The sequence below is a fragment of the Megascapheus bottae genome, chromosome 4, assembly GCF_031878675.1.
Source record: "Megascapheus bottae isolate mThoBot1 chromosome 4, mThoBot2.hap1, whole genome shotgun sequence".
Taxonomy (NCBI): Eukaryota; Metazoa; Chordata; class Mammalia; order Rodentia; family Geomyidae; genus Megascapheus; species Megascapheus bottae.
Window position 1 is genome coordinate 61,887,825 of NC_143512.1, and position 144,179 is coordinate 62,032,003.

General features: G+C 39.1%; 2 protein-coding genes across 2 annotated transcripts; one reads left to right on the forward strand and one right to left on the reverse strand.

Moving 5' to 3' along the window:
* Positions 1 to 4,911: 4,911 nt before the first annotated feature.
* Mroh2b (maestro heat like repeat family member 2B) lies at positions 4,912 to 73,288 on the forward strand. Its single transcript, XM_090332000.1, has 43 exons — positions 4,912 to 5,226; positions 5,373 to 5,439; positions 6,709 to 6,767; positions 10,121 to 10,231; positions 11,279 to 11,438; positions 12,065 to 12,163; positions 13,618 to 13,772; positions 15,400 to 15,540; positions 15,918 to 16,010; positions 16,098 to 16,167; positions 17,515 to 17,628; positions 18,508 to 18,581; positions 21,981 to 22,103; positions 29,372 to 29,476; positions 31,912 to 32,068; positions 32,214 to 32,254; positions 32,852 to 32,993; positions 33,520 to 33,563; positions 37,492 to 37,599; positions 40,939 to 41,055; positions 42,123 to 42,230; positions 43,116 to 43,268; positions 47,272 to 47,298; positions 48,033 to 48,152; positions 48,346 to 48,425; positions 50,507 to 50,642; positions 50,737 to 50,832; positions 51,481 to 51,570; positions 51,958 to 52,078; positions 56,073 to 56,170; positions 58,140 to 58,292; positions 61,200 to 61,357; positions 62,017 to 62,143; positions 62,620 to 62,807; positions 63,936 to 64,076; positions 64,563 to 64,677; positions 65,284 to 65,430; positions 65,669 to 65,851; positions 70,626 to 70,781; positions 71,109 to 71,240; positions 71,597 to 71,699; positions 72,519 to 72,584; positions 73,161 to 73,288. Exons 2-43 carry the CDS (start codon positions 5,424 to 5,426, stop codon positions 73,265 to 73,267), a joined length of 4,734 nt encoding a protein of 1,577 aa, XP_090188126.1. The 5' UTR covers positions 4,912 to 5,226; positions 5,373 to 5,423; the 3' UTR covers positions 73,268 to 73,288.
* A 13,791-nt stretch (positions 73,289 to 87,079) lies between these two features.
* Positions 87,080 to 132,563, reverse strand: C7 (complement C7). Its single transcript, XM_090332001.1, has 18 exons — positions 132,374 to 132,563; positions 128,667 to 128,722; positions 127,512 to 127,587; positions 124,104 to 124,245; positions 122,012 to 122,159; positions 120,699 to 120,837; positions 113,446 to 113,616; positions 111,692 to 111,935; positions 109,131 to 109,241; positions 105,299 to 105,465; positions 101,499 to 101,727; positions 100,615 to 100,786; positions 99,661 to 99,748; positions 97,858 to 97,990; positions 95,250 to 95,441; positions 91,239 to 91,329; positions 89,335 to 89,519; positions 87,080 to 87,448 (listed from the first exon to the last, which is right to left on the reverse strand). The coding sequence occupies exons 1-18, from the start codon at positions 132,422 to 132,424 to the stop codon at positions 87,267 to 87,269; spliced, it is 2,577 nt and encodes an 858-aa protein (XP_090188127.1). The 5' UTR covers positions 132,425 to 132,563; the 3' UTR covers positions 87,080 to 87,266.
* Positions 132,564 to 144,179: the final 11,616 nt, after the last annotated feature.

The window sequence follows — 144,179 nt, forward strand, 5'->3', positions numbered from 1 at the left end:
AAAGTTTTCAGTGTGTTGGCTTTTACCTCGAGGTCTTTGATCCATTTGGAGTTAATTTTAGTGCAGGGTGACAAAGAAGGATCCAACTTTAGTTTTCTACAAGTGCTTATCCAGTTCTGCTAGCACCACTTGTTGAAGAGGCTGTCCTTCTTCCATTCTATTTTTTTGGCTCCCTTGTCTAAGATTAGGTGGCCATAGGTCTGTGGTTTAATATCTGGGTCCTCAGTTCTATTCCATTGGTCTTCAGGCCTGTTCTTGTGCCAGTACCAAGCTGTTTTGATTATTATAGGTCTGTAATAGAGTCTAAAGTTTGGTATTGAAATTACTCTTTCGCTGTTCTTTCTGCTAAGAAGTGTTTTTGCTATACGGGGTCTTTTATTATTCCATATGAAATTTTGGATTACCTCTTCTATTTCTTTAAAGAATGACATTGGGATATTGATGGGCATTGCGTTGAATTTGTAGATAGCCCTTGGCAAGATTGTCATTTTCACAATGTTGATTCTTCCAATCCAGGAGCATGGGAGGTTTTTCCATTTCCTCAGTTCTGCTTTAATTTCATTTTTCAGGGTTTTAAAGTTTTCATCAAAAAGCTCCTTTACATTCTTGGTTAAGCTAATTCCTAGGTACTTTATTTTCTTTGAGGCTATTGTGAAAGGAGTTGCTTTCCTGATTTTTGCCTCATTCCTCTCACTGTTGGCGTATAGGAAGGCGGTTGATTTTTGAGGGTTAATTTTATACCCAGCTACCCTTCCAAAGTTTTGAATCAGCTCAAGGAGCTTGGGAGTGGAGTCTATAGGGTTCTTTAAATACAGAATCATGTTATCTGCAAAGAGGGAAAGTGTCACTTCCTCTTTCCCTATTTGGATCCCCTTTATACTTGCTTCTTGCTTTATTGCACTGGCTCAGAATTCTAAAACTATGTTAAAGAGGAGTGGAAAGAGTGGGCATCCTTGTCTCATTCCTGATTTTAGAGGGAATGACTTTAGCTTTTCGCCATTAAGTATAATACTAGCTGTGGGTTTGTCATACACAGCCCTTATTATACTGAGGAATGTTCCATGGATTCCTAGTTTCTCCAGAGCTTTTAACATAAAGGGGTGTTGGATCTTGTCAAATGCCTTTTCTGCATCTATTGAGACAATCATGTGATTTTTGTCCTTGCTCCTGTTGATGTGTTGAATTATATTAATTGATTTGCGTATGTTGAACCAGGAAATTTTTAAGATATCAATTCTTTTCCTGTTTATCTATAAACTCAATGCAATCCCAATAAAAAAAAACTTGATTTTTTCCTCTAGAAAAATAGTCAGTTGGTTATAAAATGGATGTGAAATGAAAAGAACACATAAAAACCAGAACAACCATAAAAGAACAAAGTTGCATGAGTTACACTAAGTTATTTCAAGGCATATAAAATGATAGTAATAGAAACTTCAATGCTATTTTAAAGATAGAAACAGAGCAACATGAAAAAATAGAGTCCTGAAATAGATCTAAGACATATGGTCAATTGATTTTTTTATACCAGTCTAAAGACAATTCAATGAAGATGGGAACATCTTTTCAGCAAATAATTCTGATACAATCAGACAGCCATATGAGAAGAATCTCAACCCATGTTATATAAAAAACAAAAGATATGAGGTAGTACTATAAATATAAATGTAAAGTTTAAAAGGTTAAAACTTGTAAAAGAAAATAGAAAACAACACAAAATTTGATGAGACAAGAATTTCTTTGAGTTGATCTTGAAGGAATAAATCAGAATTTACAAAAAATTAAGTTCATCTACTCTTTAGGACACATTAAGAAAATAAAAGGACAAACTATAAATGAGCAAAAATATGTATAAATCACCTATCTAAGTATTTCTATCTATATTACATAAGGAATTGTCATAGCAACCTTTCCACGCTTTATTTTTGCTCTTTTATCATAAGTGGCCATCCTTGTGTTCAGCCTCACTGATGGTTCATTTGTTACATCAATGGACTGGCTGCTTCCTAAGGACTTAGAGCTTCAGACATGCTTCCTTATTTATTGTCCAAAAGCATTTGTGTATGTGGTGTGTGTGGATGTGTGTGTGTGTGTGTGTGTGTGTGTGTGTGTGTGTGTGTGTGTGTGTGTGTACGCTGGTTCTAGTTAGTATTCTTGAGCTTCTTTTGCTCAAGGCTAGTGTGCTGCCACTTGAGCCATAGTTCCACTCCTCACTTTTTAGTAGTTGTTATTGGAGATAAGAGTCTTATGGAGACTTTCCTGCCCTCGTTGGCTTTGAAAGGCAATCCTCAGATATTAGCCTCCTAAGGAGCTAAGATCACAGGCATAGCCACAGGAGCCCCCCCTAATAAAAATGGAATTGCTTTGAAACACAAGAAGGAGACATTGCAAAACAAGAAAGGAAAAACAGAAAGCAAGAGAGAATGTAAGGGAAAGAAGTGAAGGAGTAAAAAGAAAGGAAAGCAGGGAGATGGGAGAACACTAGAAATGAAGGAATATTTTCCTCCTCTGGAAATACAGCAGATCTGTTCTTTTGTATGCTAAATGGGAAGGAATTGTTTGTCTCAAAAACTTACTTAAGCAGAAAGTGTCTAATTTCACTGTTAGTGATGCTACAATCTAACACTTCATACGAAGAATAAAAGGATTGATGTCAAAGTAATTGCTATCTACAGAAAGAATTAAATTCTTAAAACATAAAATCTAAATTCCTGTGGTATTTCCATATTTGTTCCAATCTATTTTCCCATGACTTCTCCTATTAACTTTTTTTTTGCCAGTCCTGGGCTTGGGCTCAGGGCTTGAGCACTGTCCCTGGACTTTCTCAAGGCTAGAGCTCAACCACTTGAGCCTCAGCACCACTTGCGGCTTTTTTCTGTGTATGTGGTACCAAGGAATCGAACCCGGGTCTTCGTGCATGCTAGGCAACCACTCTACCACTAGGCCAAACTCCTGGCTTCTCCCATTAACTTTAATGCCTTGCTCATATTCTTGCCTGAGAGGACACATTACTACTCGATTTGGATAATTATCATTTGACAATGATATTTTAAAAGATAATAATTCTCACATTCCTCAAGTAGGTACTCTAGTTTCTGAGCAGGATGAATTTAGGCTCCACCAAAAATAAATAGCTAGAAATAATGATGAATTAGTTATCACATAATACCCTATTAGCTTCGAAAATTACACTTTTGCATGTTTCTAGGCCCCCAAAAGACTTAAACCTGAATTGTGTTGCCTAAGATAAAAAGAAAGACAAGCCAGGCATTAGTGGCTCACACCTGTAATCCTAGCTACTCAGGAGGCTGAAACCTGAGGATCATGGTTTCAAAGCCGGCTGATTCAGAAAAGTTCCAATGAAGCTTTTATTTCCAATTAACCACTCAAAAACCTGAAGTGGAGCTGTGGCTCGAAGTGATAAATAAGAAGGTGAAGTACAATAAAATGATGGCAAATTAGGTTTGTTTTGTTTTACTTTGAGCTTTGAGGATTGGGGTATTTAAATACATTTGAATTTGCTTTCTTTGAAAGGATTTTAGTGAAAGGGTATGTTTTTGTGGTCCTAAAGAGTTAAGTACAAAATGAATATATATTGAACTTCCTTGATTTGTATAAAATTGATGAAATCTTCATGCACAGAGATGTAGAAGAATCATGGATTCACAAAACTATATACAATTACCTAGATAGTTAGATTTCTCATTGCTAACTTTACTGTACACCGTTCTTTAAGGTTTTAAGAGCAAATTATTTCTAACCTCTGTTTTTTTCCTTATCAGTCATTATAAGTTTTGAGCTGCCACTAAAGACCCTATCACCTCTCTGACTTACCAAATCTCATTTCATATTGCGATTGTAAGTTGGAGTATTACAGAAAAACAGCTATAATTCTTGCCAACCAGAATTAACTGCTACATTTTCACTTATCCATGCATGGGTTATTGGGCTGGGGTCTGGACCAGAAAGTTTCAGACCAAGAATCACTAGAGATAATCATTAAAATACAGATTTTGCTAGCCTAATTCTAGTTTATCCGGATCTGCGAGTAAACTCTGTGAAGGAGAAAGAACACCAGGTAAGTCCAGTGACAAAGTGTTTTGAGGAAGCTCTAGGGGACAAAGTCATGCTGACATGGGAAGCTGAAACCATTCTTCATGTCAATCTGCTGAGAACCAGAATAACTGTCTCTGAGAAAGATGAGAATTTTCCAGTTTGGGTGTAAGACTTGACCTCTATGTGTGAAATAAGCTTGCTTAATTAAGAAAGCCAAGCATGGTGGCTCATGCCTGAATCCTAGCTACCCAGAAGGCTGAGATCTGAGGATCAAGGTTCAAAACCAGCCTCGGCACAAAAGACTTGTGAGACTTCTTATCACCAATTAACCTCTAGAAAACGGGAAGTGGGGATTGGTACAAGGGTAGGGAAGTAGCCTTGAGCTGAAGAGCTCAGGGACAAAGCCCAGGCTCAAGGGTAGGGTGGTAGTATTGAGCTATTCAATACTAAAAAAAGAAAAGCCAGAGAAAAAGCAAGTTAAATTTTTGATAAAACTTTTCTCTTTGGTAGCTTTCACTTCCAGCATATAGATTGTTAGTACCCCTCCCTTCTCTATTTTTCATCTCCTGTGTACCAGGTCATAACCAACCAGATTTAGGATTAAGGGTCATCAAGAGAAGATTAAGGTCTATATGCTAGTAAAAATTGAAGGCATTATGTCTACAAAAGTTCTGCAAAAGTGATTTGAAGACAAATAGTAATAACAGAGTTGAAGAAAAAGCCTAATCCTGGGGTAAAGCTGAGGTCCTGTAAGTCAGTAATATAGTAGTGGGGAGGGAGGCAGAGAAAGCTTGGCTTTGCTACTGTGTCAGTTGGTCATTCTATGCAACTGCCCCTGGTGGACATTCCAGTCCGCTGAGCATGCCCAGTTTGTGTGACTGACTTTCACCAAATAGAACAATCAGCAAGATCACCTAAAGGCTTTACCAACATCAGGCCAGCAAAGTGACTCCTGAAACCATTCCTAAATTTGTGATCAATGGACCCAAATTTGGGGAGAGGAATTCCTCTGATCTACAAAAACAGTTTGAGTCCTAGTTTCTAATTCCTTCCTCTTCAAGTACATCCAAGGAACAATATTCGGTGAGATGCAGCCATTTTGTTGGTCAGCAGCAGCTCAGAAGCAAGAAAATGTCATAGCAGAAGAATTCAAGATCATCATCCTCAACGGTAAACCCATCACCAAAAGCTCCCCGTCACCAGGCCTGTCTGCTGGAGGAGGGACATTCATTTAGGGAATCTTATGTGAACCTTATATGAAGAACTTGCCAACTTGCTTTGTTGATTTTTTTAGCCTTACTATTTCTGATACTTAGGTGCTGTCTCTTAGAAAGCCTAAAACAGCCAGGATATAACTAAGGCACAGCATGGAGGAAGCCACGGGTAAGTATCACTAAATCATTGAGAGCTAGGACTCTGCGGTGTGTTTTGTGACTATTACACTTCTTTTTTTTTGCAGGGTGGGAGGAGTGGTTATGTGTTATTGTGAAAGGTGAAAGTTTATATACCTCGATAATGTTGTGAAGCATTTTACTAAAGGAAAAAATTATTTCTCTCTTTACTTCAAAATAATGAAGTCAGGCTCATGGTGAAAGACCAGTGAGAAACACAGCTGTGCTTTATCTGCTTTAAAAATGTAGCCAGACAGAGAGAGAGAGAGAGAGAGAGAGAGAGAGAGAGAGAGAGAGAGAGAGAGAGAGAGAGAGAGAGAGAGAGAGAGAGAGAGAGAGATAGAGAGAGAGAGAGAGGAGACTAAATAGCAAAGAGAAGCAATTACTTGTTTAATGTTAAAATCATCCTTTGAGATTATTTTCCCCCAGTTTTCAAGTATGGCTGCCTTTTGAATCTATTTGAGTTACAGATTCACAGGACATTTTCATCTCCAAAAGCATAATATCCTATCTGCCATTGGCCTGAAATTGCTCATATTTTGACTCTGATTTTGTTGCTGCTGCTACTGCTGTTATTTCCTAGAGTATTTTCTCAGGAACATACATTTCTAGAAAGTGAAAGTTAAAGAACTGAGGTTTCTATCAGCACAAAGCAAGGTTTCGTGTCCACAGGACCATAGGACCTGGCAGACAAAAACACAGATAGAGGATAAGAGAAGGAAAGGCTGAGTAAAGGGAAAAATAAGAGAGATGTTTAAATATGGAAAAGTTAGGCAACTCCAACTAACCAGCAAAAAGCAAGTAGTAAGGCACCAGCCAGGAACAAAAAAAAAATTCAAGCAAGAGAGAATGAGGCCCAGGACTGGAACCTCCTTCTCCCCCCCCAAAAAAAGGGGGGTTATAGGTTGAGAAGAGCTGCAAATATAGGATATATAGCAGCAGTACTCAAGACAGGGGTAAGGGGTTTATTCATTGACCCTTAGAGCCTGGCTTGAGACGATATAAGATGATGTACACTTGACTAGAGAGATAAATAGGAACCCCGAATCCTAGGTTTTGAAATAATTACTAAGCATCTGGTCAGTTTCAAGTATATTAGAGATTGAAATGTGAATAGCACAGAATTTCTATAATCAAAGAACAAGCAAACAAGGGAGAAAGGATGAAGAATGGAAGTAGGGAGCAAATGAAATGTCTTTGATTATTGCAAAATAAACAAGAGAGTATATCAACATATATTTCAATTTTTTGTGCTTTATAGAGCTATTTGGAGATATTAACCTCACTCTTGGGATGCTGAACAAGGAAGATAATAATAAGGTAAGGAAAATAAGGACAGGCACCCTTACCATTCACCATTTCTAGTTCAGTTGTTGCAATATGCCTTGTGTTTCTAGGGTAGTGTTAGACTTTTTCAGAAAATTCGGTTGTAATGGAAGTGAAGCAATACTATCAACACTCCAATAATCAGCTTGCAAATGATGCAATGTTCATAATCTTCTACAGACAGAAGTGGGAAAAAAGATGTCAGACTAACATTTGAGTTAGACCGTCCTCTTTTATAATTTAAGGGCTCCTTGCAAAACTCCCATACTTACCTGTGCTATTTTGCAACTATAAAAATTCCTCTGATATTTGCAATTGAGCAAAATCTTGATACATAAGGACATATAATGTGAAGCTAATTGAAAGGACCTCCAGGATAGTGAAACAAAGGCCATATAATGAATGATTGTTGTCCTTAATGTACTATGTTGTCTCTCATCTCCTTTGCTGTCCCTTGGTTATCTAATATTGGTATAGTATCTCACTTTGTTATCTGATATATTGAATTTATTTGTATTTGGATATTTGAAATTTGATAGGGAAGGGGGGAAAACCAAGACGGGAGGGGGGGTGTGGGGGGGAGGGAAACAGGTACCAAGACATGTGAAAGGGTATCAATGTATGTGAATTAATGCACCTTCTATCTGGCAAATATCATGTAACCCTTTTACTAATTACAATTAAAAAAATACCAAAAAAAAAATACAAAAAAAATTCCTCTGGGAATCAAAGGCTTTTTAGAGGGCACAGCCAAATAATAAAAACTACATTTGATTGCACATTTAGGTAAAAGTGGCATGCTAGGTATTTTCTACACTATGGTGTAGTATATGCATTATGTGATATTCATCCCTCATAACTTTTTATTTTTTTTTCATTTTTTTCCAGTCATGGGTCTTAAACTCTGAGCCTGGGCATTGTCCCTGAGCTCTTCAGCTCAAGGCTACTACCCTATCCTTTGAGCCACAGCACCACTTCCCGTTTTCTAGTGGTTAACTGGAGATAAGAGTCTCAGGTCCTTTTGTGCCCAGGCTGGCTTTGAACCTGAATGCTCAGATCTCAGCCTCCTGAGTAGCTAGGATTATAGGTATGAGTCACCATGCCCAGCTGAGACAGTTATTTCTATTTCCAATTTACAGCTGAGAAAAACAGAAGCAGATCTTGTATGATTTTCCCAAATAAAAATAGCAGTTCTCTGTCCAAACACAAGCCCATTTAAATCCACCTAAATACCTAAATGCTTCTAATGAATATTCAGTTTCCTCACTGGAAAGGATAATGTCTCTAGCTCTTAACTCAGCCATTCTCAACCTTGATTGCATATTAGAATATCTTAGAAAGTTTGCGGGGGAAATGCTAACACCCAGGCCCCGGTACTACAAGTTATTTATTGGGATAACCTGTGAAAAGACTAGATCTTTGAAGCTTATAGAAATAATCCTAACATATAGGCATAGTTGATAACCATTATACAAATCTCTTAATAGAAACTAATTTTTCAATACAGTTATCTTTTTCCAAATGTTTGGAAGTACTTGTAAAATGACAGAGGTTTTCTTCCAGTCCTGGGGCTTGGACCCAGGGTCTGAACACTGTCCTTGGGCTCTCTCAAGGCTAAAGCTCTACCACTTGAGCCACAGCACCACTTCCAGATTTTTCTATGTATGTGGTACCAAGGAATCAAACCTGGGTCTTAATGCATGCTAGGCAAGCACTTTACCACTAGGCCAAACTCCTGGCCCTGGGAAATGATTTCTTAACCCCATAAGTACTTAAGGAGAATTTCTAAGTGGTGCTTTCTGCAACCACTTCCTAAATGCTACGAATGGGGATAGGGTTAAGCCACTGGAGCTACAGCTCTGTCCAAAAAGTGATTCACAAATGTGTCACAGCACAGGCATGAATGAAACAAGAGACTGTGTAACTCCCTCTTAAGATCCAGGTTCAGAGCTCTGCAAGGGTGGGTCATACCTGTAACGCTAGCTACTTAGGTGGCTAAGATCTAAGGACTGCAGATCACAGCAAGCCCAGGCATGAAAGTCCATGAGACTCTTACCTCCAATTAACCACCAGAAAACCAAAAGTGGCACTGTGGATCAACATAGTAGAATGATAGCTTTGAGCTGAAGAGCTTAAGGACAGTGCCTAGGCCCAGAGTTCAAGCTCGAGGACTGATAGGATGTGGAGACAATAAGGCTTATCTTTGTGATTGGTGTTCTTAATGTATTATGTGAAACTATTTCTTTTCTTTTCCCCTTATGGTTTAATCTCATGTTGTTAGTGTATCAGAATGTGGTGTCTGATATATTGTATATGCGTTGTTTATTTTTTTAAAAAGGGAAGTTAACGGAAAAACAAGATGAGTGAGAGGCAGGGAAGGAATGAGGGAGAAAAATATGGGAGGGGGTAGCAGTGTGCAAGAAGTAATGTATCCACTACCTGATGACTGAGATATATCACCCCGACAATAAAAATTAAAAAATTAAAAATCCAGGTTTATAATCTAGCAGCCTTTTTGGCATTGCAGTATGCTGACAGTACCAGACTCACTGCTTGGTGGCAAGAGCAGCAGTTAGGGTAACGGACATTCGGTACCCCTGGGATTACAACAGTGATTGCCAACAGGCTGATGATGTCAAGTACCTTGTCCCTGCCTTCCATTAGGTCAAGACACGGAAATGCAGCAAGTTCGCACTGGACACTAGGCAATTTGTGGGTGGGGACAGGAGGGAGCAACTGACTTTGAGGACAGGGAAGGGGTGACACTGTCCGAAAGGAAATGATTTCTTTCCCTGACTTAACTGTAACCCCTCTGTGTAGCACCTTTACAATAACCAAAATTTAGCAATAGTTTTAAGTACAGTCAGTCAACGTAGCTTCTAAACTAGATGTCAGTGACTCATGGCTGTAATCCTAGCTATTCAGGAGACCTGAGGGTTATGGTTCAAAACCAGATTGGGCAGGAAAGTCCATGAGACACTTAGCTCCACTTTTCCAAAAAGCCAGAAGTAGAAGCCTTAGGTGGAAAAGCACTAAACTTTTTCAGAGAAAATTAAAAAGCTCAAGGATGACACCCAGTAATAGGTTCAAACTCCAGGACTAGTGCAACAATAACTACGTATTAAAATTAATTTATGTCCATATATATTCTAAAATCAGTCAAGGTCTATCAGTCCTTGACTCCTAAAGGTGCCTGTTATGTTCAGAAAGTCTGACATAAGCTATATAAAAATCCACTGTGTGGTAAAAGTATACTGCTTATTTTAGCGATGGTATTTATTTGTACTTCATCTGACTCCTTTATTTTTACAGCCCAAATACCTTTGTATATTCTTCTGTGTTCACAGGAAGACATTTACATGCATCTTACTTCTGTTGTTCAGAATGCTGACATCTTGGACGATGCGATTGTCCAGCGGTTAATTTATTATACTTCTAGGGACATGAGAGATGACAATGTAAGTTTGGTTCTTGCTGGTGGCTTAGTCAGGATCAGGCCTAGAAACAGGGTCTCTAAGTGAACCAGCTACCTCTGTATGATGCAGGAAAGCTGTTCCCGCAGAGCTTGTAAGACCATAAATGACTATCCACTTCTCAAGGCCACTTAGACATTGTTACAGAGTCTGTTGTTTCGTTCTCCACTGCTGTGGAAACTTGAGGCAAATGTTGGAAAGATTTTCAGGTAATGTTATCCAACTTCCTTTTAGAGGAAGCATGTTATCCTTAGATATTTTTCCAAAGGTAGCACCACTACATACTGACAGAATGAGAAACTAGAATCCAGGTTTCTTGGCTCCCAAATCCTTTCCTGGCTTTTTATCTGTCTGCTTTGTGTTGGAATGTCAGGTCTTTCCCAAATATCAACTCAGAAATTCATTACACTCTGTAAAACAAACTATTTCTTACTCTGAGGAGTAGGTTTCTTTAGCACATAGTCCTGATCATTTTACTTTTCTTGGCAGCAACACTGACCAAAGCACTATATAGCTCACTAACAACAAAAGCAGAAGCCCTCCCAACATTTCCAGTACCAAAGATAATTTGACTAGGATAACAAAAAGTCATACCATTAACTTATGACCCACTTCTTTTTCATATTACCTGTTTCCTGTTAACCATAGTAAATTGTGTCATTTAATCATGAATATTATGCTTATTGTATCCTATCAGTTAGCAAGAATACATCAAATGAAATGGGAGCAGTGGCCCATGCCTGTAATTCTAGCATTTGTGAGGCTGAAGCAAGAAGAAAGGGAAGAAAGGGAAGGAAGGAGGGAGAAAAGAAGAGGAGAATGCTTTTGTTTGACCACCTTAAATTCATAATAACTCCATTTAAATTATTTTCTAAAGCCAACCCCTACCACTAATACCTGGCAAGTTTCTTACCATGGATTTATAATAGCTTGTTCTCCTTCTATCCTAAGTCTAAGCAAACTTACAAAAGGAGACAATTTCCATCTCTGTACACTCACTCTGCTCCTGCTTGTTTTTCTCCTCCTCCTCAGATCCTCAGAGAAATCAGAATGCTAGCTGGTGAGGTGCTGGTGTCTCTGGCTGCACATGATTTCAACTCTGTGATGTACGAAGTACAAAGTAACTTCCGGATTCTAGAGCTACCAAATGAATTTGTTGTGCTTGCCCTGGCTGAACTGGCAACCAGCTATGGTATAAAGGGAAAATAGTCTCCATATTTTGTCTAGGAAACAACCGTCCCTGGTTCATTGTCTAAAAGCCAAATGAGAGCAAATTGCCAGAGGGAGAGTGTCTCTACCTTTTGTTGTAGTGAACGCTGTTGACAGAAGGGAAGGGCTAGCTGTTCCTAAGACAGGGACTCTCCCATCCTCACCTTCCTCTCCATCGAGCTTTGTGTTTACAGAAGCTCCTCTCTCATAAGACATGTTCTGCAAGCCACTGACCATTTGCAGGGGTTAAAGATTTCCCGCCATTTCTGTCTACACTGCTTTAAGAGATATTATTATTGAGACCATTGTACTGACAGGTCATGGGGATTGCAGGCAAGTGGGATGGGAACCATGGAAGCTCAGGAGTGTCTGAATAAGCTATTGTCACTAAGCCACAGCTACAGGTGGTTGTCTCGGTAGAACCTCCTTTCAAACCTGGCACTCTGTGGACTTTGTGTAGGGGCAGAGGGGATAAATGGAGACACCTTCCTCCGAACTTCACACCCCTCCCCTGCTAGCCCTGCCATGCTTGTTATGGAAGCTAGGAGTCTGGACATGCTTCTCCCATTTGGGAGATGGATCTATGTCTCTCCCCTGTCACATCTGCAGTGTCCCAGAGCATTCCTTTCATGATGATGACCCTGCTCACCATGCAAACCATGCTCAGGCTGGCTGAGGACGAACAGATGAAGCAAACGTTCTGCATTGGTGAGTGCTGCTGTCATGGTCTCTTCAGACCAGACCACAAACTACCCGACAAATTGAACCAATGGGTCATTTCTTCCTTTGCTCCAAAAGCACAACCCCAGGAATTCACTTCCTCTAGCTAGGCCCCACCTGCTGAAGTTTCCATCCCCTCCCAGAATAGTGCTGCCAATTGGAGACCAAGCATTCAATACATGAGCCACTGGGTAATAATTTGCATTTGAACCATATCAGTTATCTAAATACTCTGCCCCTAATGAAGTATTATATAGTTTATTACTCATCCATCCATTCACCCATCATCTAGCCACCCTGTTCTAAATGTGATCAATCAGCAGGTAGTAGATGATGTATTGATTAGAATGCCATGGACTGAAATGATGCCATCCCTTCTTTAGTGCTGTCTAGAGTCTACACACATATCAAATCATGAAAAAATGTAGCCAGAAGGAGGAATTCTGGAAGGAATCTTAATGAACCAATAACTGGTTGGCTTCAGCTACTGTGCTGAGGGTCTTTTCCAGAGTACTCCGCACAAGAATTATTCTCCATGGGATTTAACCATGTTTTTTTTCATCTATTCAAATGTATAACAGGACAAAGAAAGATTTATTTATTGATATGTTTGATGAAAATATATGTCAATCCGTTGCCCAAGTGTTTTTCATAGGCTAAAAATGATTCTTTTAATGACAGAAATAAACACAGAGAACACAAATCAGTTGTAAATATGCTACGGAATCATTAGAAAGTAGACCTTTCCATGGGCAGACACCATTCAGGTCTAGAACTGAGATGTCCCAGTGATAAGAACACACATGTTTACTTCTACACCCCAACTTCTACCATTATTTTCAGCTCTTTGCTGCATATTTTTCTACACAGATGTAGTTCATTTTCCATTTTGTATTCCATTAAGTGTTTACCCTCATTACAATTAATTTTTCCACTCTATTAATTAATTAGACTGTTTTGGGGGCTATTATCAAAAATTAAGAGTAAAGGAAAAGAAAAGGAGGGAAAAACATGAAAATTTGTACAATATTTTGAAGTCCACACACATGCATACCTAATGCTTGTACACAGAAGACTTGACATTTTGGATTATATGGAATGTATTTTCACTGTGCCAAAGAGTGCCAAAGAGTTGTATTTCACAACAATCCCAACAAACAGCAATAAGAGAGAATAAGTTGCATCTTAGTCCTATCAATACTTAGCAGTGGCTGTATCAATTATTATCAATTCTAAATGGCATGGAGTAGTAGCTTCTAATGGCTTTTAGCCTAACATGTTTAGTTATGTTAGTATGTTTATTTAGTGAAAAGAAAAATAGAAAAAATGTACCAAAAAAAGAAACTTCCACATTGGCTAATCATAATGTTCTCAAATTATCTAATAGTTTCACATCTTTATATTTTTCTCATTCTGTGGTTGAATTTATCTTTGTAATGCAGCCCTTGAGAAGTTCAGCAAAGCCATTTACAAGTATGTCAACCACTGGAAAGATTTCCCCTATCCCAAGTTGGATGCGAACCGACTGTCTGACAAAATTTTCATGCTGTTTCGGTACATAATGGAGAAGTGGGCCCCCGGGGCCTCGCTCGAGCACGTGAGTGGGCATCCTCTTTAGTCTACAATTAAATCGCAATGTTTCTGTCTCTCCTCTGTGATCTGTGAAAGGCTTAGCACTGCACTGCCTCCTCAAGATCTGTTTCTTTTCTGTACTTTTAAGCTATTAAGGTATTCTCCTAACATTCTGAAGTGGTTAAATTCTTAGCAAGCATGGAATCTTTTGAAGTTCTTTTTTTGTGACATGATAATAAGCAAGGTTTTTTTTTGGTTTGTTTTATTTTGTTTTGTTTTGACACTGTAGGTTGAGCATCTTTTAGAAGACAGCAAATCTTTTCATTTTTCCCTCCATCTTAAAGCAATATTTATTCATTCTTTCATCTAATATTTATTGACTCCCCCTTATTGTATCAGATACCAGAGACTTAACAAGCTCCACACTCAGGCCACTGATATTTCAAGGTGTAGCAAGAACTAAGAAGTAAAACAGAAAGTTCACTATCTCATGTCTTATATGTCATAACCCATATTTGAGGCAAGTAGCAAAAGCAATCCTGATGTCTATGAACACCACAATTAAATAAAATTAATAGAGACAATATGTACTAGGCTGTGTCAAAATAGAGTGATGTCTCACAGGGAATGGATTACAAAGAGCATTCACACACTTAATCCAATCTTTATCTTAACAGCTATAATCTTGTAAAAGTAAGCTAAATTTCCTCCTAATTGCTATAAAATGTGTAATACTGAGCTCCATTTTCAGTTGTTTTTCTTGTACATGTTAAGCTTTTAAAGCTCTTTCTGTAATTCAGATATGGTGAGATCTTTAGCCAATGTGAAATTTATAGAATACCCTATAGAAGCTTTTTCTTCAAAACAAAAATCCAGTGCACCCATTGAATGGCTCCTCTCCTTGCCTCCCATAGGGAGGGTCAGCCAATGGGAGAAGGTCTGGAAGTTGGAGGGGAGTAAGGAGAGGAGAGTACTTAATCCCTGGTGAGCTCCCAAAATTCTACAGCACTGCATCTGAGCCTGCAGTCCTGGAAGCTTGCACACCACAGAGCATGGATTTCCTAAAAAGGAAACCCCACTCACTGCAGCATAGGCTTGAGCATGTTTGAAAGGAGAGAGAGAGAGAAAGAGGGAGAGAGAGAGAGAGAGAGAGAGAGAGAGAGAGAGAGAGAGAGAGAGAGAGAGAGAGAGAGAGAGAGAGAGAGAGAGAGAGAGGATGCATGAAACCCAAAAGATGCTCTTGGCCACATAAGGATTGTTCCACAGAATTTGGGCAGTTCTTTTGTGAGGAATGAGACATGCAGGCCTTATTTTCATTCTGCTAGCACTCCAGCACTTGAGCCAGTCCAGCTCTTTGTTACTGATTTTTCAGTATGGACTCTTGTGGACTTTTCTGCCCAAGCTGGTTTCCAATCATGGTCCTGTGGATCTCAGCCTCCTGAGTAGCTAGGAATACAGGCGTGAACCGCTGGCACCAGCAACCTAAACATTGTTTAATGGTTTTACAGAAGCTCTTCTTGTGTGAAAGCAGGGAGTAACATTTTGTTTGAGGGGGAGTGGATAGGAAGGGTCCTAAAATAACTGGTACCCTAAGAAACACTTATTAGGCACAATAAAATATGAGCAATGGCATTGGTTTGCTGTCTCTACAGACTTTGGCTATAGTTAAGGCCCATGGTCCGACAGTCAGCCTGTTACTGCACAGAGAAGACTTCCATGAATATGCGCTGAGCCAGGTGCCATGGCTCCTGAACCAGTACAAAGACACAGAGACTGACTTTCATGTCACACAGGTAAGCGTCATGGCTTCCCAGAAAAGGGATGAAAATAATCCATCCCAAATCTTCTACAGATACTAAAGCTCAAAATGCCCATGGAACTTCAGTAACTGTTGGGGCGACTCCGCGTAAAATACCTCTTGGGACACAGAGGACAGAGAGAGGCTGTCTCAGCCTGAGGTGGAAACTCCAGAAAGGGGTGGAAGGTTGGTTATTCCAAGTAGTTTGAGCACTGAATAGAGGAAGCCAGAATTGCTGAAGAAAACCCATAACCTACCAGCGGAACAGGGGGTGGGTTTGTTCTCACACGGTGTAATTATTGGCTTTCCTGTCCTGTACTCTGCATTCCTGGCAGCCTCCACCTAACCTGTCACTGTCACCTTCCATTTCAGAGTCTAACACAGATTTTGATGGCAGCATCCTTTTATGACATTGTCCTTTCCAAAAACCTGAGACAGTCCATCTTTATCCATTTACTCCACCAGGTAAGATCAGGCATTCGAATCAGAATGTTTGATTAAAAACAAACTGTTTTTAACCTATCATCTGATTTCTTTTGCCCCTATCTTCAGATCTGTCTAGTTCCAGCACCTCCAATAAAGGAAAATGAAGTGGAAGCATCAAGCTGCTTCGTCATTTTAGGTAGGATCAGCACTCAGTGAGTGTTAGTAAAAATGCCTCCAGGTGACAAAGAGGTAAAGGGTAGGCACAATGTCACTTTAGTTATTTCCACAGGCAGCAGGCAGTGTTCTGTGCCCACCCTTCTCACCACCAGGTACAGCATGGGCAGAGGGACCAATCCATCATTCTGGCTCCCCACAAGTTAGGAAGGGGAGAAGGGCTGGAGGTGTTAAATCAGGAGATTCCCAGCAAAACCAGGATGAGTGGTGACCTGGGATAAGAGATTACTTTTTCCTTGGTATTTGCAATTACAAAACATAGTATCAAATCTGAAGGTGTCTTGCATATCTCCTTGTATCCAAGAATCCTTAGTTCACTCTCTTTTGCCTTGTTCTCTCTTCTTTGTTCCATTTTCTCTCTCCTTACCTCACTCGCCCTCCTTTTCTCTTTCTTTTTCTCTTTCCCTCTCCATGAACCCTCTCTTCTCTCACCCCTTCTGTTCTCTCTGTATATCCCTCTCTTCCCTACTCTCTCCTTCTCATCCTTCCTCCTTTCTTTTTCTCTCTCCCTCTTCTTTTACTCCCATTTTCTCTCCCTTAGTCTCTGACCCTCCTACCTTTTCTTCCCTCTTTCCTCTCTCTTCCCTCTCATTCATTCTCTCTCTCCGTCCTCTCCCTTTATTCTCACTTTTACACTGAAGATCAAGCGCATCATAAATGTTTCAATTCTTCCCTTTTGCTGGTGGAATACCTGGCTACTGGCTGTAAAGGTGATACCTCCAAAAACATCTCTTCTATCTCACCACATGCCTTTCTGCTGTTTTACTTCTCTCTTCAGTAGCCCCTCTGTCACTGTACTTCTTCCTTCTACTCAGCCTAATCAACTGGTTCACCTTTTCTTTTGACAATTTCTGAAACAAATGACTCTCCTCCAGCTGGAAATGTCCTTGTATTCTGCAGCCCTCTAGCTTTACAGCTAGTGAAGCCTCCCTCCAATCTGTCTTCTCATGACACTTTGCCATGTACCCTCCTGTCTCTTCTCCTTTTCTTATAAGAATCCCAGTCACTCAGAACTAGACCCTAATTTCCAAATAAGGTCACATTCCCAGTATGAATAAAAATGACCCTAGGTATTGAATGCTTTCTCAGCAACCAAACTGCTTGAGCAGCATAAAATCAAATTACCAACTGAACAAGAGACATTGCCAATCCTTGTCATGAAATTCTATCCCTACATACAAATATCATGATATGTCTACATATGAACATGGCAGGGAGAAAGTCACTGTTTGAATAATTTACATACACTCAGGAAATAAAGTTTAATCAAAAAGAAAATTGTTAAACCCTGGTATTTCTCTGCTTGCAGCCCATTCCAGTCCTGCAGAACTGCTTGAATTTTTCGATGAGCAAATCAGAAGCAGTAATGAGATTGTTCGAGTGGGAATCTTAACTTTGTTAAGATTGGCCATCAATGCTGAGGGTATGTATTACAGACAAAGGCAGAGCAGCTTGTTTTATCCCAAGAAGCAAATAAGTCTACATGTTCTCTGCTTCTACTTCTTTTGTTCATTTCTGTAACATCACCTGTAAGTGAACTGTCTTTGTGACGTTCTCAATCTATTATTCTTCCCCCCCGACAGAAACCACCGTTTATTCACCAAAATTTTATTCAGCTACCCAATCTATTATGATTAAACAGATATTTCTACTAACCCTCTTTCTTTCATATGTATGGATATATCTCATTGAGCAGAGTAGTTTGATTTTTGAAATCAAATTTAGAGTTTGGGTGTAGTAAGTGATTCTCTACAGATTAGTACATTTAGAAAACAATGGAATTTAATGAGTCATTTCCCATTACTTGCAATTACTATACATTTTCACAACATTGAGTGTGTTTTTAAATTAATAGCTTCTTTAGTTATAACTATCCATATTACTTTTATTTTGACATAGTGTATTATAAAACTGATAATGTCTTGGATTCTATAAAATGTCAGAATTTAGTTTGTGTAGCATAGTGCAGTACAGTTTTTTTTAACCCAGTTAGCAGAATTATTTATCAAAGGGTCAACAGATAGAAATACAATGTAGTCTCACAAAGTTTAGAGCTAATTCATTGTATATGATATTGTGAACCCATGAATAATCTAAAATTTTTAGCAAGAGGAAACCAATGTTATAGGAAACAAAGCAATGAACATGGTTACAAATTAGAAAAGAAAATGGCAAAGGGAAAGTGAACCATGTAAGATTCTAAACCAGTTTATTTTTCAATTACATACCTTACTGCTAAAGGCCCTTGTTAATCTTCAAACAGTAGACCTCTGACCTCAAAATTTCTCCTTTTGTCTTTCAGAACCCAGATTGAGGGATTATGTCACTTCCATTGAAAGAACAGTTAAACTTGTCATGGGTGACCCCAGTATAAAAGTAAGAAAATTAATAGGAACTTGTATTTGGTCAGTGATGGTTTTAGGAATGAAGAATGATTGAAGAGATTATTCCCTTCAGGCACTCCCATGATACCAAATAATAGGGTTTGATGACCAATGCCATTTTTAAACAACTCAATCCTAAGAAGATAAGCTAAATAAAAATTCCAAAAATTCCACACAATTCAAAGGCTTGAGTGCTTCTCAGGAAAAATACATTCACCCACACAGCCCTCTGCCAATATTCTTCAAAGGGTTTGCAAAATTATCTTTCAGTTAGAAAATGTGTCTTAAGCCCCAAAGTAATAACCCCCGAGTCTTGTTCTTAACATAAATACTTTATTTCTATGAGAGCATCATGGGATACTTATGCACTTGTAGTCCAGCCTTGGTACCCATGGGTATGTGTTTCCAAAGAGACTACTGCAGAGGAAAAGTCTTAGGAGCTGAAGATGTGTATAGGAGAGTACTCTAAAGTTCCATTCTGCAGTTCATACAGTGACATAACTTGACAATGATGTGGGACTGACTGACAGTTTCTCTGAGCTGTGTACTATGTACTCACGAATTTTAAAATTTTGTTTCTGATATTTTTTAGTTATTGCATATGTGTGTGTTTACCATACTTGGTCAAAATTACCTGTAACGAATCCATAAGTCAGATTTGCTGTAGTAGATTTTCCTCTTTCCTTTCTGCTTTTTTCTTTTTTCTTTGCCAACCCTGGGGCTTGAACCTCTGGACCTGGGAACCCTTCCTAAGCTGTTGTGCTCCAGACTGGTGCTCTCTCATTTGAGCCACCTTTCTACATCTTAGATTTTTCATTTCTCGGAGTTTAATTAGAGCATTCTATGTTAGAAAATATAGGGGAAAAGTCTTTTAAAAATCAGCAGACCTTGCAATTTTTTTTAATGAAACACATACCTGGTTCAAAACAAACCTCTGATGAGAAAAAATTCACATGAAACAATTGCATGGAGGTAAGAAACAAGACTTTCAGGGAAGGAGAAAGGGGCCAGCAGTAATTGGGAAGAAGTAGTTAGTAATTAGTAGATTGTGTACATATGAGAAAAATGTCATGAACCAACCCATTCAAAATACAGGAAAAAATGTAAAGCAGTACATACTCTATAAAAACTCTTCTTGGGAGAAAATGTCAAACATTACAAAATTAAAACAAATGGAATGATACACATTTAAGATAGATAGATTTAACCTTTGAGCATTATCCAACATATCATGCATGAAATTACATGTTACCTCACTAATATGTATAGCCTTTTTTTACACTTTTATTATCTTTTATTAGTTTTATAAGTTGGTGACATTATTACACATGCATAAAATGTACCCCAAACTCATCCCTCATCCCTGTCCATCCCCTCTTCCTTTCTTTTAAAAATTATTTCAGCAAGTTTCATTGTTTTCTTTTTCTCTTTTCATGCATGCATATAAATTACTTCATGTTGGCCCTTTCATTCTCTAGTTTTTAGTAATAAATTTGAAATAAAATGTAAAATATATCTTTGTAAGCCGCATGCTAGAACTTATGCCTGTAATCCTAGTTACTCATGAGGCTGAGATCAGAAGATTATGGTTCTATGCTAGCTCAGGTAGAAAAGTCCATGAGACACTTACCTCTAACTAACCAGCAAAATGCCAGAAGTTAAGGTGTGGCTCTGGGGGGTAGAGAATCAGCTTCAGTAAAAAAAAGCTAGCAAAAGCACAAGGCCCTGAGTTCAAGCCCCTAGTACCATATATACATATATGTATATAACATATATATGTTAATTTGTGATAATTATGTATATATGTATGTAGAGAGGGTGAGAAAAATATTTTTATATATTTATAAATAGCTATATATGCAGATGTATTTATAGATACAGATATCTTCATCTGATAATACAGACATGTACACTACAGATATTTATAGGTATACAGATATAATTATAGGTATAAATATAGAGAGCTCCTGAATATATACATATAACAAAAAATATAAATAATAAATTTGAATTTATATGCAAATTTAGGTTTTAATGCTTTGGGCACCAAATATTCATTTTATTTATAATAAAAGGAGATATTTTGACATATCATATAGGTAGTATTTGGGGTATGGTCAAAAACTTACATTGAGATTTGTCAGGATTATCACATTCCATATGATTTTTCTGTGCAGTGATTTTTTCCATATATTTTTATTGTAATTAATAAAAGGGTTATATTGTATTCACCAGATAGGTGGTGCATTACTTCACAAACATTGATAACCTTTCTCATGTCTTGGTCCCCATTTCCCTGCCCCACCCTCGTCACTCATTTTACCCCCTTCCCTATCCTATTTCAAATAACCAAATACGCATATATATACTACATCAGATAACAAGGTGAAATACTGTAACAATATGAGATAACCAAGGGATAGCAAAAGAGATGAGAGATAACATAGTACATCAAGAACAACAATCATGCATTATAGGGCTTTTGTATCTATATCCTGGAGGTCCTTTCATATAGCATCATACTAAATGGCCTTATGAGAGCCCAAGGTTTCTACTGATTATGACAAATGAGGGAAACCACTGAGCCTATGTTCCTTTGAGTCTGGCTTACTTCATTTAATATGATTTTTTCCAAGTCTTTCCATTTCCTTGCTAATGGGGAGATGTTGTTCTTTCTGACAGCAGCATAGAATTCCATTGTGTATAAATACCACACCTTGTTGATCCACTCATCAACTGAGGGGCATCTGGGTTGGTTCCATATCTTTGCTATGGTAAATAGTGTTGTGCAGTGATTTTTTTAAAGAAAGAAAAAGTAGATAAAAGACTTTTAACAGGCTTTTGTTTCATCTCCAGTAACTGTATTTAAAATAACAATAGATTTATAGAGATGATAGATAGATAGACCAATACATATGTATATATTGGTATTTGCACATGTATATATATTATATGTGTGTCTATATGATATATGATACATGTATATATTATGTGTATATTTTATATTGCACATTCATGTATGTGGGGGAGGGGTAATCCAGTAACTGAAGAAGCCAACAGAAAAATTTGAATAAGAATTGAGAATAAATAGGGTGGCTCACACCTAAAGCAAGACAGTGTTCTAGTCCAAAGTTACCAACATTTTATAATATATAATAGTAGAAGATTTGTCTTTGGAGTTGAGGAGAACTATTTTAGAGAAAGAGAGCATTTCCCATGATTTTTCTTGGTTACTTCCTAATTCACTTATTTATTATAAGATTATTCACTTTATACTTCTTGTAAAAGCTCCCATCTATGCATCATCTATGAAAGCTATAGGCTAAGAAAGAATAAATTTCCATTCTGCTAAACACACTAAACTGTTGCAATTTCATTGGTCTTGCATCAGGTAAGGTATTCTACACTTCTCCTCATCCAAACCATGTGTGAAAAGTGCTACATTGAAGCCCGGGAAGGATGGCCCTTGATTGATTATATCTTCTCCCAGTTTGCAGTATCCTACAAGAAAATGGTATGAATCCATTATGTCTTTGCTTTTTTACAGAATGTGTAGCTGACTCATTATCACTTCTAAAACTGACCAGGCTCCAGTAACTAACTGATTTCAAATTTATGTTTCAGTTTTATTGCTGTTAATGATAATTTTTTTCTCAGCCCTCCAAGTCCCTTCTCACTAATATCACTTCTAATTGGAGAAAACTGTCATCAAGCATTAGCTTGTGATTATTGTAAGTTAGAGACACCAAGAGACGTGGATAACTACTGCTCTAATATCTACATCTCTCTGTGCTGCTGAAGCAAAATGGTTTTGACCTAGCAAACTGGAAGCTTGAAGAACAAGGAGGAGGAGGAGGAGGAGGAGGAGGAGGAGGAGGAGGAGGACGAGGAAGAGGAGGAGGAAGGAGGAGGAAGAGGAGGAGGAAGGAGGAGGAAGAGGAGGAGGAGGAAGAGGAGGAGGAAGAAGAAAGAAGGAGGAGGAAAGGGGAAGAGGAGGAGGAGGAGGAGAAGAAGAAGAAGAAGAAGAAGAAGAAGAAGAAGAAGAAGAAGAAGAAGAGGAAAAGAAGAAGAAGAAGAAGAAGAAGAAGAAGAAGAAGAAGAAGAAGAAGAAGAAGAAGAAGAAGAAGAAGAAGAAGAAAGAAGAAACAGAAGCAGAAGAAGAAGGAGGAGAAGAAGGAAAGATAGAAGGAGAGGGAGAAGGAGGAGGAGAAGAAGAACATGAGAAATGAAAAGAAGAGACATGACAGCTAAAAAAATGGAGAAATAAAAGGTCACTGCAGAAAAAAGGGAGGACATAGGTCACACGTCCAGTCCTGTCTACCACTGGGAGAGAAAGCCAGCGCTGCCGCACTGGATGCTGTTGCTGTTACCTCAGTCAGTTTTCTCTTCTGAGTGAAACTGTGAATTGAGCCCTCAAAAGAAGACTACTTATGAAGGATACTCCCCAAAATCTGGGTGCCAGTTGCTCACACCTGTAATCATAGCTACTCAAGAGGCCTAGATCTGAGGATTGTGGTTCAAAGCCAACCCAAGCAGGAAAATCCAAAAGACTCCTATCTCCAATTAACTACTACAAAAGCAGAAGTAGTGCTGTGGCTCAAAGTAGTAGAGTGCTGTAAACCCTCCAGACATCATCTTTACAATAAAATTTAAATTAAAAAATAAATAAAACAACTGTGCAAATTGAAAAGAAAACCATAAAACACTAAAGAAACAAGACACTAAAATACTGAAAGAATCCACAGCCTTAAAAAACAAAAGAATCCTCATGCTCATGAATTGGCAGAATTAATCTTGTAAAACATAGCACCATTACAAAAAGCAATCTACAGATTCAACCTAATCTCCAGCGCCATTTTTCTTTTTTTTTCTTTTTTTTTATTGTAATTAGTAAAAGGGTTACATGATATTTGCCAGATAGAAGGTGCATTAATTCACATACATTGATACCCTTTCACATGTCTTGGTACCTGTTTCCCTCCCCCCCACACCCCCCTCCCGTCTTGGTTTTCCCCCCTTCCCTATCAAATTTCAAATATCCAAATACAAATAAATTCAATATATCAGATAACAAAGTGAGATACTATACCAATATGAGATAACCAAGGGACAGCAAAGGAGATGAGAGACAACATAGTACATTAAGGACAACAATCATTCATTATATGGCTTTTGTTTCAACATCCTGGAGGTCCTTTCAATTAGCTTCACATTATATGGCCTTATGTATCAAGATTTTGCTCTATTGCAGATCTCTGTTAGTAGAGCCCAAGGTTTCTACTGATTATGACAAATGAGGGAAACCATTGAGCCTAAGTTCCTTTGAGTCTGTCTTACTTCACTTAATATGATTTTTTCTAAGTCTTTCCATTTCCTAACAAATGGGGCAATGTCATTCTTTCTGACAGCAGCATAGAATTCCATTGTGTACAAATACCACAACTTGTTGATCCACTCAGCAACTGAGGGACATCTAGGTTGGTTCCATATCTTTGCTATGGTGAATAGTGCTGCAATGAACATTATTGTGCTAGTGGATTTAGTATGTCCTTGTTTCTGGATGGTTGGGTAAATGCCAAGTAGTGGAATTGCTGGGTCATAGGGGAGTTCTATGTTTAGCCTTTTGAGGCACTGCCACACTGCTTTCCATAGTGGTTGAACGAGTTTGCACTCCCACCAACAGTGTAGTAGTGATCCCTCCTGGCCACATCCCCTCCAGCATCTGTTGTTATTTGTTTTCCTGATCCTGGCCATTCTAACTAGAGTGAGATGGAATCTTAGAGTTGTTTTGATTTGCATTTCTTTTATGACCAGAGATGTTGAGCATTTCTTCATGTGTCTATAGGCCATTTTTGTTTCTTCTTCAGAGAAGACTCTCTTTAAGTCTTTGGCCCATTTTTTAATGGGATGGTTGATACTTTGGAGGTTTGTTTTGGAGTGATTCAATTTTTGGAGTTGTTGATATATTTTAGATATGAGGCCTTTGTCTGTTGTTTGGTTGGTGAAGATCTTCTCCCACTCTGTAGGCTTCCTGATTAGTTTACTAGCTATGTCCTTTGCCACACAAAAGCTGTGCAGTTTAATGCAGTCCCACTTATCCAGCCTTTCTCTGATTTGTTGTGTTTCTTGGTCCTTATTAAGAAAGTTTCGACCTGTGCCAAGGAGGCCTAGTGTATCTCCTATTCCTTCCTGTAAAGTTTTCAGTGTGTCAGCTTTTACCTCCAGGTCTTTGATCCATTTGGAGTTAATTCTAGTGCAAGGTGACAAAGAAGGATCCAACTTTAGTTTTCTGCAGATGCTTAACCAGTTCTGCCAGCACAACTTGTTGAAGAGGCTGTCTTTCTTCCATTCTATTTTTTTGGCTCCCTTGTCAAAGATTAGGTGGCCATAGGTCTGTGGTTTAATATCTGGGTCCTCAGTTCTATTCCATTGGTCTTCAGGCCTGTTCCTGTGCCAGTACCAAGCTGTTTTGAGAATTATAGCTCTGTAATAGAGTCTAAAGTTTGGAATTGAAATTCCTCCAGTGTCCAGCGCCATTTTTCACAGAAATAGGAAAGTCATCCTGTAAGATGTAGTGGCTGACACTTCCCAAATTGGGAGGCAAAGATCAGAAAGGACTGCACTTTGAGGCCAGCAGCCCAGGCAAAATGTTAATGAGGTCCCATTTTAACGAGCAAGTGGGTGACGATGGTACATGCCACCAGCTCTATTGGAGTTGGACAGATAGTCGAAGAATCCCCAAATCACTTTCAAAACAAATATATTTTCTATGTCTCACTGAAGTGGTACTGTGCTAGCTTGGCAAATGCAAGGCCCAGAGTACAAACCACAGTGCCAACAAAAAATAATCCTAAAATTTCTATGTAAGCCCAAATGACCACAATTAGCCAAAGCAAACTTGAGGGGGGAAAGGAAGAATGTTGCAGCTGTCATCATAGCTGATTTTCAGAGCAATAGCAACAAAAACAGCATCCTTCTGACACAAAAACACACAGGTAATAGAATAGAGAAGCCAGCAATAAGCAGACTGCATTCATCTGATTCTCAGCAAAGGTGTCAAAACTATGCACTAGAGGAAAAAATAGTCTCTCCAACAAATGGTGCTAGGAAAACTGGATATTTATAGGACAAAGCTGAAACTAAGTCCCTGTGACTCATTTTGTTCAAAAGTCAAAACATAATGGATCAAAGATCTGAAACCTCATAACTTCTTGAGTAAAACATACAGAAAAGATTTCACAAGATGGGACTAGGCATAGACTTTGTGAATAGGACGCCAGTTACTCAGGAAATAAGAGCAAGAATTGACAAATGGGATTGTATCAGATTTAAAAGCTTCTGCACCGCAAAATGAAACAATTATTAAGGGGAAAGACAGAATGGGACAAAATATTTTGCAGCTATTTATCTGGCACGAGATAAATATCCAGAATATATAAGGAACTTCAGAAATTAAAAGAATAAGTATGGCCTGGAGTTTGGCCTAGTGGTTAAAGTGCTTGCCTAGCATGCACGAAGACCCGGGTTCGATTCCTCGGTACTACATACATACAAAAAAGCCGGAAGTGGTGCTGAGGCTCAAGTGGTAGAGCTCTAGCCTTGAGAAAGTCCAAGGACAGTGCTCAGTCCCGGAGCTCAAACCCAGGAGTGGCAAAAAAAAAAAAAAAAGAATAAGTAATTCAATCAATAAACAGGAAAGTGAATTGAACAAGTTGTCCTCAAAAGAAGTGGGGGAGAGAAATGGGAACACAAACGTGAGAAGGGTAAAACACCTACTACCTGGCGAATGCAACTGTAGCCAGTCTATACATTACCCCAACAATAAAAAATAAAATAAAATAAAGAAGTACAAATGGTGAATAAATGGGTGAATATTCACAGTGCAGCATCTCTACTCATCGAAGAAATGCAAATCAAACCTACACTGGAATCCTATCTCATCTGAGTCAGAATGAGTATCGCCAAGAAACAAGCCCTGGAGCCCCACTGGCGGCCCTGGAAAGCCATCTTTGCATTGCTCCAGGGTCCTGCTCCCGCATCCCCTTCCTCCTCCACCGCCGGAGTCCTCCAAGTCTGGCTTTCTTTTTCCCTGGCTGCACCGGATCACCGGCTTGCCCCTGCCATGTCAGACGAGGCTGTGGTCACCAGCTCCGAGATCACCACCGAGGACTTGAAGGACAAGGAGGAAGTTGTGGAGGAGGCAGGGGGGGATGGAAGAGATGCCCCTGCCAATGGGAATGCTAAGGAGGAAAATGGGGCGCAGGAAGCTGATAATGAGGTAGATGCAGAAGAAGAGGAGGGGGAAGAGGAGGAGGAAGAGGAGGAGGCAGAAGGGGATGGTGAGGAGGAGAATGGAGATGGAGATGTGGAGGGCAGAGGAAGCTCCAGGCACAATGGGCAGCTGGAGGTGATGAGGATGAGGGCGTCGATACCAAGAAGCAGAAGACTGATGAGGAGGAGGACTGGGCAGCCAAAAAGGAAAAGGTAACTAAAAAGGCCACCGTGACCTATGCACCGTCCACTTCGCGTCTCGGAATCTAAACGTGGTCACCTTGGAGTGGAGAGGCCAGCCGCCCTCTGCGGGCAGCGTCGCCATGCTCTCCCCCACCCCACCACAACCACCAGGAGAATGTGCAGCAAGGGAGGACAATACCAAAACATCCAAGGCCCTGCTTTCTTTCTTAAAAGTACTTTAAAAAATTTGTTTGTATTTTATTTCCATTTTATATTTTTGTACATATGGTTGGGGTCAGTCATTCTTAATAATCTCAGATGACCAATCCAGCCTTCAGAGCATTCTGTCCTACTTCTGTCTACTTGTGGTGTGGCCATGTTCATTAGAATCTCAAAGGAGGAAAGAAACCTTATAAAAAGAGCAAAAAGTACAACCAAAAAAAATCAATCTTATTCTGAGCATTCCAGTAGCTTTTTTGTGTGTATGTACTTAGATGTACTATAAAGTAGTCAGTTTGTATGAGATGGTTAAAAAGACCAAAGACAGGGCCGGGAGTTTGGCCTAGTGGTAGAGTGCTTGCCTAGCATGCATGAAGACCAGGGTTGGATTTCTTGGTACCACATACATAATGAAGAGCTGGAAGTGGTGCTGAGGCTCAAGTGGAGCTCTAACCTTGAAGAAATCCAAGGACAGTGCTCAGTCCCTGAGCTGAAGCCCAGGACTGGCAAAAAAAAAAGAAAAAAAGAATATTAAAAGGCCAAAGATAAAAAGGGTTTTTTTTTCCTTTTTTTGTGTATGAAGTTGCTGTTTATTATTTTTTGGCCTGTTTGATGTATGTGTAAAACAGTGCTGTCCAACAATAAACCAGAATTTTATTTTGTTTAGTTGTTAAAAAAAAGAAAACAAATATTGGAAAAAATGTGAAGAAAACAGAACCCTGATACACTATTGGTGAGAGTGTGAATTAGTTCAACACCTATGGGAATTTGTATGATGACACCTCAATATATCTACAGATATATACATATATAGATATATACATATATAGAGTTTCTCTATTACCCTTCTATATTACTCCTGGGAACATATATCTGAAGGAATCAAAGTCAGCACACACACACACACACACACACACACATATATATACACACACATGTATACTTATACATGTATATCCACACTCATATTTATTCATACCCTATTCACAATACTCAAGTGATGGAATTTACCTAATGTGTCAGTTCATGGATGAATGGGTAAAGAAATCATGGCATGCATACACAATGGAGTTTCCAGCTATGAAGAAGAGTGAAATCATGTTATTTTCAGGAAGAGGGATAGAACCAGCATTCATCTTATTAATGAAAAGAAGTCAGACTCAAAAATGCAAACCATGCATATGCTCTCTCACATGCCGAATCTAGATTTATTTTTAATGACATGAAAGTAGATGCAGAAGTATTTGAGAAAAGGAAAAAGACTAAATGAAATGAAAGGACACCAGAGTGAGTAATGGGGTTGGGTAGGATCAAAGCACATTGTATATGTGGATGAGAAGATCATAATAAGACTCATGATTTTCTATGATTCATGAACAGTGATTTTTAAACGGGAAGTGTGAGGACGTAGGTGGTGTATAAGCAGCACTCATTTATCACTATTTGGGAGGCTGGGAATCCTAAGATGGAGAGTCTCGTGAAGGCCCGCCTCCTCATCAATGATACTGTGTCCTCCAGTGGCTGAGAGCTAATTCTGTGGTCTCTAGCTTATGAGGGCTCTGCCTTCGCCCTGTGAACTAATCACACAGGCCACTGTTATTCTCAAAGTAAGGAGGAATCGAATTTTGTAACTTAGTGCAGACACAAGCTATTTGGCTTATAGCAACCAACTATATGTATGTATATACAGATATAAATCTATAGATCTATAAATATATATGTATACATATATATCACATATATTTAAGTTGTTGCCAATCTTAGGAAGGGAGTCACATTGAAATTACTACCCGCTCCGATAGAAAGTAGTGCTTTGAATAGACATTTCCTAAGAAAATGACAAAGATCTAAAAGGAAAGAGAGGAAAGTCCTGGGAAGGGAAAGCTCCTCACATTTGCTTTGGTATATTGGCCAGGTGTGTACTTCCAGCTCATTCCTCCAGGGGGCCCTCTCAAATAGGATTAGAGGTTGGAGACCAAGATCACTGGCTCTTAGGGCCCCTTAAGTTGAGGTATGATGTCCTCCCCTCCAGAAAACACAGCCAAAGAGGGTTAGAGGGACCAGACCTACTGGGAGAGATTGCTATTGCTTGTTGGATCTTTCTTAAAGGAGAAACCAGTGAAGCCAGTGGATGAGAAGGGAGAGAAATGTATTCAAGAAACAAGCCTTAAGGTCTTAAAATCCCTGGACCCACTGGTCATTGGAATGCCTCAGGTAAGGAGTCTCTTTCCCCTTTTATCCTTTTAGACCCCTTGAACTTGGAGATCTAAGAGCTGTCTCAGCTTTTTCACTCTAAGCTGATAACTTACCACTTGAGCCACAGATCCATCTCCAGGCCTTTTGGGTGGTTAAGTGGAGATAAGAGTCTCAAGGACTTTCCTGCCTGGGCTGGCATCTAACTGTTATTGTCAGATCTCAGTCTTGTGAGTAGCTAGAATTATATGAGCCACAGCATCCAACAGTTTTATTTTTGCTTTTGTTTTATTTGAGACAGTATCTTGCTTTAGATCCCAGGCATGCCTCAAACTTGGGTTCCTCCTGCTTCAGCCTACTGAGTGCTGGGAATAGAAATAAATGACAGTCAATAGGCCTGGCTATTTTTCCATATATTTTAATGTAATTAATAGAAGGGTTACCTTATATTCACCAGATAGAAGGTGCATTGCTTCATAAACATTGATAACCTTTCTCATGTCTTGGTCCCCATTATCCCTCTCCCGACCCCTGCCCCTCATCTTGTTTTTCCCCCTTCCCTATCTGATTTCAAATAACCAAATACCCATATATACAATATATCAGATAACAAGGTGAAATACTGTAACAATATGGGATAACCAAGGGACAGCAAAAGAGATGAGACATAACATAGTACATTAAGGACAACAATCACACATTATATTATAGGCTTTTTTTCTCTGACTCAGAGGTGTATTGTGATATTGAGTACTGGGTACATAGTGGTTTCTCATATTTAGTTATTAAGCAATTAACTTATTAACTGAGCAATTAACATAAACTTTTGATATGTATGCAGTACATGACAATTTGTAAATTCTTTCTCTTCTTTTCCCACATCTGGAAATATTAAATAGTGCATACAGTTCTAACAAAATGTCAGACCTTCCCTATTTATCTGAAAGGTGTTAAAAAAAAACCATATTCAGGTCTCTTGGAGACCTAGTTAATGTGCACCTTAAAAAGAGAAACTTTGGGCCGGGCTCATGCCTGTAATCCTGGCTTGCTCAGGAGGCTGAGATCTGAGAGTCGCTGTTCAAAACCAGCCTGAGTAGAAAAATAGACTTTTATCTACAATTTATAAAACCAGAAAACCAGAAATGGAGCTGTGGCTCAAAATGGTAGAGCACTAGCCTTGAGCACAAAAGCTGAGGACATTGGTCAGGTCTTGTCTTCAAGATCAATGACCAAAAAAAAGGGTGGGGTGGGGTGGGGAGAACACTAAAGTCTCCCATAGCCTGAGAAAGGGTTTCAGTTTATGAAAGTACCCAGCGGAATACCTGGAAGAGCCAGGATAGACAGACTGCTCAATTTTAGTATTTCAGAAATTTCATGTAAGGTAGATTATAGTTCCTTAGTTATTTGGAATATCTATTTTAAATACAGGATTCCAGGCCACATACTGCACAGGAGACTCTTGAATCTGCATTCAAATAAATGTCAGTATTGTTGATGGATAGTCAACGATAGTCTTCTGATCCAAAAATCAATGGTAGTGCTATGGAAGAGGAGGAGTCTAGACTATAAAGGGCATGTCAAACTCCTACACTGAGGCTGATGAGTCAATGAAAGTCTTCTGTAAGCAAGCGCCAAGCCCTGAAAATGATGATGTCGAAGTTCAGTGGATCTGTTATGTCAGATCTGATGCAACGCCTGGGTCATAATAATAGGAATGAAACATTGAAGGGCATGAGATATCCTGCCCTTCAACCGACAGCTAGGAGGTTAAGGGACAAGTGACAAGGGGGAAGACTTCTAGCTGATAACAAGGTTTCCACTAGGACACGTTAAGAAATGACAGATGCTGTAGACCAAGCCCAAAGATCAGAACCTGCAGCAAAGGACATAAGAGTAACTCGTTCACTCTCCTTTCCCAGTCACCGCTCACCCTCCTCCCCAGTCACCATCCATCCTCCTCCTCAGTTATCATTCACCCTCCTCTCCAGTCACCATTCATCCTCCTCCCCAGTCACCATCCATCATCCTCCTCAGTTATCGTTCACCCTCCTCCCCAGTCACCATTCACCCTCCTCCCTAGTTACCATCCATCCTCCTCCCCAGCCACCACTCATCTCCTCCCCAGTCACCATCCACCCCCCTCCTCCAGTCATTCCCCCCTGGGACATTCCCACTCCACCCTTGGAGTTGAAGGGAATATGTGAGGCATTTTTCACAATGCCAAGAGGAGTAGCGACACTAGTTCCATAGCCTTCACTAAGTGCTTGGAACAATTGTCTTGTTTCAAATGCCAGACAACACCATAGACACTGACCAATATTCACTAGAACCAGCACCTAAACATAAATACAGTGGTCAGAGATGTTATTTAATGATTTCATTTGGGCTTGACCCACAGCATGAATAAAAAATTTCTAAATCAGAGGAAAGGATTAGAGAAATAATGTTTTCCACAGGTGCTATGGCCAAGAATCCTAACTTTTGTAGTACCTGTCCAATACACGGGAACTCTGGAGCACCTGTTTAATATCATCAGAATTCTGGTTATGGCAGAGGAAAGAAAGAAGCATGATATCAAGCAGTCAACAGCACTTGTCATCTCTACGGGAGCCGGTTTGTACATTCACCATCAAAATTAAGCTTTTCTGTTGCAAGATACTTCTTTCCAGAAAGTTTACCCATCCTGTGCTCTTAACCCAGCCTCAATCTCAATGTTTCTAGCTGCCACAGTGATGACGAAAATTGCTTTCTTTTCTAGTGAATCTTCCTTCACCACATCAGCTTCTGGCAAGACTTCTGGTGAGTATTCACAAAGTACCATGGGAAGATAACTCCAAGCTGGTGTGAATAATTCAGTTGAAAATAAAATGCTAATAAAATTGCATGTTGACTTCAAACCAAAAGAAACACTAAAATGGAATGATAAACTTTCTGTCGCACTAATGACACTCATGAATATTTATTAATGGCAAGATCTGCTCCGTTCTCTGAAATGCTTGTTAAACTTTATGATTTTGAAATAAGCCTGAACTGAATCTCATCCAGAAGTAACATCAAACAAATTATACATCTAAAACAATGTGGAATTCATTTACTTAACAAACATTTCTAAGTACAGTTTTTTCCCAGTTATTTTTCATTGGTGGGTTTCCATATATTTCTTTACAGGGGATAAAAAGAAGAAACATTGGCTAAGCATTGATTTTTTTCTGTACTAGAATAGCCAAACAGTATGATGATTTATTTAAAGGTTATCCAATTAGGATTCAAGTGAAATGTGGGACTTCTCTTTTTCCATTATTTCTGAAAGAGACAGAGACAGGAGGAGGGAAAGGTGGTAAACCATTTAAATACTTCTAAAACTGGTGGTAAGAATTCTATTCTTTCATTCTTCAGGTGATATCTATGCTTGCTAGTTTAGGGCAATTATGTGGTGCTGGTGCCATAGGACTTTTGAAGATAGTCCCTGGAATCATTCATCCAAAGTTGATAGACCTGTGGAAAACACGCCTACCTGAGCTCCTGCAGCCTCTAGAAGGTACAAGGGCAGTGGGGTTAGAATATTATCAAAGAAAGCGAGAACATGGAGAGATGATGTACCATTTCTCAGTGTAAATCCATAAGGCAAAATTTCTCATCTTAATTAAAATGATAAACTTGCTATGTAGGGTAAACAAATACATCTTTTTTTTTTCTTGACTATCCTCTGTCAATCTACTGACATTCATACTATGAGGAGATCAAATTCCAGCTTTTCAGGAATGTCCATTTTTGCTTTGGACTTGTCCTTAGAGCAACTGAGTTTATGTATTTCAAAATGTCCATTAGCCATATTACAATATCAAAATATATCATTTGTTTAGTAATTACTTTGAAATTTAAAAGACAATAGATTATGTCACAGACTGAAGAGCCTCTCTCCACTTAACAATCACTTTTAAATTGCCAGTGCAATAAATTTCACCTGAATTGTCTAAGAAAAAAAAGCATCCACTAGAAGACTGATAAGGCAATTTTTGAATCTTGGCTTATTTTTCAATTACTGTATCAATTTTCATTTCTAGGAAAGGATGTCAGCATTGTGCTATGGGAAACGATGCTGCTTCAGGTAAGAGTCCCTCCTAGAAAATTGTTGAAGATAGATGGCAAAACTACTGAAAGTCATTCCTCTTAACAGCTACACTAGTAAAAGAAATCCATTACAAAGGGCAGTGCACATCTTTACCAAAGCAAATGACTAAATTGCTAGAAATGATTTCTTCAGGCTAATGCATCGTAAATTACCATAATGTGAACAATGATCTTTAGTTTTCACCTCATTGGGAGTTAACGATAGTGTGGAAGATTTTTCACTCACTATTCTTTCTTAAGTAAAGATGTTTTTTCCTTTACTTGCCAACTGAATTCTTTCGCAATTCACCATCAAGTTCATATATGTAAATTCTACTTGTATGGCCCTTAATGCAATTCTATTTCTTCCTCTATATGTTTCTGTCTTTTTTCTGATTTCTAAAAATGAAAGCCCCTGGGCATTCCTTTTCCAGAAAAAGAATCTCCTCTCTCAGCCATAAACTTTTGGGGCCTTTTATAAGTAACTAGGACCACAGGCAATGCCAAATGTGAGAACTAGCAAGCTGCTGACAGAATTGAACAGGAGATTTCCATTTCAGGAGCCTACAAGAGGTCAAGTAGCTTATGGAAAGAGAGATGTAGTATAGCAGGTTTTCAATTCATAACCAGTCTTTGTAGGAATTCTTGAAACTTACACATCCCAGTGACCTCTCCATAGAACCTCCTCCACCTCCTTTCAAGACTTCTTCCAGAACTAGAGCTTCCGGGATGGTACCTGAGAACATTCTTTTGATGTATTAATTGTACAAAGTAATTTCATGTGTATAATGTACTTTGATACTATTCAACCCCCCATTGTTCTTTTGGGCATCCCTTCCCCTACTTTGGATACCTTTTCTCTTCCTAAATTGTGCCCATACTATTTCTTACAACTTTGGTCATTTAACAAAAGTTTACGAATACAATGCATCTTAATCAATGTAACCCTTTTCACCATTTGCAGATTACACATATGAGAAAAATATGTGATATTTGTTTTACTGAGTTTGACATATTTGCCTTAACATGATGGTCTCCAGTTCCATTCATTTTTCTGAAACTTAAATAATTTTGTTATGCCTTATAGGTACATGATAGTCCATTATATAATATGTCCCCTATTTTATCTTAATGTGACATATGTATATATATACCCTCTTTGTATCCATTTATTTGTTGATGGGGGCTCAGGCTGATTCAGTCACTGGGCTGTTCCCAGCAGTACATTTATAAACATGGATATGCAGGGATGTCTACAGAATATTGACTGTAATCCCTTCATATGTATATACCCAGACATGATATGGAAAACCCATATCATACTTTCTATGCTTAGATTTTGAGGCGCTGTCACGACGTTATCCATAGCCACTGTACTAGCAGTATATAAAGTCTCTCTTTGTCCCTGCCTTCACTGACATTAGCTGATTCTTATGATGTTTTTATGACTCTCATTCTCACTTGTGTAAAATGAAATCACAGTGTAGTTTTTATTTGCATTTGCCCAAGTGCTAAAGATATTGAAAGGTTTTGGTTTTTATCACATATTTTTATCGTAATTAATAGAAGGGTTACCTTATATTCACCAGATAGAAGGTGAATTACTTCACAAACATTGATACCCTTTCTCATGTCTTGCTCCCCATTTCTCCCCCCCACCCCTGCCTCTCATCTTGTTTCCCCCCCCTTCCCTATCCGATTTCAAATAACCAAATAAACATGTGCAATATATCAGCTAAGATGTTAAAATGTTTTATGTATTTATTGGCAATTTTTTAATTTGGAGGGGTGGATTATCTGTTCAAGCCAAGTACCAGTGACACAGGAGGCTGAGACATTGAGGTTCAAAGCCAGCCTAGGCAGAATAGTCTGAGAAACTCAATCTTCAATTAACCAGCAAAATGTTGGAAGGGTGGCTTAAATACTAGCAAGCCAACCATGAGCTGAAAGCATAGGTAGGCCCTGAGCTCAAGCCCCAGCACAAACACAATAAAATGTTTTGTTCAATTAATGATTGGAAAATGTATTCTTTTACTGTTAATTCTTTTCATTGTATGTATATTATGAATATTATCTATTTGGGTGAATAGCAACAATGATTTCCTCCTACTAGCTATCTCTTTGGTGTGATAATTTTTTACTCTGTGGTACAAAAGCTTTTAATTTACTGCAATATTGGTTATAAATTCTTTCTCTTATTTCCTACATTTTTGAGATATATTCAGAACTTCATTACCAATTGCTGCAACTCAAAGTGTTTTCCCAATATTTTCTCTAGTAGTTTCAAAGTTTCACGTCTTATATAAAAGTCTTTGGTCCATTTTGAATATTTTAAAAGGGTGAGATCTGGGGACAGTCTTTCATATGTGGCTATTTCAACAATATTTGTTGAAGTAACTATTTTTTCTCCTATATAAGTTGTTGACACCTTTGTCAAGAATTAGAAAGCTATAGCTGTCTAGATTAATTCCTGGTCCTCTTCTCCATTCGATTACTTCACTTGTGCATTTTAATGCTGAAGCTGTGCTGTTTTTGTTATCATCTCTTTGTAGTATCATTTAAAACCAGGTACAATCAAGTACTAAAAGACCTCCAAAATTACTATTTTAATCAGGATTCATTGACATTTTGTGATCCATTTGAATGTTGGGATTTCTTTTCTATTTCTGTGAACCATGTCATCCAACTTTTTATGGTGATTGCATTGAATCTGTAGACTCATTATTGTGACATGGCCATTTTTGGAATATTAATTCTGCTAAAGTCCATGAATAAAAGATCTCTTTCTATCTTGTAATGTTTTCAGTTTTTTTTCTTCACAGTGTTATAGTTTTTATTGGAAAGTTCTTTCATGTCCTTGGTTCTTCATGGGTATTTTTGAAGTGGTGGCGAATGAGGTTGTTCCAATTTCTTCCTCAGCGAGTTAGTATTAGTATATTAAAAAGATGCAGATCAGAACTGTCATGATGTAAAGGCTCTCAGCAATTGTAACCTATAGGATCTGAATATGACTATTCTTCTCATTTGGACCTCAATTCTAAGACCCACCTCTCCGTTCATGCTTCTCTTAGGTTCCCTACCTTCTGTGAAAATGTCTTCCCTATTTCCTCATGCTACCACTACGGAATAATAGTCTTCACTAGGAAGGAATTTCCTTCTGTAGCAGGAAACCTTCGGAATATTACATTTCTTCTCAGTCATGACTATACAAAGTATGCTTTGTTTTTCAAAAAAAAACTGTATGCAGATATCTTCTCGTACCATTCCAACAGTGTTTAATTGCTTCTCTCTAAGAGGCCGTCTGGGTTAGCGCTCCTAATAAATATTCACAAATTTTTTCACTGGCTTTGATATCTAGTACCTTTTCTAAAAACATCAGATGGGAAAAATAGAGTAAAATATATTTTTCACTGGAATGGATTTTGTCTTTCCTAGAGACAAAATAATCTTTTTCCATATTGCTAACTAAAACAGGACAGGAATTCTCAAGAAAACTCATCATATTCCTGCCTCAAAACCAGAAATACTCAATTACAACTGTGGAAGTTGACAGAAATGCACCTGTTCACCTAACTAATTCTACAAGACTTTTTCTAACTCTATCAACACTTGAGAAAATGTTAACCTCACTTTATATTTCAAAATGTATTTGTTTTTATTTTAAGTGTTTCAGCAGTTATTAAGAGGAAAAATTAAGTTATGAACATGAGTTAGTTTCACATTCTTTTTATGTTATTTTAATGAGCATTCAGAAAACATTCCTTTTAATAAATACAGAGGAAAAGTTCCAATGAAGTTGCTTATTTTATGAAAATAGGAATAATCCCATTTAATATACATTTATACTTTTAAAAGATAAAGCAACCACAGAATAACAAAAAACAACTTATCAACTATGCATGTGTGTATTCCACTTCCTCTCACAGTTGCTTAAAGAATCGTTGTGGAAAATCAATGACATGGCCTGGACCATTCAACTGAGTCAGGATTTCAGCCAGCAAATGGACAGTTACAGCAATACCTCTATGGAAAAGGTTGGTTCTGTTCAGCTCAGAAACCATAGGATCTACCTAGGTTCGAAAATGGTTGTTCACACTCCATCTTATCTATATTGCAACCAAAAGGAATAGGAAATCGGTATTTAAAAAAAAAAAGAAAAGAAAAAAGAAGCTCTCAGGATGCTGAGGATAATGGCTCAAAGGCAACCCAAGCAGATCAACACATATGACTCTTATCTCCAATTAACAAAAGGCTGGAAGTGGAGCTGTGTCTCAAGTGGTAGGAGACCAATCAGCCTTGAGAAAAAAGCTAAAGGACAGCACTTGGGCCCGAGTTCAAGCTACAATACCCGCATACACACACACACACACACACACACACACACACACACACACACACACACACACACACACATCTCCTTTTAAGGTCACTTACTGAAAAGTGAACACTACTACATCCTCTCACAAATGTGCTTACATGTTTAGCCACACCTAACTTCAAGGAACACTGTTGCAAGTGCCACATGACCCTTCTAGAGAGATTCTGTTGTAGAAGAGGAACAGGAATGGATATTGTCTGCCATATGTATCTTAGCTTCCATTGTACCAGTCTTGTAAATCCGCCTGTCAGTAATGAGCTAGTTCTTCCATTCCACTATGTGTAAGTGACCTCTTCATAGCCTTCTGCCCCATAGCTTTCTGTTTTTAAAATTGGGTTTGGATCCTGTGTCTTCTACTGACTCCAATAGTTTTCTCAGGAAAAATAGTGATTCTCTGTGGCTCCTCAGCATACTCATCTGTAGGACAGAAGCAACACTCATCTTTAAGGATTTTACCCTTATGAAGGTTCAACACTACAAAATACAGAGAAAGTTAGTGAAATGCCTGGCATAAGGCATGAATTCAGTGTAAATATAGTTTTGATCCTGGTCACTATTACATTCATGTCATCCATAACTTAATTTCCTTATAAAAACATTTCTTAACTTTTATTGGTTCCATTGCTGTTTTCCCCCACAAGGTCATTTTATTATTAATCTTCAACTCTCCCATCCAATCTTTGATATTCCCCTCACTGATTGACTCTGACTTTAATTTGGTGTGGAATACTGATTCTCCAAACTGGCCTGCCAACCCTGAAGACACACATTAAAAGATTTCATAAGCAGAGTCTCATCATTGCACAAACTTGCCCTTTGCACTTTATGTCATAACATTGACCCAACAGCTCCGAGACTCATTGATTGCTCCAGGATTATGGGAATATGGATAAGCAGAGTAGTTTCAAGCAGTGAGCAGCCTGGATGTTTCTTTACCTTCACAAACAAAAAACAAATGAAGAGTATGCCAGTTGGCTTTCACTGGCCATCAAGTTATACTTAGTGAACTGAAATAGTAGAAACTCATTTAATTCACAATTTTATATGTTGACACTTAGCTAGGTGGAGCTCAGCTGGACAGTCTTCTCAGTTCAGCTAAACCCACCATTATATACTAGAGGTTGGCTTACACAGGACAGACTTGATTGGGATGGCTTTATGTCTGTGGTCTCACTCTCACAAAGGCTGAGACTTACCCTCGTGTGATGGCAAGAAAATATGCAAGGTCTCTTGAAGTATACCTTCAGTAGTGACACATGATCATTTTGATCACATTGTGCCTTCCGCACTGAATCACAAAGGCCATTCCAAGAACTAGGAAAGAGTTGCAATGCCTCACAGTAAGCAGGCATGATAGAGGAAGAAGAGAAACAGGGTTGATTTTTCACTCCACCTCTGCATTTTCTCCAGGTATATTCCTGTTTTCCTGGATTCTGCACGAAATCCCAATCAGGAATATAATACACACAGAGAACAAAACTCAGCAAAGCAACATTAGAGAAGCAGATCTGGGAGGCTCTGAGACTCACCTCATAGACATAAGTCCTCTTCTTGGCGTCAATATTTTCTACAGCCCACAACTTTCTGAGACTCTTTTGCATCTTGAACTTTTCCCCCAAGAGGGAGTTACATACATGCTTCACAGATTAGTATTTGCTTCAATGCTGTGCACAGTTTTTCTCACTGTAATTCCATTATCATAGGAAACCTTTTCCTCAGACACCAAGTGCTGGCCTAGACAGAGTCCCAATCTAATCAAGGCTCTGCCCACTCTCATAGTTGAAATTACAGAATCATTCCATCCTGTTACTAACCTCTGAATCCAAGCCACTCTGCTCAGTTTCTCCTGGATGTGTTTGCTTAATTTCAGCCATTTTTTCAAGTCTCTCTGCTTGTTCCACAGACTACCTTCTAATCAGTGATAACCACTCAGTAGCTGTGAGCCACACAGAGGCCTGGAAGCCAACTGTTCCCCTGTATAAGACAAGATGGAGACTGTAAATAAAGTTATGCTCATTGCATAGCTAGTATTGATTTGAATCTCAGAACCCAAACTTAAGCATCTTCAAACTAACCCTGTCTTCATTAATATGGTTATTCAATTAGCACTTTTTATTCTTTTCCTTTTGTTATTTTTTCATATATTTTCATTATAGTTAATAGAAGGGTTACATTATATTCGCCAGATAGAAGGTGCATTACTTCACATACATTGAAACCCTTTCTCATGTCTCGGTCCCCATTTCCCTCCCTCCACCCCTGCCCCTCATCTTGTTTTCCCCCTTCCCTATCCTATTTCAAATAACCAAATAAGCATATATACACTATATCAGATAACAAGGTGAAATACTGTAACAATATGAGATAACCAAGGGACCGCAAAAGAGATGAGAGATAACATAGTACATTAAGGACAACAATCACTCATTATAGTGCTTTTGTTTCTATATCCTGGAGATCCTTTCATTCATATGTCCTTATGTATCAAGGTTTTGTTCTATTATAAATCTCTGCTAGGAGAGCCCACGGTTCCTACTGATTATGACAAATGAGGGAAACTGTTGAACCTATGTTCCTTTGAGTCTGGCTTACTTCACTTAATATGATTTTTTTAAGTCTTTCCTCAATGAGCATTTGTACAGCACATATTAGCTACCCCAAACTGTAAACTAGAGGTAATATATAAGGGCCTTCAGCTTACCAGGAGTTGAAATTCTAAACATAAAGCCAAACAAGTAAAATGGGCCATTGCAGTAAGGCGTGAAAGGCATTGTGCTGGTGAGGCTGGAGATGGGAAGCAGGGCTGAGGAGCATGGATGGAGGGCAGAGCCTGGGCCCTGAGCCCCTTCCCAGAAGAGATGAGGTGCAAATGCACAGGACTATCATTCAATCAGCTACAAGTCAAAGCCACTATGTTTCCTCCAGACCACTGCTTTAACTCCTTCCACTAAAATCCAATCAGTAAATCCCTTGCTGTTCAACTTCTGTGTTCCAGAAATTCCTATGGAAAGCCTTGGGAACCACGTTAGCCTCCTGCCAAGATACAGACTTTGTAAGCTCACAAATTAAGGAATTTCTGGTTTCTCCCAGCCAGCTAGGTGACCAAAGACAGGTGAGAACCCCTGCCCTCGATTCCTATTTAGATAACAACCATTCATCCTAATGACAAAACATGTGACAGGTGTGATGATAATGTCCCACTTATGTCCAGAGTTATGTATTAATGTACCCATGATACTCCTAAAGAGTTTCTTTAAAAGAATCAGGCTTTGCTGTTTAAATTTCGATGCTCACTTTTTATGCAAGTCTCTGGAATATGGATTTCAAACTTCCTTACTTCACAAGGACATCTTTTTTATATTTTGGTGCATGACTTAGAACGTGACCACTACCATCAAAATCACTGAATTTATAAGCTGACAGAAACAAGGCCCTGGCATTCAGTCTAAGGGATCTACCTGGAGTGATATGAGGACATACATACTCATTCCTTAACTAGCCTTCACTAGCCTCAATAGTGCGGTCTACATCTCTCCTCTGAGTGGGTTAGAGTTCTTTCTTCCACATTACACAGGAGAAGCCACTGGATGTCATTGAACTTTGAAGCCTGCTTCTCTGTTGCTATCATTTCTTTCCTTCTCCTCAGATAGGACCATCTATTGCTCTTGTTAAACTTTTAGTTCTGCTGTAGACTGTGAGACAGTTACACTTGCACCATAGCGTGCTTGCTTCCTTTAATGGAAGTTCTTGGGTGTCCTACAATCCCAGATAGTCCAGTGGCTCCTCTGCTTAGTCATTTTAAGCTTCTGCTATTTGATGTCCCCCTGCTTGTGTTCCCATCATGGACTGCCAATATGCATATTACAAACATTGCCCATCCCTCACCTCCATTTTTCTGCTTTTCTCATCACCCTCTGGCATGTGATTTATTGACAAACATACTGATGTTTGTTTCTCCTTGTTTCACTTTCCTATCGTTCTGGTAGTAGTTCCCTTGGCAGCATGCCTCAACGTGGCAGAGTGGTGTTCTCCACTGTGTCCTCAACACCCAGCAGAACACCTGACACACAGTAGCTATTCCCTATGTACTTGCCCAATGAATGTGTGAATGAATGAATGTATGGAGCGTAAATTGAATGAAATGTAAAACTCACAGCCTTATTCCTTCTCTGACTTCAGGGAGCAGCATCTGTTTTAGGATACTGTGCGGAGAACCACCTGGACATAGTCCTAAAAGTACTTAAAACATTCCAAGATGAGGAAAAGTTTTTTATTAATCGATGTAAGGTAAAAAAAATAATCTTCTGTAAAGCTCTTGGTCACTAAAACTGCAAGTGATAACAGTTTCTTCCAGGAGTACTCTATTTGCATATTTCTTTTCTTTGCCACTCCTGGGGCTTGAACTCAGGGCCTGAGCACTGTGCTTGGACTGTCTCAAGGCTAGTGCTGTACCACTTGAGCCACAGCACCACTTCCAGCTTTTTCTACGTATGTGGGGTGCTGGGGAATTGAACCCGGGTCTTAATGCATGCTAGGCAAGCACTCTACCACTAGTTCAAACTCTAGCCCCCTGCACATTTCTTTTTAAAAAGAAAATTATCCACATAACTGGACAAAGGACAATTATGTGATCTTACAGCATGTATGCAAGGACAAGTTCACCTCATTTATGTCACTCTTTTCTTATTCCTACATTGGTCCCCAGGACTACATTCCAGGTCAGACCTCTTTAAACTCAGGTCCCATAGGCCCCGCAGAGAGATCCCAGGCCCACTCCACTTCTGTTTCCAGTGCTGACCTGGAAGCGTCTAATGAGCTCTGTGTATGCCTGCATCTGTCCTGCCACCAACTGTTCAGGCCTCACTTAGGGCTGTGATTAAATGTACTCAGCTTCCCCCGTGGGAGGGAGGAATCCGATGAGCAAATCATTAGCGAACCTATCTTCAACTCTGTACTTGTTCTCTCTACTTAAGTCAGACAGTCCCATGATAGTCCTGGCTGTCTGCAATTGTGTGAGCCAAAGTATGCCAAAGTTACACTCCTTCTCATCATTCCCAATCCAGTTTCTTAGCTCCTGTAGTGATCCATAGACTGGGGACGGAGGAAGGGGGATATGAGAATAAAAGAAACTCCTTAAATCCTATTTTTATCTCTCCCTTTCGTGTTATTCAGGGTATTTTTTCTGGGAAAAGAACCCTGACCAAGATTGACCTCATAGCGATCTATGGAGCCGTGGCCCTCCATGCCCCCAAGCTACAACTTCTCACCAGGCTTGACCATGACATCATGACCCAAATCCTGTTTCTGTATAGCCAGTGTTCTCAGGTAACACTTGCCACAGGGCTGCCTGGGATCCCAGGTTGGGTAACAGATCTTACAGAGGCTCAGCTTGAGGAAATCATTAGAACCTTAAAGCTAAGAGAAGAGAAAGAAAGGTGGGAGAGAGGGAGGGAGGGAGGGAGGGAGGGAGGGAGGGAGGGAGGGGAAAAAGAAAAAGAAAGAAAACAGAAAGAATGAAAGAAAGAAAAGGGACAGAAGAAAATAAAAGATCTGAGATGAGAACACAAACAAAAAATTATTAAGAAGAGTCAGGTATTTTGTTTTTCTCTCCTAAGTCCTTGTGCAGGTCATGTCATATATTTTCCCAATGCCTCCCCAGACCAATTCTATCCATGGTGATCCAGACTTATTTGACATTAAATATAGTTACTCCTGTACTACTTTGAGCAGCTGGCTTATTACTTCCCTATAGTAGTCCCAGAAGTGTTACCCAAAGCTAACAGGTTAAACAACTTGTTATATGATAATATGTATAAACCACTCAGAGCAGTCAATAGCAAGAACACTATGTGTATTTTAAGTGAATACATTATGTCATGCATCATACTTCTCAATCCACCTGTGTACTATTTTCCCTCCACATTCACCCCCAGACACCATGAATGTCCTCAGACCTTTCAAACATGCTAAGAATGCACTATCCCCAACTCACCCCTTCAGTTCTGCTTCATTCCCTTAACACATTTGGTGGTTTCTGTAAATAAACTATTTCATGCTTCCAGTTAATTCAAAGCCATTTCCGTGATAACTGTCAGACTGGCTTACTAAGAGTCACCAGGGATGAAATTTAAATACAGCTTCCTAGAGTAGAGGGAGGACCAGTAAGTAGATCTCAGGAAAAGTAGAAATGGTGGCAAAGTGTCAGTGATTCTTATCTGCAGTCAGGTGTGAGGAACCATTCCTGCTTAGAGACATATCTTCTTTTCTTCAGCACCTCTGTGCTAGGATCTGTACCTTAGACTCTTTGTCTACTGCTTTGTGTCTTCTGTGTCTCCACAAGCCATGTTCTTTTGTTCACCTGCTTACTTGCTTTTTACCAAGTCTGCGTCTTGAACTCAGGGCCTGAGCACTGTCCTTAGGCTTTCTCAAGGCTAGTGCTCTACCACTTGAGCCACAGAACCACTTCTGGCTTTTTCTGTGTATGTGGTATCGAGGAATTAAACCCAGTGCTAGACAAGCACTCTGCCACTAGGCCAGCTCCTAGCCCACAATCCATGTTTTTAATCCATAAATGCCATTCATTAGTATTTATTCATATGTGTATGTGAGAAGAGTATGATGGGGAGGAGTCCATGAAATCATAGATGTCAGCATTCACTAATGGAAGGATCCTCAAGCCTTCATTTCAGGGGAATTGCCTTACATAGCCTGTTAGAAATAGAGAGGCCTATAAAAGAAATACAAATCAAAATGACTCTTAAGATTCCACCTCACTCCAGTTAGAATGGCCATGATCAAGAAGTCTAATAACAACAGATGCTGGAGGGGATGCAGCCAGGAGGGATCACTACTATACTGCTGGTGGGATTGTAAACTCATTCAACCACTATGGAAAGCAGTATGGCAGTTCCTCAAAAGACTAAACATAGAGCTCCCCTATGACCAAGCAATTCCACTACTTGGCATTTACCCAATTGTCCAGAAACAAAGACATACTAAATCTACTAGCACAATGATGTTCATTGCAGCACTATTTACCATAGCAAAGATATGGAACCAACCCAGTTGCCCCTCAGTTGATAAATGGATCAACAAGATGTGGTATTTATACACAATGGAATGCTATGCTGCTGTCAGAAAGAATGACATTGCCTCATTTGTAGGAAATGGAAAGACTTAGAAAAAAATCATATTAAGTGAAGTAAGCCAGACTCAAAGGAACATAGGCTCAACAGTTTCCCTCATTTGTCATAATCAGTAGAAACCTTGGGCTCTCCTAGCAGAGATTTGTAATAGAACAAAACCTAGATACATAAGGCCATATAAATGAAAGGATCTCCAGGATATAGAAACAAAAGCCCTATAATGAGTGATTGTTGTCCCTAATGTACTATGTTATCTCTCATCTCTTTTGCTATCCCTTGGTTATCTCATATTGTTATAGTATTTCACCTTGTTATCTGATATAGTATATATATGCTTATTTGGTTATTTGAAATAGGATAGGGAAGGGGGAAAATAAGATGAGAGGCAGGGGTGGAGGGAGGGAAATGGGGACCAAGACATGAGAAAGGGTATCAATGTTTGTGAGTTAATGCACTTCTGTCTGGTGAATATAATGTAACCCTTCTATTAATTATAATAAAAAATATATGTAAAAAAGAAAGAAATAGAGAAGCCTAGGAACTCACAGGTTTAGAGTCAAAGCCCCAGCTGCAAGTGTCCCAATGGACCAGATTCATCCTTCCATCCCAGAGGCCAAGAAAAGACACAGTAGTGGTAGAGGGCTATGTAGCAAAGAACAGACAAAGGAGTTTTCCATGAATGTCAATCTGCCTTCAAGGGAGGGCAAGGCCTTTGAAAGATCATAGGAGGGGAAATCAAGGAGATGGTTGGGAAGACTACAGCTAACAGAATACCTTTAAGGCCTTGAAGGAATCTGGAGGAGTTGTTCTCACATTCACCATTTGAGAAGTCAATCAGGCTCCCGTGAGGCGATTACTCCTGCTTTGGGGTGTGATCTCAAATCCATGGGCAATCACTCACATGTTAGGGGGATATCTCACGACAGGGTGATCTGTCACACATGGTTCACTGTTATCAGAGGATAACAGTCAGAAGGATCACCTCATCATTTCTGGAATCCAAGGTAGTACTAGAAGAGCAAGAATTAGGAGGGGAAAAAGAATTTAGGCAGGAAAAAATAGTCAAAAAGGACAAAGTAGAATTGGTTAGGCCAATGAGCAGGGCCTCCTTCTCTGCAGAGCTGACTCCGCTGCGCACAAATCTGTTGAGTCATCATGAGAACTAGATATAAAATTTTCAATCTTTTACATTACATTAATGTTCATCAATTTCTGAGGATAACTATTAGGAAAATAGAGGGAAAGGAGAGATCAAGATAATAGCATATATTTTTAGGACAGTACATTCTTCTGTCACACAAGATGTGGCACAGGTAATATAAGAACATGTCTAGGAAGTATGTGGAAAATGGACTTGAATCACAACACTCAAAACCTCTGCCAGAGACACATTTTAAAAAACCTTATTTGTAAACAATAAAGCCGAGTATGCTGGCATACACCTGTAAACCCATTTTTCAGGAGTCTAAGGCAAGAGAACTGAGACTTAAAAGCCGGCTTGGGTTACATAGAAAGGTTTTGTATAAAATAAGTACATAAAGTGAAAACATAAAATCCAAAAACTATAAAATTAAAATAGTCAAAATCAGTTACAAATATTGAAGATTAAAAAAAAAACCCTAGGGAGATTTCACAGCAAACAAAGGTAGCCCCTCTCCACTGGCTTTGGGTAATCCTGAGCAGCTCAGTTCAACTGCATGTCTTTCCTCTTGTGGAGGACATTGTACACAAACAGATGTGCAGTGGGCATTGACTAAATCGTATCACTCTGCTTATATTTAATATATCACTTTACTTTTTAACACAAGCATCGTCGCAAATCTCACCCATCGTGTGAAGCTGCCCTGCCAGATTTGTCAGTTTTACAACTTTTCATTGCCCTCTCCTTTCCTCCAAGAGCATTTTCCCCTTTTAATTCCAAACTAACTACCTCTTTAACCTGATTGCCAACCTAGAAAACCCAAAAGTTTGGTGGTGTCATCCTGCTTTCTATAGTTTGCTCATGACATACCAGACAGCAAGATACACTCTCACTTTAAAACTGGGAAAGAAAATGGCCTGCATACCTGCCTGGGTAAAACTCCACTCCAGGCAATCCTTCAGGCTAAGGGGTAAAACATCAGGGGCTGTGGGTGTCTCTGACTGCTACTCACTGAGTATCTGCTTTGCTTTGAATTTTTCAGGTTCTGGGCATGTCTGTGATAAATAAGGTATGTGATGATAGATGATGCTAAAGTAGATAGATGAATGAATAGATAGATAGATAGATAGATAGATAGATAGATAGACAGACAGATAGATGCTAGGAGGATAGATGAGAGATAAATCACCTTGACAATGAAATTCAATTAAAATAATAGATAATAGATAGATTGATGATAAATAAACAGACATATTCTAACATTTGGGCCACACCCCCGACCCTAGCAAAAAAAATTTCCTAGCAAAAAATTTTAGCAAAATAAGGTAACTATGTAAAGACAGATACTAGATAGATAGATAGATAGACAGACAGACAGACAGACAAAGAGACAGACAGATAGATAGATAGATGATAGATAAAAATAGATACACAGAAAATAGAAAATTGCATTCCACTGAGCAATATAGACATATTAAACATTTATTTTAGTTATACATTGGATATTTCTGTACAAATCCTAGAAGAAACTGTGAACTGTTTTCTATTATGGCTTATGGTTTTTAAAAGTTTGAAAAGTCCCATCCCCTTAGAGAAACTTCAGTAATTAAGGGAAATAGAAATGGATGACCTTCATTTCTCAATTTCCCTGCAACTTTAGATCCTAGGCTAGGATAGAGATGGCAAAGGGAGCAAAGATTCCTACTCCTGTTTGGGTGCATGTTTCAACCTTAGGTGACACATTTAAAGACTCAGCTGTGGTGCCTAAGAGCTTGGCTTGCACTGTGACTCATTTTGCTTTAGGACATGGACCTGCAAATGAGTTTCACAAGAAGCATCACTGAGATCGGCATTGCCGTACAAGATGCTGAGGATCACAAGTTCCAGTTTTCCCACAAGGAGATGCTGATGGATCACATGCTGGTGAGTGTGCAGAGGAGGAAAGGGCAAGGGCCTGAACATTCCAACTTTAACTCGGTAGAACTCAGCAGTTCCATATAACAGATTTCTGCCTCCCTTCTGACCCAGGTATACCAGGGCTCAGGAAGCTCGGAGGCATGTCTGCGAATTCCACTGAGGCTTCCTGAAACTGTTTACTTGCTTGTTTGTGTTGCAGAACCTGATAAAGGATGAGCCTCTGGATTCCTTAGCTAGCCCCGTTCGATGGAAAGTCTTAATTGCCATCAGATATTTGAGGTACAGAGAATCTGGAGCGTGCATGCGTGCGTGCGTGCATGTGTGTGTGTGTGTGTGTGTGTGTGTGTGTGTGTGTGTGTGTGTAAACAAAAAGACTTTCCATCCCTACTCCCCTGCTCTTCCCCCTCCCCCAGCCACTGACATAGCTGCTAGCATGGACTTCAATGCATCCTCTTATATATACATATTTCACAGATGGAGTCAAAGAGCTGACACGTTGGGACCGGGAGTTTGGCTTAGTGGTAGAGTGCTTGCCTTGCATGCATGAAGACCCGGGTTCGATTCTTCAGTACCACATACATAGAGAAAGAAAAAAAAACCAGAAATGGTGCTGTGGCTCAAGTGGTAGAGCCCTAGCCTTTAGAAAGCCCAAGGACAGTGCCCAGACCCAGGACTGGCAAAAAAAGAAAAAAGAGTTGACACCTTGGCTGAGAGTTGATCATGTGATGGCTGATGGGGACAAGGAACTAGTCAGAGAATCCAGCTCTACTGAGAAGAGGAGACTGAAATTTCTATACAAAAACGTATTTCTCCTCCTAGAGGGTGGCCTTCAGACAAATTTTAAGTTGCTTCCTACTGTGCAGGAGCTCTCAGGCTGCTAGGTTCCTCGGCATGCTGTGTGCTCCCACATGATCAGCTGCTCCGTGAGCAGCATGTCTTTCATCTTCAACTGCTTATGTTTAATTGTGACACAAACAACATAAATTTTACCCTCTTGGTCATTGTCACTTGTATACCTGGGTAGCACTAAGGACAACCACATGATTCGCAGTATTATGTAAGGAAATTCCAGAAGTCTTCTAATCGTGTGTGATTGAAGCGGCATAACCATTGAGCAATGACTCTTCATCATTCTCTGCTCCTCACAGACGCTAGAAACCACTATTTCATTTTCTCTCTAATGTAGATAAGCTCATATGAGTGAGATCATACAGTATTTGTCTGTGTGTGGCTAAATTTTCACTTAGCATCATGTCCTTAAGATTCATCCAAAGTGTAGCATCACAGATCAAAATTCTATGATTTTAATATTTCATTTGATGCACATTTCATTATCCACTCATCTGTTGGTGAATGTAGGCTTGTTTCTGGGTCTTCAGTTCTATTGCTTCTCAGGCTTGTTCTGGTGCCAGTACCAAGCTGTTTTTATTACTATGGCTTTGTAATAGAATTTAAAGTGTGTTATTGATCTCCTTCCAGCATTGTTCTTCCTGCTAAAGATTGTTCTTGCTACTTGGGATCTTCTATTATTCCATCTGAATGTTTGGATTGTTTCTTCTATTTCATTAAAGAATGATGTAGGAATATCTAAAATAGATATCTACAGCTATGTTAAGTTTTGTTCTGATCCCCATGATGTTTGTATAAATGTGTGAAAGAAGAAAAGATTCTAGCTGGGTACCAATGGCTCACACCTGTAATTATAGCTACTCCGGGGATTGACATCTGAGCATCATGTTTCAAAGCCAGCTTGGACAGGAAAGTTCGTGAAACTCTTAGCTCTACTTAGCCACAAGAAAACTGAAAATGATGCTGTAACTCAAAACAGTAGCACTCTAGTCTTAAGCTAAAGAGGCTCAGGAGCAGCAACCAGGCCAGTTTAGATTCCAGGACTCTCCCCTCCCCCACAAAAAAAGAGTCATTGATGAACTCACAAGAATCTAAGAACCAGTCCTACCTGTGGCAGCACATAGAAGGCAAAAGAACGTATTTGACTGATAAAACATACTCTCTAAAGCTTAGACTCTAATTAAAGACCTCTCCTCTCTCTTTCTCTCACACATGATAGAGAAAACAATAATGTTATCACGGACCACATAATGCAGTAGTAAATAATGAAAAATGAGTGATTGTTCATTCATCTAAAAAATTAGTACTGACATATATTGAAAATGATCACCAAGGCGTGACTTTGTTTCCCTTGTCTCCTGTACTTGTCACCACCTCCCTCAACATTCGAGCCTTTCAGAAAATTCAACAGACTTTTCCCATAGTGAGAGCCAATTCACAGATCTTGACCCTTCTAATGAGTTTCTGTGTTAAAACATAATAACCGTTTCTCCGTATGGTTCTCCTTTCAGCAAACTGAAACCTCGGCTCTCATTAAAGGGCCATCTTAATATCCTTGAAGAGAATATCCGACGACTCTTGCCACTTCCCCCTCTGGAAAAGCTCAGAAGTGAGGGTGAGACGGACAAGGACAAGGAACACATTAACGTATGTGGCAGTGAGGACCAAGTAGAATGGAAAGCTGCAGTGGGGACTTTCCCTCTGTAGCCCAAGGCTCACACACACACACATCTGCTTTCAGTTTCTGTACGAAAAATCCATGGATGCTCTAGGTAAACTTCTGAGGACCATGATATGGGATAATGAAGATGCAGACGATTGTGAAGAAATGTTTAATGTGAGTAGATTCACCATGCCTCACTCATCTTCCCACACTGCACTACCTCCACCAGCTTGCCACACCAGCCTTACTCCACCTTCTTCACAGAAAGACAGCCAGCCTGACCTCCTACCTCAGCATGTAACACCACTCCTCTAAAACACCACGCACAATAGCAAGGTGCATAAGACCATATAAAATAATATTATCAAAATGAACTCCAGGAAATGGAAACAAAGTGTTAGGGGTTTTTTTTCTTTATTGCTATTTTTCTTTTCCTTTTGTTTTTTTTTGTTCATTTATATTTCTTTGGGAAGGTAAGGGTATCACAGAAGTGTGAGACAAAAGGTGAACAAATGAAGCCATGACACCACGTTGAAAACTAACTATACAACTTGGGACGAGGACACAAGGGGAAAACTGGGAGAGCGTGTGGGAAGGAGTGAGATTGTTCAAAAAGAGATGTGCTATTTATATAAGTGTAACCCCTCTGTACATCACCTTCATAATAACAATAAATAATCTTTTTAATTGTGTGGAGAGAGAGATCCAGTTACCGAAGAGGCAGAGAGAGGAAAAGGGAGCAGAGGCGAAGGGAGGAACTCATAAGGAGACTAAAGAGTATGATGACTACTAAGCACAAGAATTTCATTCTCTGACCAACAGCTTCTCCGAATGTGGCTTGTTTCACCCAAGGAGTGGGAAAGAGAAAGAGCCTTCCAGATTATTGCCAAAGTACTGACAAATGATATTACTGTAAGTAATCTGGAAATGCATACATCCAGTTGTGTGTGAGCCACAGGGTTTGGGACCCCTCCAGAATTTCAGTCCCCCCCTACATGATAAAACTCGGGCTCCAGATGAAGGGGCTTCCAGGGAACCTTGTGGGTAGTATCTCATATTCCAGAGTGTGGCGGCTGCCATGCTACAATTAGGCTCCCTAGCTTCTTGGCCTGTTGCTCATTTTTTCACTTCCCTTAAGAAATCAGGCATCTTTAGAGGGGTTTCTGTGATTCAACTACATGTTGAGGGAACATGTCTCAGGACATGTAGGGGGAACATGGGACTTGAGATCAGGATGGGGAAGAGTCGGAGGGCCTTATCAAGCGTCCTCACCACCTGAACCTCTCCTTTATCCTGCAGGCACCACAGAACTTCAAAATCGGCTCACTCCTTGGGCTTCTGGTCCCTCACTCCTGCGATTCTCTGCCCAGCATCCGTCAAGCTGCTACCAGCTCAACCATTGGTCTGTTTTGTGTAAAAGGTGAGCGGAGAGAAGGGAACCCACAAGTGAAGGGTTCTCTTCCTATGAAGAGAAAAAAAGTCAAGATGCACCCACTTTTTATCCTTTGTTAGCAAAGCTAGTTGTACAAAGGGATTTCACTGTGATCATACATACATTCACATAATGTAGACTAATCAAATTCACTTCATCCCAGCTACATTTCTTTCTTAACCTCCCTCCTATACCCTTTCTTTCTTCTATAGTTATTTTGAGATATTCTCTTGCTTTTAGCCCAGGCTAGCCTGAACTGAAATCCTGTTTATATTTCCCACCGAACTGGGATAAGAGACATGTGCCACTGAATCCAGCTATTGGATAAAATGGGGTTTCACACACTTTTTGCCTGGGTTCACTTCAAACCATGATTCTCCTCATATCCACCAGCTGAGTAGCTCAGATTACCAGCATGAGCCACTGAACAAGTCAAACCTCTTGATTATTTATGATGGCACCAGGATTTAAGGTCAAGGCTCATACATGCTATGCAGATGTTCAACCCAATGAGCCACATTTCTAGCATTTTTCTTGGTGTTGTTTTGTTTTGAAATCTTAGCTCCTGTCCACGTTTGCATCTTGAGTTTACCATCTTATCGGGGTGACAAGGCCATGTAACCAGACCCAGCTTCTTTCATTGAGAAGAGTCTTTTCTATCCATATTGTCTTGGACATATGGTCTTTCTCTTCTCAACCACCCATGTAGCTAGGATATTAGGCATGAGCCCCTGACACATGATAAATATTTCAGTCTTTTTATAATTCCGAGAGTCATCAGGAAAATAAAGGAAGAAATCAAAACATTCCTAGGATTGAAGAAAAATTAAAACAGCTTAGTAGAACATTTGCAAAACTTCAAATACATAGCCAAGAGAGAAGTTTGCAACTATTAATTCATCAATAAGAAATCAGCAAGAATCCAGGTGCCAATGATTCATACCTATAATCTTAGCTATTCAGGAGGCTGAAATCTAAGCATCACAGCTTGGCTCAAAGCCAGCTCAGGCAATAAAAATTATGGGACCCTTATGTCCAAAAAAGAAACTACCAATTTTTTAATAGAAATAGGGGTGTGTCTCAAGTGAACTAGCCTTGAGCAAAAAAACTCAGGGGCAGAATACAGGGCCTGAGTTTAAGCCTCAAAACCACCACAAGAAAGGAAGGAAGAAAGAAAAAGAAAGGGCTGGGGGGGGGGAAGAAGGGAGGAGGGAGGAAGGGAGGGAAGGAGGAAAGAAATCTGAGAGGAGCTCCCAAATAAATAACGTACTGACACCTCAACCTCTTAGCAAAACAAGAACAAGTCAAATCCAAGCTATAGATAAAAAGAAACAATAAAGATAAAGACTGGGACAAAAATTAACAAAATAGAGACTTAGAAACAGTACAATGAGGCTAAAAATGTTGATTCTTTAAATACATAAACAACATTGAAAGCCCTTAGCTAAACTCACCAAAAGAACAAAGGAAAAACAAGAAAAAAAGAACAAGAGAAACCCTCAAATTAATGAAATGAGATATGAGAAAGTATAACATACCAGAAATCAATGAAGTTTAGAGGATCATTAAGAAATATTTTTAAATACTGCAAATAAATTAGAAAAATCTAAATGATATGATCAAATTTCTAGATGTATATAACCTACCTAACCACATGTATAATAAGCAATGAAATTGAAGCCATGTGTTCAAGGGCTTTTATCATATAGGAATATTGAATTTTATCACAGTCTTATTCTGTATAAATTTAGAGAATCACGTGATGTTTGTCATTGATTCTGTTTATACACTGGATTACCTTTATTTGTATATATTGGATCATCCTTAAATGCCTAAAATAAAACCAACTAAAATAAAATCTATCTGCAGGTATTTTATTGAATATTTTTGTATCTATACTTATTAACAAAATTAGTCTACAATTTTTCTCTCTTTTTTGTTATGTCCTAAATACCCTTTTGTTGTCAGGATAATATTAGCTTTGTAGAATGAGTTTTATACCATGTCTTCCCTTTTACTTCATGAAATACTTTGAAGCACATTTGTTAGTTGCTCTTTAAAGGTGTGATAAAATTCATCAATACATCCATCTGGTCCTTGGCTTTTTCTTGATGCCATAGATGCAAAAATCCTCAAGGCACCAGAAGTGGTACAACTTCTTATGTTCATAGATTAGCATATTGTGAGAATGTCTATACTATCAAAAACAATCTAAGATTTAGTGCCATCCTTAACCAAAATTCTAATGTCATTCTTCATAAAAGTAGAAACAAACTAGTTCCAAAATCATACAGTAGTATAAAAACACCCAAAAAGCCAAAGCAATTCTAAACAAGAACTGTGCTGGAAATATCACAATGCCTAACTTCGAATTATACTACAGAGCCACAGTAACAAGAGCAGACACAGATTTCAATGGAATCAAATAGAATCATATCCAGAAGTAAACCTACAAGACTGAGTCATTTGATTTTAGACAAAGACACCAAATGCGTACACAAAATAAGAGAGCCACTTTAACAAATGGTATTGGAAACATTGTATATGCACATGTAAAAGACTGAAGATGTGACCTCCAGGATATGGAAACAAGAGCCATATAATGTGATACTGTTGTTCATAATGTACTATGTCATTTCTTATCTCTTTTGTTGTCCCCTGGTTATTTTCATATTGTTATAGTATCTTACCTTATTATCTGGTATATTGTATATATGTTTATTTGTTTATTTGAAGGATAGGGAAGGGGGGAAATGGGGACCAAAACATGAGAAGGGGTATCAATGTTTGTGAAGTAATGCACTTTCTATCTGGTGAATATAATGTAACCCTTCCATTAATTACAATAAAAAGAAGAAAAAAGACTGAATATAGACCTCTGCCTCTCACCCCATATTTAAAATGGATTATAGAACTAAATGTAAGGCCTGAAACTTTGAAATCACTGGAGAATATCTGAATAGGACTCCAACCACTTGATAAATAATAGCAAGACGTGATAAATTATTTTATAATACAGAGAGCTAAATATAGACATAGATATAGATAGATACACATACAAATATGTAAATATGTTTATACAAGCACTTGGATAAATGAAAGCAGTATAGCTGGGCTCTAAGCCAAGGTGACTGACTCTTAAATCCACTTATTTTCTACTGGGCTAGGCTTCATTACAATGAATGGCTCAAAAGAGAGTTTCCAGGATTAATGATCATTCAAATTACAAGCAGAAAGTAATTATTGTTTAAGTCTATATTTATAAATTGATATCAACAATCACTAGTTCAGTTGTTCATGATCTTTTTTTGCTAGAATTATTTCTGTTAATTTTCCCCAAAATAATTCCGCAATGAATGGAACTCCAAAAGAAATAGCACTGTAGCAAAGAGGGTAGAGCCAAGACATTCACTCCAGAACAAGGTGCAAGTTCCAATTACTCTGTGTTTACTTGTTCTGTGACCTTGAGCAAATGACTTTATGTATCCCTATCTTGGTTTTCCCATATGCCCAACCCATGGTTCTTTTACCTCAGATGATCTTTATAACTGATGACTATACCTTTACAGGCAGAGCACTGCACATAGAAACCACATTGCATTCATCATCTCATCAGCAGACCTCTCTTGGATTTATTTAAAAGGCAGGGGTCTGGGAGTTTAGCCTAGTGGTAGAGTGCTTGCCTAGCATGCACCAAGACCCATGTTCGATTCCTCGGTACCCCATATATAGAAAAAAGGCCAGAAGTGGTGCTGTGGTTCCAGTGGTAGAGTTCTAGCCTTGAGAAAGCCTAAGGACAGGCCCTGAGCTCAAGACCCAGGACTGGCAAAAAATAATAAATAAATAAATAAATAAATAAATAAATAAATAAATAAATAAATGGCATCTAGCAGCTACTGTATCTCTATATTAAAACACAGCAGGAGGGTGACTGCGTTTGAGTCCTTGAACTCTCATGTGTTTGTTCCTTTGTTGATTTTAGGCATTCACCTGGAAATGGAAAGACTTCAGGGTTTACAGGAAGGACTGGCATGTGATGATGCACAGGTCCAAATCAAGATTGCCTCCAAAATAGCAAAGGTAAGAAAGATGTAAGACTATCCAAGAGGGATAAAGACCCTTCTGGGTCAATTTCCAAGTGAATGTTTTATTTACTCCCAATTAGGATAGAAAAAAAGGCAACACTTTAGATAGCTAAGCCAAATGAAAGACCTTTTTCCCTGTCATTCATTAATTTTGGTTACATGTTCCTCAGCAACACCTGCTACTAATCATAGCATCTGGGGGGAAACAGTAAATTCTGTGGTCTTTCCCTTACTGTAGTATACAGTGGGTGAAATGAACTGAACCAGGCTTTGAAAACAAGATATGGATTCTATGTGCCCTGCCTGATATTTAGTCTAAACTGTGAAACAAAAACAAATAGACACATAGCTTACACTGAGTTGCTTAAACTGAACCAGTCATTCATTAACCTACTATCTCCTGAGCCTTTAGCACATGCTATGCTCTGTTCTAGACTCTATAGAAAGCGGGAGACAAATGCCCTGCTTTCACTATATCCTAGTAGTAGAAAAAAATAAATCCAAGTAAGGGAGAAATGGGGAGAGTGATCCTCTAGAAAGAAATTATGGCAGAACCGTGGCAATATTTGGAAAAGAAAACTCCAAGTAGAGGAGAAATGGCAGACTTTCAGAGGCCCTGAGATAAAGTATGTAGAGAAATCTAAAAGATAGCTAAGAGCTGTTTCAAAGGCTTTCCAAGCCTTATTATAGATATTTTTTATCCCAGTTGAAACCAAAAGCCAACAGAGGTCTTTTAGCAGAAGAGCCATACAATTATGTAGACTTCACATATTTATATGTGTGGAAGTGTTCCACAGTTGTCAATAAAGACCCAATAAAATCAGTACATCATGACAACATGTAAGTACAAACAGAAGTGAACTACCATGAGGACAGAAAGCAGTTCTGGATTTGCAATGACCTCGGTGGGCTAGCAATGGTTCTGGAAGGAGATTAGCTTTCTACTTAGGAGTATCACTAACTGCTATGAGAATGCCTGGAATACAAGCTGACAAGAAAAAGCAAAATTAGTGAAGTCAGCTTACAGAAAACTGTAAGAATCCAATAGCAGATGATGTTAGCTTAGACCCAGGAAACCAGGAGAAAGTGAGGATAACTGAGAAGAAAAGCTAGCAAAGCCATAGCATGGAAGGCAGAAGTCTATGACAATTTAGGTATATAATAACTCAAAACAGTGCTTGAATGAGCAACTGTTCATGGAAAAGAGCTTATTTCCTCTCAACAAAATAACATCAGATAATGTAATGCAAGGTTCGGGGTGCGGGGGGTGTCAGTTGTGACTAGTAAGCTCTCATGGTTGCAAAGCATTCCAGTTTAAACAGGGAAAGCCTCAGATAATCTCCAGAACTCATACTGCCCGCCCTCCTTTATTAGCACACTCACACTCTCAGATTCACACATTGCTATCCAACCAAACATTCTGTGTTCATGTGCCTGAAGACCAGAATTGTAACATTGTTTTTTCTACCTTTTATTGACTGTCCTTGGTACTGAGGCATGCACAAGCCTGGCACAGACACTGTCCCTCAGCCACCTGCCTGTTCTGCATTACATTCTAGTACTTGACACATGTGATAGGTTTTCCCAAATTCTCATGGCTGGAGATATTTGTCTGTGATATCTAAAATGTGTGTGAAGATGCTTTTACATATAACAATATTTTCCCTGCGGGGTATGCTATAACTTCTGGTTTTAGAAGAGAACTGTCTTCTCCAGCTTGAGATTCAGTCAGTAAACATGAAATGATCAAAAGGCAACTCCACAGAAATCTTGCCGTGCAAGATGGCCATGCAATGGCTCATCTGCATGATTTTTCCAGTTTCTAGATTCCAGCACAGGTGGACTATTTAGAAAGCTGCTCAGTGGTTTCTTCATATCCCAAGACAAACAGCAGAAGGTTCTCAGGGTCCAGATGCACACAGCGTGGTGGTTAGTAACACGAGTCATTCTGGCTATATTTTCAGATTGTCTGTAAATTCATCCCCAGTGAGGAAATTCCGACGTTCTTGGAAGAAACACTGGATGGTCTGGAAACCCTTACTCCCATGTGCACAAGAGCTTGTGGCATATGGTTGATCGCCACCCTGAAGGAGCATGGAGTTGCTCTGGAAGAGCAGGTGAACACAGCCAGTTGTAAAGTTGAGCAAATGCCAAGTCAGTCTCCACTACTCAGTCTGTCAAGAGCAGACATCCTTGCAGGCAAGAGCTCGCATCCTTGAGAGGCCTCAGCAGAGGCCCAGCTGTGTAATGAAGCTCCACTTGAGTTGACCATAAAACCTTTCAGAACTGTTCACTGTGGTCAGCTCTGAATCAAGGCCCTGGAAAAGTGGGTTGTTAGCACTGGTTTTACCTATGAGATCCAAATAGAGCATTAACTTGTTGTTAGAAGTTCAAAGTCAGCCCGGGCACCAAAGCCCATCAGACTCTTATCTCCAGTTAACCACTAGAAATGGGAAGTGGGGCCGTGGTTCAAGAGGTAGGTTGGTAGCCTTGAACTGAAGAGCTTGGGGACAGTTCCCAAGCCCAGAGTTCGAGCCCCATGACTGACAAAAAAATTAATAATAATAAGCAAGAAACCAATTTTAACTAAGTGACAGCATCTTAAAGAAAAAAAGAAAGAAATCCCTTTGTCCCAGTTTCAATGACCCTTAATTTTAAAGTTCTCTGAAGTGTGGATTTGGAGAAAGGGCATTAGAAAATGTCCCTGTGCTTAATGCTTTACAAACAGTCACTTAAAACTTCAGTGAATATAAACTATGCATTAGACACTGGGCTAGAGGTGGGAAATGAAGGTTGATATGGAATATGGAATGCCTGTGTCTTGCATCAAGATAGGGATCATTTAATAAGGGAAAGACTTCTGATAGAGAATCCAATAGCTGAACTGAGACTCTAGGATGATCTTTTTAAAGGACTTTCTATGATTAAGAAGTGATCACTGCTGGGTGCCTGTGGCTCACGCCAGTAATCCTATCTACTCAGGAGATATGAGGATCACAGTATGAAGCCAGCCCAGGCAGGAAAGTCTGTGAGACTTTTATCTCCAATAAACTGCTCAGAAAAATCTGGAAGTGGTGATGTGAGGCTCAGAGACACTGCCCAGGCCCAGAGTTCAAATCTTAGGACTGGCAAAATAAAATTTTTAAAAAAGAAATAATTGAGGGAAGACATTGTGCATGAGATATCAGATTTAAGTATTTATAAAATAAATAAATAAATTTCCATTAGGAGCAAAGACTCTTAAGCATGAATAAATTGCCTTGTCCACATCACAATCTGAAATGCATAGTATCATCACCTACTCACAAAGAGTAGCACCCAAATTCAGAATAGTGGTATTCTACCCTTTTAGATCTGATTCATCTTTCCTGTCAAATAACCTTTCTTTTGTCACTCCCATTTTCTCTGTGTTCCAGACATCCCCATTTGCCTATTCCAGAGATCTTGTTGACATTTTCTCATATCCATACGCTCATGCTTTTTCTTCTTAGTACTAGAATTTGAATTTATGGCCTCTCATTTGTTTAGTGGGCATTCTATCCCTTAAGGCATTCCCCTAGAATTTGTTGTTGGTGGTGGTGGTGGTAAGGCTTGGACTCTGGGCCTGGGCACTGTCCCTAAGCCCTTCAGCTCAAGGCTACTGCCCTACCCCTGGAGCCACAGCCCCACTTTCCAATTTTCTAGTGGTTAATTGGAGATAAGAGTCACACTGACTTTAGTGCCCAGGCTGACTTTGAACCACAGTCCTCAAATCTCCGCCTCCTGAGAAGCTAGGATTACAGGCATGACCCACCTCTAGAATTTTTTTAGCTGTATGTTTCAGATAGGGTCTGGAATTTTTGCCAGAGAACCAGCCTCAAACTGCTATCCTGTTCTCTACAGTCTCCCCTGTAGCTAGGATCATAAGCACACAGCACCACAGCCAGCTTATGCTTTTCTTACATAGTAGATTTTACTCATTAGAAGAGTTATATCCCTTAATAACATCATCTTGGTCATGTGTTTGAGATTATGTCTGTGGTTTCTGCAATTAAAAGCTAATTTTTGTATAAGAAATCAGTGCTTTAGTGGAAAAACTAAAGAGTTATATATCTGTCCCCTCACACCCAATCTCCCCCACTATCAACATCACCCTTCAGAGGGGGCCATCTGATACTACAGTGCTACTGCATCTATTACTATATGTGGTAATATACTTGAATCCACGTGGATAATGATAACATTGCTTCTCAGAGCCACTTTAAGGTTTGCTCATCCTCACATGGGTGTGTGTTTGTGCATGTGCGATATAGAGACAAAGACAGAGACAGAGAGATCTAACCCAAGTCTTTCTTTACTCTAAGTAAATACTCTCCCACTCAAGAAACTCCCCCCAGCTCCTTTATTTAGTTTCTGTGGCTGACCTCAAGCTTAAGATCCTCTTTCTTCCACTTCCTGAGTGGAGGTGCCCAGCTAAGGTTCACTCTGTGTCCTTCGTTCTTTAGGTCTTTTAAAGTATATAATGACACAGACCCACCATTGTAATATTATGCAGAATAAGTTTTGCTGTCCTAAAAAATACTGTGCTCTGTCAGTTCTCTTTACATGTGTCCTTTCTGACAAAGATGTTCACCTCTACCATTCATAACATTGCTTACCTATCTTTTGAGACTCACACCAAGCCTTCCCTGCAACCTCTTTCTAGATTACCAGTTGTATGTACCACCTAGACTTCATTCCTCTGGGTAGATGAGTGAGGCCCTTTATCCCATCTCTAAGAAAGGGTTGGCTCTTTTTCCTCTTCGGTTTTATCCCCTTCATTGCCTAGCTAACCACTTGGCCTAAGGTGCTCTTTCCCCAAATGCTTGCCAAAGTGCAATGTAGTAGTCTTCTTAAGTAAGAAACCAGCCATGTGTAGAATCAATTGTTGCTTTTAAAACCATTTGCAATTCATCAACCACCCACAATATGCTAATGGTACTTTGCCTGGGTCTTCATGCAGAAAGAAAATGGCAACTTACTGTTTTATTTTGGCTTCTTTTTAGCTACTGGATATTCTGAGCACAATTTACCACCACATGCCAGTCCTCAGACAAAAAGAGGAAAGTTTTCAGTTTATGCTAGAAGCCATCTCCCAGATAGCCAGCTTCCACATGGACGCAGTGGTTATCAATCTCCTACAGAAGCCTCTGCCATATGACAGGTAGATCCTCGTTGGACTCATTCATTCTCTATGAAAGTCCACCAGATGTGGCTTTGGGGAGCATTTATTATTTGAAAACAAAGGTTGAAAACCATCTCACCTGAACCATTCAAAAATTGGTATTTGAAATTTGATAGGGAAGGGGGGAAAACCAAGATGGGTGGGAGGTGTGGGGGGGAGGGTAATGGGTACCAAGACATGTGAAAGGGTATCAATGTATGTGAATTAATGCACCTTCTATCTGGCAAATATCATGTAACCCTTTTACTAATTACAATACAAAAATAATTCATTCTTGTAAAAAAAAAACAAAAATTGGTATTTGAAACCAAAGTAATAATCTTTAAATTGTTTTACTGAACAATAATTATATATACATTAGTTACCACATACCATATACACCATATATTCTGTAGAAATAAGTTAATACTTTTCCTCTTTCTGGTTGTATAGAATGGCAATTTGTAAGTGATTTTCATCTTAATAAACATTTAACAAATCTCAGCAGCCCAGGGGAAGACTGTTAGATTGTTATATAATATATCATTTATATCTCCTAGCATAGTAGCATGTTCCTTGAAATTATGATGATTTTAGTCAGATTGGAAAGCTTACAGGAATTGGGACTTATCTGTCATCTTCTTGTTGTGCTATTCTAGGGACACAAAGACATTATGGAAGACACTGGCTGAAAACCCAGCCTCCAGTGGCAAACTCATACGAGCCTTGATAGACAAACTGCAGATCAGGTTAGAAGATGACATCGCTGGGATAGAAGCAATTTCAGTGAGTTGGACATTTCATCACTTACATGAAACTGTGCTATTAGCAAGCGACCTTGGAGTTCTAGCATTGCTTGTAATCTTCTCTCATGCCCTAACTTTAATCCCATCCCATTTCATAGTAGATGAAACGGGAAGGCATTGTACCTGTGATATATTTACCCGTGATAATATTTGGAAGCAAATTTCTGCTCAGCCTTAAAATCTGTCCATCTGTATTTCAGAACAATCTTCATGGTATCCAAAGCACCATTTTTATCGAGACCCCCCCCCTAATGCCATAAAAGAAAAAAGAAACTCTTGGGACTGCTCAAGAGAAACAACTGGAAGCCAGAGGCTTATAAACTAATATGTTTCCTTTGTGTTTCATGATCAACATAGTCAACTCAGAAAACATCCAGTTGGGCGGAAGGCGGGGGAGGGTTGACCATCAGCCTAGAAGCAGATGACGTCCTGACCTGAAATCCTCTGGACCCCCAGGTGGCCTGTGCTATGCATGAAGTGCTCTCAACCGGAGGCCCAGTCACCAGCTTGTATCCAGAATTGTTCACACTCCTCTTGAAGCTGGTCAGCTGCACGCTGGGCCAGAAGATGCCCATTTCTGCTTTGAGCCACAGGCGGCGCGTCATGCAACCAGGGGAACGACAACAGGCACCAGATCCTTGCAGGTAAATGGTCCAGCTGACAGTCTTCCTAAGATGTCTGATCCCAAACTCCTAAAGTGGGGCAAAAGAGGCCAAGATCTATGCTCTCTGACCCAAAATCAAACACTCATGAGGAAACAATAACTTGTGAGGTCTTAGTCTATATCCCCAGGTCTTGTAGTTACCCTTCCCTGGGCCATTCCCCCAGAACAGCTACCCAAAGAGACCAGTGATGGAACATGATGCCATGCCTTCTTCCTTGAAGGGTCCTCTCATTCCTTTGGCTTCCTTTATTGGTATCTTACTAGGAAGACTATGATTCTGTAATATCAAAGCCATGCAAAGAAGAAAAATAAATAAAAACAAATACCAAATGGTATTAAATCTATACTTCAACAACTGAAATATGTAACATGAAAGAAGGCTGTGTCTCTAAGAGAGTGAAAGTCATTTATTCTCAGTTACACAGTAAGATGCCCATCTTTAATGTCTAAAAGAAAAGCAAAAAGCTATTTGAGAATTAGCAAGTGTAGATTTTCTCCTACATCACATTTCTCTTTCTCTTAACTTTCACATAACATTCTCATTACAATGTCAATTCATAGTGTAACCTCTTTAAAAGACATTTTAAACAGATTTTAGTCAAAATGAATGCTGTTCCTATAATACACCTACCTAGCTTTACTAAAATAACAAAAGTACGAAGCTGCGCCCAAGTGCAAGCATGCTTATATGAATGCATCATCAGAACAGATTCCCAAAAGGAACCAGCCAAGTGCAAGCATGCTTATATGAATGCATCACCAGTACAGATTCCCAAAAGGAACCACATCACACATCCCTGATCCTAAGGATGCTTAGAGTCTGTGAACTAGGGTATTTTTCATCCCATTACTAATAGCTTTTTTTCTTCATGAGGATTGACAAAATCATGTCATTTGAGTATTCCCGTTGATGCCAAGACTGAAGAGCGAGAACAGGGCAGGCATCCCTCATTTTTGTTTTTGTTGTAGTTGCTGTTGTTTGTATAGCATCCCATCCCACCAGTCCAAGGTTAGAGCATATTGTAGAGGGCTGGAGGAATGAACTGGGGAATTCACAATTCCCTCTATGCCTCTGACTTACTGTGATTATGTCTGCTGTCTCCTGTAGGCTTTCAATAGCAACTCTGAAGTGTCTGCAAGCCCAAGCCATGAAAGAAGGTCTTGCGAAGGAATCTGATGAGGGGGATAATTTGTGGACCCTTCTTAGCAATCCTGAGAACCATCACATAGGAGTATGTGCACTCGCCAGGTAAGATGCGAATATAGTATCAAAGAAAAGATAAAGAAATACAAAATAAAAAAGGAAAACACTGGAAGTTACACTAATAAAAACTAAATTTTGTAGTCAAAGAAGGACATAAGGGAAGAAAGAGTAAAGATGGAGAGGGAGATGGTAGTATCAACCAAACTATACTCTGTAAAGAGAGAGAAGCAGAGAGGGGGAGGGAAAGACTTGACCCTGGCATGGTAGCACCGACCTGTTATCCTAACACACAGGAGTTAGCAGCAGGAGGATTGAAAGTTCAAGACCAGCCTGGGCTATATAACAAGACTTTTTTTCAAAAATCAAAATAGAAACAAATTCAAATGACATGTTTTCAACGAACTTCATTGAACTGGATGTCTCGATGAGCTATTATAGATTTTAAATTTTATTAGTTGTGTACCAATCATTCCTGAGATTGCTTCCTGAGAAGGGAGAGGGAGAACCTTTGCCCACATTTGCATTTCCCAGGAGCATGGCTGTCTGGCAGCACGGCGTCATATTGGACATCATGATACACTTACTTCCATCTCTCACCTCCTCCTCGGAGAACTACCGGATCACTGGCACGGCTTTCTTCTCTGAGGCAAGGGAGAGCAGGCATTACAGCATGCTCATGGGGTCCCGTAGGATGCTTGTGTGAGGGATTGGAGTTCAGTGAAAGCTGTAGTCATGGGAAAGGAGCCTTCAAGGACAGCCTTAGTCATAAAGGTGCCAGGCCCTGCCAGAGACACCAAAGCAGGGAGTGGAAGAGGCAGAAAGGCCTACTTCCACCACCTCCTGCCCAACACCTGCAGAAATAGACCTTCCAGGGCAAAGAGGGTAAATGGCCAAGTCTGGGAGTGACAAGGACAGAAGTAAATAAGTCCCTTATCATCTCTTCCAAATCCCACCTTAAGACTATCCCAATCAGTCCAGAGAAGGAGCATCACCAATGCTTTCTGGTTGGTTTGTTTTCTGCCCCCCACTGTTCTATTGACACTAGAAACCTCCTCCTCTTAAGAAGGTGCTCTGGTGCTCATCACCAGATAACCTGAACTGTGGGCTGCTCACGTCCAGAGCTGAGCCACTCCAGGACTTGCGGGGTCACTCCAGGGTGGCCTCTCTCTCTACTTGGCCTTGGGATGTCTGTGGCACCCTCCTGAAGGGAGGCCACTCCCTGGACTGAAGGGGAGGAGTGTGTTGATTGCAGCTCATGAAGGAGCCGGTCCTGTGGAAGCATGGGAATCTGCGAGAGGTTCTCATCTTGATGGATCAGAGTGCCTGGGACACCAACGCTACCCTGAGACAAATGGCCATTCGAGGACTAGGAAACACGGCCTGCGGGGCCCCTCACAAGGTACGGGGACCTCGCAGGGAACAGGGCTGGCGTAGGGTGACAAGTTCCGCTTTGTGTTTCTTGGACAGAGCCATTTGCAAACCCACACTTGGCAGTTGTATAGAAATGCAGTGAAAAATCCCAATACATTGACATGTGCGGATGACCCCTGACAGAACATGCCCTCCTCTATCTGGGGGCCTCCTCCCCGTGCTTTGCAGAACAGCGTTGGGGATTGAGGCCGCTTCTTTCTAACCAGGTGAAGAAGCATAAGCAGATCATGTTGGAATCTGTCATCAGAGGTCTCTATCACCTGGCTCGCACTGAAGTCGTCTGTGAAAGCTTGAAGGCTCTCAAAAAGATCATGGAACTGCTCACAGACCGAGATGTGAGCTTCTACTTCAAAGAAATAGTGCTGCAAACAAGAACCTTCTTTGAAGACGTGAGTCTTTCCTCCCCTTTCTTCCCAGAAAGCAAGGGGCATGGGGGGGAATCAAACGAAAAGGAAAAAGAGTTTGGCAGACAATAATCAGTGTCCCATCATTATCCCCTGCCCAGTCAAGAGGTCGCCTGGGAACAGTCTTACACAGCTTTCACAGCTGTTGACTTCCCGCCTCTGTGGCTCTCTGCCAGAAGTGCTCCCTGGCCTGGAAGTTACGAATGATCTAAGTAGAGTGGTAAAGAAGTGTTGGGGGAAAGAAAGCCCCAGGAAAGACTGAAATAACGAGAGAGAGGAATTGGTAGAGATTGCAGAAAAAGGTTGTTAGTGTCTGGTCTAGTCCAGAGACCCAGTGATCAGTCAGTAAGCCTAGGTACCGGAGAGCCATTTCTTCTACAACTTCCGAGAAACTGTATTTTACTATTTATTTTTGACTTTTCTCACTACCATCAATGTAAACGCCCAGTCCATAATGACTTAAATGTAAAGCTGTTTCATTGTGATCAGTTGTCACAGGAAATGGAAGCCTGCTCATTGCTGTCTCTAGTGCATCCTCCATACACATTAGAGCGTTATTAAAACAGTTATTTACCTTCTTGTCTGCAGAATGACAAGTTTTTATTTCATTCAATATTGGCCATAAACTTATTTTTCTGCTCTAAGTATATTATAAGTGACTATCTCCAAATGAGAACTGAAATATGTAAATAGAATCTAATGAAAAATGACCTCTTAACCTAACCTTTTTCTACTAATTTGTTACATTTTTTTAATATTTTTATTTATTCCTCTCTTGTCATTTGTTAACCATGGGATTTTTAGTTTCATATCATAGTATATAATTTTAAAATGTTGCATTTTTGCAAGTTTCTGTTTGTACTGGTCTAAATCTACTCTTTTTTCATATATTTTTATTGTAATTAATTAAAGGGTTACATTATATTCACCAGATAGAAGGTACATTACTTCACACACATTGATACCCTTTCTCATGTCTTGGTCCCCATTTCCCTCCCCCCACCCCTGCCCCTCATCTTGTTTTCCTCCCTTCCCTATCCGACTTCAAATAACCAAATAAGTATATAAACAATATGTCAGATAACCTGGTGAGATACTGTAACAATATGAGATAATCAAGGGACAGCAAAAGAGATGAGAGATAGCATAGTACATTAAGGACAGCAATCACTCATTATAGGGCTTTTGTTTCTATATCCTGGAGGGCCTTCCATTTAGCATCATACTATATGGCCTTATATATCTAGGTTTTGCTCTATTACAATTCTCTGCTAAGAGAGCAGAGAATCCTACTGATTAGGATAAATGAGGGAGACTACTGAGCCTATGTTCCATTGAGTCTGACTTATGTCACTTAATATGATTTTTTCTAAGTCTTTCCATTTCCTTACAAATGAGGCAATGTCGTTCTTTCTGATGGCAGCATAGAATTCCATTGTGTATAAATACCATATCTTGATCCACTCATCAATTGAAGGGCATCTGAGTTGGTTCCATATCTTTGTTATGGTAAATAGTGCTGCAATGAATTCGTTGTACTAGTGAATTTAGTATGTCCTTGTTTCTGGACGATTGGGTAAATGCCAAGTAGTGGAATTGCTGGGTCATAGGGGAGCTCCATCGTTCTGCTGTCTGTACTTTTTTTTAATTATAATTAATAGAAGGGTTACAGTTATATTCACCAGATAGAAGGTGCATTACTTCACATACACTGATACCCCTCTCATGTTTTTGTCCCCATTTCCCTCCCTCCACCCCCTCCCCCATCTTGTTTTCCCCACTCCCCTTCAAATAAATGTATATACAATATACCAGTTAACAAGGCAAGATACTGTAACAATATGAGATAACCAAGGGACAACAAAAGAGATGAGAAATAACATAGTACATTAAGAACAACAATCACGGGGGCCGGGAGTTTGGCCTAGTGGTTAAAGTGCTTGCCTAGCATGCATGAAGACCCGGGTTCGATTCCTCGGTACCACATACATAGAGAAAAAGCTGGAAGTGGTGCTGAGGCTCAAGTGGTAGAGCTCTAGCCTTGAGAAAGTCCAAGGACAGTGCTCAGGCCCTGAGCTCAAGCCCAGGACTGGCAAAAAAAAAAAAAAAAGAACAACAATCACACATTATATGGTTCTTGTTTCCATATCCTGGAGGTCCTTTCATTTAGCCTCACCCTATATGGCTTTATGTATCTAGGTTATGAGCTATTGTAATCCTCTGCTAGGAGAGTCCAAGGTTTGTACTAATTATTACAAATGAGGGAAACCATTGAGCCTATATTCCTTTGGGTCTGGCTTACTTCACTTTATATGATTTTCTCCAAATCTTTCCTTACAAATGGGGTGATGTCATTCTTTCTGATGGAAGCATAGAATTCCATTGTGTATAAATACCACATCTTGTTGATCCAGTCATTTATTGAGGGGCATCTGAGTTGGTTCCATATCTTTGCTATGGTAAACAGTGCTGCAGTGAACATTGTTGTGCTAATGGCTTTAGTATGTCCTTGTTTCTGGACGATTGTAAATCTACCTTTTAAAAACAAACTTATGCTTTGATATTTTTTTCTCTAAATTACCAACATCACTTCTAATTTTCAAGTTGCCCTCCAGAGTACTTACTGAGCCCACACTCAATCAGTGTGTACTGTAAAAATAAACATATTCTCTTTTTTCTCATTACACAGGTAACAAATGGCAATTACCTTTAGCAAAGTACTGACATGTCTCTTACAGACCCTACCTGTTAGGTTTTGGGGTTCTTGCTGAACTAGTAATAATTCTCTTGGATCTGAGTTTCTCGGAAATCATGAATCTACCTAGTTGTTTTATGACTGAGATCGTGTTTCTCGGTGCTGTTGATGAAACATATCTGAATTCTTAATAGTTGTTAGGTTATATCTTTCTTCTCCTAACTGGAGTTGATTCCATCACACCTAAACACAAGTAAACTTCACAAAACTTAGGTCCTGGTAACAACAAGCTATTCTTGCTATTCTTTCTGCAGGAATTATCCTTCTTCAGCTTTACTTCTCTTGGTCCCTATATTTTGTTATAGATTAAACAATCATGAAGTTACCTGTTCTCTGGAGTTTTTTTTTTCTTCTTTCCTTCCTCTCAGAATAGAAAGACCTTGATGAAATTTTCTTGGGTGTGCTGATGGTATGGCCAAACCCACTGCATTTTTCAGGCTGTCTTCCTGAGCAGTCACTTTGTCCTCTGTGAATCCATAAGGACACTGATGGGCACCCTAAAATATTCTGCCAGTTCTTTCTCCTGCTTTTTCATCATGTCTTTCTGTTAATGATGGAAAAAAAAATTGAAAGTCTTCTTTTCTGTTAAGTATGTTCTGCCTGTTAGTACTTTGATTTTTTCTTTTTCCAAAAATAATATTTAACAAATATACTTTTGCATGCCTTCTATAGCTATATTTATTTTAAGAATATGTTTCTAGCCTCCTGCCCATTATGAAAAACCACATCTCTTGTATTCATTTAGCTTTCTTGGTGCTTTCTGAAACAAGGTGTTTTTCTGAAACACCTACATGAGGTTCCTTTTTATGTGTTTTGTTTCTCGAAATAAAAATTCTGTTGCTCAGGATTGCTTTTCCTTTTATCCCTCAGTGTTCATATGCATGCATTAAATCCATTTCTTTTTCTTTTTTTCTTTTTTGCCATCCTGGAGCTTAAACTCAGGGCCTGGGCACTCTCCTTAGACACTTTTGTTCAAGGATAGCGTTCTGTCACTTGAGCTACAGTGCCACTTTTGGCACTGTATATAGTACTGAGGAATTGAACTCATGCTAGGTGAGCACTCTACCACTAGGTTACACTCCCGGCCCTTTAAATTCATTTCCTAGGCCTGAAAACTCCAGTCCATCTTCCTTTGTTGGGACTGTAAACTATAAGTTCAAAGTCCACATGTGAAATGATAGGCTCTACACCATCTTTACTGTTGCTTCATGAAATTGTTCTCTACCATCCTGGACAAAAAGCAAGGAAGTCCTATAACTTCACTGATTCACCTGTAAGATCAGGCATTTTCTGGTGTTTGTTTGTTTGTTTTCCAGTGTTGGGCCTTGAACTCATGGCTTGAGCACTGTCCTTGGACTTTCTCAAAGCTAGAGAAACTTTCTCTACCACTTGAGCCACAGCACCACTTCCAGCTTTTTCTATGCATGTGGTACCGAGGAATCGAACCGAGGTCTTCATGCATGCTAAGCAAGCACTCTACCACTAGGCCAAACTCCCAGCCGATGACCAGGAACTTTTTTATATAAAGATCCATATTCCTGAGTTGCCTGCAATCCCTTTAGAAAATATATGACATTTTAGAGAAGGACTATAAATCGTTGGCAATTCAAAATAGAAATCCTCTAACTCCAGGCAAGTGCGTAAAATACAAAAACAACAGAAATCATCTCTTGCCTTAGGCTACCAGCACCTTTGTTTGTCAGATCACATCAACCATAAAACATCCCCAGCACTTGTCAAAGACAGAACCGTATCTCCAGCTCTAGGGTTATCTAAACCCTAGCCTTGTGGTTTCTCCAACATGTGTGCAGAAAGAATGAGTTTCTTGGGGAGAAAAAAGAAAGAGGAGCAATCTCAGAACACACTCGGGGTGTGAAAAGAATATCATAGTGTCAGGCCCCAAGCTTCCTTTGCTGGAGCAGGGAAAGGCAGGAGAAGCTGGATGGATGCCAAGATGGGTGCTAACAGGGAATGGCCTGTGAGAAGTTGCATTTGTCACAACAGGAGCAAGATGATGTGAGACTGACCGCCATCCTCTTATTTGAGAATCTGGCATCCCTAACAGGAAGAAGGTGGAAACCCTTTTTTGTGGAAGAAATTAAAAAGAGCATGATTTCATTTCTTCTTCATCTCTGGGATCCCAATCCTAAGATTGGAACTGTAAGTGACCCACCACAGGCACCTGTACTGCATCCTCTCTCCTGGGTGAGAAGTGCTGGTAAGCCTGGTCTAGCTGGGCTGGTAGTAGCCACATCTGAAGGTATCCCTCAGAACTGAATCTCAAAACCACTCTTTCAGTTCTGGGCTCTATCTAGCCATCCCTTTTCACCCTTGAACATTGGGGAAAAGCCAAGAATTACTGTTCAGCCATCCAAGCCTTTTAATTTTCATTGCTCAGTTGCCAGTGTTGTTCAATGTTATTCTTTCTGAATGAGGACCCCAGTCTTGCAGGCTGTAATGTAGAAAACTGATTTGCTTTTCATCTAGGCTTGCCGTGATGTCTTGGTCATCTGTATCCCTTTCCTGGGCCTGCAAGAACTCTATGGAGTTTTAGATCATCTCCTGGTTCAGGACCTGCCAAGGGCCAGGGATTTCTATAGGCAATTCTGTGTGAAACTGGTAAGTGTACCACAAATGCACCTCCAGAATGGCAGACAAGAATCTGGACCCATATCCTAAGGGTAAACAGTGTGGTAATGAATGTGACTGTGCCTCTCTGGCTAGAGCCAAGACCGTTATATCTTCCCCTAGTGCCCTTGGTGACTTTCTCAAGTCCTAACTAGGGTCCATTCTCCTAAATTGTTGAAACACGTGTCTATTGACTTTTTCCTGAAGCCCTGGTGCCTTCCAAGTAAGCCCTAACTTACGGTCAATTTATCAGTGGATGGCTATGTGAGAGTTCGTTGGCCTTAAAAGTTCCCTTCCGAAGCACTGTAGGATGCCGAATGCTCTCGGTAATACACATCTGCTTCTAGGCAAAGAAAAACCAGGAAATCCTCTGGATCCTACACACACACACGTTCACCTTCTTCGCAAGCAATTGGGAGGTGATCAGGAGCTCAGCTGTCAAACTCACAGGTGAGCTCACCTCAAAAGTCCCTATCACGTGGTGCTTGCTTGTCTGTGGATTTGTTCTTTGCATGTAGTGTTTGTTTTGACTGAAAGCTACCCCGAGCCAGGTGCTCGTGACTCACAGCTGCAATCCTAGCTACTTGGGAAGTAATGATCCAGGAGGACTGACGTTCTGGATCAGCCCCAGGTGATGAGTTCGCGAGTTCCCCCATCCCAATCAACAGTGCCAGGGGACAGAGCTCATGAGACTCCCATCTCAATCAATAGCTGGATGTAGTGGTTAATGTCAGCCCCTCCAGCTTGGTGGGAAGCTGAGCTTGAGAGGGTTGCAGTTTGATGCTAGCTGGGACAAAACAAAAGAGAGTGATACCCTATCCCAATAGAAAGGCGGGTGTCCCCGCTACAGGGAGAGGAATAAAAAAGAATGTAATCTAGACACACCAGATCAAAAAGCAAAATAACCAAAGCCAAAATAGCATGTTAAAGCTTCAGGCCACGCATATGATGGCCTTTACCTCATTATACTTTGCTAATTCCAGGAATCATATCTCACACGAGTTGGAAACCTGACAGTGCTTTACCCCTGACCCCCAAAAGACCATTTGTGTCCTTTCTCAAGTACACTTTGGATGGGTGACCACTTCCAGGCAAGCCACTCCAGACATAATCAAGGTGCCCCTCACATAGCTTAAGTCTATACCAGGAAAGTTATGTAATTAGCTCATTACAAAACCAGAATATGCACCTTGTGACCAGATGTCCTTTCACATGATCCAACTTCTGCCCTACAGCAAAGTCAGTAACTTTTTTCCTTGTTGGCTTTAGATGCTATCATTCTCAATTTGACCAACCAATATGTGGAGTTATTAGACAGAGAGCAGCTGACCACACGTGAGTACCAGAGTTGCTTTGTGCCCAGAACACTGTCCTTAAAGAAACTATTATTGCCTCCAAGTTGCAGAAAACTCATAAATGGAAGAGCTTTGGTATCCATTCACTATCCAAGAGATATCCAAGGCTCTCTTGATACTGGAATTTTGGTGGAACCTGAAGTAATTCCCATCTCCATCCCTTTCCAGACATGTTACCAACTGATTATAGATTTCTGCTTACATGAGACTGATGATCACAAAGCTAGGATCTTCTCTTCCCTTTCTGTTTTTGTCTTTTCTGTGTATGCTAGAGAATGAACCTTGTACATACACGTTAAGCATGCATTCTAGGACTAATCCACGTCCTTCCACATCTTCTAACCCCTCTTCTTTCAATGCTAAAAGCTTCTTACCTTGTAGTTCTAAATTGACCTTGCATAGCAAAATGTGAGCTTTAGGACCTGAGTCCCACACTGGGTTGACCCTCAGTGTAAGCCTTGTGGTTCGCATAAATTGGGTCTTGGCTTGGATTGCTTCTCCTGGCTGGCTTCTGACTCTCCTTGTTCCCTTCCCTTTGTCTGTCTCTCTATTTCAGGGCTCCAAGCACTTCGACAGGACACTTGCGTCAGTGTCCAGAGAGCTGCTGAAGCTTCCTTACAGACCCTCCTAAGAAGGTGTAGAGAGATAAGCATCCCACTGTAAACCATCAAGAAATAAACTGCTAGGCTTTTTATAAAACTGACTCCTATCTTTATTCCATCAACTCCTAAACTTGCATCTTTTTTTGCCAGTCCTGGTGCCTGAACTCAGGGCCTGAGCACTGTCCTTGGACACTTTTTACCCTAGGCTACTACTCTGCCACTTGAGCCACAGCACCACTTCCAGTCTTTTCTGAGAATATGATACCAAGGAATCGAACCCAGGGCTTTGTGCATGCTAGGCAAGCACTTTGCCATTAGGCTACACCCCAAACTTACATCTTAAGAACAGACATCGGGGCCTAGGATGGGAGTTTGGAAGTGGTATATATTCCTCATTCTCTCCCTGGTGACCTCTATTAGTAAAAAGCAAACCTTATAAATGGACTTTGGATATAAACCTGTATTTTGGCAAGTGACAGCCATATGGCTTTTTACAGGTTTTGCCCCTATCTTGGGAACTTTAAATCCCAGCAGACATCAGCAAGTGACGGAACTTTACACAATTACACTGCCAGTAAGAAAAGGGCTGCTGCTATTTTCCACATGTGACTCTTTCTACTCTTTGTCAGTTTTGAATTACTACCTGCACTATTCTCTTCCTAAAATATAGCCTCGTGATAAACTTTAGCCTGTCCATCATCTCCCAGGCTGTACTTTATGTATCAAGACTCTGATAGATGCTTTTTTGTACTAATCTTATGGCTTCCTTTCCTTTTAAATTAGAATAATGTTTATATAGGTATGTGCACATGACTTGCATGTATGTGTGCATGAGTATGTTAACATTCTTCACTGTGTTTGATCATAATTCCCTATTCTTTCCCATGATTATATAAATGGCAGATTACAATACATAAAGTTTGGTTAATAAACAAAAATCGCCAACACAGAATCTCATAGTCAGATGCTAGCAATGCCATTAAAATGTCCCTATGCAAATTTCTAAAACTTATGTTTCAACCTCTTTGTTCTCAAATCCTTTTATTCCTATAAACCCAGAAAGTCAGAGATTTGGGTCAGAGATTCTGGATCTAGCATCCTTTTACGCATTCATTTAGCAAATACTCTGTCTACAATTTTTTTGCCAGTCCTGGGCTTGAGCACTGTCTTTGGACTTTCTCAAGGCTAGAATTCTACCACTTGTATCTCAGCAACAATTCCAGCTTTTTCCTATGTATGTGGTATGGAGGAATCGAATCCAGGCCTTCATGCATGCTAGGCAAGCACTCTACAATTATGCCAAACTCCCGGCCTCTGTCTACAATTTGTAAGGAGATAATATAGCTGCTGGTACTAAATCAATGAGAAAAATATGGGAAAGCTGTGCCCTGGAGGAGCTTAGGTTCTATGAAATCTGTGTTCAGATTCCTGAGGGTAGAGCTGGCCTCCGGCATGGCACCCATTTCCCCTGCCTCCCGACTTCACACCCAGTCAGCCCCTTCCCTCAATGAAAAGAACTGATTTGCACAATCATCCACAATCCACAATCACTCCCTAAATGATGGAACATTGCTTCCAAGAGAAAATCATATGTGATATTATGTTCTCCTAAATTACTCATGCTTGGGGAAGTAGAGGTCTAAGTTGAATAAGTATTTAAGTGTTCTAAAGAGTACTAATGAGAAGTTTAAGCCAGAACCCCTAAGCTAAGCTATCCTCAAATCTCTGAACCACGAATTTTTTGAAATAATAAATCCTTCATGTGTTAAGCCAGTACACTCTGGGGTAATTTGCTATGCACCAGTAGTTAACTATTACACAGAAGGTCCATGATCTCACTAATCTTGTATGCACATTTTTGTGTATAATTGCATAGGTGTATTTTCTAGGTAATGGCTTCATTAAATTCTTAATGGAATCAAAAACTATTCCCAAGCATAGCATATATGAAATAGAGCAAGAAAAAAAAACAAGGCATATGGGTTTAATTGACCTCCTTTGGCAAGTAAGTTTAAGTCAAATGACTTTTCAAAATAGCAATAAAACTCTCTTCAATGGTAGAAATCTTTTTTTTTCTTTCTACACTGACTGATATGGTAGCCATTAGTCACACATAGTAATTGAATACTTGAAATATAGCTTGCATATCTGCAATTTTAATTAAGTAGCTACATATCACTGGTTATTAGATCTTGCACCAGACAATTTCACAGTGTAGAACAAAAAGTCTTCCTAGAATTTGATTTGAGCCACCTAGGTACATAAGGTCATATAGGATGAGAGTAAATGAAGGGTCTCTAGGATATGGAAACAAGAGCTTTATCTTTTACCTTGTATGATTGTTGTTATGTTATTTTTGCCCTTTGGTTAATATCATATTGTTACTGTATCTGACTTTGTTACCTGGTATATTGTATATATGTTTATTTGTGTATTGAAATTGGAAAGGAAAGGGGAGAAAACAAGATGACTGGGAGGAGGTGGGAGGAGGAAAATGGGGACAAAAACATGAGAAGGGATATCCATGTGTGAGAAGTAATGTGCCTACTAATGGCAAATGTAACTGTAACCCCTCTATAGGTTACCCTGACAATAAAAAATAAAATTAAATAAATAAAAATTTAAATTTAAAAATTAAAAAAAAAAGAATTTGATTTGAGCCATCTCAGAATAATTTGCAATCCTCAACAAGAGTATAAAGGGGATACGGTATTTTTATATGTATCTATATAGCATTGTCCATCTATGTTGCTTTTAGTAATAAAAACTATTGTCATAATTTGACAGAAATTAGATAATATGGCTATGTGAAACACATGGCCACCATACCTTTAGCTATCTAAATAGGGTAGGATTCACCATGCTGTCACATCCTACGTCCTTCACTCACTACAGCTATGAAAACAATTGAACCTCTTAGTACTTCCATTTCCATGTGTAAGAAAATTAGGATAAGTTTCTAGCACGAGATGCTGCTTGGAGGATTAAATGAGTGGCATGCATTATGAGTTCAAAACACTACCAAAGAAACACCTCATACTGGGTAATTTATAAACAACAGAATTGATCACTCGGAGTTCTCGGAACTGATACATCCAACAACAGAGTTCCAGGAGATTGAGACCCTGAGTCAACAATGCAGGTCCCTGCCCCAAGGGTGTGGGTTTAGTGCTGCATCTGACCTCACAGAAGATGCAAACAACGTCCCTTGGGCTTCTTTTATAGAAGTATAAATCCCACTCGTAAGACCCTGATGATCTAATGACAGCTCAGAGGCTCCCCTCTGAAATTCAGCACTTAGGGCCAGGCACGATGGCTCATGCCTGTCATTCTAACTACTCGGGAGGCTGAGATCTGAGGATCGTGATTCAAAGCCAGCCTGAGCACTGAAGTCCGTGAGACTCTTATCTCCAATTAATCACCAGAAAACCAGAAGTGTGGCTGTGGCGCAAGAGGTAGGGTGGTAACCTTGAGCTGAAGAGCTCTGGGACAGCACCCAGACCAAGTTCAAGCCCCATGACCAACAACAACAAAAAGAAAAACCTATCACTTTAGGAGTCATGTTCCAACAGGAGTTTTAAAGAAATACATTCAGATCACAGCACATGTAAAGAATTCATGAGCCTAACACAGAATCATTGTCCAAGCAATATGAATTATATGATATAAATATTAGTAATATTACTTTGTCAGGAGAATTACAAATACAAACATAAGTCAGGTTGGCTATCCCATCCTTGTGTGGCCTTATTTCTGGGCCTGTCAATATCTCTTCCCTTTCTAAGAGGCTAAAGATAAGGCTTCTCATCTAACTCAGGATCAGGATCTCTCAGCTCAATACTCAAGACCCAGGGAGATCCAGAATAAGCTTTCTAACTCAATTATTAATGCACAGAATGAGCCACAATCAATAATTGTGACAGGAGAAGTGTTGCTCAGCTTCCCCTCCCCAATAGTGATTTCCAATAATCCCTCCCTCTTGTCCCTCACAGAAGTGCACCAATCTTCTTTGGTGCCTTGTTTCCCTGTCCTTCTCCCAAAGGCCCTGATTCATCCCAAGAGTGTAAACACAGACAAGTTCCCACCCGTGAAAGATTTCTTGAAGATCTCAAATTTCAAGCAACAAAGAGAGCCCATTGAAGTTCTTCTGCAGAAACTACAGATTCCTTTAAGTCTCGTTCCTGTTGCTTCTATCACTGTTATGCATATGTAACCTTTTCTTAACTCATGTTTGAATACGATGAAAGTTCTGCAATATTGGTGGATTACTTAAAGGGCTAGAACTCTGTGAAGGGCAATGAGATCATGTTGTTTGTCAAGTCAATCATGTTGTTTGTCAACTCAATCATGTTTGTCACTGCCCTCACCCCAACAGAGAGAGCCAGTCCTCTGCTGGTAAATTAAGGATGTTTGGCTTGGCTGACCCTGCTAAGAAGACAATTTTACTGGAAAAGAGGAGAACAAAGATTACAGATGGGAAGAAATAAACTAGCTTCCAGGGAAAGCAGCCAAGGGAATTGCTTAACTAGAATTGACCTTGCAATGCCAAGTGTCAAAGGGTAAAACACACATAAGGGGATTTTTTTTCTCCAAATCTCTGAAGAGACTCGGGAAACTACAGCATGTTTTATTAATTGATTTAGTCCTCAACCCCATTGACAACTTTCAAGTCAGGTACAAGTAGAATTAGAGACAATACTCAATCTGACATGGAAGTAGCCTGGGAGATAATTAGGAGTTCCCAAAGGCGACTTTCTGGCAAGCAATTTTAAGCTGCTTCAGCCTGGAAATTGCCAGCTTTGGGATTTCCTTTCTCATGTTTTTTACTGATATTCCTTATTCTGAGAGAATATGACATGTGGCAGTGTTGGATAAGGAAGGGTCAGTGCAATTCATTACACATGTGGATTTTTCTGTCCATGCATGTGTAAAATCACCAAGTCATGACCTTAAAAATGGCATTTGTTCCTACCTCTACTTTGTCAAATTTCATCACATTACATTCTTGCTTATATTTATTCCCCTTGAGTAAAGTGGATTTTATTCATTGAATTATGTGATTATCCCAAAAAATCTGAAGAATATACTTTTACAAATACATGTGATTCATACTTTTTTTCCCATTTGACAGCCACTTAAAAATATAAAGCGGGGGCTAGGAATGTGGCTTAGTGATGGAGTGCTTACCTAGCATGCATAAATCCCTGGGTTCAATTTCTTAGTACCACTTAATAAGAAAAAAAATGGAAGTAGCACCGTGGCCCAAGTGGTAGGGTGCTAGCAATAAGCAAAAGAAGCTCCTGTGTTTAAGCCTCAGTACTGGCAGGGGAAAAAAAAGATTGGTTTGGGGAAAAAAAGATTGATGAGGAAGGGTGAGAAAGGGAATAACTCTGATGAAGGTACATTGCACCCACATATGGATACGTGTACAAAGACGAAATGTGTTTCAAAATGAAATTTTTGTAGAACTAATGCTAATTATAAAATATGAGGAAAATAAAACATCCCCTCTGCATCACATGCCAGTGAAAGTAACTGTCATTAAGAATCCAAACAGTAACAATTGCTGGAAAGAGTGTGAGTAGAAATAAACCTTAAGACACTGCTAGTGAGACTGCAAACTAGTGCAACTACTATGGAAATCAGTAGGGAATTTACTGAAAATAGAAATATCCCACTAGGGCCGGGAGTTTGGTCTAGTGGTTAAAGTGCTTGCCTAGCATGCATGAAGACCCGGGTTCGATTCCTCAATACCACATACATAGAAAAAAGCTGGAAGTGGTGCTGAGGCTCAAGTGGTAGAGCTCTGGCCTTGAGAAAGCCCAAGGACAGTGCTCAGACCCTGAGCTCAAGCCCAGGACTGCCCCCCCCCACAAAAAAGAAAGAAATATCCCACTATCCAGCAATGCTACTCTTGTAAGGAATATATGTAGATATATATCAGCATATAATAATGGCACCTGCATATCCATGTTTTTTGTAGCACAAGTCATAATAGCCAAGCTATGGAAATAGCACAGGGGCCATACAATTGTTGAATGGATTGGTAAAATATTTAGAGAGATGGATGGATAGCTACTAGCTAGCCAGAAAGACAGATATTATTAAAACAGAAAAATAAAAATTACGCAGTTTGGTGGGAAATGGATGGATCTAAAAATCATATTAAGTGAAGTAAGCTCGGCCCAGAAGGACAAAGGTAACGTCTCATATGTAGAGGGTGAACTTAAACTATAAACATAATTGGGACCGGGAGTTTGGCCTAGTGGTAGAGTGCTTGCCTAGCATGCATAAAGACCAGGGTTCGATTCCTCGGTAGCATATATATAGAAAAAAAGCCAGAAGCGGTACTGTGGCTCAAGTGGTAGAGCTCTATCCTTGAGAAAGCCCAAGGACAGTGCTCAGGCCCTGAGTTCAAGGCCCAGAACTGGCAAATATATATATATATATATATGTTTATATATATATATATGAGCATAAACATAGACACAGGATCTTCTATATATGTGTATGATCAGTTTGACTAAGATATGATATACGTATGCTCAAGATACCATGGTGAAATTCCTTTGGGTTACTAATGTACACTTTAATAAATAAGAATATAAGGAACCCAAAACATACCTTGTGTGATTTAAGGTACTAATGGGAGGGGGAGCCAATGAAAGGAGTTGGTAAAGGAGGCTATCTGGATAACCTGGATATTTGTGTACAAGTGTGAAAATGGAAGAGACATTTGATAAAACTGGCTGTGGTAGAAGGGAGGGTATCTGAAGGGTATCATGATCAAGATGAATTGCATAGATAAATGGACTTATTAAAATTGCATTATCCTTATGTGCTATGTGATATTAATTTCAAAAAAGTAGAAGTGGTGGGGCCCGGAGTCTTGCCTAGCATGCATGAAGACCTGGGTTTGAATCCTCGGTATCATGTTCATAGAAAAAAACAGAAGTAGTAGTGTGTCTCAAGTGGTAGAGCTCTAGCCTTTCTTCAGAAAGCCCATCAAGCCTCAGGACTGGCAAAAAAATATAAAAGTGATATACACTGTTTTTGTTTTGTTGTTGTTTCCTTGCCTTTTGTGCCATTACCAGGCTGGACCTCAAAACTTTACCCTCAGGGCCAAGAGCCTGGCTTAGTGATAGAGTGCTTGCCTAACATACATGAAGCCCTGATTTCAATTCCTCAGTATCTCATACACAGAAAAAATCCAGACATGATGCTGTGGCTCAAGTAGAAGAGCATTAGCCTTAAGAAAGCTCAAGGACAGTGCCCAGGACCTGAGTTCAAGGCCCAGAACTGGCAAAATACAATAAAAAAAGACTTTACCCTCTCTATCTTGGCTTTTTTGCTCACAGCTGGCACTCTAGCTCTTATTAGACCTCTACTCTGGCTAGTGGGAGATAGTCTTGAAGAACTTTTTTACCCAGGCTGGCTTTGAACCATGATTCTTAGATCTCAACCCCCTAGGTAACTACAATTACAGGAATGAAACACTAGCTGTCCATGGCTGTAGTGGTTCACTTGATATCATGAGCTGCTTAAACAACTAATAATGTGACGTTTCTGAAACGGATTATCATTTGAACTGGTGGACTGAATAAAGCAGATTGCTTTTGTGCCTATGTTAGTACCCTTTATCCAACCAGGTAAGTACTTGAGTAGAACAAAAAGGCAAAAATTCATTGTGTTTTCCTCTTTCTTTTCTTTCTTTCATCTTGAACTGCAATGGAGATCTTCACAGACCTTTGAACTTGAATTTATGTCCTTAGGACTCCTGATTCTCATGCCTGTACATTGAGACTGAACTTTATCCCTTTAGCTTTCACAGGACTCCAATCCACAAGAGCAAAGATAATCAGAACTCATTTTCCATGGTTGAAAAGAAAAAGGCAAGCCTATTCAAGTCCTCATGCTAGAACTTCAGAATAGTAGCCCTTAATGTATATAGCAGGTTGGCCACCCCTACATAAGTCATTAATGCAAGACCCAGGTCAAACATAAGCTCCACAGTTCTACATAAAAGAATGGGCCAGCACTATGGTGAACCAGGATAAACACCACCCTGGGAAGTAGAAGAATCAATTATGGATAAGCCCTCTACTAAGTTCCTATGTGCCTTTAGGAAAGCATACACAGCCAACACTCTGAGCTCCAGGGACAGAGCCATGCAAGATAAAGCCCTACTCTTACCAGGCTAGAAGGGATCAAAGAGACTATATCTCCTCAAAAATGCATTTTCTTTTTTGTACAACAATCAAACCATTGATTAAGAAGGTAAAATAATTTAAACATGAGATTTCTTCATGGCATCAGGTAACAGAAAGATGAGAGAACAAAAAATGCATTTTCTTAATTCATTAATTGAATCTGTGTATCATGTCAGTGCTAAATTATTTGAAGACTTGGAATCCTGAGATGTCTCATTATCCTGTTCTTATACGGAAGTTGCTTGGCCCTATATGGCCATAGGAGTCCAGTTGGTGGCTTTGGCCACTGTTCTGTATCATGCCTGACTTCAAGAATTGCTGCTGGGGCCAGGAGTTTAGCCTAGTGGTAGCATGCTTGCTTAGCATGCAGGAAGACCAGGGTTCAATCCCTCGGTACCATATACATAGCAAAAAGCCAGAAATGGTGCTGTGGGTCAAGTGGTAGAGCTCTAGCCTTGAGAAAGTCCAAGGACAGTGAGCAGGCCATGAGCTCAAGGCCCAGGACTGGCAAAACAAAAAAAGAATTGCTGCTAGTGCTGTGGATGCAGTGAAGAAGATCTGAATATAGAGCTCAGTTGTGATCACTTACTAAGTACAGACATGATACACACTTCAGCTGTGTCTGTTCTAATGATGCACTAATAGAATAATTAGAATAAATATAAGCCTTTCATGTTAATCTCTTTCTCCTGAAGCTATAGGACAACATTCGATTTCAGAGGAAACCTCCATTTCACTATTGCTAGAAATCTTTTATTTCCTTCCCTCCCTCTCTCTCTCTCTGTCTCTCTCTCTCTGTCTCTCTCTGTCTCTGTCTCTCTCTGTTTCTCTCTCTGTCTCTCTCTGTCTGTCTCTGTCTCTCTGTCTGTCTGTCTCTCTCTCTCTGTCTCTCTCTGTCTCTCTCTCTGTCTCTCTCTGTCTCTCTCTCTGTCTCTCTCTCTCTGTCTCTCTCTGTCTCTCTCTCTCTCTCTCTCTCTCTGTCTCTCTCTCTCTCTCTCTCTCTCCCTCTCCCTTCCTTCCTTTTTTCCTTCCTTTTTTCTTTCTGAGTTCAGAGATTCCGAGACTTCTGCTTCAGATGACGCAGGCATTGTAACATTTGAGTCATGCTTCTAGGCCAAAATATGCTACAGTCTTTTGGACAAGGACAAGACTAGACTTTAAACTTGGGCCTTGGATTTGCTAAGCTGGTAGCCTAACACTTGAGCCATGTCCCTACGCCCTTGAAAATGCTTTTGACTTCACTGTGTGTTTGCAGATCATTTGGTCAGCTGATTCATAAGTAGCCTTCAGGTCAAATTATGTAAGCTTCATTTTTTTCCAAGCAATTTTCCTTTCTTCATAAGCATTGATATATTATAGATTTAAGGCCATTATCCTAGAATTCAGTTACAGCTCTCCTCTCCAAGGTATGTATGGGAATAGCTGTGATCACAAAGCAAAGCAGGTCTTTTTGTTTATCCTTTCACAGGAAATTGTCTGTAATCTGCGAGTGGAAAAGAACATTTTAATGTTCTTTCTTCTCCTGCCTACCTTCTCTCCTCCAGCCCACCCCATCTGAAACAGTGACAGTCTTTCCATCTGGCTTCATTAACCCTTAGCTCTAAAAAATAGTCCTTTTTTTTCTATGGGATTGATGTTTGAGTATAAATCTGTAGCTTTGCCTTTACAGCCTGACAGAAATAAATCAAAAGATAAATTGTAGGTCTTTGGTTGTCACAGCAGGGAGTCCTATCATGCCATCAGCTTTCTTGCTCCCAGATGCACAAACTGCCTGAAAGGCCAAAGTAATTGAAAAGCAGGCATAAAACTCGCTAGTTTTTTCAGATATTAACCGAAATTGCCTCCTACTGAGGCTGCTTTCCATCTTAGTGATCTGAAACAGGCATTCTATTTCTAACACAAGTATTAAATTCACCTTAACCAGTATTCATGGAAGAAAAATCTTATGAACTAGTATATTGAACTAACACCATCTATCAGTTATTTTGGTGTTATTCTAAGAATAACCCATACTCTAGACTCCTCTCTTCTCCTCCTCACTTTCTCTCCTCCTTCTTCCCCCACATCCCTTTTCCTTCCTTGCGCTCCCTCTCCTTTTCCCTCTTTATTTTCTCTTCTCTGCCTCTGCCCTTCCTATTTCAAAGACAGAAAACAAAGTAGATACACTTGAAAAACTACCTCATTTTGTAACTAAAAATGCAGCATCTTCCTTTACCTTCAAGTTTATAATGCCATTCCCACTATGATACAGATCCTATATTTTCTTTGTGTCAGTCGTGGGGCTTGAACTCTGTGCCTGGGTGTTGTCCCTGAGCTCTTCAACTCAAAGCTACAGCCCTACCCCTTGAGCCAGGGCGCCATTTCCCGTTTTCTACTGGTTAATTGGAGATAAGAGTCTCAGACTTTTGTGCCCAGGCCGGCTATGAACCGTGATCCTCAGATCTCAGCCTTCTGAGTAGCTAGGAATACAGGTGTGAGCCACCTCGCCCAGTTCAGGTATGGTATTTTGAAAAACAAATGCCTGTAGCTGGCACTGTAGTACGCATGAGCGTATCTGAAGGTCTCTGAGTTAAATACTTGGTGGTTAAGATGGCACTAACTGGGAAGAGCTGTGGACCTTTCACACATGGGATCTGGTCATTGGAGGTGTGCCCTCGAAAAAGAAAGTGGGACCCCACCCCCCGCATCTCTTCCTCTCCTCTCTTTGTTTCTTGGCTCTTGAAGTAAGTGATTGTGCTCTGCCACATTCTCCTGTCATGTTGTGCTATCTTTGCCAAAAGCCTAAATCCATCAAGCCAGGACATATTGGACCAGAATCATGAGGCAAAATAAAGACTTTGTCTTTGTAACTTCATCACCTGAGGTATTTCTAAATAGTAATGAAAAGTTGACTAACAGAGTAGATTCGTATTTATGTGTATGTGTATAAAAAATCTGGGTTGTGGGCCGGGAATTTGGCATAGTGGTAAAAGTATTTGCCTAGCATGCACGAAGACCCAGGTTCAATTCCTCAGTACCACATACATAGAAAAAAGCTGGAAGTGGTGCTGTGGCTCAAGTGGTAGAGCTCTAGTCTTGAGAAAGCCCAAGGACAGTGCTCAGACCTTGAGTTCAGTTCCCATGAGTGGCAAAAAACAACAAAAACAAAACAAAACAAAAAAAAAAAACAAGCTGGGTTGAAATAGAAAAAAAACTACAGAAGAAATGATGAACTATGGGGTCCAAATTTTCTGTGTAATACCCATCCTAACCAAAAGCAGAAATTATTCATGAAAAGTGATTTAGGTGCAGACCATAATAAGCTGTCTCAGGGATTGCTGGGTAAAGCAACTGCTCAGCAACTGCAACTCTAATTGTCTCCTCAACAATTAGATGGTCTCACAGCTCTCATATGAAGCAAGATTAGTCATGATCTTCCCCTCTGAGAGAAAAGCCCTCAATCAAATCAGCCAGCTACCTAGGAGCTTTCTAGATGACCCAGAGTTCCAGGAGTCATTTGTCAAATATTCCTTTTTTCATTCAATACCCATTCTACATCACACCTGAATATCAAGAGCCCTCCCTCTGCTTCAAGGTAATTACAGGTATCCTGACCTGGTCATGTGGGAGGAATTTTATGTGGAACATAAAATTTGGTCATAGGTCATTAAACTTCAGGGCACTGATAAGAGGTGACTGATTTTTGTCAGTCCAAATATCTTGGTAAATCTACTGGTTGAGTGGCTCTTCACTTAACATGGGTAGGAAAAGAAGAGTTTTCAATTCCCAAATATTTTTTATTCTAGGATATTTACATATATATAATATATATAGTGAGATAGTTTGAAGATAGAACCCAAGTTAAAACATAAAAGTCACTGTACTCTTTTACTTTTAATTTTGTTGCCTTGTATGTAGATCAACTTTGTCTTTATATTTTTATTTATATGCATATGTACTGTCAACCCACTTTCATAAATGATGCACATATACTTAGTACATAAAACCTGAAGGTAGTTCTATACAATAGTTTTAGTGAACTTATTTTTGGTCTGGTACATGAGATCAAATAAGAAATTTTCAACTTGTAACATCATATCAGCACTCAAAAAGTATAGATCTTAGAACAGGTCAAATTTGCAGTTTTCCCATTAGGAATATATAATCCAAAGACTGTGGGAGGTGGAGGATTGAACCCAAGGCCTAGATGCTTTACTACTGATTTACTACTTGAGCCACAGCTTCATTTTGGGTTTTGTGGGAAAGGGGGAAGCTAACTGGAGGTAAAAGTCTTGTAGACTTTCCTGCCAGGACTGGCTTTAAACCCCAAACCTCATATCTCAGCCTCCTGAGAGCTAAGATTACAGGTGTGGACCACTAGTGCCTGGCAAACTCACAGATTGTACATTTCAGATCACAGGCTCTGACAGCACATGATCACATTGTCCATATCACGTCAAGATTCACAAATAGGAAGTGGAAGTGCTGGGACCTGATCAATCTAATACCATACCAGCCTAAGGAGAAATAACTGGAAGGATACTGAAACAGCTCCTCTCAAATGAATCCCTGTTCAACTTTTTTCTCTACCATAATAATCTTGAATAAAATTGACTTGTCTGAATATTGTTTTCAATCAACTGAGACCTATATTTTTTATCTTCCACATATTTAGTATGTCCATTCTTTAAAGGACATCTTGGGATAAAAATCTAAATCTGGATCAGACATAAAAATTCAGGTAAAAACACATTAATCATCCCTCATGGAAATATTTTCTAGAAATCAAACACTAAGTAGATCGAAAAGTTTAAAGAACAATATCTTCAATGAGTTGTCTTATTCTTATCATTTTCTTTTAAAGTTTGTTTAAAATGCATTTATTGGGCTCCAAAATATGTGGAAATAGTATTTGTATATAAAGTATATTTTAAACTCCACTTAAACCCACTCATTTTACCTCCCACAGCTGACTTTTTATTTTGAAGAAAAATGAATAAGAAAGAAATAGAAGGCCATACTTCAAATTATATACCTCTGTTGGGAGGTGGGGAATCAGAGAGTATATCCACATTAAGAAATACTGTTCTCAAATATGCATTACTCAATAGCTGGGGCATAAGCTGATACATCTTTCAAAACAGGAGAAGATGATTGCAGGCCTTGTGTTTGACAAATACTAAAGACAACCCCCCAGAAGAATGAGTCATATTTGTTCTCAAGAAGCAGAAGGAATTCTGTGACTGCAGTGTGATAAATTCTGTGCTGCCCTTTAAGTGGCTCAATCTCCTGTCAAGCATCAGGGTCCCCCCCCCCATGTGACAGGTTGATTCAACGGGAAGAAGCCTGACATTGCAACTCCAGATAGAAATAATTATACCTGCTTCTCTTCATCCTTTTTGTGTTTGATTTCATTGAGAGATGCCAACCTTCTCTAATCAGGAAATTGTGTTCTTTCTGTTTCTCTAACCAATGTGTAGAGAGTGTTTAGGCCCGTAAGTTGGGTCAATCATGCTTAATAGAATCATCAGGAAGAATGGAGCATGTAAGTGTCTTTAATCTTGCTCTCCAGTTTTATAGACAAAAAAAAAAATGTCAACACCCGAACACACAGCGAGCTTGTGCCACGGTTCATAAATCTTCCTTCTGTTATTTTTAATGAAGGAAACAAAGAGCATCTGGACTGAGGTTTAGGAGAACAAAGTATTTATTTCTACAGGTGGATGAGAGTGAAAGAATGAAATATACACTAGAGAAAACAAACGTGCTTCATGCTGGAAATGTATTGTAGGTGCCCAGTTATGCAGATGTTTTAACTCAGCCCCAGCCACCTGCTGAGTACCAGACAAGCTGACCAAGCTCTCCTGGAGACTACGGGGTGTCTGCAGCACAGGGCTGTATGCTGGTGATGGAGATGCTCTGTCCTCTGCATCGCAGGCTGCCTGCCTCACACTCGGACATGGTCCGCTCCTTGCCATTCACTTCTACGCAGATGCTAATCCCCGCTTCCTGGCAATCCGATGCTTCTCGGCAGACACATTTGCTGTTCTGGGCTGGAAAAGGAAGTGAGAGCGGTTTAATGACACATCACGTCACGGGGGCAGGAAAGTAAAAGTACATTAAAGAAATGGTCCTGATTAGAGAGCCTCCGCCTCCAACCACGCAATGAACCATCCCCACAGAAGAGCTGCAGTTCCAGGAAACGGAACCATTTTGCTCCATGTGGGATAAATGGGTTTTGAAGTCAGGTGCCAGGGTTTCTATTGGTTGGATCTACAGGAGGCAGCTCTTTCTGTTCAAGTCAAGGGCTGTCCTCACCTCCTCATACACACACACTGCCATCCATATGAGTCAGAAATCAAGTACAATCCTTCATCCCCACCCTACCCCAGACCAAATTAGACTTCAGCAATGAGCAGAGAGTCAAGACTAAGAGACTGGGCACGCGTTGGGGGGGTTGGAGGGGAGGAGTTGTTCTGACAGAAAATGTATGGCACCTAAAGGCCTAATGGAAAACATGAGTTAGGAGGAGACCAGAAGTGTCTCTAGAAAGAGGTCAGGTCAGTGAGGTGTCTCTAGAAAGAGGTCAGCCAGCAGATGAGGCGACTACCGAGCTGAAAATGTCCTAGACTTGGCTAAAATTACCCAAGTCATTGTGCATCCAACCATTAAGCAGAAGGCAACAGTAGGTTCAGTCCAGAACAGAAAGGGAGCACAGAGATGGCAGAGAACTTAGGAATCACACAGCCATCTCCCAGTTTTAGAGACCTGTCTCTAACAGCCTCGCCCTTCTCTTTTCATAGTATTTATTGCCCAAGGCGGAGAAGGTACCCCACAACCTTTGTGATATTCAAGATATACATCAAGGTAAGTGTCTTGGCATATAGTGAATTACTCCTTTCTCTATTCTCTTCACATCCTTCTGAAAACTTATAGGTGAAAGTGTCAGACGTTTGTTTTTAACACCCTTCTAGCACTTGATAAAGTTCCTATAACAAACAGATCTCATTTTTATTTTCAAGCAGCCTTTAGCTAGAATCTGTGTCATTCCATTGTAGCATCTTTGTAATTAACCTATTTCTTATGGTATATTATACTTGTTTTTGAGACGTAATCTAACATTTCTGTTTTTAAAGTTCATTAAGAGTGAAAACTGAATACATGATGTGATTATCACAAAGACAGTAAAAATCATGAGGGTGGAATGGAAGAACATTTAGAACATGAACAATGGATTATGACTTTGAACTCAGGGCCTGGGCACTACCCTCTGGCTTTCTCAAGGTTAGAGCTCTACCACTTAAGCCACAGCACTACTTCTGGTTTTTTGCTATGTATATGGTAACGAGGAATCGAACCCAGGTCTTCGTGCATGCTAGGCAAGCACTCTACCACTAGGCTAAACTTCCAGCCGGATTATGACTTTCTAGATGCCTGATGTGCGCCCTCTCTAAGGAAAGGAGTTGGGAGGATAATTTACTGCCAAACCAGACTTGAATCTTTGTCATCTTCAGGTATCTGCTTTGATTGACTGCTAAACCCAAGACTACATTGTTTCAAACCTTAATGTTCCTATGGAATTATCAGAATATAACTCCCTTGTACCATTTTGCATTTGTTAGCAAAAAGGATCATTTTTAAATCTCATTACTGCCAACTTCCGGATACTGGTGTCTCACACCTACAATCCTAGCTTCTTCAGAAGACCAAGGTTTGAAACCAACCTAAGTAGAAGTCGGTCAGACTCTTATCTCTAATTACCCAGCAAAAAGCTAGGATTGTATGTGTGGCTCAAGTGGTAGAGCACTAGCCTTGAGAGAAAAAAGCCAAAAGAGAACTCGAGCCCCAATACCGGTACTAAATAAAGCAAAAGCAACCCACAACCCTCAATACTGTCCCTTGTGCATTCTGACAGTTATCAACAGGAAGTGTTCCTTACCATCACATTGTCCCCACAGTGGACAGCTACCACAGGCTTTCTCAGGAGAGGCTGGCAAAGGACAACTGTCCTTAGCAGTGAGAGTGTAGTTTCTGCCCTGACAGTGGAGAACATGTAGCTTGCACACTGTCAGAGGCAGTATCCTCTTGCTCTTCTCGTCTCTAGCACATACATCCAAGGAAGATCTGAAAAGGATGTTTAATGACAATATTTACAAGAACTCTATTCTTAAAAGCTGAGTAGACAAGTGAAAGTAAGGCTTTGATCTCACTGACACACACAATAGCCACAACAAAGACACCACACCAACTCAAGCCCTCTTTCATTCCTATAGGCCAACACTTCAGATCTGTAGTGAGCACCTTTTACTCTATGTCTCTGGTTTCTATGAGCATAGGTAGCCAGTGTTGATTTATTTTTATCCAGAACAGATCAGACTTGGCAAATTCCAGGAGAAGGTGAGGTCTGCTAGCAGCTGCTAAGGGTTGATAACAATGGAAACAAAAGCTCACCAAAGATGAAACACTCAGAGATCAAATGAAACCATTTGGCCACAATTAGCTCCTCCTAGTCTAGCAACCTTGAAAGTTCATGCCTATAATACAGTATTGTCCACTAATTAATGACCTTGAATAGTCGAATTAAGGTGAAAACATACTTTTCACTGCTATTTTTTAAACTGTCTGCATTTTGAAAGTACTTTAGGAATATTTCTGTAGAATAATGCTACATTTAAGCATGTAGTGCTAAAATGGTAACTTGTAGCTATTTAAAGTTGTCACTAATAAAAGCAATTGCACTTCTGAATGCTGATGGTTAGGAAAGTGAAAACCTAGTAAAATATTTTATTTCCTTTGCTTACCAGCAGGGTCAAAAATATTTTACATTTTCAAAATATATTTAGGTCTAATATTTTCCTCTGGCCAAGAGCTAAATTTATTTAGTGAAATTGATTTGAAGTTACTTGCATTAAAAAAGCAATTTTTATTTTGAATATGTTATTCTTTATTTAAACTTCTTTAGCCGAACTATTCAAAGCAACTGAAAGGGTAGAGAGCTTATAATATTGTTATTGCTAGCATCTGATTCCATGAAGTAATAGGAAAACTCACACTATGTCTATAAATGACAGACTTTAGAGAAAATAAGGATGTTGGTGCAGCTAGACAAAGGAAGAAACTGATTTAAACAAACAGTGACTAATAGAAAACAATAGCCAAGTCTGAGTATTAACATCAGAACACATCTTGGCTCACCACCATTTCTGTTTGCACTATTTACTTACATTCTTCCACATACCAGAAATCATTATATACTGTCATATTCCCCTCCTATACACAAGCATGCACTTGTTACTTTAGATATCCTCCTAGAAAGATGATTTCAAGTTGTTTGGGTTTTATAGTGCAACGATACAAGAGACACTTCAAGAATGAAAACAGTACTTGCTGTTTGCTCTATCAGCATTGCTTTAAGAGCTGATGCCCCAAGGGAAATTCAGCAGACTAATCCTCTCAAGCTCTAAATCCTCAGTGACAGTTCTGTCAGTATGTTCTACTCATTTGTTTTATATATATATATATATATATATATATATAGAAAGAGAGAGACATCTGTATATCTATCTATATCTATGGAGATAGATAGATAGATAGATAGATAGATAGATAGATAGATAGATAGATAGACAGATTCAAATACTGGTGGATATCATAGCCCTCAGCCTGGTGACCTGTAACAGACTGCCCTGGCCCAGGTTAGAATATGAAGACTCATAACTGGAGGGTGACAAGCCACACCTCTAAGTCAAGAGATATCAAGACATGTCAGAAGTCATCCCATTTGTTTGGGATTCAAAATAAATAAATAAATGAAACTGAAGAGTGAACAAAGACAGAACTCACCCACATTCATAGGGCATTTTACAGATGCACCGTGAATTCTGCAGTTTCTCCCAGCGTTTGCATTCAGGCACTAGCTGTGTTGTGGGACTGTCTAAGGAACGACATAAGGGATATGAAATCACTGGGGGAGCCTGTACTTCCTCATAGTAGACAAGGCTTTACTCCAGTTGTTGAACCGGGATCTGTGTTATTCTCAACTGCAAAGAATGTCTACCATAAAATAACAATGAAGTTGAAACACACTGACAAGAGGAACAGATTATTAATGGCAAAGTCCATCATTCCATTACATTTATACTTGCTGAGGTACTTTTTATTCATTGTGATATTTAATCCATTCTAACAATACCTAATTGAGAGATGAGAAAACCCATGGAAAGAAGTGTTAGACAACTGCCTTTTTTCATGCATTGATCAAGCCAGGTTGAAGTCCACTCTGTCAGAATCCAAGGCCAGGAAAGGACGTTCCTTAAAAAAAAAGTATATATTTTGGAAATATTTGCTGAACTACATTCTACACACTGAGTCTGTGAGTCTGAAAGCCAAAACTTATACAGGGTGAATTGTCTGTTATCCTACAATATCTATAGTAAGGGCCCAGGAGCGTAGCCTAGTAGTAGAGTGCTCGCCTAGCATTCACAAAGCCCTTTGTTCGATTCCTCCATACCACATACTCAGAAAAAAGCCAGAAGTGGTGCTGTGGCTCAAGTGGAAGAGCACTATCCTTGAGCAAAAGTGTCCAAGGACAGTGCTCAGGCCCTGAGTTCAAGCCACAGGACTGGAAAAAAATAAACAGATCTATAGTAAGCTATCACACATAATGTCCAGAGGGTCTCCTGCCACAGGGAGCAAACATCTGGAGGGACTTATGTTAATGACATTCTCTCCATTCTGATGAGCTGGACCAAGATGCTTCCCTGCCAAAACTAGAATGCTGACTGACTTTTTCTCATTGTTCAGCACAGACGGATATAGCCCTGGCGATAGCCGAGGGCATATGAGTTCTCTTAAATGCTCAGATTATTTTACCTCCTGCTAGTTCCATTGTGACAAAAGTCATTACCATTCACTTCTGATCATAAATCTAGCTACTTATACTGCATATTACAAAATTAATTTTTCAGAAGAATGCAAATGACTGTGTTTGCTCACTCATGCTGGTAATCATTAACTACTCAGAAGGTGGAAAATGGGAGAATCACAGTCCAAAGCTAGTATGGGAAAAACTGGTATAGGCAAAAGTGAACAAGGCCCTGTCTCCACAAATAATCCAGGCAAGGGGCTCCATAGCTCTCATCCCAACCACGTGAGAGCTATGTGGTAGGATGAGGCTAAGCCAGGCAAAAAACAAAAGACATTATCTGAAAAATAACTAAAGCAGAAGGACTAGACATGTGGATTGAGTGGTATAGCCTCTACCTAGAAATGCAGGTCCTGAGTTCAAACAACAGTACCATCACCATCAAAAAACATTATTAAATATTACTTTGTACAAGATAAGTTATTTAGACACAAGAGTACAATTTCTTGAACAATTCAGAAACTTAGATGAAGCCAATGGGAAATATGTCTGCCACGATCAACCACCGCAAAAACGAGTACTCCTTCTGCACTTTATTGCCCTAAATGAAATGCAGGATCCTAAATTGAAGCCTAGAGCCTACAAAGTCAGGTGATATATGAAGAAAGTATGATTTGTGAGTTAGTCCTTAGTACTATTCCTAATCAACGAAGTTGTCATTTTATGAAAGAAGTGAAAAGGATAAAGAGCATGTGGGAACTATTACATCTGTGACTTCTCTGAAATCTAAAATCATCCCAAAATAAAATGGTATTTTCTAAGTCAGGGATATTTTGCTCCAAGTGCATGTGTGATACTTTTCCTGTCACAGTTGGGAGAGAGGTAGAGCTGCTGGTATTTGGTGGGAAGAGACCACGGACGCCACCAAAAGCCCTGAACGTGCCACGCTCTGAAATCACAGCAACACTGGGTCGAGAAACCATGTGTAGGTAAACCAGCACTGAAGCTCAATGATAAAGCCATATAAATTAGCCTTGAATTATGACTGGAAATTTATTTTAGGGTAAAGCTGGAAATTTTAGATTTTACATGCTTGCTCAAAGTTATCCTACTTCTTTATTGGAAAATCCAATGGTTTCCTATAATAAAAAAAAAAACTTCTGCATTTAGGAGAATATCACTTTATCTTCCTGGCTTGATGAACCAAATCAATCTAATCACAAAGCCCACCTAGAGCTTGTGCCACTGCTTGCATGACAAGTACCTGCAATGTGGAAATGGGGAGTTTCAAATTAGTGGGTACAGAATTTCAGTTTAGGAAGTTGAAAAGCAATTATGAAAATGGATAGTAATAATTGTTGAAAAAACAATGGCAATGTGTTTAATGTCACTGCTGTATAGGTTTTAAATGGTTACCAATGGTAAACCTTATGTATATCTTACCACAATTTTTAGAAGTCTAAATACTGAACCAGTACTTTATTTATTCATCTATATTTTAAGACATAACCACCAAAGACTGATAAGCTTGGGATTCTTTTTAATATGCCATGGGCTTATTTTAAAGGTAGCTATTGTTTTCTACATCTTCAGAAAAACAAACAGGTCTAAGAAATATCCTTAATTAGAGTCATTCTTAATGGAATTTTCTATTGAGTAGGAGGAAACTCCTATTAAATTATGCTAGTAAATGAGTGAAGCAGACATCTTAGAGAGACAACTGTATAATGTCTTTTGGAACAAAAGTGCAACCTCATCAATTATATATTGTTCTTGTTCAGTTGCAAATTGTAGGGACAGGTTCATGCCTTCACATAGCCCAAATAAATATAGCTATGATTTGGTGTACATTGAAAACAAAGCAATTGTCTTCTAATGTGGAGCTTTGACAGCCCAAAGGATATCAGAAGTGGCATGCTCTGTTTAGGTCCTGCTGTTTCTCATCCATCATCACCATCTACCTCACCACCTGTAACTCAGCACCGCCGGCAGCCTGCTCTTGCTTTTAGGTTATAAACATCTGTCTTGGGGTTTTTTTTTTTGAGCAAGGAGTCTGTTTAATAGCAATGGAATCTAGTATTCCATCCTCACTAGAAAAAAGAAGTCACAGCATTGAACTAAAATCCCCTCAAGGAACAACAACAACAACATGAAATAATATAATACAAACATTGTGAAATAATATAATACAAACTGGCATGCACATGAGCTTTCCTTCTTTCCTGTTTTTAACTATTAGAAACATATTTCCATCTATTAAAATGTGCATAAAGAAGAAATAGGAAGGAATTGTGAGGATTTTGTCTTCCAGTTCATTTTGGGGTAGTACTGGGATTTGGCCTTGGGGACTTGGGATTGCTTGGCAGATGCTCTACCAATTGAGTCACGGCCTGTAAATGGATTAAACAAAAAAAATCTATCTCATTTCAAATACCTCTAAAAAGAAATCATTTTGGGATTCTAAACCCTATCTATTTCAGTTCTTAAAAGAACCTTCTTCACAATCCTGGTGTTTAATATACTGGTGTTGGATTTCTACTAAAAGCACCTTTATATACCACAATACATTTCCTTCAGTAATGTCTAGTTTGCAGCATTCAATTTATATATTCTATAAATTCTTGATTTTAGTAATTCAATAAACTCTCCAAGTGAAACCTTTAGAATTTTATATAAACTGTTAACTCAGTACTTAGTAAAAGTACAGTAAAAAAAAAAGCAGAAAATCTAAAAACCAGCTTTTAAGAAGCATCCTAATTGATACAAAGCTAATCTTTCATATGGAGTATTTAAACACTTCAGAATCCATTGGGAAATGGCTGTCTCTGTGTTTCATGTATGTATGTGTCACGTGAATAATCCTGTTGCACATTCTACAAACTGTCCCTCCTCTCCTAGCTAGATGAAAAAATGACTCACAGTGACAGTGATACAATGCCACGAAGGTCACCACAAGGACTCTGGCTCACTGAAGCACAAAAACCACTCACCTTTGTGGACACACTGGATGGCTCTCATCTCAGGGCTCCACTTAAGGCTGGAGCCACAGAGAAACAACGAAGGACCTTTTAAGGACATGCCACCTGAACAGGAAAGAGTCACCTTCTCACCAACTGTGTAGAAAGGTTTGTGGGGATGACTCTGTATGCTATTCATCAGTTCAGGTAGAACACAGGAGATTTCTAAAAATAAGAAAGAATAGCATTTAAGGATCATTGCTTTCCTAAAGCATTTTTAACAGCTCTAAATGATGCTAATACTGTTTTACTTTTTCAGTGCAAAGGAGGGAGAAGTGATTCTACTCTTGGGTAGGGGGAGGTTCCTCACATGAATATAACTAATAAATGACTGACATTCCTACCCTCACAGCATTGCGGCAACTTAAATTGAATAAGCTTACCAAAAGTCCTAAGACACCATCTGCTGTTAAATGCAGACTGCATTGTTGCCATCTATCACCCTAGTTTGTATTGTCTCAAGAACTGCCTCATTCAGATACTGTCAACTGTAATTAGAGATAGCCCTCTCTGAAATTTTCAAAACACCACCCATAGCCTGGCAACCACAAACGTCTTCCGTGTTCTTTGATTTCCCATCCCTATTCTTCCTTGCTCAATTAAGTTCATTGGCTCAACGAAGTATGCCTACAACTATGTGTAGTTATACAGGCCCATGATTCTTAAAAAAATTCTTAAAGGTTTGAAATTTCTATCCGTAGTAGAGCCGTAGTAGAGTGCCTGCTCAGCATGCATAAGGCTGGGGTTCAAACCCCAACACTGAAGTAAAATCCATTTCCTGATCTTTCGGTGGGCTTCACACAATATCCTACAAACTATTGCTTTATTTCTGTCATATGTTTGTTTCATTTATTTAAAAACAACACTTACAGGCTGAGAGTCTGGCCTAGTAGTAGAGTGCTTGTCTAGCATGCACAAAGACCCAGGTTTGGTTCCTCAGTACCACATACATAGAAAAAAAAGCTGGAAGTGATTCTCAGACTCAAGTGGTAGCCTTGAGGAAAGCCCAAGGACAGTGCTCAGGCCCTGAGCAAAACCCCCAGGACTGTTTAAAAAAAAAAAACAAAACACTTACTAGGTGCCTATATTTTCCAAATGTGTAGTGCACTGAAGAAGACACAGCAAAACACAGAGCTCATATTGTGTCTTCATACTGTGCTAATATCTAGCATTGATGGAAGTTCTGATTTCACTGTCACTCCCCTTCCAAGACAAATAGGAAGTCTGTGCAGAATTAAAAGGAAAAATGTTCCTGCAGATGAGTGGATCAACAAGATGTGGTATTTATACACAATGGAATTCTATGCTGCTGTCAGAAAGAACAACATCGCCCCATTTGTAAAGAAATGGAAAGACAGAAAAAAATCATATTAAGTGAAGTAAGCCAGACTCAAAGGAACATAGGCTCAATGGTTTCCCTCATTTGTCATAATCAGTAGAAACCCTGGGCTCTCCTAGCAGAGATTTACAATAGAGCAAAACCTAGATACATAAGGCCATACAGTATGACGCTAAATGAAAGGACCTCTAGGATATAAAAACAAAAGCCATATAATGAGTGATTGTTGTCCTTAATGTACAATGTTATCTCTCATCTCTTTTGCTGTCCCTTGGTTATCTCATATTGCTACAGTATTTCACTTTGTTATCTGATATATTGGATAAATGCATATTTGGTTATTTGAAATTGTATAGGGAAGGGGTGAAAACAAGATGGGGGGTGGAGTTGGGGGGAAGGGAAATGGAGACCAAGATATGAGAAAGGGTATCAATGTATATGAAATAATGCACCTTCTATCTGGTGAATATAATGTAATCTTTCTATTAATTACAATAAAAAATATATGAAAAAAAATGTTCCTGCAGGAATCAGGGAGTCACACACGTAACTCAAGTCTGAAGGCCCAAGATTCCAGAGAAATGGGAAGTTAAAGGTAGCGATTGTATTTGGTAATACCAGTCTACTTAAGGTATTAGTATGCTTGAAGGGGAAATAATAAAAGGAAGCTCACTGAGAACAAAAATGCTGTTCAGTGGCTAAAAAGTTGATAAATGAGCTTACAGTAGTATCACAGGCTAAAAGATCAAAACTTGAATCCAGGACCATCAAAAATGAGAAATCCAGGTAGGACATCCATACTTTGGCTGGGATAAAGCAACTTGATTGCTTGCCAAAACAAGACTCATGTTCTCTAAAGGAAGGTAACATTGTCCAAAATCTTAAATTATTTCTAATTTCTTATGCATATAGTCCAAGATTTAACCGACATTAACATAATATTCAAAAAGACAAAAGATGTGCTCTCTTCAGCAGCACAGACATGCTAAAATGGATCTCACTGAGTGGAGCCGTTACTAGCTGTGGGCTTTTCTGAGTCACTTCTGAAACGTAGATGGAATCACGCCAGCCTTTCACGAGAAGAAGATCAAGACATAGGGTACACACATATATGCTCATGTGGTAATTGACCCTCTTGTAGTCTAGCTAACATCGGTATATTTAACTTGATTCGTTTTTTTTCTCGTTATTTCTTCATTACTCTCCTATCTACTGTTATGTAGCACAACCAAGACCACTCACTCTGGCAACGCATTTCCCCAGCAAGCCACCGTAAATCTTGTCCACATCTGGCAACAGGATTTCCAATGAGAGAGTATCCTTCATTGCAAGTATATACTATGTTTTTCCCAACAGGAAATGTGTCATCTTCTCCCTAAACCAAAATAAAAAGTGAAGAGGAATAAAGTTTGCCTACTTTGCACTAAAAAAAATGTCTGTGTTATATTATTTGGCATGCACATCAGTTTGTTTTAATCATCAGCCACTGACATTCAAACAAGTGGTTTAGAAAATTGTGGATGAAACATTTTCCTTGCAAGTGAAATGAAGTTATTAATGCCACTATACTATAATGTATAGATTGCTCCTAAAAACACCAAGAGCTACACTAACCATTTTCTTAAAATTACTTTAGTTGGAACTGTTCAAACATCTTTCTCTTACACTTTTTGGAAAAGGTAATTTATCATCAGATTCTGAAAGTCCTCCTCATATTAAGGTATCATGTGCTGTTCATTGACAATAGGATATAATAAATTGACATTTATTACACACAAGAATGTCCAAATCCCATTAAGATCCTAGGAAGACTTTAGGAGAGGCATAATATTGATCTTCTCCACCCCAAGCTTTTACTCCAGTTTATAAGGAAAGATATATTGCAGTGGGTGATTAGTTGAGGGTATTACAATAGCCTGGAATTTGAGGATATAAGGCTCATAGACTTTAAGTGTGAACCTCGGGAATAATTATGCTTATTTTGAATCCCTCTTGGTTCTTTTCTTCATCCTCTGGCTCTCAGCTACCTAGAGAGATGGTGAAAAAAACTTGAGTTTAGAGCCAGAAGGGCTTGGAGCTGATACCTGCACTGGCATTTTCCTAAGAATTAAATAACTTTTCCTAGTCTCTTTTCCCTACCAGTCCTGCTACTAATAGCCCAAAGAAATTCGCCAGTGAGAGGTGGCCCAAACTGATATTGAGCTTTGAAGAAAATAAAGATGATTACATATATGTCTCATCATAAGACTAAGAACAGTCCTTATTAATAGTGCCTCAAAGCCTAATAAAGCCCCTATGTTAGCTGGTGATAGTGTTCCTTCCTAAACAAGAAAATCACTGGAAGTACATGACATGTATTTCACCAGACACTGGTGCTCCTTGCTGACTCCTGGAATAAAATATTCATCACAAGTCCATTTTTTAAAATATTTTTCTCATTGGCAAAAATGTGAAAAGTTCTTTAGGTTGAAGAACGTGTTTATATATTTGGACTCTGGAGTGAAAAGGCAATGGCGAGGAGCCCTTCATCAGAACTATATTTCTTATTCAATAGGTGGCCATATTAATTTCCCATTCCACAAAAGCTTGGGGAACTTTCCCTTCTTCAAAACTTCCATACTGTCGGGTGCCTTTGGCCCATACGTGTAACCCTAGCTACTCAGGAGGCTGAGATCTGAGGATCACCATTCAAAGCCAGCTCAGGTACTAACTGGAGACCCTTATTTCCAATTAACCACCATAAAACAGGAAGTAGCTCTGTGGCTAAAGTGGTAGAGTGCTTAGAGCACTAGCTTTGATCTGAAGAGCTCAGGGACAGTGCCTCCGCTGAGTTTAAAACCCAAGACCAAAAAAAAAACCAAACAAACAAACAAATTTCAATACCCTTGGGCCACAGAAGAAAAAGTACAAACTAAAAACCATAGCTACTGAAATTAAAATATAAATATGAAATAGTTTAACACTTTTATCAGTGAAGCAGGAAATAGATTATGATCAGGTAAAACTTGAATATTATAAATGAACCAAATATCTTTTGTAACTAACTTGAACAAATCCATCTTTTAAGGCAGGAGGTGGGGGACAAAATTCTTTAGGAACCAAAGACAAAGGAAAACAATGTGGTTCAAGTAATCTGTAAGAGAAAAAGGTCAATGTTATTCATTAATGCAATTAAATATTTTGCACTACGCTGAATTTTCCTTGTATCAAAGTTATATAAATAGAAAGTACAAGTATGTTGATGAAGCATTTTTTATCATTTTCCAGATCCAGACACATGATCATATCTCTGCTGTAAAAAAAAATTCAAACCTAAATTCAGCCTTCAAATATCAGTAAGTTAAATAGCTACCCAACATACCTCAGATACATAGTTTCTAGAGTTTATCTGTTTCAGAGCCTAGTTTTCTTGCTGTTGTGTTCTGAAGTTCCCTTAACACAGAATTATTTCTGTTTCAGGGCCGACGCCCTGACTCAATCTAGTAGTTCAAACCCCAGGAGTGCCAATTTTTTAAGCTTTTACAGTTTTAAAAACATAAAATTAATTTTGTATTAAAAAAACAAGAGTTATGGATCCTTGCAGATGATACAACATTATAAAAAATACGTCTCATTGAGCATGTATTATATAACGTAACGAGCAACATAGTAAGTTCAATAACAGCAAGCTAACTTTTAAATCTTTCCATAGTTGCCCTGATGTGCTCCATGCTTACTGCAAAGGGCGCTGTGCTCTACATAGCTGTGCTGCTTCGTTCAGATGGTTGATTGGATGTTAAACTGGTGATTGGCTGATTGGCTGACCTTTAGTTGCACAAAGGAGTTGCCATTCAACAAAGTATTTTATGAACACAATGCATCCATCTTGATCAATGTGATCATTCCCATGCTCCTTGCCTCACTGTTTTTTTCATTTTAGAGAATATGCATTGAATTTTTTGCTGCACCCCCTACACGTCCACCCCTCATCTCTTCATTCATCAATCTGGTCTCCATTACCGCAGATGCTCCAACTCTTCGTCCTCGCATGGCCTGCTCTCAGTTGTTTCGCCAATACAGTCCTTTCCGCCCCCACTAGGGGGTGGGTTATTGCATCTTCGGCTCCTTTTTTTCTTCCCTTGAACACAGGGGCCCCAAGTGGACCAGCAATTCCAACCTCCATCAACCCCTCCTATGAGAGAGAAGCTCTTCAGTAAACTCTGCCAGAGGAAGACTTTAAAGCTTAGTGTTATGCCTCTTGTTAATGCGTTTCATGTGGGGATGAGATAATTCTGGGATCTGATTGCCTTTTCCCTGTTCACTGAAGTTTCCTACAACAGTCAGAACAGGATGTCCATCGCAAGCCTATATTTGTGCTGATGGTTTCATATGTGTTTCAGAACACATTCATGTACATTGAGTTATTTCCAACAAGGAAACAAGGTAGACAGGAAATGTGGCCATTTCCACCTAGTACATACAGCATCTCAAAGTGTGCTCACTGATGCCATGGCTGCCAAGAGCCACATTCAGATGGCAACTTGGTCTTATGGCTTCAGCCAGACCTTTTTGGTCCCCCAACCGTCCCAGTACAGTAAGTCTGCTCCTGTATTTGAAACACTGTCTTGGTCTGAAGACAGCATAACCTGCTGGGTCCTCTCACTAGTCAAATCCCAGGGCTGGTGTTATACAAAGGAAGAAAATGCATTAAGTGGAAGAAATGTCACTAGATTTACCACCTTTCAGGGCACCTTCGTCAATCTACTTGCCCATTCTGGCCTCCTTGTACCTCAGATGTGACTTCACTTCTTCACTCACAAAACAGCACTTGTTAGGGGCAGGGAAGAAGAGTCAGTTCCTTGCCATTGTGTTTATGGTAACAAGAGACAAACCAGCACACTGACCTGCTTGATTCCCTACCAGAACTCCTTGCTCACACGCCATGCCAAAGGTGTATGGTTTGCAATGACACTGACACCGGGTCCCAGCAACTGTGGCTATGCCACCATTTTGGCAAGGTTGGCAATGGCAGGGGTCCGATTCATCCAGATACTCTTCAAGAGCCTGTTTCAGGTACAATCTTTTCACAGAGGCACAAGGTACTTCCTTTACCAGTTCATATAAAGGTGTCAGCTACACATGTAAAGAAAGGTAGAATTGTCAAATGGGAGAGGGCCAGTTCAGAGACAGCGCCCAGCCCCAGAATTCAAGTTCCAGTGATGGAGGGAGAGAGGAAGGGAGGGACAAGGAACATTCATATTCATTTTCTAGCTAATGGAAGATTATCTGCAAGATAATACATTATCATTGCCTGATCAGGATGGAAGAAAAAGAAATACTTAAATTATATCAAGGAAACAACTATCATTAAATTTAAAGGAAATTTTCTGTCTCTTCAGTGGAGACCACAGACTCTTTCCTTGAGAAATTCAGACATTATTACTCTGTTGCCGATTTCAGAAACTTTGAACTCACAGATGTGCTGGCTAAATTTAAACAGCCTGTACTCCCAGGAGAAAAATGACTGTGTTGTGACATAGCCAGTTTCTGCAGTATGTCTCATCATGCTCAGTTTCTCAGGCTGTCACCATGAAGTCACTAAGCTCATAACTGGGAAGAGGCTCTTAGAGCACCTGACCTTGACTTGCCCTTTGCTTGCACACCTCTGTTCTTTCCAGTACTTTCTTACCCAAGAAATACATTGGCTCTAGGATAGTTTGTGGTCCTGTATGGGAAAGCACACCCTTGAATCAAGAAAAGGATCCTCTGTTTCCCCTCATTGATAATTTAGAATGTCTCCAGTGATAACAATGAACAAAGGTTATTTTGAACATTAATAAGTGGCCTCTTAAGAGTTTCCAGGAGGGCTGGGAGTTTGGCCTAGTGGTTAAAGTGCTTGCCTAGCATGCATGAAGACCCGGGTTCGATTCCTCGGTACCACATACATAGAAAAAAGCCGGAAGTGGTGCTGAGGCTCAAGTGGTAGAGCTCTAGCCTTGAGAAAGTCCAAGGACAGTGCTCATGCCCTGAGCTCAAGCCCAGGACTGGCAAAAAAAAAAAAAAGAGTTTTCAGGAACCCCAGCTCTGGTGATTCCTACCTATAATCCCAGCAAATGGAAACTGAGGCAGGAGGGTCATGACTTTCAGGGCAGCTTGGAATACATAGCAAGACCTTGTCTCCAAAACAAAACCAAGGGCATCCAGGAAAAGTCCACCCTCCACTCATCTTTACTCAGAATCTAATGTGTGAATCCAACAGCCGGAAGGTTCTTGAGGCACTCTGGTAGTTTGGGGGAGGTGTTTGTTTATAAAAATAAGAACAAGTATCTTAATTGTCTAAAAGTAGGTTTTGCCTGGGATGTAGCTTGACTCCTATGGAATCGAAACATCATAAAACCAAACAAATCATAAAACCAGTCCTTCTAAAGCATTTGTTTTGAAAATGTGAATTGACATATTAGGAAAAACCCAAACATATTCAAGTGTTTTTTTTTTCTTGTGTGCAACCTTATCTCCAAGAAAAATAGAATGGACATAGAAAAGCACATGCTGCTGAACTAATCTACATAGCAACACATGAAATGCATAGGTGGGACATTGTCTCAAACATCTCTGTGGATCATCTCATGTATTATAAACAGCATCCATTTATCTGGCATTAGAACTGTCCATCATATTTCTAATTGCTCTTCTTCCTCTTCCTGTTAACTTCCAATCTGTAACCTTTCCTGTAGCCTTTTTCTAAGCAATGTGTTATATTTATTGTAGCATGGACTCATTTCCTAACAATTTAACATAGCTTAAGTCCAGGATACCTAGTCAATTACAGAAACAGCACAAACATCCCACAACAGATGAATAGATTAAGCATATACCCATATATATAAATGTATTAATATATCTATCTATATGAATTTTATTCAATGATCAAGAAGAACACAATGCCATATGTAGGGAAATGAATGGATGGACCTGAAAAATATTATGTTTAGTGAAGTCAGGCCTAAAAAGAAAAATGGTGCATGATTTTTTCTCCCATATGGAAGTTAGATCTATATTATAAACATATATAACTACATATAGAGGGCTATATGTATAGATTACACAATCAAATTGATTAAGTCTACATTCCAATAGATTTGATTTGAACAATCAACTGACAGTTTAGCCAAATGAATACCAGGAAGCTGAAACATGTCTTACCTAAGAAGGACAGGGCATAAGGGGAAAGCAATAGGTAAATGGAGAGGAGAAGGGTGAGTGAGTATAAATACTCAACGACATATATGAAAATAGAATAAGGTAACTTGATAGGGTGAGTGGGGTTGGATAAACTCAAGAAAGAATCATAGAGGGGGTGACATTGACACAGCTGCTTTGTACACATAAATTGACATGCTGAAGGGAAGCTCCTTTATAAAACTACTTGAAGTTAATAAAAACCACATTACCATTTTATCAGTTTTTTAAATATAATCAGTACTACAGCCATTGTTTCTTTTCTTCTTCTATATGCGTGTGGGGGGGATGTTTTTGTTTTATTTTGAGACATGGTTTAAGGCTGGCTAAAGCTAACCTTATACTCACTATGTAGCGTCCAACTCCCACTGACTAGGATTAAATCCACACATGATAATGTTAAACATAGCTGATGTCTTTGAACGTTGTGTCTCCTAACACTATTTTCCGCTAAGTTCTTGTATCTTTATTGTGCAATTTTGCATAGATGAGTGCTTTTAAAGAATATATATGTTGTGTTCTCCCCAAAATCCACTTTATCAAGAAAACATCCTAAATTACATCAGACAACTTGATATTATCTTACTTTACAAGACTCCAGGAGCCCATGAATCATCATGACAGAAAGGACGGTAATCAAACAAAAGGTAAGAGCAAAAAGTCTACCTGCCTTCCTCTTGTAAAAATAAAAGATTAAACTATGTTGAAAAATCTGTAACTTTTCTCAATTAGGAACCAAAGAAAATGTAATCAAATCTAGATCAACAGTTAAAAATTGCGAAATTCAGGGCCAGAAGTTTGGCCTAGTGGTAGAGTGCTTGCCTAGCATGCACGAAGACCGGGGGGTTCAATTCCTCGGTACCATATACATAGAAAAAAGCTGGAAGTGGTGTTATGGCTCAAGTGGTAGAGCTCTAGCCTTCAGAAAAAGTCCAAGGACAGTGCTCAGGCCCTGAGTTCAAGCCCCACGACTGGCAAAGGAAAAAAAAATTGCAAAATTTGGCCCGGGAGCATAGTCTAGTGGTAGAGTTCTCGCCTAGCATGCACAAAGCCCTGGGTTCTATTCTTCAGTACAACATATACAGAAAAAAAACCTGTAGTGGCACCATGGCACAGGTGAAAGAGCATTAGCCTTGAGCAAAAAGTGTCCAAACACAGTGCTCAGGCCCGAGTTCAAGCTCCAGGACTGGCAAAAAAAAAAAGAGCAAAATTCGTCATTAATTTCTCTTGGGATTTACAAAACATTTAACCTTCATGACAGAAATGTGCATTTAGCAGCTAAAATACCTTCTGTTCCTCAGTATTATGAATGCATTCATTTTACTGTGTAAAACATAATTGGAATATAGAAAATGCTCATTATAAGCAGCTCCATTTAATAACCCTGATTTGATTTAATTTCATTTCATTTCCCAATGAAAATAAACATGACTGTTTTCTACTGTTTTAGCAGCACATCACATACTTTTTGTTTTATGACTTGGGGAAGATTAGTCACAGATTGTGCCCAAGCAGAATAGCGCCTTTTGTTTCCAGCAGGGTTGTCCAGTTCCAGGAAACTAAGACCTGACACAAATGCTGCTCCTCCTCCTCTGACAAATGGCTCTCCTCGCAGCACATTGCCCTGGGTTCCTGAACAGGAGAAAGCAGGTGAACAAAGAATACACAAATAAGATGAACATGAGAAATGTGAAAACTCTGTGGAGTAATTTTTAATGCCATCAAACCATAGGTCATTCTAGGAAAAGCAAATCCATGGGGACAATATTAAATATTAGAAATTTTTGTTAATGTTTTCAGTGTTCACATTTTGAAGGAGAATGTCATTCTTCCAAGATACATCATATATTTACAGGTAAAATATCATGATGTTGAAAAACACTTACTTTCAAATGGTCTGATAAACCTGACTTATATAAGGGTAGACCCTCTGTATATCACCTATATAATAACAATTAATATGTGGTTCTAAATCAGATGCTGGTAGCTCACACCTGTAATGCTTGCTACTGGGTGACTGAGACCTGAAGATCATGGTTCAAAGCTAGCCCACACAGAAAAGTCCTCATGAGACTCCTATCTCCAATAAACCACTCAAAAACCCTAAGTATAGCTATGGCTCAAAGTGGTAGAGTGCTAGTCTCGAGCACAAGAGCTCAGGGACAGTGCCTACCCAGGCCCTGAGTTCAAGTCGAACAACCCACAAAAAAGAGGCACTTAAAATGTACAGTATTTCATGATGGAATTTTGTGCTGCCATCAGAAAGAATGACCTCACTCATTTGTAAAGAAATGGAAAGACTTGGAAAAAAATCATATTAAGTGGAGTATGCCAGACCCAGAGAAACATAGGCTCCATGGTTTCCATCATTTGTAGTAATTAGTACACATGAGGATCACAAGAGCTTAAAAGCTATGTGTATATTATTATCTAGGATAAGGCTAAGTGAAGTGAACTCCAGGATATGGAAACAAGAGATTTATCTTTGTGATTGTTGTTCTTAATGTACTATGTGAACTTATTTCTTTTCTCATTTTTTCTCCTTATGGTTTATCTCATGCTGTTACTGTACCTGACTTTATTACCTGGTATATTATATATACACTTACTTGTTTATTTGAAATAGGGAAGGAAAAGGGAAAGACAAGATGATTGAGAAGGGGTGGAGGAGAGAAAGTGGGAGAAAAACAGGGGAAGAGGTATCAATGTTTGAGAAGTAATGTATCCAATACCTGACAAATGTTACTGTAACCCCTCTATACATTACCCCGACAATAAAATACAATTTAAAAAAATATATAGTATTTATATGCTGCTATATAATAGTCAATATTATTTATATTATATGTATATGCATAAGTCAAAATAATCATTGTTATATATACATGAAAGGTATATGATTATTCATCACTATGTTCTTCCAACTTTTCTGCCTGGTTGAAATTTTTATTGTATTTTATTGTAGAAGTAATATATAAAGAAAAATTTTGTATTAAAATGTTGGAGAGAAAAAATTTCCTTGTATCTGGTCTATTAACAATGAAACAAAAAGAAGCTGTTAATTAACAGGAATACATTACCTAACACATGATAAATGTTCTGAAAAGTTTGAATGTTAATTGAATTCTTTTTTCCATTTATATGCCTCATCATTTCAGAAATATTTTTATCTCTACTTATAACTGGTTCTTACATAGGTCATGACTAGAAATTCCTAATTGTACAGATCTCATCTTGAGTGATTTCCATTTCCTTTCTCAGAACTGTCCAAATTTTGTGATTTCTCAAAATGAGCACGTTGTACTTTTATATAATGAGGAATTATGAAAGCCTGATATTTTTAATAAATTACCAGAGTGCTTTCTTACCTTCTTTGCTAGTTATGGTTTTGATATGCAAATAGGTACATTTTAAATAAAGTTCATAACAAAGTTCAGGCCCTGAGCTATAGAAGACAACCACTCTGCAGTGTCTGAACCCCAAGTAAGGCAAATTGAAGACCATCTCAGACAGTGAGCCTTGAATCAGTCTCTTAATTGGCTTCCCAGAGGGATCTTCATGAGCACCAAAGTTTGAGAATCATCATCCTAACTATCATAGCTACTTAAGAACCGCAGTCTTCAATAGCCAGAGCCCCGTCAGTATCCAGCGTATGCTAATTCTTTCTCCTCTCAAAAAGGCAGCACAGCATAAGGTTACCAGTAAAGAGCCAGTGAAGCTAAATATACTATGCGTTTACTTCATATCTGGCTCTCGGGAGCTATGATCTTGAACAACCTGTGATGCAGTGCCCTTGTCTGTCAGGTTAATAGTTAATTGGGTAACCATCAACTGTCAATGCAGCTGACCACTGTGAAAAGCTCCATTTCCTGTTGCATGGCCAGACTACGATTTTTCCCTTGTTTCAATGTTTTCTTTTTCCTCTCTCACCTTGGTGGCTCACTGGAGATGAGCAGATTCTCTGGTCTATTCATTTTTGTACCACAATGCCTAGAAGAAGGCATGGCACTTATTACAGACTCCAGAAGTGGCTGGGAAATGAAGCAAGTGAGTAAATACACAAGCTTGGCTCACTACTCTGTCTTCCTCCTCCCTGCAGTCATTTATGTCATTTATCAACATCTAGAGGATCTCTGCTTCCTATTGGCCATTCCAGCATTTTCATTTGTCTTCACCCCAATTTCTGTCATCAACCAGGAGGACATAAAGTCTAATTCTACTCAGCCTGTGGCCTCCCTGCATACATTGAAGTCACATTTCCATCCCCATCTATGAATCTCTTCCTTTTATGGCAAGTAAATTTTAATCTCCAAATCCAACAAACATTTTTCATTTTCTTACTTGATTTCTATCATTGCACTATTTATCTCTGTGTCATTATTTCCCACCTCTTTTATTTCTTATCTGGACAGATTCTTCCTTTTCTAGCTTTCTTCTTTCTCTACAACTTTACCTCTTCATTTCTCCCTTGAATTTTTCCATTATTAAAGCTTCTGATGGCATTTACTACCCATCAGGATGAAATCCAAACTCCTTCCTACCTGCAGAGTCTACATTGGCTTACTTGTCTAGGTACCTTCTGCCATCTTTCAAAGACTAGAATATTGATTTTCCTGCCTTCTTGTACTACCACCAGAATCTACCAGAATATTAACCCTACTGAATATCCTTGTCACAGAATATAACTGACCCTTCTATCACTATCATTTTTATGGTATACAGAAGAGATAGCCTGAATAATGTTTTGCTATCTTTTATATATTATGATATATAAAAGAGAGAGCAGCCAGGCATAGTGGCTTACACCTGAGGCTGAGATCTGAGGATCAAGGTTCAAAGTCAGCCCAGGCACAAAAGGACCTGAGACTCTTACCTCCAATTAACCTCTAGAAAACAGGAAGTAGGGCCTGGCTCAAGGTTAGGGAGGTAGCCTTGAGCTAAAGAGCTCAGGGACAACACCAAGGCAGAGTTCAAGCCCCATGACCCACCAAGGAGAGAGAAGGGGGAAGGGGAGAGTGAGTGAGCGTAGAGGCAAATATGATCAAGTAAGACAAGCTTAGTGTGTGCATCTGTATTCCCAGCAACTTGAGAGGCACATCCAGAGGATTGGTTGAGCATAGGAGTTCAAGGCCAGACTGAGAAAACTTAAGACATCGTGGCTCACAAATAAAACCAAATGGATGGAAAAAATGCAAAGTAGAAACCCTGCTAAGACTTCAAAAGCACGTGGAAACTAAGAATTAGCCATCAAGTAGCTAGAGACTACTCTCATAATGCCAGCTGCTCTTCTCATTTACCTGAAGCAGATTTTAACGAATTTTCCAGGTCCTTGCATTTGGACTTCGATGATGTAAAGATGAAACTGAAATCTGAGGAAGAACATTGCTTCTCCTGTTTTGAAACCGAACCTGAGGGAGTGGAGGCAAAAATATATATACGTATATATGCTTAAGGATATATGCGTATTTGGTTATTTGAAATCGGATAGGGAAGGGGGGAAAACAAGATGAGGGGTGGGGGATAGGGGAGGGAGATGGGGACATGAGAAAGGGTATCAATGCATGTGAAGTAATACACCCTCTATCTGCTGTAACCCTTCTATTAATTACAATAAAAAATATATGAAAAATATGCTTAATTTCTGCATTCAATAAAGACAGCCTTTGAGATGTACTGAGGTGTAGAAGCAAGATTAAGAGATTGTTTCCTGACACTGTGGCTGTTTACTGATTGTACATTCTCAAATGTCCTTAAAAGGCCAACGTTCTGAAAAATGTTTGTTATTTTCTTCCTACTAGCTTTAAACTAAAAGAGAGAGTGAGAGAGAGGAAACAGATGCATTTCCACCTAAAAATTAGAGCAATTCAAAATGGAAAAACACAAAGAAGTATACCTTACACCCATCTCATCTGCTTCTTAGACTAGAACAAATAGAAAAACAAGAATATAATGACTTTCAGCCACCACCAGAGATTTCAAAAGCTGGATTCTGATTCTATTCAAGTCCCTAAAATTTAATTTTACTGACAGTCTCTCTGTCATTGCCATCTGTGGTTTCTCACATTTCTTTCCTGTGACACACAATCATACAAGCAGGCCATTTCTATTCAATATGAAATAAGGTGTCTACAGTGAAGTTTTGTAGGTAAAACAGAAAAATATAATCAGCTGATATATAACTCAATGGTAGAATGTATGCATAACAGCATATATAAGGCCCTAGGCTGAATTCCCAGCAATGCAAAATAATAATAATATGTTTTTCTGAAAATATAATAACATGAGTGTGTTTTACTGAAATTTTATTTTCAGTTAGTTAAAATATAATTTTAACTAACAATGTTAGAACAGTTTCAATATTACTTTTTATTTTCGTAAAAGAAGTTGAATGATTTATTTTAGGATTTTTTTCAGTAACAACACTATGATGGATTGAATTGGTCTTTGTGAGTGAGATGAAAAATGATAAAACAAGATAAAGAAGACTGTGGAAGCCTTTATGGAGATAGAAGAGGAGGAATTTCAATAGTACCACAGAAAAGGAAGTTGTATTTAGTTTTCTAAGTCTTCTATAACAAAATACCATATGCTATATGTAGAATAGTCTCCATATTGTTTAGAAACATTATAGGCATACATAATAGCACAATTTTTATTTTTTTAATTAGAACTTTAGGAGATACATAAACTGTTTAGGAGTAAAATTTTACTCAAAGGAAAGTTTTACCAACTTTGTTTTCTTTTATTTAGTCCTCTTCAATTCCTTTAAATGTTATTTAAAAACAGGGCAGGGAGTGAAAGTGTAGAATGAGCTACTTGCCAGGGTGATCATATGAAGAAATAATGTCTTTGCTACAAAAGTCTGTGTTTGAGCACTCATTTTAATTTATGAAGTCAGAAAAGTTCAAATCCAAGTTAAATGTGATCTGTCAATGAACTGGAACAAAAAAATGCCTACTTCAATGGAAACAGAAACACATTATATTTTACCCCTGAGAAAATACTACAAAACTATTTCTTTGTTTCATGAAAAGAACTCTTATTTTTCTCCAAGGCTATAACAGAATCCTTGCTGGAAAGAAAGATCTTGAGGTGACTTGGGGTAAAGAAGAAACTGTCCAGCCTCAGGACAAAGTTAGGAAAAGAGAGGGCTTGACACCAACCTCTCATCTGGACAAATGGAGAGGTCCTCTTTTCAATGTCAAGCCCCTCAAAGCATAAGTGGTGGATTCTGGTTCTAACAAAAGTGGGATAATCTTAGCCACACCAGGGCATTCGGGAAAGCTTACTGTAAAGCCAGTTAGACCTAGGTTTAAATAGCCTCCCTATAACTCTATGCATAGAAAAAAGGCCATAGTATCCATCTCACTGTGTGGAAGCAAGGATTTCTGCTATCACTGTCATTCTTTCTGTCCTGAGGAAGACATTTAATAACTTTCAACTCTTGTTACATGTATTAGGTAATAAGCACACTGATGATATTCAGAGCCGATAGTTTTAAAGGAACTTTTTTGATGATAAAGACCAAAGGTAAATAGACCACTTATTTAAAACATTTTCATTTCTGGAATATCATTTAGCTTTCCTTAAGAAATACTCTTTAGTTTGAGAAACAGAAAAGACTATAAAGTATTCTAAAAATCCAACACCCTCTGGAGATAAAAATAATGGCTTAATTCAAAGTAGTATTCAAAAGAGGAAGGAGAGATTCTAAACCCATATTCATGAGTAGACTTTAATAAGTAATTGCAATTTTGGAGACCTTTTAAAAATCAAGAATATCACTTACCTACATGTTGTTTCCCCTCCTTAAAATCCCTGAAATGCTTTTAGATGGAAAAACATTTAAATACTGTACCACTTTGTTTGGTCTCTCCTGTGTCCACATAAAATAGAACTTTGTATTCTCCTCCTAAGGATCCAGACTGCAGATAATGAGTCCCATACAGGTCAATTAATCTTCGGTAAGCACTATAGTCATAGAGAGAAGGTAGGTGGGAAAGTTCCTTCCAGAATGGCTCAGCAAGTTGTAAAAATTCTGGATTGTTATTAATGAATTGAGCCACTTCAACAGTATTCTGAATAACCAACAATTTATAGCTCTGTGGGGATAAGAAAGAATGAAAGCCATTTTAGACAAAGGATTTTCTTAATCATAATTTGCTATCCAATGTTTCCATTCGTTTTCATCTCCAATCAACTCAGTCTTATATTTTATGAATTATGAGCTTCCTTCTGGGCCTACCTTCATGAAGTAACCTAAGGATTTGGAGGTCTCAAACTGGAAGAGGTATTATTCCTTTCATATACTACCTCTAAACTGCTAAGAGCAAGTTGGTATACCCTCTTCAAGAAGTAAAACTAGAAGAATCAATTTCATCACTATTAAGCAACCTCACAACTGAGACTATAAAATAGTAGGTTCCTAAGATCAACATTTTGATCATATAAGCAAAGAGATTGAATAATTCATCTTCCACCTACACTGGGACATTTACAGGTTAGTTTACTTTACAAAAAGAGTCATTTTAAACAGGTGAAATACATTAAACATTTCCTTTAATGCAAGTCAAGATTGATATATTTCATACTAAATCCATTCCATACACACAACATAAAATGGAAATTATAAAAGTATTAACAAATCATGTTAGCACAGTCATAAAACAAATAAAATCTATATATATTCCTTATACCTCTCTCATATGATTCATTATTCAAACTACCACTTTCAGAATGAGATAAAGTAGACAGAACTTAATAGTTAGCCTGATAAATTCTCCTAAGTATATGCCAATTATTACAATGCACTTCAACTGCTCAGGTTTCTTAACATGGTAGTTTTTCTTTTAATCCAAAACAGCAAAGAATTTAAAATTGCATCCTAAATTCCTCAAGTAAACATGTTACTAACTCAAAAGAAATAATATTAGAAATATTTTAGATTCATATACCTTGTAGCTAAATGGACTTTATGTAACACCTACAAGCATGATTAGACTTTTACACTATACATAGCACTTAATGTGGTATTTCTAAATGAAAATTATAAGTCTCTAAACATTTACACACAATGAGGCTAAAGGAAGATAGCTTTTGTGGGGGAACACAAAAACACAATGCCTCTCTCTGCCTCAGACCATATAAAACATTATTCATCAAAATGAATACCAGGAAATGGAAACAAGGTATTTATTCTTAAGACAAAAGAAATAAGGGATAATTTAAAATAAAATAGAAGAATTCAAGGTAACCTTTAATTTTTTTCAAATAAGAACAAATAATCAAATGAGAAAACAAAAGGAACAACAAATGTTCAAAAAGAATTAACAAAACAGACATAAGAAAGGGTATCAATGTTTGTAAAGTAATGCACCTTCTATCTGGTGAATATAATGTAACCCTTCTATTAATTACAATAAAAATATATGAAAAAAGAATTAACAAGACAATATTGTATCTTTAAAGAAATGGTGCTTCTTAAAGAAGTACTACTGCCTTCATTGAAATAGGAAAGCTGATCTTTTTGATAAATGCATTCTTATTTTATTAATGTCAACAATTGTTAACACCAGTAAAGTATGGAAAAGTGAGCTGATGTCTCCTACTAACCTTCTTCCTGTACATGTCATTGGTGCTTATTTTATGACTCCGTGAATCTGATGATGAAGAGCTGAACAAGAACTTACTCCTTCTGGATGATGTACGTTCTGTGGACGTATGTTTTATGTAAGACCAACTACTGTTGTAATACTCATAATTAAAATCGTTATTCACTTTCACCTACAAAGAAAGTGAAAGTTTTTATTATGGCCAGATTAAGGCTTTGGATATTCCCAAGATGCTTTTGTTACTTCTTTAACATGAATGCTTTCTTTAGACAGACTTCCTCAAAAGAAAAAAATGTCACTCACTCTCTTTTAAGAGCATGCATTTAAGGAAAAGAAATTACTCTTTGTTAAGAAGGCAACATGATATCAATTACAGCTGCTCCAAGAGATTCATAAAACACATCTGTGTACAACACATTGTATTTTCCTTTCATGTCAGCATGTAGTCTAGAAGTGAGCAAATTAACACAGCTCCACTGAGACCTACAGAGCATCTGGCTGTTGACATTCCATGTAATAGTGCAGAAATACAAATAGGTGATAAGAAAAAATTAGATCATTCAAACTTTATTTGGGAATGTTCTATGTGATACAATAAAGATTAGTTTCTAATTCTATGTGACTTGAACATACACTAAAATTCAAGTTTCTGCCCTCTGCTAAATAATTAGAAGGAAGGGTATCCTCAAATAGTTTTAAAGCAGAACATAGGTTAATTACAAGCAGCTCCTACTTCCACGGAGAGATACCCTTTCATTGACCCTTTATTTTACTTTATATCAAGTGCAAAATACAAAATCAGGTGCTGGTGATTCATGCCTATAATTCTAACTACTCAAGAGGCTCAGATCTGAGGATAGCCTATGAACTTAGCTCAGGCAAAAAAGCCCATGGGACCATGAGATTCTCCAATTAACCAGAAAAAAAATCCAGAACTGAAAGTGTGGCTCAAGTGGGAGAGTACCAGTACCTTGGGGGAAAAACTAACACACACACACACACATACACACACAAACACACACACACACACACGCACGCACGCACGCACGCACAGAATCTAAATGCAAGGCCAACAGGGAGTGAGGAGTAGCATATGCAGAGGAATCACCTAGTGGAAGGCATGCTGCTGAAAGTATTTACCTTGCAGACTATTATGTGTAGCTATGAGGTTCTGGTATTATAAATGGATGATTTTTTTCTTTTTTGCTTAAAAGAATCCTCATGTAAAAAAATCTTTTGTAAATTACAGGCAACAAGTTCGCTAAAAGAAATGTTTTTTCTGTGAAGGTAAAACCTGTAAGAGGACTTCCTCTTCTGGTGTCTATTTTATATCATTATTCAAATTTGGAACTTTCCTTCTACTGAATTTTTTATCATGTACTCTTACACACAATTGTACTTGAGATCTAAGTATAAAAGAAGCATGGGATTCTAGGATATAGAAACAAGAGCTTTATCTTGTGTTCTCAATGTACTATTGTTATTTCTCTTTTTTTTTTGCCCTTTGGTTAATCTCATATTGTTACTGTATCTGACTTTGTTACCTGGTATATTATATATAGGTTTGCTTGCTTAGTTGAAATAGGAAAGGGAAGGGGGGAAACAAAATGATTGGGAGGGAGTGAGGGGAGGGAAATGGGGACAAAAACATGAGAAGGAGTATCAGTGTGTGAGAAGTCATGCACCTACTACCTAATGAATGTAACTGTAACCCCTCTAAACATTATCCGGACAATAAATTTTTGTTGTTGTTGTTATTTTATTTTTTTAAGTTTTTTTATTGTGATTAATAGAAGGGTTCCATTATATTCACCAGATAAAAGGTGCATAACTTCACAAACATTGATACCATTTCTCATGACATGGTCCCCATTTCCCTCCCACCCTCCTCCTGCTTATCTTGATTTCCCCCTTCTCTATCCAATTTCAAATAACCAATTAAGCACATATAAAATATATCAGATAACAAGGTGAAATATTGTAACAATATGAGATAACCAAGGGATGGCAAAAGAGATGAGAGATAACATAGTACATTAAGAACAACAGTCACTCATTATATGGCTTTTGTTTCCTTATGCTGGAGGTCCTTACATTTAGTGTCATACTATTTGGCCTAATGTCTCTAGATTTTGTTCTATTGTAAATCTCTGCTAGGAGAGCCCAAGGTTTCTACTGATTATGACAAGTGAGGGAGACTATTGGGCCTATGTTCCTTGGAGTCTGGCTTACTTCACTTAATATGATTTTTTCCAAGTCTTTCCATTTCCTTACAAATGGGGCAATGTCATTCTTTCTGACAGCAGCATAGAATTCCATTGTGTATAAATACCTCATCTTGTTGATCCACTCATCAACTGAGGGACATCTGGGTTGGTTCCATATCTTTACTATGGTAAATAGTGCTACATTGAACATCATTGTGCTAGTGGATTTAGTATGCCCTTGTTACTGGATGATTGGGTAAATGCCAAGTAGTGGAATTGCTGGGTCATAGGGGAGCTCTATATTTAATCTTTTGAAGAACTGCCATACTGCTTTCCATAGTGGTTGAATGAGTTTACACTCCCACCAACAGTGTAGTAGTGATCCCTCCTGGCCACATCCCCTCCAGCATCTGTTGTTATTAGTTTTCTTGATCCTGGCCATTCTAACTGGAGTGAGGTGGAATCTTAGAGTTGTTTTGATTTTCATTTCTTTTATGACCAGAGATGTCAAGCATTTCTTCATGTGTCTATAGGCCATTTTTATTTCTTCTTCAGAGAAGACTCTCTTTAAGTCTTTGGACCATCTTTTAATGGGATGATTGATACTTTGGAGATTAGTTTTGGAGTGATTCAATTTTTTGAGCTGTTGATATATTTTAGATATGAAGCCTTTGCCGGAAAATAAATTTTAAAAAAAAAGTATTGAAAAACAACATGTAAAAATTTTAAAAAAGAATTTGAAATTGGATAGGGAAGGGGGGAAAACAAAATGAGGGGTGGGGTGGGGGGAGGGAAATGGGGACCAAGACATGAGAAAGGGATTTAATGTATGTGAATTAATGCACCTTCAAATGCAATGTAACCCTTCTATTAATTACAATAAAAATATATTTAAAAATTTTTAAAAGAAGCACAGGAAAAGCAGAAAATATGAAAATGATACATTTTAGAAAGGAAACTAAAAAGAAAGAAAATAACATAATATTTTGCAGTTGTCTTAAATGATGCTAGTGAAGACAAAACATTCATTATGTTGCAATAACTGACAACAGAGATGGAAATGTAAAAATCTTGTTAGCTACACCTATGCAAATGCATCCCCATTCAACAAAGACAACAAGAACATAACTAAAATGCCATACTGCATTATATAACTCTTATTTCATGTTCAAAATTATTCATACTGAAATCCTGTCATTAAATAAGAAAAGACAGATTTAACCATAATCATTAGTATTGAAAATTATTTTCATTGCATTATGAAATTCATTTGCCTTAAAGTCCGACTCAAAAATTCAGCTCAGGCAGTCATGGGGGATATGTACTCACAGGAATTTTTACTGACTAAAAAGAGAATTTTCCTCAGTATCAGTCAAGATCTCCACATCACTAGATAGTGTCTATTGGTTTTTTTTTTTTTTGGATGGGCATAGAATTAAGATTTTTTTTTATTTCTCGTAAAAATAAAAATTTAATACAAAAAATAACCTATTTTCCCTATTTTCAGATTTAAATAACTCAAATATTTGTTTCCTAATTTGTGTAATTAAATCTCTTGGCTGCTTTACTTCAGCCTCTTTGCATTCCCTACACATAGCAATCTCTCTTCAGGGTAGATGATAGGTTACCTATTTATTTAGTTAATGTTTCTTAGAACTAGGGCTTGAACTCATGGCATTTGCTGAGCTTCTCTGCTCAACCCTAGCCCTCTACCATTCAAGCCACTTTCAGCTTTTTGCTGGCATAGAGGTCAGTCTCCCAGAATTGTGGGTCCAGGTTGGCTTCAAACTGGACTCCTCAAATCTCAGACTTCTGAATAGCTAGACCCCTGTCACATAACTTTTTTTTCCTTAATTAATTGAAGAAGCAGAGGTTTAGTTAAAGTGGATTGATATTTCTTTTCTTTGATGGGAAATCAACTCACATGAGTGACAGAGTGCCTGTCTAACAAGGCTCTAGGTATACACCCTAACACCATCAATAAAGTACATAAATGAAGGCTTTATGCTGATGTTATTTATTTGATATTTAGCTGGGATCTCTCCCAGGAGCACCACCTATGAACTTTCTCCAACTTGGTCTTTAACTCCCCCCTGTTTGCCATTCACTCATCACATTCTGAGAATGAACACAGATGTAGGCTAAATGAGGGTGCTTCAGGACCAAGTCCCTGCCTGCTGCATGCAAAGTAAGTAGAAAAGCAACTTGTGCAAGGCTAAGTAAGTTGGATGACACAAGAAGGAACCAGGCTTGTCCTAGGAAAAATCCACAGCACCAAACATAGATTATAAGAAACTCATTATCATTTCTGTTTACTAATATTGATATTCCAACAAGCCAAAAGGTTCCTGTCACCTTGCAGAGAGCTGACTATTTGGTGGGTGCTACATCAGTGTATTTGAACTGAGAAGGACAATCCCTGCCTCCCTAGCCATGCACGGTTTAGCACTCTGGCTGACATGGCGGCCTGAGGTTTCCACCTCACTTCCCCAAGGCTGCATCCTCACAATACTGCTATTCCTCACTCAGCAGCAGGCTATAATTTCCCTCTGCATCTGACAAACACCTTCACATTTGGTGGCTGGAAAGGCATTTTTAGATGTCAATCTAAAAGCCAAGCCCTGCTGAGGTAAATGAATGTCAGAATCATGCTGTTATTAAATTATTCCCTTCCTCCGAAGCTGCAGATTTCCAGAATCTACCTCCCAATCAAGTCAAAAAGGTTCTTCTTCTTATTTTCTCTGCCATGCAAATTTCTAAATTTGACCTTTAGGAACATTTGCATAAGCCTTCCCCTTGTGATTATGAAAGAATTAGCCATATATCCTCCTAGGAATAGAAGAACAATAAATAACTATCTACAGGTGCCTATTTGACCTTCTTCCTTCTAGCCAGAGTTTCTGCTTATTATTCACCATGTAGAATTTAGGATTGTAGTACATAGAACTACAATAATGTGTGCTCTCGCAAAAGGTAACAGAAAATAAAGAGCTATGAGATCTGACACACTGGATTTGAGCTGTATGGATTCTTAATTTGATGATGTGGAGTTAAGCGGCTAAAGTTCTCTGAACCTCAGTTTCTTCACATTTTAAATACTAAAATGTTCCTTACCTTCTCAGGATATGGGAAATAATAAACCCATACCTATGGCTTAGAATAAAAAGTAAATGCCATACTAGATATTCAACAATCGTGGAAGGGTGTTGTGAGATACAGGGGGTGGAAGCCATGGGCAGACACACTGCAGTACTGCAGTTGAAAGTCTGTTCACCATCTCCACCACAAATCTTCAGCAACTCCCCTAAAACTACAACTGTTCAGTGCGTGGAGTAGATTATGTGTTGATATGAAGAACAGGATGAGTTTAGGTGTATATGACAGAACATTGGCAAAGAAGATGCCCAGAGCCAGAGGAGACCACGAACTCTAAGCAATGTCAGAAAGCTTAGCAAGACCACCAGGGATGAGAACAAGCTGTCAGCGCCACTCTTCTGCATTGCTGGAGGGAGTATAAACTGACACAGCCGCATAAAAGACTTTGCCTAGTAAAGCTGACTGTGTCTGTGTCCTTTAGAAGAATAAGTTGAGTTCATGTTTTTGACCTGAAGTATTAGATTCATCCATAGCAATGTTTAAATTGTTTTCACAAGAATAAATTGGAAACAGCAAGAAAAATGCCATCAGCCTTGACATGAATAAATCTCAAAACCATCTGAGTAAGAAAAGTCATATACACATCTATGATTCTATTTGTATAAATGAAAAAAGAGATAAACTTTTACTGAGAGACAAAGATATATAGACAGTAAGAAATTAAAGAAAAATATAGAAATGAGTGATATAAAATATATGGAAGTGGTTGCCTGGAGGGGGAAGAAATATGATCAGAGACAAATACACAGAAGAGCCTTTAAAGTCATGTGCTGTGGCTATTTCTTAATGCAGGTGATGTTAAAAATGAATATACGCAGACAGTTGTTTTATTGTTTTTTTTTCTTTAAACTTCACATGTATGGTACCTACTCATTTTCATATATATGAGGTATCCCCCCAGGATTTAAAAAAAAATTAAAGCACTTTTAAATGAGTTGTCACTATAGATCTTGCCAAAAATCAGTCATTTGTCAGCCTTAAGCATGAACAATCTCACACAGGACAGGTGATAGAGATCCTGGGCCCACATGGAACATGAAGTTAAAAACAATCACATTTGAATGACACCAATGAACAGTAACAATGCCTTGTACCCAAGTTAAAAGAATATAGATTTTTGGGGCCGGGAGTTTGGCCTAGCGGTAGCGTGCTTGCATAGCATGCACGAAGACCCAGGTTCGATTCCTCGGTACCACACACATAGAAAAAAGCCGGAAGTGGTGCTGAGGCTCAAGTGGTAGAGCTCTAGCTTTTTCTACCACTTGAGCTCTACCACTTGAGCCTCAGCACCACTTCTGGCTTTTTTCTATGTGTATGGTACCAAGGAATCGAACCTGGGTCTTCATGCATGCTAGGCAAGCACTTTAACCACTAGGCCAAACTCTCAGCCTAGAGCTCTAACCTTAAGAAAGTCTAAGGACAGTGCTCAGGCCCTGAGCTCAAGCCCAGGACTGGCAAAAAAAAAAAAAAAAAAAAAAAAGAATATAGATTTTCTTGGTCAGGAGCCTGGCCTAGTGGTAGAGTGCTTGCATAGCATACACGAAGCCCTGGGTTCAATTCCTCGATACCATACACATACATACACACACACACACACACACACACACACACACACACACAAAGGCAGTAGTGCTATGGTTCAAGTAGTAGAGCACTGGCCTTGAGAAAGCCCAAGGACAGTGCCTAGGCCCTGAGTTCAAGTTCCAGGACTGGCAAAAAATATATAGATTTTCTTTAGGTACATATAAAGCATTTATATAAACTATATAAACTGATCACATATGAGGTCAAAAGGAAATTCTCAAGAACTATAAAACTTCAGTATCACATAAGTGAATGATCTCTGACAATCTACAAAGTGGAAATCATTTAACTCTCTATGATGAAGTACCTGAAATGTATAGGAGAGGATATTTCCACTCAGTCTGTAGAAATCTTTTCCGTCTCCACTGAACACTTTTCTACATTGGCCACCAAAACTTTTGGTGTTGATGACTCTGCTCCTAAACTGGCCCGTAAGTGCATTATAACTGTAAGAGAAGGAAGAAGAGCAGGCACAAAAGAAAGAGGATGGGGAAGATGAAGAAGAGAAAGAAAAGTAGTTTAAAAGCAAAAAATAGTACTTGCTTAAAATTAAAAAAAAATCATTAGAGGACACTAGAAATTCTTGAAACCCTTTACAGTTAAGTACTTCTTTGAGAGTGCAAATAGTGCCCTAATGCATACCATTAATTATCTAACTTTCCCTGCTCAGTTTAATAGCTAACACTAATCGCTGGGGGAAACTAGAACATCCTTTTAGCCTAAGAATGTTTTTGGGAAACACACAGGCCTGCTATCTCTATGGCAACAGCTCCTTTTGAATTGAATCTATAGATAAAAACAATACAATTAAGCTTTCTCTGGAGGAGAGTTTTTTCTACAGTGATTTTTCAACTGACTCTGTTAGTATGCCAGATAGCTTTGATTCTCCCTTAAATAATGTCAATTTGTGTCTCTGTTAATAAATTTTAAAATCATATAGGCAAATCACATCAAAATAGAAAACAACAGCCTAAAATTGATGCAAAAACTGATTAGCCCTAAACTAAAACTTCAGCTTTAAAAAAAACTCCCTGAAAGTTTAAGTGTTCTTCACAGTCCTTCAAAGTCAAACAAGTTTTTCAACTTCAGAAATCAAGTCTCCCAAGCAGCTTAAGCAATTACTTATCAGGCTTGGAGCTGAGTTGCCTCTCTCCTCAGTTCTCTCCTTGTCCTCATCCCTTCATCTTCAATCTCTTGGGTAGAGAGACTGTGAAATCACTTCATAAATTCCCTTTTTCTCTCCCTCTCTCTTACTCTCTCCCTCTTCCTCCCTCTCCCCCCTCTCTCCCTTTCTTTCTCTCTCCTTCCCTGTCTTCCTCCTTCCCTCCTTCCTCTCTCTCTTTTCTTCCTTTCCTTCCAAGAACTGAGATATTTTCCTGGGCTCAGGACTTTCAGCACTAAAATCAGAACTGTCCAGCAACAGCACTCACTCTACACTTCCCACATGTATCTCCAAATGCACAGGAATTCATTTGTTATAGTGCATGACAAAGAGCTCCAAGCTAATGGAAAAGGTTTTTCCATTCAGTAAGCTATTATCCATTCTCCTAAATTCTAAGACAAAACAAAATAGAGAGCTAAACCCTCTTGATATCATCAAGAGGCTGCTTATCGTCTTACCCGTTGCCAGTGAGTTCTATGTTAGGAGGAGGTTTGTCAATGTCACAGGAAGGTCTGCTTTCTGAGTCCTCACACCCGTCCTCATCGGCGCCATCTTCTTCACAGTCAGAATCTCCATTGCAAACCAATGATTTGCTGATGCACTGACCTGAATACAAGAAAAGCCCCCATGCAAACACAAAGAGAGAATGGGAACCAGGGGTCAAAAAGGTTTTCTCACCCACAAAAAACAAATTTAAGATAAAGTCTGAGTGCCTTATAAAGAACCGAGACTATAGAGGTCTCCAGTTCATAGCACACCACATAAACTCTCACTTGAAAATAGGACCTGAATTCAAAATTCCAAACTGGCACCTGCAATAATCAGTTTCACCGAAAGCCTCCAAAATCCATACAATGTTAAAATCCTACCTTTCCATTCTGTAAACATTAACTAAGATATCGAATGTGTATTTTTCTTCATGATTTAGATTCATAATCTTTGAGACCATGGGAAGTGGATCAAAAGGTTTAAACAGCATCTGTTCAAAATCTACTCTGTGCACCACTGCACCAAGTGCCGAGCTGCTTCTCATATGGTGTAAAATCTAACATGCCTTACAAAGACATGAATCGCTGTGACTTAGCGACATGATCACTATGATGGTCATAAGTGTGGGATGCAAAGGAAGCCGTGGAATGGATCAGAGGCTCTAGCCCGTCTACCGACATTCTCTGATAGCCTCCTCTGATCATCACTCAAGGCAACCCAGCAAGTACACGTGGGGAGTCTACCTAGAAACTTGGCACTCCAGACGCAAAACTCAAACAGATACGACGCATGTCTTCTGGGAGATTAGTGCCCACCAGAAGACATCCAGACCAATCAGCAGTCTATATCCTAGATAGGAAAATATAGTAACTCATGAACTATTTCAATCAGTTGAAGATTCAGAAAACTCTTCCAAAGCATTTATCATCCGATTTGGATTTGGAAACTAAAATAGAAGTTGGACCGAGATGGTTGAAAACACTTCTAACAAAGGAATTCTTTGTGTACTCTTCTGTCCATGAAACTTTGGTGTTTTTTGAGAGAAGGTGCTATGTTGGGAGCCGAGTGCAGGGTCAGGCTGGCCCATGAATCTGCATCACTGAATAAGATAACCACACAAAGAAATGAGCTGTCATGTATGAACGCCATGCCTAACTTTGAGCTGTATCGTCGGTATTGTGAATCACTTTCTGCGGAGACTTGATTACCATTGGGTATGAATGTGTGATTGCTTTATCTCTCTCTGCTGAGACCCATAGTGAGAGTAGACACGTGGACCTCCCCTAACCTGCCCATCTTTGTGCTGATAGGCTCCTGTATCCTATATTAGCTGAATGTACTTCCTCGATAAATGAGCTCCTGCCTTGATGGGTCTCCCTGACCGGTCTGATTGTCCTCTGGGAGGGCTGGGTGTGGGTGGTCAGTTGGCCCTCTTCTTTCTCAGCTCACCCTGGTCAGGTGTGTTCTGTCTATCCCTCCTGCGGATCAGGAGGGACCGAGGTCTAAAAACCCCGACAGTGCTATATGTTTCATTTTTGTATCACTTTATTTTGGATCATAACAAGAAAAGCAAATGTTTACTGGAAGTTACTGAATCCATCTGACTGCATAAATGCAACATAGAAAATAAATCAAATAAAATCCTATGCCAAAACTATGTTTCTATCACCCAGGCACAGAGTGGGTAGTGTTGTTCTTTAGTGGGTGATTATAGTTATTAACTTATAAACTAATACTGTGGTAGAAAACATGGCTCTTACCCAATCTCACCTATATACCAGATTCTGTCTACATCTTCACTAATGTCAAGGACTATTCAATGCTGCCAATAGCTGTAATTGTATTAGAAGAGCAGAGAACACCTTTATATCCAAGTGCCTACCTTGCTTTTGGAAAGGTGGTATCTGAGTGTGTGATTGGTATACTAACCAAATTCCTCCTAATCTTCAAGGGGAATTAATGTGTTAGCCAATGTAAAATTCAACAAATACATATTGAGCAAGTGAAAGGAAATAGCATTTGAATGTTTAATCTGCACTGACCTTATAGAAAAGAAATTACCTGAAAAACACCTGAAGCGTTCTCCACAGCCCTCCTCTGTGGGACACCCTCGTGTAGGCTCACAGGCTTGTGTTTCAAAAGCACTTCCAGCACACGACTCTCCTCCATACTGCCCATACACAGCTACCAACCGCCGGCGGGTCTAAACATGAGATGGAGTCAAGTGATCTCCACTTCCCTATGGGGTTTTTGTTTTGTTTTTGACTGCTGAAATCTGGAGCAATTAGTAAAGACTGAAAAACAGTACCCAAGAAAATGATCTGGGTTCTATTCAAACAGAACCTACAAACTCAGCAAATGCATTGGCCTCCTTAGCTCTGAGGTCAGTGACAGCGGGGAGCGGGGAACCCTTTTCATAGCGTGTTCCCAGTTCTAGCTTTACTTCCACTGTTGAGTTAAAAAACAAACAAATACTGACTTCTTGAGAAGTAATGTCAAAAAGTGAAGCTTAACAGGATGGGTAGATAAGCAAATATATTATAGTATAGAATGATTGATTATTTAGCTGAAGCTAGGTAATGAAAGCTTATTAGAGCCATGTAAATGAGTTTTGCTGGAGGGGTGGGAAAGGACCCCAAGAACATTAACCGCAAGCAATAATTGGTTTGTCAGGTAACTTCTTGAAGATGAAAAAGCCTGAGAAAGACACCCAGAGAGACCTACTAACAAGAAGCCAAGCTTATGGTCTGCGCAGTCCAAGAATGCATTTTAATAAAATTTATTTTACAGTAGAATTACTCAGCAATCAAAATTCTCCACTACTGGACCTGGGAAACATATGATAAACACTCCTCTGAGAGAAAGAAAAATTGAAGAACTCATTTAGATAAATGAGAAATTTACAGATAATTTATCTTAAAGTTCACCAAATCCTCATTCAGGATAGAGTATGGATAATGATATAAATAAACAAATACCTACAAAATTCTTTTCTTACTCCTGGCAGCCAAAGGTACACCTTTTAGACTTCTTCTGGCACTTATCCTCCTCCATTAATAAAAACAATCAAATTTCATTTCTAGAAGGCTTACACCTTACAATCAACAGCCAAGAGTAGGTACCAAACCAATTTTAAACTTACTCATCCATTCTAAATTGGGTTAGAAGTAGAGATTCTTGAGACAAGCAGACACAGTAATATAATTTGAATTCTGAATATATTTGTCAGCCAGACTCTGTCTTCAGCATCTTTCAGTGTATTTAAACAAAGGAGCTGTTACCAGTGCCAAGGAACAGAATCCAGTGAAGTAGCTTGATAATGTTTCTACTCCCTTGCGGGGGATGGGGAGGGTAATTTTTTTTTAATTTTATTGTTACTACCAAGGTGATATACAGAGGGGTTACAGTTACATAAGTCTAGCAAAGAGTACATTTCTTTTTGGACAGTGTCACCTCTGTGGGGTTTTTTAATTGAAGAATGAATGACACGGATGTGTTTAAGCCATGTGTCCTCTTCTGAGATTACAAAGCACATCATTTGCATAAGGAATATTTTCTCTCTTCCATCATCCAGGGAGCCCATAGTTCTATTCCCATCTTTCACATCCTGAGCCAGTGACACTTTTAAATTTTCACCTATTTCCAAAGAATATTTTCTTTGTCATCATATAATGTATTCATTGCTTGATGACCTTCACTCAAACAAGAAAATTGCTTCCATGAAAAATACCTTCTGTCTCTTTCTATTTACAATCCTTTCTTGTGTTTAAATTCTAAACGTTTTTTAAATAGGGAAAGCTTAGTGTTTCTTTGACTTCTGCTTCATTATTCATGTCCCTCTCTGCCTATAATCAGAGTTGTCATCTATTGTGTTTGCTAGAAGCTAAATTCTTCATGTGTGTAACTTGTTTTGAAAAAAAAACACTCATTGAAATACTGAATAAGCAGCCTATAAAAATACTATGCTAGAACTGAAATATAGGGCTGGGAGTTTTGCCTAGTGGTAAGAGTGTTTGCCTAACATGTACAAAGACCCAGGTTTGGTTCCTAAGTGGTGCTGTGGCTCAAGTGGTAGAGTTCTAGCCTTGAGAAAAAAGCCCAACAACTGTGCTCAGACCCAGAGTTCAAGACCAAGAACTGGCAAAAAAAAAAAAAACCTGAAATATAGTGTTATATTTTTGCCTGGCATATGTAAGACCCCAGGTTGAGCACTAGTACCACAAAGAAAAAGAGAAAGAGAGAGACATAGACAGAGAATGATGATGCTTCAAAAGAGCAGTTTCCTATGGTTCTGTTACTTTCATGAATTTAATTATTTTAAATATCTAATTAATCCAAACTGACTCATTTGAAAATATTTATATCCATTCAAATGCTCAGAACCTTTTTTTAAAGTGTAGGAGCTGAGCATGGTTGGTCACACCCGTAATCCTAGCTACTCAGGAGGCTGAGATGCAAAGCCAGCCTGGGCACAAAAGAACCTGAGACTCTTATTTCCAATTAACCCCTAGAAAACGGGAAGTGGGACTTGTCTCTAGGGTAGAGCAATAGCTTTGAGCTGAAGAGCTCAGGGACAGCACCCAGGCCAAGTTCAAGCCCCATGACCCACAAAAAAAAAAAAATGTAGGAAAAGAGGACAGATCTACATTAAAAAAATGTTTGTTGAAGTTTTATTTGTTTGTTTGTTTGTTTGTTTGTTTTGCCAGTCCTGGGCTTGAGCTCAGGGCCTGAACATTGTCCTTGGATTTTCTCAAGGATAGAGCTCTACCACTTGAGCCTCAACACCACTTCCAGCTTTTTTCTATGTATGTGGTACTGAGGAATCAAACCCAGATCTTCGTGCATGCTAGGCAAGCACTCTGCCACTAGGCCAAACTCCCAGTCCCTGAAGATTTATTTTTAGTAAGAACAGAAATCTAAATATCAAATAAGAGGAAAGTTGGTAAGTCAGATAGATATATAAATAAAATGGAATACAATATAGCTGTTTTCAGTTCACATTGATAGTATAATATTAAAATATTATAACAAAAATCATGGTGAAACAATCCTACTTTTAAAAGTATAAGCACATCAACAGAAAAAAATAAATAACACACATGCTGGCTCATTTGTTTCTCCTAATTAGTAGATTTGTGACTATCATTGCCTTTCTGTTTCTTCTTTTAATTTTCTAAAGGAAAAACATATTTTTGGATTTAAATGTTCTTGGAATTTAGAAATATTGCATAATATCCATATCAATTGTAGTATTTTCTTCGTATTAAACAGAGGTGAAGTTTAAAAACATTGCAAAATGATTTTTTATAGTTGCCCACTATATGTGTCATAAACACATTGTGTTAGAGCCTGGTCTCTGTTTAAATGAGAAGAGAAGTAGAACCCAGCAAGTACATTCAATATATCCTAGTCATGCATAAGCTGTTTCTTCAGATAAGTAATCAAACACACAGTTTTGTGTGGTCCTACCTGAGTCTTGCTACAGCCACTGCATTCAGACCATGGGCCATAGGACTCATACCGGCAGTTGACTGGAGAGGAGCCACTGTCACAGGACCCATTAAAAAGCAGGTGCAAGATAAGCCAGGGGAAACAAAAGTAGTCAAAAGCAGTCCAAACATACTTCAGTGAAGCATGTTATATGTACATGTAGTCAGGATATACAATTCTCAGGCTATTGGGGAACCAACCTTGATATCCTGTTTACAACACCTCAGTATTTTTTACCCCTAAGCAATCTGGATCTATTGATACTTGGTCCCCATCATGCCCTGAGAAGACAAACTTCCAAAACATGAAAGCTTAAGAAGAGAAGCTTGGCTGTCCTTCCTTTCTTCTTTGTGTTCTTCATCTCCCTGTGCATGGCATTTCCATGACTGCTTCAGGACCTGTAGACTTCCAGAGCCCCACTTCTCTCTCGGCTCCCAGGTTCTAACACAGCCCCTCACCACATGTCCACATTAATCTGACAGTGAAAACACAATCAGGTCATGCATAAATAATGCTTAAGTTTATCGTTTTGGTTTTATTTTTTGTTTGGTTTCGTTTGGTTTCTCCAGGTCTCAAGAGCGTTAAAGTCCAGAGAAAGTTCTGCAAAGATTACATTTAAAGACAAAATATTGCTTTTGGATGTGAAAGTTTGCTGTGAGTCTCTGAGTTATAGGTAAAACCCATTATACTGGGATAAAGATCTTGAAATTTTTTTTTTAGTCTTGCAGGAGAAATAAATAAAATAAGATAATAAAAGAAATAAAACTGGGGCTGGGAATTTGGCCTAGTGGTAGAGTGCTTGCCCTAGCATGCACAAAGACCTGGATTCCATTCCTCGGTACCACATACATAGGGGGAAAAAAAGCCGGAAGTGGTGCTGAGGCTCAAGTGGTAGAGCTCTAGCCTTGAGAAAATCCAAGGATAGTGCTTAAGTCCAGGACCAGCAAAAATAAATAAACAAACAAATAAATAAATAAGACTAAAACAGGCGTCCATTACTACCTTTTCCAAAAACATACTGAAAGGATAAACACACTCAAGCTGTAATGTACAAATTAATGAATAACGTTAAAGAATTTCCTAAAATATTTTTTTACATTTTCACACAAAATCAAAAAAAAAAACCATCCTCACCTTGAAAACACTTGGAACTCTCCTATAAATCCCACCAAGATAAGCAAGCTGATAGCCTGCAGGAGAAAAACAAGAATGTCACTAGAGTTGATTCAGTCTGTATACAAGTCCTTAAATGCATCAGAAGCCACATTCAAAGAGGGTTATATCCTTTGTCTTCTACTCCAGCTTCCAAACTTCCTTTTCCTTGATTTACCATTAGATCGCCTTCCTGACATTCCTAGCCCGTAGACCCTCTAGAGGCCTCTTCTTTTCCAATATAAAACCCTACTTCTTGGGGCTTGTAGTTCTACAAATCTTTCCAGCCTTTTATTTTGACTGCCACATCCAGTAAGATCCAAAGGAGCCTAATCTCTGGACCAAACTGGAAAAGAATGAAAGAGGATAGAAGCGTCTATAACTACTTTCTTATAACTACTTTTCTGAGTTCAAACAAACACATGACATCTATAATTGTTAGGACTTTGTTTTTCACTTATAACCTATGTGGATTTTGTGTTTGTATCCATCTTGTGTCTGCTCCACTCTGTCAACCTGCTGCTTCCTGTCCCCGGGGAACCATATCTCAGCACTTACTCTCAGGCACTAACACATGGTCATTCTCCTGGACACATCCTCAGCCTCCTAAACTCTGAACATCTAAGCTGTTAGGACCGATTGACTATATCCAGTGTAGACAGGTCTGCGCCCTTACGTTTCCCCAAATGTGCATAGAGCATCATTTCTTATCCCTTCTCCTCCCCCTGTCCCTCATAGAGCACTAGTTCATTCAGTGCTAAGCATGGTGATAGTGTCGAAGTCACCGCACAAACATAGGCTTACTCCTTTTACAATACTGCCTAGAATGGCCAGCACCTCACTTTCAAATAAAAGGTTGTAGGTAATTATTGGTCCTAACTTGATTCTCAAGCAACACAGTTATCCTGAAAAAAAAAGTCATTTTGGAGTTGAGGATGCTGCTTGCTGGCAGAGTATGGCCCTCTGTTCCATCCCCAGCAAGTGCACATATACACACATACACACACACACACACACACACACACACACACACACACACACACACACACACACCCTTCCTGTTTCATGGGCCCTATTCCAGGGCCAGTTGTGTTCATGGGTTATACTAACCACAAAGAGATCCCAAAACGCTTCCAGCTGAGTTCCTGAAGTGGAAGCTCTTACTGTTCCTTCCTTTGAGAAAGCGTATTATATCAACTAGACAGGGAGATTAACAGTCACATCAGTGACAGGGAGAGACTTACATGAGCAGACTGTACTAGAAGCCATTTAGAATTAAGTAAACTGAGAGGATAGTTTCATGCTGTGTCGATCTGGCTCAGCTGGAACTATGCCTCCTGGGATTCTCTTCTGTTCTTTCTCATCATAGAATGAACATTAGCTTTGTCTTTCTCATCCCTGTATGAATGTTAGCTTTATCTGCTTCTTCTAATGCATTCCAACCACAGCCTTGAGCTGGGACATCAGTATGTCTGTCCATCTCCCAGGCCCCTGTAAACCATCCCCTAAATCCTTAGACTCCTGATGAGCTCAGTCCTGAAAGAGCCATGTAAATGGTCATTCCACAGCCAACTCAGAGAAAAGATGCAGCTCTGACTGCTCTCAAATAGCTCAGAACCAATCCATCTCCTGTCCACATACAGCAAGAAAAACTGAAGAGAATTCTAAGACTAACTCGATTTGCTGTCCTGATAGCTCAAGGCTTTCCTAAGTTACTCTTCTTTGAAACATATCACAAAAGCATTCCCTCTGGATTTGCTATATAAATACAGGTGTCGGGCCAGGAGTTTGGCTTTGTGGTAGAGTGCTTGCCTCGCATGCACAAAGCCCTGGTTTCAATTCCTTGGTACCACATACACAGAAAAGGCTAGAGGTGGTACTGTGGCTCAAATGGTAGAGGCCTAGCCTTGAGGAAAGTCCACAGACAGTGCTCAGGCCCTGAGTTCAAACCCCAGGACTGGCAAAAAAATATGGATATCTGCTTTCAAATACAGGTCAGAATTCTGCATGGAATTTAGAGAGAAAACTTTGATTTATTTATTGATGTTCTACTCTCAAATAAAAAGAAAAAATATATTTATTACAATGACATTCAAATGGCATAATCCATTATTGTGAGCCATATTTGAAGCACAATTAATAAGATGTCTCAACATAAAGTAAATTGACATCGCAAATATTAGGTATTAGTTAGATGATTTAGCAAGAGCATCATACTCACTTTGAAACTAAAGGATTTCTCAATTTTTAAGTGAAAGTATGAAGCAGAGAAGCAGAGAATAAATTACATCATATTCCAACTTTATAAGGTTAGTCAGTCTTGGAGGGTTGTAACATTAAACAAATTGACTTTGAGATTTATATTTAATTTTTTATTATTTCATGCCACCTGTGGCAGGATTTTAAAAAATGAGTATCTTGGGGCTGGGAGTTTGGCCTAGCTATAGAGTACTTGCCTAGCATGCACAAAGCCCTAGTTTCAATTCCTCCTACCACACACATAGAAAAAAGCCAGAAGTGGTGCTGTGGCTTTTTCCTGGAGTGCCCTGAGTTCAAGGCCCAGGACTGGCAAAAAAAAAAAATCAGTACCTTGCTCCTTCTCTGACTCGCTTGGTCAATGAGCATGGATTTTGCACTGCAAAAGGAGATGACCACGGATGCTGAAGCTGACAGGGCTCAAGAACTATTTCTCCAGTACTGTACTGCATCATGTTCAAAGTTCAAATACCACAATTCACAAACATCAAAATGCATCTGATTTTCACATGGAATGTGATCATTTGTGATCATGATTTCTGGCTCAGTCTTGTCATTGGTTGCAAAGTGACTTTTTAAATATATTTTATTGTAATTAATTATATTCACCAGATAGAAGGGGTATTACTTCACAAACATGAATACCCTTTCTCATATTTTGGTCCCCATTTCTCTCTCCCCCCACTCCCACCCCTCATCTTGTTTTCCCCCCTTCCCTATCCTATTTCAAATGCAAAGTGACTTTTGAAAGAAATTATTTTGTCATTTTTCATTGATGTTAATCTCATTCCATGTACATACATCTTCTAGTCTCACAGTCCTAGACCTTTCCTACAGGACTCCAGTGCCAAAGTACCATAGTAGCAAATGTACTTCTCTAGAAACTCTGAGGTTAAGTGCCATCAGATCATCTTTGAATGGCTCCAGGTAAGAACATACACACTGGAAGAAAACCATGTCTAAGAAATAATAGTTGTACTCTACTCTTCTTTTTTCTTTTTCTTCTTTTTGCTCTGGGTGGTGTCCCTGAGCTTCTTTTACTCAAGGCTAACACTCTACCACTTGAACCACAGAGCCACTTCTGGCTTTTTCTGAGTAGTTTGTTGGAGATCAAAAGTGTCATGGACTTTTCTGCCCAGCCTCGCTTTGAACAGTGATCCTCAGACCTCAACCTCCTGAGTAGCTGGGAGTAACTTGCTCCCAGCTTTTTTTATTTCTTTATGACTTTCTCTATTCCTGGCTCTCTGGAGGTATAATTAAACTGCAAAGTAAGAAAATTTAATTCGATTTTGGCTAACCTACTCCAAGAAAACCTTTAACTAAGGATGTTTTTAACTCACCCCAGATCTTTATATTCTGTTAAGTATTGACTTCCTTTTGAAATTCCTTCTTTTTGAAATTCCTTATCTACAAAAGCAATAAAATTATCTTACCTTCATGTTTGGGCAAAAAAAAGAAGAGAAAAACTTCCTCTCTACAGACATGCAAGTTTTCAACGTATAGGAAGAGTCCAGAAAGCTCACTACCCCCTGGCTTCTCCCTGCTCTGGATTATCTTTGCACTAATTTATACAGCAAGTGATCCTGAGACTTCCCTCCTATCCCAGCCAGATTCTCCAGGACATGAAGAGGCTGCCTCTGTGCTTTATCTGTGCCTTGAAGCCAGATGCAGTTTATCAATTACACAGACCCTAGCTACAGCCAGCTGGGACTGTTTGGAGGTTACAGATATGTTTCTGAGAAATATATCTGTTAATCAGGAAAGACAGTAAATGTTCTCAGTTCAACGTCTAAGCGATTTCCATCCAGAGAAGACTCTGGAAGGCAAGAGAGATAAGCCTCCATACTAGTTCAATGTACTTAACTGAGCACATGTTTTCACACGTGCAAATCCTTCTCGTAAGGGGTGTTTTTGTACATTGCATTCAGAGAGTAGACTCTTTGTAGGAGAAAAAAAATAAACTCTTACTCCATTTTTGTGGCTCTAACAAAATATGTGAGACTGAGTATTTGTTTTGAAAGCAGGGGAGTAAATTGAGCCCTATTACAGAGACTAGAAGATCCAGGAGCATGGGAGTCGCATCCTCTTGGATCTAGTGAGGGCTACGAGCTTCATTTGAACATTGTCGAGGCCATCACACAATGAGACAGGGCATATGCCAGCTCAAGTCTTCCTTCTTCATCTTATAAAACTAGTCATTTGAAAATGAGTATCCCACCATCATGACCTCATCTGGGCTTAATGTCCTCCCAACGACATTACCTACAGATACCATTTAGTGGGAGATTTTGAGGATAAAGTTTTTAGTACCTAAATTTGGGAGAACATAATTCCCCAAACATAGAAAGGTCAGCATTTTGTGTTGAACTTGCACAAAACAATCACAAAGAACATCATTTTTGGCAAACATAGTTCTTGATTTTTTTCTCAAGAGCCTCATATAATCCTCCATTCAGATCACTCTGTTCAGAAAGTTTCTGTCAAGGTCACCATTCATGTCTGTTCCTCATCTTCAGCCACTGCCTGGTCTCCTTCTTTTGTTCTGAATCTTGAACTTTTCCAACATCACTTTCACTGGTTTCAAGAAATGTTTCACTCTTTGCAAGATTTTAGGCTGTTTATTGGAACTGATCTTTATTTGTATGGTTTGTCTAAATATTTGTGGCCAAATATGCAAACTATCGTGGGTACAATGAACTTAAGTGGGAAAGGAAATTTGAATTGAGTCATGTTGTAAGGAAACATTCCATTAGTAAATAATAGAGAAAGCGCTGTACCTCCTCCTAAATTAAATGGGGCTTTTCAGAGGCCAAGCTGCATGTCTTCTGTTCAAATGGTTAGCAATTTGTGGGAGAAACTTTTGCAACTAAGAAAAGGATCTTTGAGTCTTGAAGGAAACATGTTTAAATTTAATTCCAGTTTTTTATTCAACTATGAATTCCTTAGACTCCTCCAGCACTCAGTGTGCAATTCCACATTCAGCAAGGATCCTGGTTTAAGTTCCCCCAGAAGTATACTCAAAGGCAAGAATTCAATTTCAAATCATTTTTGCTTCGTCCTGTTCTGTGTGAGTGGTAATTCTAGAAGGAAATGAGCTGGGGAATGGAAGGAAAACGAAAGTTACAAATAAATCTAAAGTTCACACTGCAGGAAGTTTGACTCCCATGTAAGCCTAATGGACTGTATTTGAAGGTCATGGGAAAGTCATGGGAAAGTTTTATGGAGCAATCCAATGAATAGGGATACTGTGCCGGTACATGGAGAAATCAGGAATGGGACTCTGAATATTTCAGTAACTCAGAAAAGGCAATTAAGGACCCATTTAAGAAAGTAGACTGGGCCAGCCATGTGGCCTAGCAGTAGAGTGCTCACCTAGCATGTATAGAGCTCTGGGTTCGATTCCTCAGTACCACATACGCAGAAAAGCCAGAACTGGTGTTGTGGCTTAAATAGTAGAGCGCTAGCCTTGAGAAAGCTCAAGGACAGTGCCCAGGCCCTGAGTTCAACCCTCATGACTGCAGGAAAAAAAAGAAAAGAATGAAAGTAGACCAAAAACTATCTGGAAGGATTCATGAAGCAGTGGTTAAGAAGTTTCAAGTTAAAAGAATTGGATTGAACTCAAGGCCTTGCTCTTAGCAGACAAGCATCCTCCGTAAACTTCTTGCTTTTTTTAGTTTGCTTTTCAATTAGGCTCTTGAATTAACTTTGTCTAGCTTAACCCAAAACCATGATCCCCTTGCCTCTTTCAGACAATGACCAAATGGAGCAAAACCAAACAATAACAAGTAAAACTGAAGAAATACCCGCTTTGGGAGCCAGAACATGAGCCTAAAAGCAGAGAGAGAGAGTACAGGAGAGAAAAAAACAAAACAATAAATCATCAAGCCAACTCAGAAAAAATTCAAGAACAGCCAAGTTCCAGTGACTCATATCTGTAATCCTAGATTCTCAGAAGTTTGAGATCTGCAAATCACAGTTCAAAGCCAGCCCCGGCAAGGAAGTCCATGAGACACTTCCTCTAATTAATTACAGAAAAAGCCAGAAGTGGCCCTGTGGCTCAAGTGATAGAGCACTAGCCTTGAGCAAAAGGAGCTCAAGGACAGTGCCCAAGCCCAGAGTCTAAGCCCCAGCACTGGCAAAAAGCAAAAAGAAAGGAGAGAGGCGGGGCAAGAAAGCGAAAGAGACAGAAGGAGGGAAGGAGGGAGGGAGAAAGAGAGGGAGAGAGGGTGGGAGGGAGAGAGGGAGGACATAGAAGTCCATCAGTGAGGACAAATGATAGTCAAAGAGAAGAGATATTATGAGAACATGCCACTCTATGATTTTAAAAAAATTGCTGGAGATTCACAATAGAACAAAATCTAGATACATAAGACCATATAGTATGACACTAAATGTAAGGACCTCCAGGATATAAAAACAAAAGCCATATAATGAGTGATGGTTATCCTTGATGTACTATGTTATCTCTCATCTCTTATTGTCCCTTGGTTATCTCATATTGTTATAATATTTCATCTTATTATCTGATATATTTTATATATGCTTAATTGGTTGTTTGAAATAGGAGAGGGAAGGGGGGAAATTAAGTTGTGAGGAGAGGGGAGGGAAATGGGAAACAGGACATGAGAAAGGGTATCAATATTTGTGACATAATGTACCTTCTGATTAATATAATGTAACCCTTCTATTAATTACAATAAAAATGTGAAAAAAATTGCTGATAAACTAGAGCAGTTTTCCAACATTATTAACATGAGACTCCTGTGCTACACAACACTTCAAATAAGCTATTTTTTGGCTATGACTGGGGGCATTGCTCAATTTTTAAATGACTTACCTAGCAAGAATAAGGCCTGAGCATTGCAAAAAATAATAATTAATTAATGAACTAGCTAATTTTTGGTTAAAGTGTAAGTGTATATAAAATAGAGATGACTTTGTCCGCTTCTAAAGTTCTAATCTTTGGGGTTGTGATTCTCTATTGCTTGAGGGAGGGGATTGCTCTATGCCATAGAAGATACTCAGCAGTATATTTATCCTCTGCCCACTGTGTTCCTACAGCACTTTTCCTAGTCATGCCCCAGACATTATCAAGCGTCCCTTGGGGACGAGCCACACTTGTTTCTTGACTGAGAATCACTATTACAGGGTCTACCCCCTTCAAGTGCCTTGCAGTCACAGTGCACAGTGCATTATAATGTGTTCTGATTGTCTTGGGCACCTTAACAGTTTTTAGACTTGATCAATTGAGAATTTCTCAAGTTCATGCAAACAAAGCTGATACCTGGGCATTTGGGGATTTGTGGTGTCTGCCGAGCCAATGCTGAATCTGCAAAGAGGGAAACCGATTTCTGTCACAGTGGAGAAAGGTGAGGCAAACTCTCCTCCTTGGCATGTAAATCTCACTTGCCTCAGGAGCAAGTCACAAGCTCTCAACACCCACAGTTCATCAGGAAACTTTTAAGCCTGTTCCAAGTTCTACCTCATGGAGATACCCGAAAATATTTTGACAAGGCTATTTCATTTATTAGTGAAGTTGTTATTTTCTTTTTTTTTTTTTGAGATTCTTTTTTTTTATTGTAATTAGTAAAAGGGTTACATGATATTTGCCAGATAGAAGGTGCATTAATTCACAAACATTGATACCCTTTCACATGTCTTGGTACCCATTACCCTCCCCCCCACAGTCCCCACCCGTCTTGATTTTCCCCCCTTCCCTATCAAATTTCAAATAACCAAATACAAATAAATTCAATATATCAGATAACAAAGTGAGATACTATAACAATATGAGATAACCAAGGGACAACAAAGGAGATGAGAGACATGTTATTTTCTTTTAATTGTTCCAGCAGATTCCACTGGCCTTGGGGGTCTTCTGTGGGATAAACTCATTTGGGAAGGACAAAGCTTCATTTTCTCTTTGGCAATGAGAAAGGCGAAGGTCACAATTGGATTTGCCAGGAATAGGAATAAAGGAACAACAGCAGCCCCTAGTGACGTACTATTGCAAGAAAAAGACAGTGTTGTTTTGTTTTTTTCTAAGTCAGGTAGCTTTATTGGCAGTAAACATAAATGAGAAGGCTTGCATTACCACAGTCAATTACCTTTTTTTTTTCACATGTCTTGGTGTTAATGTTTATTTCTTTTTTTCATATATTTTTATTGTAATTAATAGAAGGGTTACATGGTATTTGCCAGATAGATGGTGCATTAATTCCCATACATTGATACCCTTTCACATGTCTTTGTCCTCATTTCCCTCCCCCCCCACCCCCACCCCTCATCTTGTTTTCCCCCTCCCCTATCCAATTTCAAATAACCAAATACAAATATATCCGATATATCAGGTAACAAAGTGAGATACTGTAACAATATGAGATAACCAAGGGACAGCAAAAGAGAGGAGAGATAACATAGTACCTTAAGAACAACAATCATTCATTATATGGCTTATGTTTCTATATTCTAGAGATCCTTTCATTCAGCATCCTACTAAATGGCCTTTTGCATCAAGGTTTTGCTCTTTTGCAAATCTCTGCTAGGAGAGCCCAAGGTTTCTACTGATTATGACAAATGAGGGAAAACATTGAGCCTAAGTTCCTTTGAGTCTGGCTTACTTCACTTAATATGATTTTTTCTAAGTCTTTCCATTTCCTAACAAATGGGGCGATGTCATTCTTTCTGACAGCAGCATAGAATTCCATTGTGTACAAATACCACAACTTGTTGATCTACTCATCAACTGAGGGACATCTAGGTTGGTTCCATATCTTTGCTATGGTAAATAGTGCTGCAATGAACATTGTTGTGCTGGTGTATTTAGTATGTCCTTGTTTCTGGATGATTGGGTAATTGCCAAGTAGTGGAATTGCTGGGTCATAGGGGAGTTCTATGTTTAGCCTTTTGAGGAACTGCCATACTGCTTTCCATAGTGATTGAACGAGTTTGCACTCCCACCAACAGTGTAGTATTGATCCCTCCTGGCCACATCCCCTCCAGCATCTGTTGTTATTAATTTTCTTGATCCTGGCCATTCTAACTGCAGTGAGGTGGAATCTTAGAGTTGTTTTGATTTGCATTTCTTTTATGACCAGAGATGTTGAGCATTTCTTCATGTGTCTATAGGCCATTTTTGTTTCTTCTTCAGAGAAGACTCTCTTTAAGTCTTTGGCCCATCTTTTAATGGGATGGTTGTTACTTTGGAGATTAGTTTTGGATTGATTCGATTTTTTTGAGCTGTTGATATATTTTAGATATGAGGCCCTTGTCTGTTGTGTGGTTGGTGAAGATCTTCTCCCACTCTGTAGGCTTCCTAATTAGTTTACTAGCTATGTCCTTTGCCATACAAAAGCTCTGCAGTTTAATGCAGTCCCATTTATCCAGCCTTTCTCTGATTTGTAGTGATTCTTGGTCCTAATTAAGAAAGTTTCAACCTGTGCCAAGGAGGTCTAGTGTATCTCCTATTCCTTCTCGTGAAGTTTTCAGAGTGTCGGCTTTTACCTCCAGGTCTTTGATCCATTTGGAGTTAATTCTAGTACAGGGTGACAAAGAAGGATCCAACTTTAGTTTTCTGCAGGTGCTCCAGCGTCATCTAGCCAACTAGATAATAGTGAATCTTCTTAGACTTCCAGGCAAATACATTTTAAGATACTAAATACTCCAGGCGGTATCTGTTTTTTTCCCATTAAAGTGTCACTGTTGGAACAGTTTAAGAATGAGAAATGATGGCTACCAGCAATGCTTTATTGAAGGAAGAATTCAATAAAATGATGGCTGTTAAACATTTAACTTCTGTAAAGATGTTGTTGTGATTCCAGGGGTAGGGTGGTAGCCTTGAGCTGAAGAGCTCAGAGACAGTGCCCAGGCCCAGAATTCAAGCCCTATGATCGACAAAAAAAATAAGACGGAAATGGTGTGGATGGAAAAAGAGATAGAACAAGACTTTTTCCCCTACATTATTTTATATTTTAATAGATCAATTAGCTCAAAATTATTTAACATTATTTTGTTACCTATGGTTTAGTATTCTTGGAAAAATAGAGTAAATATTCTAACAAATCTTCTCCTTTGGTTTTTTGCTTATTTATTACTTCCTTTGGAGGAATTGTGGTGTAAGAATATATCCAGTATTAATAAAAACTGGAACACATTTATGGGCCTTAGCACCAGAAGGTGGTTTAGAAAGAAGAGTTAGTGACTTATAGCTCTTCAGTGCACTTTCAACATACTTTCTTGACATTTTTTTCATTGCTTGTCCTGGAGCTTGAACTTTGAGCCCAGGTACTGTACCCGGGCTCCTTTTGCTCAAGGCTAGTGCTCTACCACTTGAGACACTGTGCCACTTCTGGCTTTTTCTGTGTTTAATTAGAGATAAGTCTCACAGACTTTTCTGCCAGGGCTGGTTTTAAACTGTGATCCCCAGATCTTAGCCTCCTGAGTAGCCAGGATTGCAGGCTTGAGCCACCCAATTACTTGACTACTTCCTTTTTTTTTTGCCAGTCCTGGGCTTGAGCTCAGGGCCTGAGCAATGTCCTTGGACTTTCTCAAGGCTAGAGCTCTACCGCTTGAGCCTCAGCACCATTTCTGGCTTTTTTTTTTCTATGTATGTGTTATGGAGGAAGTGAACCCGGGTCTTCGTGCATGCTAGGCAAGCACTTTAACCACTAGGCCAAACTCCCGGCCCCTTGACTTCTTTTTTAAGTGGCCAGGTATGTGGGGGTTTTTTTACAGTGAGCATGACTACCTATGTATGCATATACATATCCTAATATACACTGATAAGGCAAAGAAGTCACCCAGATTTATAAAGGTCATATCCATTCTTTTCTTACTCCTTTAGTATCTACTGGTGTGTGTGGCCTTGTTTTCTGGAAGTAGTGTAGCTTATCAGAAAGACCATCAGGCAAATTTTATCACAAATTAAAAGTTGCACCTGAATTATACTCTTAAGCATTAATTCTTTTACATAAAAGGATAATAAAGCCCTCTTTATGGGTTTAATAGGCATAGGCATTCTGAGAAAGACAGTCACTATAACTATGAAGAGTATATAATATATTTTATATATTATGCATGAGTAAATCTGAGCAAAAAAAATAGTAAAACAACTTATCAAATCATATCCCTTCATTGGCACATAGTTTGAGTGCCAGACTTTCTGAATCAAATTAACTGGCAAACACTCAGTTCAAGAGTCCTGAAGTGGGGCCAGGAGCTGGGCCTAGTGGTAGAGTGCTTGCCTAGCCTACACAAAGATCTGGGTTTGATTCCTTGGTGCCATATACATAGAAAAAAAAGCCAGAAGTGGTGTTGTGGCTAAAGTGGCAGAGCTCTAGCCTTGAGAAAGCCAAAGAACAGTGCACAAGCTCTGAGTTCAAACTCCAGAACTGGGGGAAAAATAGTCCAGAAGGAATTTGTTTAAGCATTTTCTATAATCACCAACTATATGATAATAGACTTTTGTGGATCTTTAAAATATATAGGATCTGGAAGTGGAGGAATGGCTCAAGTGCTACAGATCCAGCCTTGACTGGAAACCAAGGGGAAATGAGAGGCACTGAGTTCAAGCTCCAGTGTAGCACAAAATATTCTTTTCAATTGTATTTTATTGTCAAGGTGATGTATAGAGGGGTTACAGTTACATTCATCAGGTGTAGGTGCATTACTTCCTGAACATTGGTACTCCTTCTCATGTTTTTCTCCCAGTTTCCCTTCCCCCACCTTCTCCCAATCATCTTGATTTGTACCTTCCCTTACCTATTTCAAATAAACATATATACAATATACCAGGCACCAAAGACAGTTGCAGTAACATGAGATAAACCATAAGGATAGAAGAAAGAGGGGGCGGGGCAGGGAAGAAATAACTTCACACAGTAAAGAACAACTAACACAAACACCAAGATGAAACTCTTGTTTCCATATCCTGGAGTTCATTTCACTTATCCTCATCCTATACGGCCATATCCACATAGCTATTGAGGTATGTCGTAGGAGAATACTGAATATGTACTTCTTATTGCAAATGAGGGGAACTATTGAGCCTGTGTTCTTTTGAGTTTCACTTACTTCACTTAATATGATTTTTTCCAAGTCTTTCCATTTCCTTACAAATGGGGTAATGTCATCTTTCTGATGGCAGCACAGAATTCCATTGTGTATAAATACCACATCTTGATCTATTCATCTACTGAGGGACATCTGTGTTAGTTCAATATCTTAGCTGTGGTAAATAATGCTGCAATGAACATGGTAGCCCAAAATATTTTTTAATTACAATAAACTTGACATGATCTGCCAGGTTCAGTGACTCCCACACGTAATCCAGGAAATCAGGGGACAAAGGTGAGGAAGATCATTATTGTACATACCTGTTATTCCAGCCACACAGGACAGGGGTCAGAGGTTCATAAAAGGCTGGGCAAAATTTCAAACACCTTACCTGTAAAATAAAGAAACAAGGGCTGGGATTATGATTCAAATGTTACAGTGTATTTTTAAGAATTTATTAACTTTGATTTTTACATCATATTTTAAATGACAAGTTTAACATACAAGTGTTCAAGGAGGGAATCTCTGTTTACAATCACTGGGACTTAGTATTTAGAACTTAGTCACAATTAGGCTAAGGGTTTGTATGTCATAGAAACATATTAATTTATGAAATAAAACATTATGTCTATAGAGTCATAGGTTTTTATGTCTATATAGTTATGTTTATATTTCCATTACCATGTCCAAAGTTTTGGGTATGCAGTTATTGAGTCTTCACTCTTGTACTCTTTGGATTTAATAGCCACATATTAAGGATACCATGCGCCTTTTGATACAGTGTCTTTTTAATCAAGCCTGAAGCCCTGAGTTCAAGCTTCAGTACCCTCAGAAAAAGAATACATATAAATAAAATAAAATGTAGGTGATCTGAAATCGTATCCCTTTTCTTTAGCTTGAAATTTATTTCAGCTAGCATTATGACAATGGCAGTATAGTTCACATGAATCAAAAGGCCCAGCTGAAAAATCACATGTATTGTAACTTTTAGTAAGCAAAAAGTAAAACAATTATGTAATACATCAGACAAAATGTTTTAAAATATATGGTCCAATGCAAGGTGAAGAAGAAATCCCCTCATGGAAAATAGACTTTTACAGCAGTCTAAAGGAAGAAAGTAGCCTCTCTATTCATAGAAGATATTCAACAACACCTGGGGCCGGGTGAAATAGAAATATATTAATTGCCAAACTTGTCACTTACCTAAATGTGTTTAAAGTCTCTATTTACAGCTCATATCCCAAGATAGATGCTGAGTTCATAGCTAGAGACAGATACAATTATAGATATGTAGATTCTATCTATATGAAGAAATAGGAATATTTTGGTATATTAAAAATGTGGCATATCTACTCAACAATGATTTAGAGTTCTTTCTTGAAGAAAAACAAATATACCATATTCAACTACCCCACTTCTGGATATATTGGAAAAGGAAACAAAGTTACCATATCAGAGAGATATTTATATGTCCCAAGATATTCATATTCACCAAAGTGCTAACCACAATCACTAAAGCAAGAAGTCAGTTTAGGCATCCATCAACAAATGAATGGATATCAGTTATATATGTATGCACATATAAAATGGAGTCGTATGTATTCAGCCAGAAAGTAGGACTCATTCCTGACATTTACAGTGAATTAGATGGAACTGGAGGTTCTATGTTAGATTTGAAAACAGCCAGACACAGCAAAACAAGTACTGCATATTCTTTTCCATATGTGGGAGCTAAAAGAAAAATCTTTTTTACTTCAAAGTAGAACAGTAACTGCTAGAAGTCAGAAGTGGGAGAGGCAGGCATTTAGACTTGATTATTTCATTTGGTATGTGTGCATTGACCTATCACATTGAACCCCATTAATATACACAGTTAACATACAATAACCAAAGAAACAAAACACACACACACACACACACACACACACACACACGCAATTAAGTCAATAGAAGACACATGGATAACACCATTGAGTCATTACTGGACTTTTCCTCGTCTAGCACTCCATCCGGCAATGCGTCCTGCAGAATGCACTTCTGACATTTACTAACTCTACCACTTAGCATTTGTCCCTTTATCTCCTATCTGGTACTCCCTCCTCCCCCTCTTTGGGATGTAGTTCAGACACCATAAAACTCTTTAAGTAATGGGAGTGTGGCCTAGTGGTAGACTGCTTGCCTAGCATGCACAAAGCCCAGGGATCTATTCCTTGGTATCACATACACAGAAAAAGACAAAAGTGGTGCTGTGACTCAAGTGGAAGAGCACTAGCCTTGAGAAAGCTAAAGGACAGTGCCCAGGCCCTGAGTTCAAGCCCCAAGAATGGAAAGGGAAACAAAAGCTCGCTCTTAAAAAGGTACCACATAGTGGTTTTTACAGTAGTTTGCATCATTCATAGCCTTTTTGTTTGTGTGGGGAGGGGTTGTTGTTTGTTTTGTTGTTATGATTGTTGTTTGGTTTGGGTCTTACAATTTTGCCTAGCCTGGTCTCAAACTTTGATTCTCCTAATCATTACCCCCTGAGTAGCTGAGATTATGGGCATGTGCCACCACCCCTGGCTTTCAACCTCTTTTCACACTCAGTCTTTGAGTAATAATGTTGCCCAGAATTCACTAATCAGACAAAACTGAGAAACAGACAGACAGACAGACAGACAGACAGACAGACAGACAAGACAGACAGCCTCAGGGAAAGCAAGAGAACATACCATACCCCCACTGATTTAAGGCCATGTGCCCTCTGCCCTATGACAGTGGATTAGTTCTATATACCACCAACTCAGCAACTAGAAGCCTAACTTACTGAGGTCTGAGGATCACAATTTGCATAAACTGCCAGCCTGGGCAGAAAAGTATATGAGACTCTTATCTCCAAATAACAACCAGAAAACCAGAAGTGGAGCTGTGGTTCCATTTGGCAGAGCACTATCCTTAAATGAAAGAGCTCAGGGACAGTGCCCAGGCCCCAGTTTCAATCCCCATGACTGACAAAATCTAAATAAAATTTAAAGATCCTCTCTCTCTAAAAAAAAAAAAGGAGAGGGAGGGAGAAACTTTGGAACAACCCACAGCCACTGAAGCATTATCCTCAGTCATTTTACAACCACACTTTGCCTAATTGAGAGATTATGGGACCCTGGTTCTGTCAGATGCCTTTCAGCATTTCCTTATGTAAGGTAGATTTCC

Excerpts from the sequence above, each read along its gene's own strand:
- C7 (XM_090332001.1), bottom strand. The coding sequence starts at position 132,424 with ATGTCTGTAGAGAGGAAGTTTTTCTCTTCTTTTTTTTGCCCAAACATG. Across the intron at positions 100,787-101,498 it reads TCTGGTAGGGAATCAAGCAG|GAGGGGTTGATGGAGGTTGG; the intron begins GTCAGTGTGCTG and ends TCTCTCTCATAG. Across the intron at positions 87,449-89,334 it reads ACTGTGGGGACAATGTGATG|CCCAGAACAGCAAATGTGTC; the intron begins GTAAGGAACACT and ends TTCCTTTTCCAG.
- Mroh2b (XM_090332000.1), top strand. Across the intron at positions 32,994-33,519 it reads GCTCCTGCAGCCTCTAGAAG|GAAAGGATGTCAGCATTGTG; the intron begins GTACAAGGGCAG and ends TTTCATTTCTAG. Across the intron at positions 52,079-56,072 it reads TGGTCTGTTTTGTGTAAAAG|GCATTCACCTGGAAATGGAA; the intron begins GTGAGCGGAGAG and ends TGTTGATTTTAG.